The 144179-nt window shown below is 39.1% G+C and overlaps 2 protein-coding genes and 1 long non-coding RNA gene across 6 annotated transcripts; 1 reads left to right on the forward strand and 2 right to left on the reverse strand.

The window, feature by feature from the left end:
- Positions 1–5993: 5993 nt before the first annotated feature.
- AQP9 (aquaporin 9) lies at positions 5994–28902 on the reverse strand. 3 transcript variants are annotated; one of them, XM_064157521.1, is made up of 7 exons: positions 28826–28902; positions 28416–28544; positions 18180–18306; positions 15800–15937; positions 13345–13463; positions 11502–11719; positions 5994–7265 (listed from the first exon to the last, which is right to left on the reverse strand). In XM_064157521.1, the coding sequence occupies exons 2-7, from the start codon at positions 28515–28517 to the stop codon at positions 7103–7105; spliced, it is 867 nt and encodes a 288-aa protein (XP_064013591.1). In that variant the 5' UTR covers positions 28518–28544; positions 28826–28902; the 3' UTR covers positions 5994–7102. The 3 variants fall into 3 exon arrangements, with proteins under 3 accessions (XP_064013591.1, XP_064013590.1, XP_064013592.1); XM_064157520.1 differs by lacking the exon at positions 28826–28902 and having other exon boundaries at positions 28416–28695; XM_064157522.1 differs by lacking the exons at positions 28416–28544; positions 28826–28902 and adding an exon at positions 28284–28357.
- Positions 28903–35713: 6811 nt separating this feature from the next.
- On the forward strand, positions 35714–94074 carry ALDH1A2 (aldehyde dehydrogenase 1 family member A2). 2 transcript variants are annotated; one of them, XM_064157525.1, is made up of 15 exons: positions 35714–35808; positions 37360–37568; positions 38643–38965; positions 62745–62849; positions 63056–63196; positions 64766–64895; positions 70356–70417; positions 73150–73278; positions 73411–73524; positions 83053–83155; positions 85839–86023; positions 86731–86895; positions 87328–87485; positions 88283–88357; positions 91761–94074. In XM_064157525.1, the coding sequence occupies exons 3-15, from the start codon at positions 38849–38851 to the stop codon at positions 91831–91833; spliced, it is 1557 nt and encodes a 518-aa protein (XP_064013595.1). In that variant the 5' UTR covers positions 35714–35808; positions 37360–37568; positions 38643–38848; the 3' UTR covers positions 91834–94074. The 2 variants fall into 2 exon arrangements, with proteins under 2 accessions (XP_064013595.1, XP_064013596.1); XM_064157526.1 differs by lacking the exons at positions 35714–35808; positions 38643–38965 and having other exon boundaries at positions 37253–37568.
- Positions 40481–95080, reverse strand: LOC135182921 (uncharacterized). Its single transcript, XR_010305351.1, has 3 exons — positions 95009–95080; positions 56026–56099; positions 40481–40845 (listed from the first exon to the last, which is right to left on the reverse strand). It is a non-coding gene; the product is annotated as an uncharacterized LOC135182921 (long non-coding RNA).
- Between the last annotated feature and the right edge of the window lie 49099 nt (positions 95081–144179).

Here is a 144179-nt window from a genome sequence, read left to right on the forward strand (position 1 = left end):
TTTTAATTAGGTTATTTCACAAAGCATTGAAGGTAGACATTATTCAATGACTGCTTTTTCCTTTGAAATGTGCCTGTGATAGCTACACTAAGTAGGTGACCCTTTTTCAAGCTCTGTTCTCTGCTCTTCCTGGATACTCTCTGATCTAAATTTTCTGCAGTTGACTTTGGACATGTCTTGCTATGTTGTATTTGTTTGATGATGGCTGCTTGCCTCAAGCAGGTGCCATGAATTATTGTCCTGTCTGTGCTATAGTTGCTTACCAAGCAGCCATTCTGTTACTGCTCTCTGATGGTAAATTCGATAAAGGATATAAAGATTTCTATAAAAGAACCAGGGAATTTCTAGAAAAGAGGATAAAAAATACAGAAAGTGAGTGAAGTAATAGAGAGAATCATGAGCATCCCCAGAAAGCACTTCGTGAAAGTATGAAAAAAGCACAAGGAAAATTCTTTGAAAAGAGACAGGACATTCCTAGAAAGTACCAGGTAAATTCCTAGAAAGTATCAGGATTTTTACAGTGTAGATGGGGAAGCTCTAGGAAATTACTGAGAAATTCTTTGACAGTAGTCAATGAACTGCTAAAAAGCAGGTGACTTCCCATGTGAAAGGAAAGATGAATCTCCAAAGCAGTGCCTGCTTATACCCCACTGTTTTTACTTACTTGCATGAAAATTCATCTCTACCTTTACCATCCAAAATCTTGTTGACAGAAATGGTTTTCCCTTTGTCCTTATGTGATAGCATGACCCAGCAGCTTGTGTCTCTGCCAGGCCGTGCTCTTGCTTATGCTCTTCCAAGCATAAAATTCATCAGCTCAGTTTATTTCTGTGTCTGCTTTTCCATTTAGCCAAAGCTTCCCAACCACTGGGGATCATTGTGAGATTTATCAGTAAAAAGCACTGAGTGCTTGGTGGCTAAATAAATAGAGGGATACCTTCTTCAGATATATTCCTTGGGGAACCAAATAATCAGATTTTCACACCAATGGCTGATGAGTGCACTGTAGGGATTGACCTGGCTAAAAGTATTTAAAGTTTTGGCCATGCTGAATAGTTACAAGCTGACATGAATCTCTTGGGATATATTCCTTTTGGATAAGTAGTTGGTTTCACTGCTTTAAGCAGCAGGCTTTCAATTCAGCCTTTATTGCAAATATGTCTGGTTAGTGTTAAATTAAAATACACCAGAAAATCTGTACTTTTCACTATATTTGTTAGTTATGTAAATCTTTGGACTGTGTCCATTGCTCCAAAATGGAGTTAATTCAAAACATAAAGCAACAGGCATGAACACAGTCCCAGCAGAGCATTCTGTATCTGGACTGTTAATCTTTATTATTCTTCTAAGGTTTTCTCCGGATTTCTACCCTGTGAAAACTTCAGATGCTAGATGAAGGGTGCAGTCTTTATGCTGAATCTCTTTGTTTTCTAGCCCTGAGGAGTATTAATATTAAGCAAATTTCAGATAAACATTGCAAGTCACATAGATAAATCTATGCTCTGTTGACTTGGGGCCTTAGCCTGTACTTGCAAGGTTTCAGTGGAGTCTGACTTCTGAAAATCAGAATCCACATCTGAGGCTGCAAATGCTATGCTGATTTCCTTGTCTGTGGCTTGTGGAATGTGATTGTTGGAATGATTGATAACCTACTGCTACCTTTCCGTGATGTTTCACTGATGTAACTGCTGTAGAGATTTGTAGACTGCTCCCAAGTTTTGAAATGGTTGAGTTCTCTGGTGCATGCGAGCATTTCCCCACTGCAGAACTGCATAGCTTTCACATAGCATTTCTCTACTTGGCTGAAACACTTTCAGCATAATGCAGTCCAATACATTCATGCAGAAAACAGCACAGCAGCACCAGCACTCATTAACCAGGAGAGAATTTAGGAACTAACACTTGGCGATTTTTTTTTCCTGCTATGGTAAGTCTATTTGTGTGAAACAGCTTATAATACTTCAGATTGCTTTTGCCAGCCTACTTATATTGATTTAAAATTTAACAAATTGCACAGTACCTGCCAGCATAACCAGGCCAGCAAAAGCTGCAATGTATGTGCACCTTAACCACAAAGTTAACCACAGCTGAGGCTGTGAGTCAGTATAATGCATTGATCAAATGAAATTAAGACAGAAATTCTATAATTCATATGCAAAAGAGTGTGAATTTTGTGAGGAGAAACAAAAGACAGTCTTCTGATAGTGTTACTTGTACTGTTTTCTCTTTATTTCAGTGTTCCCCAGCAAAATGTACACTATTTTCCAAAGCAAGGAAGCATTTATCAGTCAGCCTTCTCATTGACCTCTGGCCAAAAGAGATTGCTTTATTTTAACAACTTTTGAAATTTTCCCTTTTCTTTACTATTACTTTATTTGTCAGTGTGGCATGTAGCAGGATCCTTATTTTTTTATTTCTGGCAGCAATGTTTGAAGTGTGAAAAAGGAAAGCCTGAGTTATAATCATTTAAAGTATACTGCTCAGTCCCTGGGCAGGTCTAAAAAGAGGGACTGTGTTACTCTCTGCTTACATGTCATGGAAAAAAACCTAATTGAGTCATTTAGCCAGAAAGCTTGATCACTGCTGTAATATTCCTCATATTAATAACACCTTTTCAGTGAAGTTATGTTCAGCAGAAAGAGAACAATGTTGCAAATGTGTCATATTTAGCTTCATACTATATGCAGATCGTTTACACAAAGAAGCACCAATGGCTAAAAATATTTACTTAATACTTTCTCCTCTGAGGCTATGTCACTGAAGTGTGCAAATAAGCAGGAAGCCACTAACCCATACAGTACAATAATTCTGAACAATTTTAAAACAAATTGTAAATGCAAAGCAAAAGTAAAATTCTGAACTAAATGTGAACAGAGGTTTTGATTTTGAGAGGGAGACAGGGGTATGGATCATCTTGTGCTCTTTTGTATTATTGAAAGATGTAATCTACTATGCAACAACAATTATAATAAACAAAAGAACAGCAGCTGTTACTGGAAGTTGCAATTAATTGTTGTGTTTTCCAGCACAGGGTTGTTTAGTGGGAATAGTAGGGGAAAAAATGCAAGCAACTGCCAAGAAACAAGCATGTGAGGTGAACTTCAATTTGCTCTCGTGAGAACATTCTAAGATTGATAAGTAATAGAGGAAAATGTGCTGTATTTAACTCTCTGGAGATGTATTGTACTCTATAGAGACGGAACACAGCATATAGTATTGTCAGGAGAAAGGTGAAAAAACAATCAGAAAGCTTGATGGGAAGGTAAGAGTCATCAGGATTGATGAAGGATAAAATGCCTGCTGCAACTCAAAATTTGGTTGTTTTTTTTTCTTTGTTGCTTCCTACAAAAATTTGAAGTTCCTGATATTTTTGTCTCCCCTTCACAACCCCACCCCAACCTTCCTGATCATGTTTTCATGTGCTTTTTAAATTAAATTAGCAAAGCATGTCCCTGTTGTGGATAAAAAGATGGATAAACTACCTTGGGGCCTTTTTTAACCACTGTTAAGTTGAATCTGATGTGAGATATGCATGTCTTAAAAGCAATCACTGAAGAGGAACTTAAGCAAAATATCATTAATCTGGTGGGAAAACTGTAGCAGAAAGTATCCCTAGGCAAGCTGCAGACAGGAACAAGAGAAGCACCAGAAGTGATGGCGCCTGACCCTCTGTTGCCTTGGTGTCTCATGGCTCCTCACCGACCATTACTGGTCTGTCAACATTTCTCTGCTTTGGCACTGCTTCTGACTCACAAAATCTGCCACAGGGTCTGTACTCTGGAAATACAGCTTGTAAGTCCATATATTCTTGCAGCACAAGGCTATAAAACATTGTAGGTCATAATAGGCAGCTATTTATTCCTTAATATGTCCTTAGGTGCCAGAGAGGAGATTTTTTTTTATAAAAATAGTACTGGAATGCATTTATTAGGGATTGACTGCATTTATTTTGAACCACAACACATTAATCCAGATCCACAGTCAATACTACAAGTACAGTTTCCATTATATTCCAAGCCAAATTATCTGAGTATTTGTCCTTGCCTCTATTGCATTCTGTTATAGTTCCACCAACTTGTATGCAACAACAGCCTTTAACCCAGTATTCCTTGCAGGATCACTTTCCAAACTCCTTCCATACTAAGTTTAGGTCCAAAGAACAAACACATTGCCCAAAAAACCCCAAATAAAACACAGACTGAAAGTTGAGCAATGCTCTGAAAATTACTTTTTTTTTTCAACATCAAAATGATCAAGTCTGATTACCACTAATTCATTAACCACGTGGTTTTATAGCTGGAAAAACTGTTGACTGCTGCCAACTGTATTCTATTAATTCACTGAGAATGCAACCACTGAATATCAGCTGATAACAGAAAATTGCATAGTTTATGCAAAGTAAAAATGCTATTTTTGTTTTACACAAAATGGATCATGATGTCTGTGTAAGACATGCAATAGCTTTTATTGTTCCTATTGTAATATGCAGATACTGGTCATAGTTCTGTAATTAAGACTCAGCTGAGTTTAGTCCTTTATGAATGTAAATCATGTAAAATCTGAGACAGGTCCCTAGCATCTTGCTTGTTTAAAAAAACAGAATTGTAAACAAGTTGTGAGAATGTAGTTGATGTTGCAGGGCTATCATGCTACTGTGTCACAGTTTACAATGTGCATGCTGGAACTTCAGACAAGTAAATACCATTTGTACAGAAGTAAATACCATTTGTACAGAAATTCAACACATAGGAATGGCCTAAGTAGAAGAATTAAGATTTCATGTTGATTTATAGGCAGAACCTGTTGCACACAACTTCGTGCACTTTGGCTGATCCACAGACACACGTGAAGTGTGGGCCAGTCACTCAGAAGATTCTATAAATATACTGTCCTTTTCTCATTCTTAACCATATTTTGCTATTGACAATGCAAAATTCTAGCACAGCAAGTGATAACCTGCATTTTTGTTAAAATTGGTTATTTCTGGTTAATTAGATGTCTCTTTATTTTCCACACATGCAGTCATGCTAGATACTGGTGTAGGTGGAAAAGTGCCTTTCAGACCTGAGAGCAGGCTTCTGACTCTTCTTACTTATGTAATCCCTCTCTAGACACAGATGGTTGGCAGCCACCTCAGAGTACTCCTGCCAGGTATCACCAAGGGGTGGGAGGCAGACGGCATTACAAGGGACAGCAAAATAAGACTCATTCTGCAGTCACTTTTGTACACCCACTTGTATTACACAGTGCAATTTATCAATGCATGGGATAGATGAACTAGTTTGTGGTGCCAATATATATAAAGTCTACAGCTAGGAATAATTTCTACATAGTACTCTTGATTTTCCTTTGCTCAAATGGAGGACTGATTCTGTACACTGCACTTCTTGATACTGTGATACTGTGATAATGATATGAGGCAGTCAGATATGGACAAGCATAGCAGCTTGGGTTTTAACTCTGAGAAATGCTGAATCAAATGAGCATTTTTCAGAGAGTGTATGTGGTCTCTGGGCAACCTGAGTTCATTAGTACTGTAAGTTTTATTCAAAATTATAATTAAAACTGTAATGTTGCTCCCTTGAGTATATACCATCACCTGCAGCAAGCAAAGCTTTGCTTGACCTGCTTATTGTCCCTTTGCTGCCATCAATTCAGTATGACATACTGGGTAGCATGATAAAGAGATGCAGTGACACAAGCCTGATCTTCCCAAATGCTGAGGCAGATTCTGACCATAGTATTTTCAAAACTGCTCCTGTGGATGCCTTACCACAGACTGCTACAGGCAACATGAAGGGTTCCTCCCTTCAGGAGTGAAAGCAGAAAACCAGTGTGAATTCTAGAGGACAGAGTTTTAAGAATCTATGGAGAAGGACAGCCTAAAATGAGTACATTGAACCAAGACCCTGAAGTTTTGCCATGAAAATAGCTCAGGAGGATCACTGAGTAGGATGATCACCACCAATAACCACATATATACATATACATAGTAGGAGTTACTTTGATTTAATCAGATACATTCAATTCACAATAGTTAATCAGAAAAAACCTTCAGTTTTCAAGGATGGATATTTAGGAAGTGATGTATATCCAACCACTTATCTTTTGTGACAGGTAACCCATGCTTCAGAAGTCTAAAGTGGAGATGGCCTTCCTTGGGGAATTCCGATCTAGGACTAGGTCTGAGACCAGTTTCTAATTTTAATTACTGCTACCAAAATATAAATTACTCCCACAAAGCAGATTAAATCCTCTCACGTAGATTAGCAGCAGAAGGTCACTTTAAACCTTTTATAGACCTGGGCCTTGTGCTGATTTTGGCACAGCATAAGCATCTTGCTGGACAGTCTTTACAGGAATAAACTTTATCCAGGAAATACAAAAACATATGGTCAGATTAGTATTCTAAGTTAGGCTTTTAATATTGAGTACCATAAAAGTCAGGGAATTAGTTTAAAAGTAACTAGATACTGTTCACTAAAGAAACTGTGCAGAAGTAAACCTTTGTCTTTTTTAGTGTTGACCTTATATCACAGCTGTTGCCCTTTGTGATCGTATCTTCAGTTACTAAACCCCATCACTGATGAGTTGATTCTTTGCTGTTCAGCTAGTGACTCCAGTTTAGTAAGTTAAAACTACTTCAGTTAACATTTAGGCAATTTGGATATTGTTTTTAGTTTTCTAAATAATTAGTTTTATTAAATAATGGCTATATAAAATAAGTTATATTCTCACACATTAATTCAGCATTGAAGCTGCTACCTACCTATGCTTGCAGTAACATCTCATTTATTTTCAGTTAACTAGGCAAGATCATTAAGATCACATACGTTGAATTAGCAGGTCACTGCCTTATCTCACTACACTTGCCTAGGAGATAATCTGAAAGTCATATGAAAAAAAATTACACTTTCCACCCCCAGGTACCCAGTTTTGAATGTAATCACACCAGTGGTTGGTTTTGAACTTGTCTTCTGTATAGATTTTTCTCCTTTGAAATATGAATTTTTAATTGAGGCATACAGGTTTTATAAAATGGCTCAAATACTCATTTGTGTAAAAGCCACACAACAAAGTGAGAGCAAAAAGTCTTCACTTCTTACTCCATATTGGACAATTCATATTTGTCATACACATCATTTTCTTCTCCTGGCTCATTATCTGTGTGATGGATTTCAATTAAAACAATATAGGTCATTGCTCCAAGGACAGCTCCCAGCATGGGTGCAACTATAGGGACCCACCACCAGTTATTTCCAGCTCTGCAAGACGAAAAAAAAAAAAAGAGAGAAAGAGAGAACATGAATTATTTTCATTTGTTGCTGTAGTGAACACCCTGCTTTATCGTGAATAAATATGATGGCACTCACAACACTGTAGACCTTTCTATTTTGCCTTATGATTATGTGAATGGATGACACTGCCATCTGTCCTGCCCATGTTGCAATTGAAATGGTGACAACCACCAGACATGCTGGTGTGCTGTACTTGCTCCTTAGTAAATAAGGTCCCTTTACTTCTTGTCTGGCTTGGGGCACGGAATAGTTTGTGGAAAATGGTCTTCAGGCCTGCAACAGTATACAGTGCTCTTCTTGACAAGTATGACAGATTATAGTGAATTTTGAGTGTATTTGCCTTAAGGGATATAATAAAACACAGTGACTGTAAAGTAGATTATACTTGACCAGAGTGGCCAAGTTTCAGATTTCATGATGCAGCATCTTACGTCTGTTTATAATGTGGGGTCTTTCAGTATGAGGTAAATAAACATTCAGACGTTTCATACACATAAAAGTTAATCTTTTGTAGAATTATTGTGTTCGTTAAGAAAGTCCAGCACATAGGCTCCACTGAAATATTTGTATAATTGCTGGGATTTAATTTTAAATGTGTAGATCTATAAACATTGTTAAAGAAACAAATCCACCATTAAAGATATCAAATAATCAATAACAGCCTCTTTATGCGGAAGTCTTGGGTTGGTAGAATTGTTCTCCCTTTCCTGGATCTCCACATTCAGACAGTAAAATGTTGAGTACTGTGTTCAGAGCACAAACATTCCTAACTCTACATGAAGTTGTCTTGTTTCGATAGCATGCTGTAATAATTATGTGAGTCTGGAGTAAAAACCCAGCCACTTCAATTTCATGCATACAGAGAAGTAACTTAGTTTTTTTTATTCTCTGCTAGAAATATAAAGGGAGAAATTCATATGCGAGTGGAAGTTTACAGGGAGCTGCCAGGGGAATTTTTAAACTGTAAAGACACCTCTCAGTTGTATAGATCTATGCAGAAATGAACTTATGGTTAGATATCGACACAAGAGTTAATCTCAGAGTGTCCTATTGATTACTAGTCCTTGTTCAGAAGTGCCTTGGATATGCACGTTTTGCTTTCAGAATTATTTATGTTTTTCCCTGAGGATATAAAATGACAACTGATATTTTTATGTTGAGTTTATAGATCTGTTGGTTTTTGAGTGTCTGAATTTCTGGAACATGCATGGACTAAGGTTTTACTGAATTAATCAGCACAACAACATTTATATCAAGTATGTGCATGTATTCTTTTGTGTGTGCCCGTGTGTACACATCAGCATCTAATGAAGGTGTTTCTTGGCAGATTTCTCTCAGCTTGTTTCATGAACTGACATGCACCTCATTGGCTCCTGCATAATCTTCTCCAAATCATGACCTGTGTTTGCACAGCTGCTGTCACCTGCAGTTTAAACACACTCTGCTAAGGCAGTTGGTGTAAAACATTTGTAGAGGGTAATGCCAAAGCTGAAATAACATCAGGTCACATCAGGTTATGAATTTCCGTAATACTCAATCGTCTGTCACAGAAGCAAGATACTCGTTGTGAAGGCACAGATAGCTTCACTGAAGTAACCTTAGCTCCTTTATACCTTAGCTTCACCCCAGTTTTCAGTTTTGCTGCAAGCAAGAATGAAACATCCATCTCTCCCTTTGTCATCACCAGCTCTGGCTGTTGGGCAGATGAGGCAGCTGGCTGTGAAGGCCAGGACTGGTGAGTGGCGCTTCGGTTAACTGCAGAAATTGCCAGGAAACTACGGCATATAAACTACACGGACTGGGACCTTTGGCTCATTTTAGGCTTACTACTATCTTTTTCACCTAGCCAGCTGGTGTGGGACAGTGAGATAAGGCTGTTTGCTGTAAGAAGCGCCAGGATGATGCCGATATTCCCCAGTGCGGGAAGTGTCCGGCTGCCGTCTGCGCTCCGGAGGTACTACAGAATATTTCAGAGGCCAGCTCGCCGCCCAGATCCATGGTCCATGTGCCGACAAGAGGTGCATTTCCTGACCCTTCCCGAAATGCAGTTTCATTTGCTTCGGACGATGGCTCCCCTACGCGGATGCAGCGGCCACGAGGTGTCAGCGTTACCGCGTCGGCGGCGGCCAAGCTCTGCTAGCCCCAGCTCTCGCCGCGCTGCGGCCACGCTGCACCATCTACACTGCCGAGGTGGTCAAACAGCCTCAGCAAGGCTGCGGAAGAGCCCCCACTAAGCTTGCTGTGAAATAGTCTTCAAATGGTAGCGCGAAAACACTGCTCTGTAGAGCCGCTTTTCACTACTCTTTAGGCAGCACTCAAACACTGCTGACCCAGACTGCACAGTCACCTTGTGAGTTGCTCCAAAGTGCTACTTTCACCCTCACTCCAATAATTTTCGCTCTCTCTGCAGTGTTTCCAATTGTTCCATTTGTGCAGCACACTTCTCATGTCACTGGAGGTTTCAGGTATAAGTCCCAGTTCCTGGGCATGCCTTTTACTTAAGTATCTGCCTCCGGGTTGTGAATTCTAGTTAAACCGAGGCATTCAAGGATTAACTGACAACAGTTGTTGCTTCACTTGCACGTTATGCGTGCAAGACTGACTTGTGTCTTGCATATAATACCATCAGAGCATTAGAAGATTTAGGATCCCACCTACAGTCATTCAGACTTCTCCCACAGTCTGTAACTGATCTAGAGCTTCCATCTACCTAACAAAGCTCAAGTTCTTCCTGGATCTGTGCTGTAAATAGATGAGAACATATACCTGTATTATCATGCAGTTTATTTTTGGCTATATCTGTAGCCTTAGAACTGAAGGCAGGGAGAAAGCCTTTTCTTCTTCAATTTTTACATACCTGATGCTGCTGTAAATTTATCTGGGCAATGACCAGCAATGTCATGTATCTTTTTTTCCCTTTTCAATACATGCCCCCCCCCCCCCCCCCCCCCTTTTTTTTTTTTTTTTCCTTTTTAATACTTTCTCATATTAAAATTTCTTAGTATGCCAGAATACAATCAAGGCTTCCAAATATTTTCAGCAAATAGGCAGTTTCATAGTCTATTGGAGATTGCAGCACATGACACTGTAATTACCATCATAGTCAACAACTACTTCTAATGGCACAGTGGTAAGAGCTGCTTGAAAGGAAAAGTGTGGAGCTAATCTCAATGGAGAGCTGACCTCCTACCAAGAGCAGCCCAGAGCTGTGTTACATCAGAGCTTTAGGTTGGCCTGTGACATGACTGTGCCTCTTTCTTCTATGCTGTGCCTGGCTTTTTTTGTGTGTGAGAAAAAGCTTTGCTACTGCTTTTCTCTACTAAGGCATGTGATTTATGTAGATGGAAGTCATACTAAATAAATACAGATTATTTGTACATGTGAAGTAGCTAAAATGAAGTCTCTATTAACCAGGGCTCTCTAGTGGTCTGCAATACTTCTGGGGATTCCTACTTGTAAATAACTGGGAATAACTGGAAAAACAAACTAAAAAGTCTATCTCCTGATGACAGATTACTCTTACTTAGATACCCCAGAGCACCTCTTACACTGGTTATGGGTAAGCTGTGGATTTGATGTGCAAATAATTAGCTGTGCATTTGGCCAGCCAAGAGTGTGTGTGTGTGCGTGCGTGCACACATGCATGCACAGGGATTTGAGAGTCTGCTCTGAGATGTGGGAAAATGAAGAGAGCTCTCTTTCATTCACTCCTTCGCTCCCAGGCAGGAAGTCAGGCTTTTAGACTGTTGTGTCTTTCTGCAATAACTCAGTGGTAATAATAGGTTAAATCAATCTAATACCTCTCTGTTTTTTACAGCACCCAATAAATACTCCCAACTAACTCTCCCATGGTTCCTTTTTTTTTCTTCATTTTGTTTAAAAGCTGCAGTGTAAGAGAAGAAAGCACTCTTATGTTTTGAGTGACCTCTAAGAATCTGTAATATTTTGGGAAGGGTCTGCCTGAAACAATGATTGATATTAGAGATAATGCATGTTTGATTTGTCCTAGGAGCAGGAAATCCTTTTTAAAGCCTAGTTCCTAGAGAATGTCTGGCTTAAAGTGCATGAATGGCTTCTTGTGGTATGCAAAGAATTACCTATATGTATATAAAGTATGACTTGGTACCATGTTGAATCAGGATCTTACTTCCTTGGAATCAACTTTAGCCAAGAGCATTTTAGTTCAAATCCAGGCATACTTACGTGAATACTTCCATCCCCCATCCTGCAATGGCTGTGAAGAGCCTTGGGCCTAGATCCCTGGCCGGGTTCATGGCACAGCCGCTGTTCATTCCCAAGGAGCAAGTAATAACAATTATAAGAAGTCCTATTGCAATTGGCTCCAGGCCCTTTGGTACACTGTTATTTCTGGTGTCAAAAATAGCAAATACAACCACAAGAAGAACAGCTGTTGACATCACCTGGTCAATGGAAATAAAAGAGTATTGAATAAGTACATGCCAATTCCTTCAGTGATCAAGAGAGGCTATGGCAGGTCTGTGGACTGTGGTGGCTTAGAGCTGATAGTTAGATTTGTCACACTACAGAACAGCAAAATCTGGAGCTGGTGCCTCTCTGTTTCACAGTAATGAAGAGTTTTGGTATCTGTGCTGAAAGAAAAATAGAATAAATGTGCTGAGGACATTTGAAACTTAAAAATCTACAACAACCTGGTGTGGAAAGTGTAGAGGATTTAAATAGCATCTACTGTATGAGTTCTGACGCCTTGCTACCACATCAATTTAACAGTTCCATTTACTTCATTTGGGGTAATTTTGCTATGCCAACACAATTAGTTACATTGATATAAGTATTTTGTATCACTGTAGCTCAGGCTGATAAATTTGACTATACATGCATTCAGCTACTAAATAAAGTAAGGGGAGGGGGGGAGATGGGGATGGGGAGAGGGAAGTGACATCTGTAATGTCAAAACCGAGCAGATTCAAAATTAGGAATGACCTAAACTAAGGTTGCAGGTGTAACTGCAGCATGAACTCTGTATTACATATGGTAGCTGAGCTGATGAGGGAAATTTTCTTGGAATTGCTTTGACAGAAGTACTGATTTGCTTGAATCCAATGATTTGTAAATGTTGATTTTGTTAACCATTAACTTTGGGGGAACAACACACAAAAGTTTCAGTTACGTCGAAACATTACATTTCTATACTGATTTAAAGACACTTAGCTTTGGAAGTATTTTTAAATTGTTTTTATTTCCTCTGGTTTTATATTTGTTTTAAAGTATCAATGTGTAAGAAGATTTTATGGAGAAGTCTGTTGACAGAGCCAAAGATAAGAATTATCTCTCATAAAATTTCATAACAATGTTTGGATTTTTTTGAAGTGAGATTGCACAATCTTCAAGCCTTTACATAAGGAATTCCTGTGCTTCAACAGTCTCTAGTTTTTTGTAACCTACTTACAGAGTATTTCTTTCCTGTGTGACTGAAGAAGGAAACAAATTGATTAGAAGTGGGTAGAAGACACAAAACTTCATTTTTCAATGTTGGATGAGATTGGAGGGTAGATTGGAAATGGAGATCTTTTTTCCCAGCCTCATTAATTTGAAAAAATAACAATTAATACAAATTAAGAAGGTTGGAGAGGAGATGGATGGTAGCAGAAAACTCAGTTGTTCAAGATGTGTTAAACTGGCTGCTTAAGCATTACTTAAGGAATAACAGGTCCACAAAATGGGATGGATTTTGATGTAAATGGACACAGCTCAGCTGAAGTTTATGGAGAAACATTAATTTATGATGGGGAAAACCTCTTACATGTATTGCATTAAAGCTGTAGAGTGCAACAATTAATATGATGTATGTGAAAAGAACAACTTGAAATTGTTTTACTTGTAAAATACGACTGAACTTTGACCCCCACAAACAGCACTGCATCATCGTTGCTACTGAACGCAGTGACATATGACCAAAACAGTTAGATGCATCATACCTATTAGAGATCTGTGGGGTTTTTTTTTACTGTTTGGTTTTACAGTTTTCACTATATTTAATTTGTAGAACAAAGACAGCAAGACTTACCTGATCTACAAATCCATTTATGAGGGATAGATATGGAGCTGGATATGTTGCAAAGATATGTGCTGTTGCATTAGGTCCTGTAACTTCTAATGTTCCATTGCTAAACTCCATAAAGGCATCTACAGAAAAGAACCATAACTTGATTGCATGTCTCCATAAGCACTGGGTTTTCTATGACTAGAATGTAATAAGCCTGTGCACTTCACATTCTCAGCTGGAAGCGATCATTTTTCCTGTGAGTGTGGTTAACAGAGTGAAGGTGATGTGCTTACTAAGTGGTACCCTTCTGTCTCATCTCTCCTCCTGTGCCTTGTGAAGTACTCGTTTATCACAGCTTTCAACAGTGGGGCTTTTTCCCCTCTATTTGTTGCTTCAAAATCATGCCAAGGAGCATTTTCTACTTCTGAACAGTTACTTTATTCTCCAAGAAGTGCTGCATTTGGCATAATGCCCCCAAAAATATGTAATGTCTTGATTTTTGCATTGTTGTGGAATCCCCTATTCCACTTAGCAGCTGTGCAATGACTTCTTCTGGGAATGAACTCTCCTGAGCTACTATATTTAAATCTTTTAAATATATATTATTACTTCCGTGTCAGAATAATTTGCTGCTTTGGCAATACCTGAAATGTTAGAAATAGGAGAAGACTGATGAAGATGGACATAAATGAGAAATACTATGCCTTCATTTCACTAGTGGGTCCAGTGATGAGCTCATACTTGTGAGTAGAGAAACAGCTTCCCGACTCCCATTAACATTATGGTGAGGATTGTTAGTTTCTCCTTCAGACAAATCCGTTTCTCTTTTGCCACTGTTTTTTTGTAGCTTTGCTTAAGGACACCATATGGGTGCAGAGAATATTTAGTTAATTAATTTGGTCAGGTACTGTCATTTACAGTGTTGGATTATTTCACAGCATTTAACTCTTAAAGGGGAAAAAAAGAGATAAGGAAAAGAAAATTTCGCAGCTGTGATTTACTTTGTACCTTAAAAAGGCCTCAAGCTTAGCAGCATAGCAGATACATTCCCTCACTCTTTCAGGGACATCGCTTAGAATGAAAGCACCTAGTTCAAATACATGTGTATGGGGAAGACATTGAGCTCCTATGTCTCTTTTTCTCCCAGTGACTTTTTGGTGGACCTCAGTGATTACACAACACCTGCAGGAAGGAAAACATACAGGAGATGTTTGGGAATTAATAAGAACAAGAGGGATGCAAAAGTACTTAGCAGAGGGAGGGAGTGATATGAAAAAATCCTGCACGCCCTAATAACCAAAAGAAGCCTTCAAATCCAACCCTGTCACTAGGTTCCCTATCTTGGCCACCTGTTCTAATGCTACCCTTTGGCAGAAAACACATGCATTTTGATGTACTGCTGCATCCTAGCTACAGCGCTAATCCTTGTGTCTGGCATGAGGAGGAGTTAGATTCAGGCATAAATCCTGTTCTGGAATCCCACAGTGTCAGAATTTTAAACTTAAAAAATAAGCAAACAAAAAAAGTCCAAACCAAACACACAAAAAAAGGCTCACTTTCCAAGTCTCCCAACTGCAAACAAACAATCCAAAAAACCCATCAAACCCAGAACAGTTACCACAGTTCCTGAAGATTTTTCCATTTGTGATTACTATTAGTGCTGAGTACCTAGATGACATCCAACAGGCATTTCTACGTTTGTTTATCTCTCTGTTGCACCTAGATCAGCGTTGTCTGCAGACATAATGCCCATAAGAGGCTTTGGAGGAGATGGGTTAGGACAGTAGAAGCAGAGTTTTGGAGTAGGTGAATGAAGCAACTGATCAGACTTGAGGGGGTTCATCAAATCAGGGTCAGTTACTAAGGTTTTTTGGCTGTTGTGGTATACCATGCAAAAGCAACATGCCTCAAGGGTAAGGGTAATTTTTATTTTCTTTTTTCCACTTCTAATATGTGACCCCTTTATCAGTCTACCCAGAGGTCATTGCCTTGGGAGACCTACTTCTCCAGGGTGGTCTGAAGTTTAGTCAGGAGGGACTTGATCTCATATCCTGTAACTTCAATGAGCAGTGTTGATGATACTTGCCTACAGGCACTTGAATCAGGTCTTTAATGTTTCCAATTTGCTGGAAGATGAATAGCACTATATCCTGGCTATTAAGTAATTTAAAATCCTTACTGAGAAATATGTGATCTCAGGGTATCTGATTTCCCATGAATAATTTCTCTAAATTTCAAAACATTTCCTGGAGTATTGGTATTTCAGAAAAGTTGTAGGATATCTGGAACATTTGAGTTTGTTTTTTTTTTACTTTAAACTCTTTATGCTTTTCACATTCTTTATGGCTTTAGGTTCAGTCCTGACATTAGCCCTGTCTGAACAGTCCTCTGCCTGCCTGGCATTCACTGAAAAACTGGGGCCCTAGCAAATGCTGACCTCTAGTTTGTCCTGTGAGCATGGCTAAGGTGTACTCACCGTAATAAATCCCAAAGACAGCTGCTGCTCCAACGAATGCTCCCAGGAGTTGTGCTAATATGTAAATTGGTAATTTGCTCCATTTTAATCTTCCAGTCACGCACATGGCTAATGAAACGGCTGGGTTTATGTGACCACCTGAAAAATAAATCACTAAATAAGTCCTGTGGATGACACAGATACATGAGAATAGGTGAAGGATTTGTAAAAATGTAGGCACTTTTCAGCATCAGACTAGCACATGCTTTTCTAGATGTTGTTTTGTAATTAAATGCTGACTGCGCTTAAATTGAAACAAGTTGGATGAAATTAGAGTGGAATGAGAAAAGCCACCAAGATCCAGCTTCCCTTCTGGTGTGTGCAGACTGCAATTTACGAGACTGTTGTGTATAGACCTATAGAAAGCTTTTCTAGAAAAAGCCTAAGTCTACCTTATTGATTGTGGTGGGAGGCTCCATCATTCTGCAGGTACTCTCTTTCCTCAAGGACTTTGGCTTTTTATTTTTAAGAGAGGACTGAGGCAACAGAACATTCATTCAGTTTAGCAAGCATGTATTAAGATTAAGAAGTATTATTGGTTTGATCACATATCTTGAGGCAGATCTGGAGTACCCTGGATTTAAGTCATGATTATATTCCACTCTTGAACCCAGGATTACTTAGACACTCAGTTTTCATGAAGGTAAAATAAAACAATATTATGGCTATCCAGCTTCATGCTGACTATTGGTGATCTATGCCTAGACAAGATCTGTGAACAGCAGTGCTTAGTTTTTCATCACATGTTTTCATCAAGCTCTTACACACTCCAGAAAGGTCCATGATAAGGAAACCGATAAAGCAGCTGAGCTGAAACAGAATTCTATTTCCTGTGGAATTTCCTTCCTTTGTATTTAGCAGTAGCTACACCTAAGCTCACATGGGAAAGATTTCAGCAACACTGACATTCTCTCCAACAATTCCAGTTGCTAAAATATCTTTTAAGTCACATGCTAGTCACTTCCCTCGACATCTTTTATCAACATTTTTTAAAAGTGTTGAAAGCTTTTGGAAAACTTCATTTTTTACAATTATGTAACACTTAAGAGTTACAAATTGCCAAATAAACAGACTAAAAAGTAGTCAACAGTAAAAGTACAGCGAAGCCCAAATTTTGCAAGGACATAGCGGCTCCACTGCTTACCTTCCAGGTAAAGTCTCATGGCAGTTGCATGGTTGCCAGAAAAAATGGCCTTAGTTTTTTAATAAAATAACTAAAAGAGCATGACCTTTGTCTGTCAAAAGCTAGTGATGAAGAAAGAGCCTCTATGTACAGTTTCAGTGTTTGCACTTCAGGTCAGTGAGTCATTATCTTATGAAATCCAGGCACCTTTGATACATAATGAACTGACAAACACAGATAACAAGCTGGATAAAAACCTCCTTTGTATCATTTCCAAAATGCTGACTGAGTAGCACCAGTCTCGAATTAATTTTGAATTCTTTGCTGAAGGATTCAAATTCTTCAGTACAGAGAAAATAGATGGATGGCACCTTAGTTAACAGCCCTTCATCTGAATTTTGAGAAATTGTTATCTTGTCTTTTGTTCTTTACTCTGACTGGAATGAATAATTTTCCTTTCTTTCAACAGTTGATACTGTTCCCCACCTGTATATAATACTGGGCAATTATGATGGCCAGGACAAATCAGAATAGTATTAGAGATGTGTGATTGACATTAAATTTGGAAGCGAGAGTCATCTGTCATGCTGACAATAGAAGGGTTAAAAGATTCTTAGTTCTTGTGCCACTGGTATACTGGTTAAAAAGAAAAAGTCTGTTTCAGAGAGTGTGTTCCCCATTCTTTTGTGCCTGCAGTGATCACAGTCATGAATTTGTGTGAAATGTTATGTTGGAAAAAAGGTGGGAAATTATTTAGACATTGATGAAAATTAGATGTAAAAAAAAGCAGAAAGGGAACTGTTTTGTAGATGAAACAGCTCAAATTCACTAAGTGTGCCAAAGAGCCACAGAATTTACTAATACTCTGTATAGGAACTAATATTCTAAAGTAGTAATCATATGTTGGATAGTGACAGCCTGTTGAAATAATCTGTTCCTCTTCAACAGAGAAAATGCACTGCATGCAGAATCCTTTGCTGAGAGAAAAACACAGGAAGCACAGCACTGCATCATCTGCAACTGCTCTGCCCTGCTGGGACTGAACTATAATCTTGTGTATAATAGAGACAAATACCCCTTAAAGAAACAAATGCAGGACAGGTTAGTGGTGCTTGCTATAGCTAGATACATAATTTATACCATGACATGGGAGTAATTTAAAATTATAGCCTTAAACCCATAGCAATAGATGCTATATATATAAAAAAAATCACTTACCAGAAACCCCCCCAGATACATAAACTGCTGTGGTGACTGCCATTGCAAATCCAATGGCTATTGTCATGGTCCCACCATGGGCTCCTCGGCTGAGGACAGCCTGTCCCACACAGCCACATCCAAGTGCCTGTATTTTGAAAGAGGAAAAGTAAAATCATGAGTGTATCCATAAAATGTTATTGATTAGTTTGCAACTCCTGCTGCTGTCCAGGTATACCTGAAAATGTTGTTAAATACTCTAACAATGCTAGAATTTGAGATTAATGGCATGTGTTGCCTATGTTGCCTTTGCTGCAATGAACATTCACACTTTATTTTCCCCTGCTCTGTGACCAGGAAGGATGTCTGCTAATAAGGACCTCACTTTCAAACAGTGTTTGAGTACAATGATGGGATACACATCAGAACTTGGAGCCTAACCAAAATCTCACAGCCTTTACAAAAAATCTCTGTATCTGAAGGTGAAGAGCGAATCAATTCATAGAATCATAGAATCATCCAGGCCAGAAAGGACCTCCGAGATCATCAAGTCCAGCCATTAATTCTGTGGTGAGTTTTCAGTTCCAGATTATTGTTATAAGCAGTGACAAAGTTATTATAAATACTATGAAAGATACTTTAAAAATCTTTTAATGTATAATTATGGAACTCAGGAATGAGACAGCTGTATGGAGATTAAAGTGTTTATTACTGTTATGCTGCCTTGATATCACACATTGCTCTATCAAAATATTTGGCTGGCTCTGCAGCCAAAACAATTACTAAAGTGGGGATACCTGAATCATTCTCATTGGAGAATTCTCAATGGATTTAAGCTAGCTTCCATTTCATGCTGGTTCCCCTCAGAATGAAGTTCAGCAAAACATTTAAGTGTACGGTTAAGATCGTTCACTTCATTTCACTTCTAAAGCTTTTCCTTGGCTTGGATATCTCCTTATCTATGGAAAATATCCGTTGAGTAATATCTGTAGTCTGAATTTTTTTGCATTTCTGCAACTGTAAGTGTTCTGAATCATACAATTTTTGGGATGTGACTAGATTCATCTTGAGCAACCTTAATTACTTTGACATTAAATTGGATATATATTATATACACATTCCTCCTTTGATGATACATGGGAATGAGATGTTTTTCCTTCCTATAAAATCAATTTTAGCCAATGCCATTGGTTAATTTCCTTGCTTCATTTTAGTGTTCTTCCACTACTGTATGTCACCACTGACTATTGCAAATAATTCATCCCAACTATGCATCTCTCCTACTTTATAAACAGGCTGTGCCTAAGATTTGGTGGCAGAGATTTAACAAGCTAGTCCTGTTAGAATAGATGCAGTTTAAACAGGCAAAATCATATCTTTGTTTCCATTATTTCCCCAAGGCTTGTAGCTAATACCAAAATGTGAAAAGCCATCCATACAAGTATATTCTTAACCAGCTCTGCAATGCTGGCAGAGTTTGTGTTGTGAAAATGCCCTGGTACTGTGTCATATACTGAGGTGCAGTTCTTCCCTTGTGGTTATAAACCTGCAAGCAAGCAAAACAATGACTGGTGCCAAAGCGTTATAGCTGTCAGGTTATGCAAGGGTAGGGTGGTGTTAGATAGCAGTAGTTTATTGGACTGTATAATTCAAAGTTACAAGATATATTACAAGCTGCAGTCAACTGCTGTGCAGAGGATGACATAAGCTTATGTTAGGCATTCTCTCATTGCCATCAGTATCATGCACCTAGCATTTCAAATGGAAAGCACAAGTGCACATACAGATATAAACCCAAAATACACATTAGTGGTTTGCAGATTAAATTCCATGGATTTTTTTAAAGCTTCATATGAGATAATTCTACTCATCATGTATTTATATGTTTAACATGGAAAGTATGTGTATGCTGGAATTTATAGAGTTTAAGATTTGGGCACAAATCTAGAAGAGATGGATTCAGCATGCTGTAGCCTTCATTTTCCAGACTTCTCAAAGGGAGTGTTACAGAAATTGCACCAAGTGAGATTTTGTGAAAGACCTTCCTCAGACAAGTTCAGTAGGTTGGCCTGGGACCCTGTGTATATACACTATTTTGCAGTTTTGATTCAGGCAAGCAGTTAGAGCTACAATTTTGTACTTGTGTTCTGAAGTGGCACAGGCAAAACTTTGCAAATTCACAGAAAAGGCCCTTTCTTTAAGGAGGATGAAAAAAAAAGAGAACAGGGGTTGGATATGAGTATAGAAAATTATAAGGTACAGTAAGCACATCTGTGTCTATCAATGACAAATTCAGAAGAGGAAAGGAAAGAACAACAGCAGGCTGTTCCCCAATTACTAGAATTGAAGAGAATGATACATAGCTGTGTAGTAGCCCTCTTTCATAATAACTTCTGCTCTGCATGTCATAGGGAAATACACAACTCCAGACACACAGATTTTGTTACCTAGTCTCTGAAAACTCTATTTACAAACGAGAAAACAAGCCACTTTGAACACTGCTCCACTGGTATCTTGCTCAGTGGACTGGTTAAATGAATACTGCTCATGTATACCCAGTGAACACTATTGCAGTCATAGATCAGTGTGTGCCCATTCTGGGATGGGGAAACTGGGAACTGAACCTGCAAATGTGAACCATGACATGGTAGTATTTTCTCCATCTGCTGTCATTTTAAGAAAGACAGAAAAAAAGATTTCTCATACCTACTAGAGCTGGGTTGACATAACTGGAAATTATCACCTGGTCATGTAATTACATGAGCAGCAATTTAATACCCTGTGAATCTTTGCTTGAATGAGTTAAGACCAACTAGATCATCAGCTTGCAACTAAATATTCTAAGTTTCTATGCCAAGCTCAACTATCAGCTGTGCCTATGCAAGCTCATTGATTAAAACACAAGGAGTTGATGGGAGCTTAATTTGCTCCCATACAGCCAGATGTCTTTACCTTGTCTTATCTTATGTTACCAGGTTTTCATCATAGCATTTGTCTATAGCCTGATGTGCTTAAATTTACTGGAGTGGCTTCAGTACTGACTTTTTGTTCACAAAGTAATTAGATTACTGTGTAAATAACACTTTTGGGTGTGGAATAGCTGTGTGTGTATTCTCTGCCAAAAAAACTTCCTTCATAGACATGAGATACTTCTCTTTGTCTTGGGTAACAAGGCTAATGTTGGGAAAGTAAAATGACTGGCCTCCAATGAGCATAATGTCTTCTTACTCCTGCAAAACTTTATCCCACTCATGAAAAAGCCCAAATACCATTTTGCTTCTATCTTTTGCAAATGCTTGTTATGGAAGTTTTCAGTGTAAGTAGGATTTCCTGTAAGATCTGAATCCAGAATTTTAGGGAATCTACTTTTTTGCATGGCCTTTAAAGCTTTAGACATCTTAAAGCATAATGCTTGTATAAAAAGTCCCCTTCCTACTGAACAGATCTAGTGGTAATGTGCATTCATAGACTTACACTCTTACTGCAACACTAAAAGTGCAGCCAAGTCTCCAGCTTTTAAGGAGTGCGGAGACAAAGACATGGTTTGTTGTATCTTGTACATCACCTGCTGCCAAGCCATGGTGAGTTACATACCTATATTTGGTTCCACAGATGTTCCTGTGGGCATTGAATATAGCCTCAGTGGCCACACAACTGACAATGTTCTACATGAATACAAAAATCCAGTGTGCTGCAAGGAATACAGCATCAGCAGTTAAAAAAGAGCAAATAAATTATAAATCTGTAAACTTTCAATCAAGAAATATTAGAAAAACAACTTAAAATGTCTATTTTAGTCAGTTTTCAGGACAGAGCCATACCTGAATAACCTTAGCTCATTATGAATAATCCCCAAGGACTGCTCCATCAATTCACAATTTTCTGTGTGAATGATTTAAGTAAGACAGCAACCCTGTGCCTTTCCCACACCACTCATCCCTCTACGTTCTTCTGCCATTCTCCCGAGACCCATTTCCTGATAGTCTGCAATTTGTCTGCTCCCCTTTTCCAGACTGGAGAGATCTGCAGTACTGCTCTGGATTCTGCTGCACTCTTGCACAGTGCTGTGAAGGGGCAGGCTCTTAGGAGCAGGGCAGTATATTAGACTCAAGCAATGTGCTTGCTGTGAATGTCTTTTGTCCTAAATTCACCTCTTTTGAGTGTGCAGAAGCAGAACAATATTGCTGGGAAACTCAAGCATGTGAGAGCAAGCCTTGGTATTTCACTTCTTAAACTCCCCATGCCTTCTTCAAGCAGTCAGACTTAGCACTGCATATTTAGGCCTCTAAAAACAGGGATACAGGCAGCAAGTAGTCTGAGGGTTGGGAGAAGTGGCTGCATTTACCCTTTACTGGGAATAGGAATCTTTTCAACCAAAATTGCCCATGAAAACCTTAGAAGGTTGTTTGTGGTTTATTGTAGACTTGTAGAGTCCTCCTGCCCCCTGTTAATATTTCTATATATGGTTAGAGTGTTGGTTATAAAAATAGTAAATTAACTTTTCAGATAGGAGGCTGATGAGTAAATTGGTATTCTTCTAGTCGCCTTTAATTGGGACTGCATCTTAGAACTTGGTTTCATTTCCAATCTCTATTTACAAAGCAAGTCTGCTTAAGAATTTATCTATTGCATTACATAACAAGGTGTTTTGTAATGGATTAGAAACTCCTTCCACACAGAGTTTATTTTTGCTCTGTTTTGCTCTGTACGTAGGATTTTAATTCAGACGGGGCTCCTAAGCACTCTTTCAATAGGGATAGTAAAGCAAACAGCAACAAAGCCACTTGTCTTAGTTCTATTAAAATTCAGAGCATTAGCTCTGCAAAAGTTCAAGTTGCAAGTTGCAGTCCTTTTCTTCCAGGAAAGAGCAATCTTCATCTAATTTAATTTTTACTATTTGCTTTTTTTTTTTTCCCATTTGGTTGTTGTTTTTTTTTTGTTTGGGGTTGTTTTTTTGTTTTTGTTTTTTTTTTTTTGGTTAAATCAGATAGTACTTCAGAGTTTTTAAGGTGAGATAAAAATATAGCTTACAGTAAAGTAGTTTTTAAATACTTTAAAAGCACATGGCTCTTCTTAATTACATATTCTGGTGGGGGTGAGACGGATTTCTGTATGATATGATTTAATCAAACTTGGAGTAATAAAAGTATCACTATATCCCTTCTCATGATGATCTTCTGAGACACAACCAATATCCTCTTGGGTTCAAATGGATTTCCCTTTTTTTTTTTCCAGACTTGCTATCTAATAAAATAAAGCTTTAGGGAGGAAAAAACACACCCTTATCATTTAATTAAATAGTATTGGCATAAGCCTTCAAATTACTGCTATTTTGAAACCATTGTTGCAATGACAGAAAGCATTACTAGTTGGAAACATGAATGTACATTTAATAAAGCCTTGGATGAATTGTGTATATTAATCTTTTAAAGCATATGAAGATCTGGTTCAAATTGTTCTGTGGGAAAAAATACAGTGAAAATATTGAGGAGCAGACTATGCTGTTTTATATAAACTGAGGCTTTAAATTTTTTATTATTGTTTTTGCTCATGTAATAGAAGAAAATTAAAAGTTTGAACTCACCTAGAGAGAATGAGAAGGTCTACATTCTCTCATATTTTATTATGATTAATATTGAATTTTTCACCCTAAATGCTAAAATGCTTTTCTTTCCTGAATTATATAGGGCAACTGGCTTGAAGCAGTTTCTTCAGAGAAGATTTTATTTTTTTTTGCTAATGAAAGAAAGGCAGAGAAACATTTCATATTCTGGCACAAACTTTTAGGAGTGAGACATGGCTCTTTGCAAAGGGGCAAGGAAATAAAGCTAGGCAAGAGAATAAAATTTTACCTAGTAGCTTCTGGAGGAGAAAAAAGAGCTTATATAGGTGCTGCTTCCCTCTGAGGTTACTGATTTATTCTTAAGATGAAATGCACTTCTCTGCTTTGCTTCCTACACCAACTGAAGCAATTAAAATATTTCTAGACTCTTAAAATGTTTTTAGCCCATGCAATGGTGCTCAAAGAACTGTTACCATTCAGAGAGAGCACAGGAGTAGGCATTGCAGTTTCTGAGAAAGAAGGTGTTCTGTCCTCTTAGGAGTGAGTATAAGGGTGCATGTATCTTTTAGTTTACTCTTTGCTTTGGGTGCAAGAACATGGTGGCTGGATCTTTGTTGGGCCTTCATAGTGGGAAGTACATGGTTATAAGTAATTAAAGTCTGAGTATTGTTCTTTTCCTGAGCTGTTTTCTGTTAGGAAAAAGAAAAAAAAATAAAATGCATTTAAAAGTAAAGAAACCTTTGAGGAATGGGTTAGTGGAACTGAGATAAGTTTGCCTTCAAACTAGACCACGGCTTGGAGAGCTGACTAGAATTCACTTTTAGCTAGAATAGTTTGTTCAAGTGTTGATACCACAAAGATATGAACTAACTTTTATTATTTTTTATCCTGGTTTTCAGTTGTGACAATCACCTTTATTTAGTGAAACTTTTCAAAAAACATCCTCTAAATTTGTGTCTTTACAACACAAATTAAACAATTCAAGTTTTACACTTGCAGTTGAATGTTGGATAGATGCAAGTCTTTTGTGAGGCTCAGTGGGAGCACCTTCACTTCAGTCCCGCAGATATAAACTTCCTGGGAAAGAGTGTTGTCTACAGGTCTTGGAAAATTAAGTTCAGCTTACTGGAACCTCTTGGTTAAATGAGTTATGTGTTGGGGCTGATGTTGCAAAGATGCAAATTAACTCTTTTCATAAAACACAGAATATCCAAGTCACCTGAAAGTCTAAAATGTCATAAACTGGAAAACTTCTGTTTGTATTGAAAACAAAAGATTTCCTGTGACTTCAGATTTTTTTTTTCTCTAATAAACATGTTTTGATAAATGAACAATTAGATAACCTTCCTTTCAATTATTTCACAGTGCTGAGTACTCAGCTGAATTAAAGGATGACTTCAGGGAAACAGAAGTGTTGTGTAGAAAACAAAATGGATTTTGTTAATAATAAATGTATAGAAATAATGCCAGTGTGCAAGAACACCTCTTTAACCTCAACAAGACAACCTTTTTTTGATGAGCAGTAGGTAGCTAGCCTTCCTTCTGATGGGTTGGGTGTTTTGCAGCATGAGGTGTCCTGAATTCAATTCATACTTGTGCACAGTATCCTCTATGCACAAACGTTTGTTTCAGTTTTGCAAGAGGCACCCACCTCCAGTTGGAGACCAAGCTTTGGGTAGTAGTATATGCCACTCTGTTTGTTTTATAAAAATCACCTAAGAGGTGAAGTGCAGTGTTTTCTCAGCTTGATGGAACCTTACAAAGAATATACTATGTAGATCAAGACAGTAACCAAAATGTCAGCATAACCAAAGTCACATGAAATTTGGATTTGGTTATGGACTGTACATTTTGGTTCTTCTGCCCCAGTTCTTGTTACACAGTGTAATTAGAGAAGTGGTTCTATGCCTTGGAGAATTCAAGGGTTGATACAGAAAGAAATACGTTTCCCCATCAGAATACATCTAAGAGTACAGTATTGCCTAATCACCATCAGGATTACACAGAGAGGTGATAATGGCAGCTGCTCTGTATACCATTGGACCCATCTATACAGTAAGGTGCTTCCAGGTTCTTGAGGATTCAGTGAGAAACACTGAATGCTGAGGATGAAATTTGCTGCTGTGATAAGCAGAGAGAGGGACTCATTCAAGTTGTGTCTGCATTATGAAGTCATACAGGGCAAGCAGATGGGTCAGAGAACCTGACTGTGGACATCTCAGGAGGAGTATCTCCAGTCTGACCATTAATTAGCACATCTGTTGTGATTCTGGAACTCACCTTCCACATTGGTTTAATGTGAAAAGCATTTTGTTTACGTGCTCTGAGACTAGCAAGGCAAACCACAGCATATTAGGTAGGGATGACCAAGAGATGTTATCCAAATCTAATTAATTTCCAAGGCTGCTTGTCTCAAATCTGCTCAACATCACAGGCAGATCCCTTCTAACCCCAGGTGAAGGCTTGTTTTTTGCCTGATGTGCAATTTCACTTTGTGCATTTTCCAGTTTGGCAAATAGCGTTGCAAGACTTGATATGGTAGTTTAAGTTCTTAATAATATGTAGTCTGTGACGTTGTTGGCCAGAAAAACAGAAGGAGGTTTGTTTGGAGGGACACAATTTCACCCAGCTAACTGCTAGAGGTGCTAGGTTGGTCACAAGTTAAGGTTCAGTCATTTAGAATTTAATTCCAGATAGAGCCTGCAAGCAATAGAAACATTTGTCTCTGCTTTGCTCACTGGTGCAGGTGCTGCTCACAAGCTGTAAAACCCACCATGGTCATATGGAATGGCTTTCAGCAAAGATCTGGATTAACTGTGCTGTAGGTGGTCAGCTCTCATCTCACTTTCACTTTGTAACAGGATTAAGGCATAGGGATCTTTAAGGTCCCTTCCAACGTAAACCATTCTATGAATAAGATGGTGGAAGAAAATTATCACTACTTTCACATACGTAGTGTCTGTTTTGCAAGGGTTTCTGCCCTCTGACTTACCAGGGTGCCCCTCTCATTAGCTCAAATTTAAGTTAGGGGTTTAATATTTATCTGTTCTTAAAGAGAAACTACTTACTAGCTGACATAGCCTAAATGCAATAGCAATAAATAACAGCAGAAAATGCAGTTAACTTGCATCATCTACACATAAATTGAAGTATCCAAACAGTGAGAAAGCTGCAGCTTAATCCATGGGAGCCTCTTCTCTGCTTTAAGATAAGGTTGGAACTAGAAAGCTCATACAGAATTGAGAAACTCAGATTATCAACAATTTTGTAGCTTCATTTCCTACAATGTTCATATGGTGAATGTAGTAGAAAATGAGGTTTGGGTTTGCATTTCCTTCTGGTCTCGTGCAGTAGGACATTAAATAGCATTTGTGGTCTAATCTGCACTATAATACATCTTCTTCACTTGCTTAATTGTATTAATGGAAAGAGGAGGAGAATCGTGTGGACAGAGTACTGGAAGTCAGGTGATCTGGGTTATATTCAGAGTTCTGCCACAGGCTTCCATTGCCATCTGCCGTAATCAGGTTTGCTAATATATAAAATGAAGATAATGACATTTCCCCTCCTTATCAGCATGTTGTGACACTTAATTAATGTTTGTAAAGTGCTTTGTGCTCCTTGCTTCTAAATGTGCTCTTTATTGTAATAATGTCTTATGGATGGTATTAAATTTGAGAATAATGTTACTTTAGTGCCTGTGCACTTCAGTTGGCTGAATTGTGGTGAAGACCATTATTTTCAAGTATTTTATGAGCTACTGGAATTTTTTAGATTACTTACTTGAAATTTAGCTAATACAGTTAGAGTTATAAAATATACTATGTCAGTACTAGCCCTGCTTCTTATTTTTTCCTGTCATTTCACTATGATGAATTATCTAGCAATGAGCGAGCCTATTTTATTCAGACTAAAAGGAGAAAAAAAAAAGTTTGGCATAAATACTCCAGCTGCTTGACTTCCAGCTCTACTACTGAACCTATTCTCTACCCTGCTAAATCACAGGGTAGTGCTTTGTGCCCTAGTGAGTGCAAAAAGCAGAGAAAAACTGAGCAAGAAATTAAGAAAAAAAATATGGGGATATATGAAAATAGTAAGTTTTGATATTTATTAAACTATAGCAGTACTACACAACCAAGCAACTATGTAATTCATGCAGTAGAGTTAAAACCAAAACAAAACCTAGTTCAACTTAGAAAATCTCTGAAGGCTTGGTAATGCAACTCCCAAAATAATCACCACAGATCACAGCTAAATTTCTATATTGCACAGAAATAACTCAGCTGAAATTCTCTTAATGTGCCATACAGTATGTTTGTAAAAGCAAATTAAAGTTGTTCACAGAAGTCAAATAAACTGCTGATTAAAAAGCAACAACAAAAACAAACACCCACAAAACAAAAGCAAGAGTATTATTACTGTTCATTGCCCATATCTGGATTTTTCAGAATGTTCTCTGAAATTCTGCTCCTACATGAAATCAGACAGTTGTAACACATGAAGCTATTTCTATAATAGCCAGTGATAATTGTATTAAGTGAAGAAAGGAATTACAAACTTACCAGAAATAGAACTTACTCATTCAAGGCTGTAACCACACTGCTGGTACAGTACAAGAAAAAGCAAATGTGTCCCCTTACAAACACTGTCCAACATTAGATCAGTAGGAAGAAAAGAAAGCTGCTCACACTTACTATCAATATAAAAGTTCCCAAGAATTCTGAGAGGGCTTCTTTAACCAAGCTGTTCTTCAAGGCAAATTTCTCCTTTAAGCTCCTTTTGCTTTTCCGGCTCATTTTGGCTTCCTCTATTGCTCTGGTGCCCTAGTTAGAAATACACACAAAATTTGTTCTGTATTTGTTGCTGCTTCAGCTGAACTTTGACACTTTTACTCATACATTGAAATATGAGATTTCATCTTGTGCAGCCAGTGAAATCATCTGACTGCAGGCATTGACAGAACTAACTCAGCGTGCCCTAACAATTCATCCTGAGTTTTCCATCCTGTGTCTTCTGAGTACACGTCTATTTACACTGATTAGATAATACCAGTAAGTTCACAATCAGAACCCCCTTTTTTTTTTGAGAATGGATTAATCATTACCTTTCCTGCTATGTTACTTTTTAAAATTTGTTTTCTACTGGTAAAAATAATAAAATGTCATTCCTGTCACCCTGATTAAAAAGAAAAGGGATAAAAAAAGAAACCACAAAGTAAGGAAACAAAATATGGTTGAAAAGTTCTCACTGACCTAGTTTGGGATTTAAACGATGCTACTATTGGCTAGGCAAAAACTTTTCAAGGGGAGATTGTAAAAGAGAATGAATGCTTGTGAGAATGCCTTGCTCTGCCCTGGAAATAAAAGCTTCTATCTTGTCACTTCTGAGGGATTTCAGCAAACAAGAAGGAATCTTACCTTGGTGTAGCATGTTGAATTTGCATATTCACCCACAGTACTCTTTTTGGATTAAATTCCTTGCTCTCCAGTGACCCACCCTATTTACAAAAGAGTGACGAGGCAGAATAAATTAGGAACGTTTAATGAAATCTGCTTTGGTCCAGTGGCTCCCTATATAGGGACTATATAGGGCTTAGACAAGTGAGGCACTGAGTGGCTGTATGTGTCCAGTACGTTTAGCTTAAAAGTGCATAGGTGCTGTACATTTGAAGCATTATAATAGGAGTTGAGCCTCCTGGAGAACACTATTGCAGTCCTCGTCTCGTAAGCATCTTGAATAATGTTATCATATGTGATACTGTTGTGTAACCATCTAGCTGACTTACCAAAATTTCTGTCGTTGACTTGACACCATAGCCTTAGCTCAGTTCTGGTAGATTATTTTGGCATGTGTTGTAGGTGCTCAGTGCTTTGGTTTCACCCTGGTGTTAAATATGTTTGGGTCTGTTGACACTGTTGTCTGCTGCAAATAGGACAGGAGTAGGCAAACTGGCCATTTCTTTTATCCAATCAGTGCTCTTTCTTGCCTCAAGATAGGATCTGCTGCATGTTCCCAGGATCTGTAGTTACCTTACCACCACTAGTTCCATCCCTTAACCACCCAGTTCAATTAATCCTTAATTGTTTTTCTGTGTTATTTTACTCACCTTTTTCTACCTCTGCGTTCAAATACCACTCTGCCTTTAGCTAATTCAGAAAATGCTGGCCTGTGTACATGTGGATGTGTAGCTGACAAATTATGAGATGACTGCACTGGTGCTGCATGAGTGAGGGTGAGCACCTGTGCAGGCACACTGTTGTAGAAGTGCTGCAGGTCCTGTACTGCGGGTCTGCATTCACACAGACAGCTGGGAGATGCCTCCGAGAAGCCCCTGAAAACAGCTTGTGTACAGCAGTTTGAAAACCTTTACCCTACACCACTGCAAACAAAGATATTATTCAGACCTTCATTATCACAGCATGCTTAAGTATATGTTTATTGTGTCTGTGAGAGGAGTCTTTCAGAATTATGTATACAGAGGAACAGAGAGGATGCTAGGGAAGCCAGTCATTACAACAGGAATGAGACAAACTACTTCCTTTCTTCCAGGAAAATCATAACTAAATAACTAACTAACTAAATAAATTTATGAAAGCAATTTTTAATTGTCCATAGCAATTCTTTCTTTCAAACAGATGCAGGTCTCCCTCACAAAGTAGTATGCAGAGATCTCTTAGTTTAGTCTCATAGCAGATGTGAACACATTAACATTATTTGTCAGCTAACAAGAGGGCAATAACAAGTCAGAGATAGAAATCTCTACTCATTTGTCCAGACCATTTGCCTTATTTATAACAATTTCCTGTTTTTACAGGATGGAGAATTGACACAAATATGTCTATTTTGCCTTTTTCCCCTCTTCAATACTTTATACTAATCATATGATTTAACTTCATTACTTTGATCTGTGGTGTTTACTCCAAAGGTCCTCTTGAGCTCCATAACAAGATTCAGGCAGATGTTCTCAGAAAATATAGAACAGAGTACCTGGGGAATGATTGCTCCTTTGGTAAATCCTTCCAACTTTCGATGACTGGCGATTTAAAGCCAGTGCTACACTTTGGAAGAATTTTCAAATAGAAAAGGAAGCAGCCCAGAAAATTCTCCTTTTGCTCTAGTTAAAAAGAGGGTCTAAAGACCTTTCCCAAATCTAACAAATACGTGTGCAGCATTACAAGAAAGACAAGTAAAATGTGAAGGTAAACACTGTGAAAACTTTGATCATAATTACTAACTCATGTGATCCATGCTTCATGTTATTTGCCTTTTAGTCATGAGCATCGCCTTGCCTGATTGAACAATGGAAAGAAAATGCACTGTGATTACTGTTTTCTACTTATCTCCTTCACCTCGGCCCTGCTCCCAGAGTCATAATGGTAAGGGTCCTGGCAGTACCTCCCATAAATATCAACAGCTATGTTATCTGAGGGAAGAAAATGCAGACATCTTTCAAAAATGGAAGTTGTATACAAGCATGGAGCATAGAAGGAGCATAAATGCTGCTGTCATATTAAATGTAGAATCATAAAAGGGTTGACCAAAAAGTTTTGAAGACTTCTCCCAAGAGTGAAGAAGTCATAATATAAAGATTTTCAAATTCCATCACCAGAGGAGCTGCTGAGCCCAATTCTACCACCAGCAATCTAAAGCACAGGAAACGTACCTCTGATCCACTGGTCTTTCAAAAGTGTCCCTTTAGAGTGATCATGGCAACTGCAAAACTGTCACTGTGACCCCTATGCCAGGAAAATTAGATGGACTGTTATGAAGGATAAAATCAACAGACAGAGAGATAAAGTTGATACTCTGTAGAGTATGGCCTAAATGGCTTCTGTTAGGGGATGTTATGCCTCGCAAATCTATTGACATTCTTCAAAGACATCAAAAAGCATGTTGCTATTACCATTTGTGCCTGAACATGTGATCACTGTAACCTTAGACTGCAAGACTAAGACCCTTGAGACCCTTAGCCTGAGGCTGAACTACTTCTCTTCACCTGGATTCAAGCAGGAATTCACACAGTGTGTATAACCTAAGCATTTTTATAGTAATCTTCACTCCTATAGAAATAGCAAAGTAGAGAATAATATACCTAGCTCCCACAGTTTAAATCCCATGGGTAACACTACATACTGTACTGAATTTTTTAATAGCACGTTATTCAGAGTACCACATAAATTGTTATTACTAATGTAATAAAACCTCAAGCAACACAGATGGAGAGAGACCAAGCCTATAAATATACCATGCTTTTATTTTTTTAAATTGTATTGTATAAATATGGGCCAAATTATTTTTAAGTCTAAATCTGAGTATTTTAGTTGAATTGGGCAAAGTCTAAATGTGTACATCTACTATAATTCATATCCTTGATCAAATTCCTTTGCTTAATTTATATTGATGTTTTCATGCAGAAGATGCTGCAAAGCCTTAAAGGACATTTTCTTTTTTATGGATTGATCCTGGTGCTGGGGATCTCCAAGATAAAAAAATCAGGTGAGAATGATCTGAATACAGTGTCATTCAGTATTCTAAGCTTTTTGAGAGCATAAACGCCCTATTTCTTTAGTTTTTGTCTTTTCAGATAATCCTTCTGTCTCTGATGTGGTCCCTACTGAAAAGGTGCTCGCAAGGGCAAACATGTGCAATGTGCAGCTCAAGCCTAGCTTGGAGGAGGGGCAGGGCACACAGGGTGACCCCTTGACATTTTCTCTGTTTTTTCTCCTCTATTTCTGTGATGTCTGTGTCCAGATAAAACATTTTGGTCCAGATGGTGTCTATGAAATCAAGCCCACACCACTTAAGTGTGTTTCAAACTTTTTGCCAGTAATCTTTAAGCCCAGTTCAAAGTCTGTGGAAGTTCATTGTTGCTGAAACTGATTTCAGGGAGAATGAAACTGGACTTTCTCCAAAGCAGGACCTCAGACTTCTCTTTGCTCTCAATCGGTGGGGCATGCCATTAGGCCTCAGTGCATAACTGATGTTACTACACACAGAACTGTATTAGATATAGTTATATAACTGGCAACAGTAAATTTTTTAACTCTGTTGTGCAGACATGTCTGAGTGTAACATACAACGGCACTGAGAGTTTCCAAGCCAGTTTAATCTCCATGATAGGCGTGCTAGCATAAAGGGGCATATATAACATTCCACAGCCAAGGGGTCTGTGACAGGACTGTCAGTGCAGGCAAAACGTAGAAGTGTTAGGGCAATGCTGTACAGATGGTTATGTGCACAGTGTTATCTATGGCACTAGGCGGTGCTTCCTTCTGAATGTGCTGGATACGGTTCTGCTGCAAGCTTATCTGGTAGGTCACGGTATGGACTTTCTGAAATGCCTTGGGAAAAAAACTGTGTCTGTACAAGAAGAATTTTACTTTTAAGGAATAGATGAAATAGTACAGACAATTGTTTTGTGGCAGCCGATTCCCTGCTCTCTTTTTCTGCATATTCCCTTTTTTGAACAGTTCCTGTACACAAGAAATAGATGTAAGGAAAGATTATTGACAGCATGCTGTTTTCAAACTAACTGGTTTTCCAAATTCTTTATAACAAGCCTTCAAAATAGAGATCAATATTTTAAATCCAGTTTTCCTATTTAAAACAAAAGATACCTTGGTAATGCATTTATGCAGCATGAAGAAAACCTTGGAGCATATCCAATAGGCTTTGCAGTCATCTAAACCCTATTCTTTCTTAACCTGAATGGGATACATTGTCAAAACCATTCATCTTTCTACAGGGCACTGCTTCCTCATAGCAAAAGACACCTTAAGACTTATTACCTGTAGTGTTGTGAAGAGCTGGAGAGCTGAGATAACCTAATTAATAAAAAAGATTCAACATTAAAGCCAAAGGTAATGACAGGTTCGATTGCACTGACACACAGAAGCCAAACAGCACGTTTGACAAACAAATAGATGTAGCTGAATAGGAGTGTCAGTTCATGGTTCTGAAACCTAATTACTGTCAGGAAAATGAGGGTATTTCCTGCATCAGACTCACCAACCCGCTTACCTTCAGCTGTTTCCCATTCAGCATGGCCTCTCAAGGATGCCATCCAGCCATGTTTTGACTCTCTGATGGAGAAGTATTTTCTGTAAGAACTGCTGTTCCTGGTGCTTTGCCCCCTCTCTCCCACATTGAGTGTTTGTTTGTTTTGCCTCCATGCTTCTAACACTCATCCTTTGTCCTGTAGTAGGTGAAATGCCAGTCTACATGCTTCTTTAATTCAGAATGATACAATTGCACATTTAAAACCTGTCTTTCTAGAAACAAAAGCTTTACTTCTGAGATTCCTTTTACATATTAAACACTAACAGTAAAGGTGGTAAATTTATCTCAGGCTCCTGTATAAGAATGTTGGACTGCCAGGCCTGGTTCCTTCAAACTCCCCAGAAGAGCTTTTTTTAATTAAAAAAAAATGTTCTGGGGTTCATAGCAGACACTTTATAGGGTGCACTTAGGAGCAGACTCCAGCAGCAATATTCTGTTACTTCTGTGCAGTATCTGTATTCATTAAGGTAATGAAGCTATTAATTGAATATGTAAGTTCAGGTAATTAAATATAAGACTTATTTCTTCAGTTTAAAGGGTAATAATAAAAAATTTAAACTTGCAAACTAGATCACACATTTAGTGATGATAAATGTGATCTGGAAAGTGCAATTTTCCAATGTGAATTAGTTAATTGCATCCATTCATTAGGTGATATACATTAGCAGAAGGTCATTCCATTTGAGGCACAATGTGTTTTACAAATAATAAATTCAAACAGGTAAATTGAACAGAAATTCAGAAAAGTTTTAATATATTTAAAGTCAAAATAGAATCCCTGCAACCAAGAGCACATTGCCTTTAACTTCACAGTTAACAACATGCATTCCTTACAGCAGTCTCCCTCAGCGCTGCCACTCTCTGCAGGTAATACTGGGCAGAAACTAGGCTAAACCACCCCGTGGCTGTGTGTTGCTCTGTGTTGCTGTGTACAGAGTGGTGTCCAGTCAAGGAGCAGGCGTGAGCTGAATGGTCTCAAGAAGCCTTCAGACTAAGGGAGTGGCACCACAGGATCACTCCGTACCTGGCAAAGTCAGCCTCCTGCACAGTAGTCTAGTGAGTGGCATGCTACATTTCAGCTGTCAGTTTAAATAATAATAATAATAATCCAATTATAACATGAAGCAAACACTGACAGTCTTTCTGAGCATATCCTGCTTTGACACTGTAACTGAATTATTTGTACATTGCTTTAGTCCAAGTTTCAGTTTATGACTGAATTTATCATAGCAGTAATTAACAGTTTTACTGAGTATAAAATGTCCAATAACACATGTAAAAAAACTGATCCAGTTTACTAATTTTTAGTAAAAATTATATCAAGTTTTCTGCACTAGTAGATTTCCTTTTGTTTCTTTAGAACTTAAAATACATCCAGATTCAGACAATTATTAATAAGACCTATAATATTAAGTGGGATAACTTAAATTTTTCAGAAATAATATTTGATAGGGTATTACAGTGTTGTGGGTGTTGCTTTACAGCTAATATTGCTTATATGTATAGCAACACTTTTATCATATATATATATATAAAGAAATATAAAATACCATTCTCTGGAGCAAGGACTAATATCACCCTGAAGACAATTCAAGGGCCATAACTCTTAACAGATTTCAAACAGTGAGCCTCTTTCAAATGACCAGGCTTAGAGACATTTAGAGAATTGATTCAATTAACCTAGAGGGAAAAAGTGCTATAATGTGTGATTTATGTTTGCAGATAAATTAAAATACAAGTATGTCTTGAAGAGCATTTGCTACCATCATGGTCAGTAATGAAAATAGCAGGCAATTAAAATAAGACACATGAGGCCGAAGCTTTTACTGTATATATGTATAAGAAAATTAAGTTCAGATTTTGTAATTGGAAATTCTAGCTGAAAAATAACTTAGTTGAAGTTTCTTTTTGGTCTCTTTTTCTGTAGGAACTGTGGTTGGTCACTTCCTGTTGGGAAGAGCAACAGCAGACATCCACCGTGTTCTTCAGGGGGATCCTGTGAGGTTGGCTGTAGACACCTGCAGCGGGGTAAGTGCAGTGCCATTCTCCCTTTGGGGATTGCCAACGAGGTGTAGGTAGTAGTTAGTCTAAAGAGGATGGGCTCTGACTGCTTTTAGTTTTGGTATTAGGTGTGAGAGCAATGTGGTGTGTACAAATAGTTGATGGAGGTTGCTTAACCAGCTCCAGATCATGTGGGTTTGCACAGCATGCTTGTGTGCGCTGGAATCCCTTCTCATCAAGTTTCCTGAACTTTACTGACTTGATTTAATAATAAAAACTGTTATACAGTTCCCTCCTTCCCGAAACTTGTTTAAATGCAGTCTCTTCTTCAAAGAGCACTTCCTCACTCTGATTTATTTTAAAACAGCTCTTAGAAGGTGTCATCCTTCTGATGAAGTGTTAGGTCTGTGTTGCCAGTGTGCCATTAAAAATTGAATTTCTGACGTTTAAAAGTCTCACTCATCCCAAGTGTCACATTTTGACAGATCTGCATGTCACATTACAGCACAGTAGTATGGATCCATTTCCTCTGTCAGGTTAAAAAAAAAATAAGATGAGAGAAAGCAAAATCTCCAATCTCTCCATTACTGAGCTGGAAATTCACAGAAGTATGCATATCGTCCCTGAAATTACTTAAATGGCACTGTGTCTTATGCTGTCTGTGCTGAAGTAGCCTTTGTCCCACGCTCCTGTATAAACACCAAGAGAATGCTGGGACAATCTTTTCAGTTGTCTTCAAACTTGTAAAACACAGAGCAAGGAATCAAGCAGGAATTGTAACAAAATGAAGACATGGACAGATCCTGCTGTTTATTCTTGAACAGATCAATATAAAGGTCATGTGTGATATTTCTTGCTGCTTTGATTTACCAGTTTTAGACAGATGTAGCTTTAGTGTCCTTTCTGTTTACCTATCTGCAACATGGTAATCCCAAAACATGACATCTGACAGGTTTCAAAGTGTTGGGAGTGTTTGCATCAGTAAGCATAGCTTTACTCATTTTCCCTAAGGTAACAAAAATAGGCTGGGCAATTTGACCAAAGAGAATGTAGGACTTTGACCATAAATTTCCGATGTTCACCAGCCCAGTCAGAGTGCAAACTCAAGCCATTTGCTGTTTCACCCTGCAAGTTAGGACAGGTGTCAACCACATGTGTGCTGCTTGCTGCGCACAACATGCATTTGAGACCGTGAGTAGTGGATCTGGTTCTGTTTGGATGGTGCTGTGCTAGTAACTACTGCGTGGCATGCCCAAGCTCTTGCATGATGTGGCCTTCCTCTGAGAGGGCTCCCTGTAAAAATAACAGCCAGGAACAGGTGGCTGTTTCTTGTACAAATTCTTTGGCTACCCAGGCCCCTTCCTTCTGCTGTAGAAAAGATAAAATCGCAGCTGGGCTACAGTACTTGCCCTGGCAGCTAGCACCTGCTCCTCCTGATTGCTTTCTTTCCTAAGAGTAATTTGGAAGCAGACGTGCACCTGGGTGCCCTTACAAGGGGAAGTGAGAAAGGTGCAGAGTGCTTTTCCATGAAGTGAGCAAGCAAGGAGGAATCTCACTCTGTGAGGACTGTCTCCACAGACCAATGAGCAAGGTGCTTCCAGCCCAAAGGCAGTGCAGGCCTGAGAGAAGCAGGACGAGGAGCACTTCCCAGTAATGCCTGCCTGGAGGAACTCCGGACCTTTAAGCCTCATGAGAATAGAGCTCAGGAATGCAGCCCAGCTTGGAGCTCGGTGTCGACATGCAGTAGCCACGTCGTGGGGGGGATGCTGTGGGACGCGAGGATTGAGGTAAGGTACACGCGTCAGCGACCCCCGGCATGGCGTGGGATGGGCAGGAGGCGAGGGGGCACCACGGGCTGAACGGTGAGCGGCAGGCCGCGTGGCGCGAAGCGACGGCGGCTGGGGCCCCCTGTCGTAGGGACGGGCGGCGGTGGCGGCGCGGCCGGCAGAGGGCAGCAGGCGGCCGGGGATGGTGGCTCTGGCGGGTCGGGCCGGAGCGGGGGCTGCTTTCCGCGCATCCGTCACTGTCAGCAGGCACGCGCGGGCACTTTCATGTCAGTTACTGCACAAACAAAAGCGAGGCCGTCCGGGGAGCACCGGGCGCGCCGCGAGCACAGCTGGCGGGAACCGGCGGCTGCCAGGGAGCGCGTCCGCTGGTGGGCGCGGGGTAGGGCAGCAGTGCCAGGTGTTGCGCGGAGTCCCTGGGCCAAGAGAGCGGGCAAGGCAGCGGAGGTCGCGGGCGGCGCTAAAGAGCCGGGGAGCGCCGGCAGACGCGGAGCCGGCCTAGCGTCAGCGCTGTGGGACTGCCCCGCGCCTCAACCGCGCCTCGGCCAGGGCCCTGTGAAGAGCCGCCTTGCCTTGCGTTATTCGGCCGCCGCTGGCTGAACGGTCTCTCCCGCTGGCCGTAGCCGCGCTGCAAGGCAATGCCGCTACCTACTCGCCGTCCCGCGGCCCCTTCCCGCTCCGCCAGGGCTGCCCGAGTGCCTCCCGGTGCTGCCCTCGGCCGCGGCCGGGACTGCCAGGGTTCCCTACAGGATGCCCCCGGCGGGGCGACGCGAGGCCGCGGTTGGCCGCTCAGGGACACGGCGCCTCCCTGCCGCTGCCCTGCACTGGGGAGACGACGGGGAGCGCCACGGTTCAAGTGATCCTCGCTAGCGCTGAATCGGTTCCCCAGTCCCGCTCCTCGAACGGGAACTAGGGACCCGCGCCCAGGAACTCTGTCCGCCCGTGGGCTACCAAGGGAATCCCTGGCGCTCGGGACGGGACCTGGAGGGGCTGAGGGAGGGGTGGGGGTGTTGGAGGGCAGCGGGGCGCCGCGGCTGCATTGCGTGAGTGAGCGGGGCTGTGCCGCTCTCGCCCTAGGTAGGATGGACCTGCCCCCCTGCCTCTGCCCCCATGTCCAATAAGAAGAGACCCGGCTTGACACCTGCCTATATACAGAGGACGACAGCAACGTCTTCGGCGCTGGTCTTTGGAGGGGGGGGGGGGGGGGAACACCAGCCCAAAACATAACACAGGATCAGGCCAGAGCGGGGGGCTCGTTGGTACCATAAAACCCCCCCAAGACTATGACTTCCAGTAAAATTGAGATGCCAGGGGAGGTGAAGGCAGATCCTGCTGCTCTGATGGCATCTCTGCATCTGCTGCCTTCTCCCACTCTCAACCTTGAAATCAAATACACCAAGGTAAGTTGAGTTCGTTTATTCTGACAGGGAAATTCATGACTTTCCCTCCATAGGAGGCATTTTGCTTAAATCAGTTTCATTCTGCCCTAACCAATTTGGGTGTTGAGATTTGGGGGGGGGGGGAGGTAAAAACAAAAAAAGACAGCCAAAACCAAACCCCAACAACCTAAGAAATGACTGTCTGGAATCTTTTACTCTCTACTAAAAAAACACAGAAAAATTGAAAAGCAAATTAGATCTATTGGGACTGGCTTTGCCACTTCTCTTCAAACACATTTTCTACAGAGCTGTTGGGGTTTATTTTCAGTGCAAAATCAGTAGTTCTGAATAAGTTTAATTTGCTTTTGATGCACTTAAGAGAAAGTTACTATACATACCAATCTATCTCAATCAGGAAATAAAAATGTTGTCTTTCTTGAATTACCTTGTGTACCCAAGGGACTCTCTTACAATTCCTGAAGGACTCTTAATAATACCAGGCTGTTACAGAACTGGAGCAGGTCTCTCAACTAACTTTGGTGACACTTGAATACACCCTTTTAACAATATTGCAAGAGGGCATATTTTTTCTTACTAACCTTTAAGACTAATTTCCACAAAAAGGGTTAAGAACAAACCCATTGGGGCTATTTAGAGAAAATATGCCGTTTTCCCATGGTGTATTAAGGGACTAAATTAATTTTGTCTATTAGAATGGACTTTAAGAACAGTCATTTGTTTGTAAATGCAGTTTGATTTTTAAAAATTCGTTGATATATTTTGAATATTTGCATCTTTAATATCCTCAGTTAAAGAATGTTTTAATTTCTGTTGGAGAAGTTTCAAATGTATCATATAAACAGATTACAATGTGTCAGACTTTGTTTCTAATTACCGGGTAACTTAATAGGACAATAAGCACATCAGCACTGGAAAAGGGTGACAATGTTTTTATCTACTTGAAATACAACTTCAGAAGCCTTAAAGCTGATAAGAGACTCACTTTGGCCAATGTAGTATAGGGCTTGTTTTCCTCCATATCACTTCAAAAGCTTTTCATCTTTTCTTTTTCTAATTATTTTTTTAAGTGGGTGCCAAAACTAATTTGTTCTCTAATTTGTTACAACAATTCCATTTTCTAGAAGAATGTTCCAGAGGAAACTCAAGAATTTCAGATTTCCTTACATTTTAAGGCAAACTGCAATATGCAAATTTAAAGGTGCATATGTTTTCAACCATGTAATTTCTTGGAAAATAATTTAAGTAAGCAATGTAGTTACCTGATACTGTGTGGTGTTATGCTTTGGGAGCAATCACACTCTGCAAGCAGTATTCAGTGTGAATTTTCTTTATTGGTGGTTTCAGTGTAAAAAATGTTTCTTGAGTGTTCAGAGGGTAATATTTGAGAGTAGTGTCTCAGTCAGTGTGTGTAGTGAGTGTGCTTGTGTTTCTCTATTCTAAAACTAAAGAACTGGTCCTGAAAATCTAAAAGGCAGCAATCACCAGCAAACACATCTTGAGAATTTAAGCTGGATAGTAATCTTTAATAATTCAGAATCAGTAGTGCTATTGTCTTGGAAATACATAAGATGTTACACATTTTGTACTAATGGAACAACTAAAAGAAATTTATTTTATTTCACTGTTAAGCTGAAAACAATAGCAACATGTTTCCTGTAAGCTTAGTTTTGGGGTGTATCAGGTTGCTTTTGAGGTAAATTCAGTTTAGGACAGGTATCAAATATTTCACTTAGCATATCTTCTGTCTATTTCTGCCTGTCTTACTCTTCCCTCCTTTTTCGCTTCCTCTGCAGGAAATAGAAGTGATTTATAGATAATTGGAGTCCTCAGCTTGGAGTCTTGTCTTGGGCAGGACTTTTATCCAGGATCCACTTTCCCACCTATTACAAAGAAAAACAATCAAAAATGCAATAATGGATTGTAACTTGATTCTTTCTTTTGAGGGAGTGGTCACTTCATGTCTTAAATGACAAACAACTTCCATAAACAATAAATAACATTAAACTAAAGCACTTTAGGGAAAAAAAAGAAAGACAGAAAGAACAACCCCAAACCTTGTAAAATCAGACATCTGTAAGCATTCCTAGCAGTCTTGCTTCTGCTTGTTAGCTGAAAATGTTAAATACACAATCAAGACACACAATTCTTGAGACCTGTATTACAGCTGTCTCTGAATGTGAAATCCTAACCATTTGGGAGTTACTTCTTCATGAAAAAAATAGAGGTACCTGTGAGCATTTTAACTAAGTGAAGTAATTTTAACATATTCTTTACCAATTAAACCCTATTTTTGGAATTCTAAAATTGGGAAATAGTTTTCTTAGGCTAGGATGTGTTGATATTCCAGGGATCCCTAAGCAAGAGCTGTTGAAGATTTGTATTAGGTACCAGAAAAAAAGTAGAGTTAGCATTCATTAGTGTTTAAAACACTGCGTTGCCATTAGAATTATTATGTAAGCTTCCCCAGAGAATGCAGATAAAGGAAGTACTACCCATGTAATTTTTATGCATTCATTTAGTTATCAGAATTATTGAAACTTGTGAAGTATTCCTCTGTCAGGTTTACTGGAGTAAGCAGAGAGGTGCGTTCAGTCCTTCTGACCTGTACACCTGATGTAGTGCACAGAGTTTTTCATTGGTCAGAAATAATCAATTTAGTGATGAAAGTTACTTAATGCCATGTTTTTGTTAGATGTGCAGTGGTATCTCTTATGACTTATTAGGAGTCAGCCTATGCTTTTCTGAAAAAAACATCCACTGGAAATAATTTTCTCAGCTTTTTAATACTTTAGCATGGTCTCTGTGAAAAATAGCATGGTTTAAAAGTGTGTAGTAAGAACTGATAAATAGGATCCAGACTAGACATGAAGATAAGCGTTATGTACAGTGGGTAAAGTTTTTCTGCAAGTACAAGATTATGTCTCTTTTCATTGTTATGACTCTTTAGTTCTCTCCTTGTTAACATTTGGAGAGGGATTGCATCTGCACAACAGGGGATCTTCCAGCGTTGCTTGGAATTAGGTCGTTCTGCAGCTGTGTGGCACAGCAAGCCCTCCACAGTTTCTTGTCAGGAGCATGTTGGTAGTACTATGCTCTTTAAGAGAGCACACAGGAGGGGAATCCAGCCCTCTCCCTGGCAACAGGTCGTACTTCTACAAATGTCAACTGCATGTCAGAAATTCTCACAGAATGAGCAGGTCCATAAATATAATATGCATGAGATAAGCCATACCATGATGTCCAGTAAAGACATGTTATTAGGATGCTTTGTACAGGATGTACATGGCTCTGAACACATGAGGGTCTCCTTAGTATCTGATAGTAGATGTGAAATCATCCCAGTGGATTGAGTCCTCTGCAGCATTTTCTTCCTGCTATCTCTGTTTAAGGGGCTGAGTGTTTCTACAGGATGCAGCTATCCTCCTTTTGTTATGTCATAATCACATTCAGCTTTACAAAGTATTTTCATTGTGGTTTCAATAAGTCATGTTGACTTTAAAAGGAGGACCCTAGAGTTCTGTCCTGTCCTACCTGTGTAACTAATTCAAATAATTGAGTGAACAAACGTTCTCAATTTCTGTTATGTTTGGGACGCTAATCTGGGTGGATGTTTTAGTTTTGTTTCTTAGTTACCGACTGATTTAAATCCAAGACAGAGGTGAAGAACTTTAGCATAAGGAAAAGCTGAAGAATTTTGAAAGGTTTTTGTAAAGGTGCACTCTAAAGCAGTGAAGTTATGATGCTATGGCCATGGAAAGGCACAGAAATGTTTCTGTACCAATACCTAATGAACTGGCTGAGGACCATATGGTTTTGTCCTGCGTACAAGAGTTTGCCTGTACTCTTAACACTACAGGCTAATATCAGATCAGCTGCTAAACAGACCAGGTAAACTACCCAGGACTGCAGCAGAAAAATGTATGCAGCAGTTTTTAAGTGTAGGCAAACTACTCCTGGTAAGACAAGAACCAGCAAATACATTTCAAATTCTCATCATAAGCATTTGGGTTCGAATTGTTTTGTTACCAAGTTTCTGCATTTTCATTCCCATTGGGTGTTCCTGGCATTGCCCAGTAATGAATGCTGCATTCAGAAGTCTTCCCGGTAAAAGCTCCAGCCTGTGTTGGGTATTCCCAATAAAATTCTAGACTGACCTTAAGATAGGAGGCAAAAAACTGTTTTATTTAGAATAATATGCAGAATCTCTGTTATTTTTTGAGCTGAAGGCACGCTTTGACAAAGCTCAGATAAGCAATGCATACATGCTATTCCCCACCTGAGCAAGCTTTTGAAGTCAGATTCAGTGATTGACACTCACAGAAATCAGGTAGCCTTTTGGGTCAGCTCGGTGAGCGCTGTCCCTTTAGAAGAGATGGGTCACAGAAAATTGAGTGTTTGCATGAAGAGTAGACAACTAGAACACCTACTTTAACCCTTTGTGGAACACTTCAGCATCTGCTGACACTAGGTATGTCCCTTGATGTCATCAGATACTAATTCTTAAGGTGTATAATATATGTTTAAATCCGCATCTTGAATTCTGTTTTAGTGTGTGTGCACTTTGTGGTTAGTATTACCATCCACCAATGTGTGTAGCAATTGCAAACTATTTATGCACTTCTTTCAAGTTAACAGCCTGAGTATAGGATTCTTTATGTTCAACCAAACCTTTAAGGTCTTCTGCAGAAAGCCAGTTTGGCCAGGTTTTGCATGAGGGATCAAGAAACTATTGTAGTCTTATGCATTTCCAGACTCTTGCCTTTTCTACTCCAAAACAGCTGCTATAACCATGTTAATTCAAAAGTATTAAAAATACTTTTGAATTTTTAGGGAAAAATCAAATGTTTAGAGGAAATGCAAACTGGTTTAATGTATCAAGCTGTACAATGCTATATTACTGGCTAGGGTAAGTTTTCTTCCCACTGCCCAGTCCATGAGGACAGATGATACACAGAAGGACAAGAGTTACTGTTTTTTCTCATCTTTACAAAAATGTGTATAATTTTAAGTATTGAGCTACAAAAGATTAATGTATTTATCAGCACACCAAAACCCGGAAGGTCAGTAATAATTAGTGCACGAGTTGAAGCACAGATGAATTTATATCCCTGCTCTGGAGTGAAAAGAACAGAAACTTGAGTATGGCTCCCTACACTCACACACTGGACAAAAATAAATCCCTTTTTAACTCTGCATTCCATTCTGTCCTTTGGAAACATTTCCCACTGAAGTTCACCAATCCTGCTACATCACCATACTAAATTTCTGGCTTGATGTATCCATCTTTTCTAATCAATCCCAACAATCCAGAAACTCTTGATGACACGTACTCAGATTGTCCATGCAAAGTTGGTTCCCACAGACCTTAAAGGGCTCTCCTCATTTGAAGTTATCTGCTGCTTTGTTTCAGGGAGCACCACACAATGGAACTACTATGTCTATTTGCTGTCCCTACCTTACAGTTCACATTAGTAGTTGCCTTCAATAAGCTGTATACAGATAGTTCAGGTCACTAGGGAAGTCATCGTGCTGCTGTACTCAGCACTGCTGAGGCCACATCTCGAGTATGGTGTTCAGTTCTGGGCCACTCACTACAAGGGTAATGAGATGCTGGAGCAAGTCTAGAAAAGGGCAACAAGATGTCTTGAACACAAATTCTGTGAGAAGCAGCGGAGGGAGATGGGGTTGTTCAGCTCCTGGAGAAGACTGAGGGGACACCTCAGTGCTCTTTACAACACCACCAGTGAGGTGGGTGTCAGCCTTTTCTTCCAGGTAACAAGTGATTGGATGAAAGGAGATGGCCTCAAGTTGCATTTCAGCAAAAGGGTCATCAGGCATTGGGATAGACTGCCCTCTGTTCCTGAAGGTGTTTTAAAGATGTCTGCATGAGGTGCTTAGGGACATATCTAACTGTTGTGTGCAGCCAGGTGTTAGGTTATGTTTAGACTCGTTGATCTTAAGGTCTTTTCTAACCAGGCAATTCTGTGAGTTGGAACATACTGGCATCTAAATGTAATCTGAACCCTTCCTTCCAACAGGCTTTGCTTTGCATTTGTTGCTCTTGGAGAATTTCATCTGCCTTTGAGTTGCCCAGATGCTTTATAACTTCAACGCTCATGCTGTTTTCTTTAGTAATCTGATTAATATGAATATTTTTATCTGCAAACTATGTACCTTACTGTTATTGATCTGAAAAAGCAGGTGAACCAAGATATCGATTGCTAGTCACAATAATGGAGGGGGACCTTGCTATTAACCTCTTTCCAGGGAGAATTATCCATTTATTTTCAGACTTTTTATCTTATCTCTTAACCACTTTTTAATCCATGGCAGGACTTTATCTTTCACCATATGGTTGCGAACTTTCCTTAATAGCCTCTTGCTAAGGACTTTATCATCAAAAGCCTTTTTAAAGTCTAAATAAATTATATCCACTGATTCATCTCAGCTCCTCATTTGACTATCTTCCAAGAAATCTCACAGGTTTACCAAGATAAATGGCAAAAGAGGAGTTCAGTGGTCAACATCGTAAATTCTTCCTGCATAAAGGCACATTTCTTCATTTACAGTTTTGCAACTGTCTTTCCTAAACTGAACTGTAAACATTTCCCTGTTTATTTTCTGGAAGTTGTTTAATTCTGACCACTTCTAAAAGGCCCACAAACTCTAATTTGTTTATTGTATTAAGGACTTGAACTCAACTCTCTGAAACAAACAGCCAAAATATCAGTCTTATTTTAGCTGAAAGAAATGAGAAACAAAACTCCACATTTATACAGAGATAATTTTATAAGGATGCTATATAAATACAATACAAGCACAGATGCATAAAAGTCTATAAAAATCTTCAGGAAGTTGCAGTTCTGTGCAGTTCTTGAGTGAGGAATCCTTTGACAAGTGCTGGCATCCCTACTCAAGCACAAGTGCAGAAATAGGTATGTGAAGACTTACTACTACTATTATATGGAGAAAGAGGAAGTATGAAAAAAATGATTGCCACCTAAGGGCCCAATTATGCATTACGTCTGTGCTTAGCCAGATAAAAAGAGCAATTCCTGTTCAGACTGCATACATCTCATATTTTTCTCCGAAGCACATGTTCCATATATCAGAATTTGTCTAAATGCATGTTTCTACTGACCAGCATTTGCTGTCACTTCCAATAGCAACCTACCTTTGTGAGGTGAATGCAATGCATCAGTTTTGTTATGCAGTGTAAGTAAGCTTTAGGAGTACTTAATTACTGAATGTATATGTGAAGCCACATCAAAGTGTTGCTGCTATAGCATTGCTAAAATAATCTCCAACTGACAAAAGAAAAGGCAGACTTCGTTCTTGGTCACTTGAAGTCAAGTTTCTTTCCCAGAGAAGCTAGTGAACTAGATTTTTACCTTATGGCTTGAAACATAATACATTCCAGCTTTGTTGGACTGAAGTGGGAAAATACTTCAGAGCAGAGTCCCATCCACATCAAATTCTGTGACCCAAATGAAACTGTTTAAGGTCAACTCCATCTCAGTTGACCTCAGCTGGAAGTGAAAAAACAAGGCGCACACTGACCACTAGAGTATATTTACCTTAATTTGCAAGGGATTCATAGGTAATCAAGACTTTGAACTGAACTCAGAATCTAAAGGGATGCCAGCAGGACAGCTGTGGAGGGGCCTACAGCACTTACGGTTATAGAAAGGATCTATGTTGCTAATTCCCACGTAGATTTCCAGTATTGCCCCAACTTAAAACGAGTTACACAAATCTGTGTGGAAAGTCACAAAGATGTAGACATTTTTTGCAAAGAAGAACAGGTTGCAGGCTCTTTGCTGGTCTCACGTGGGAAGAGGATGCCAGGGAGGCACTGTTCTCTTACCATGCTCTGGTCATCTAGCAATGATTACACAAAATCTCTCAGTTTTGAATCAGAAACTATCAAAAAGTCCCTTTCCCTACAGGAATTTCAAATGTGTACTCACACAGACTTTGCTCTGAAGTGAAACCGATCTATTTTCAAAGCAGAGATGTTTACTATTTCTGATAAATATAGGTATTATTTAACTGTAATATAAAAGCTGATCTTATTCTCTTGTGAGCAGGTCAACTTGCCTTAAATTTGGCCTCAGATGACTGGAGATGGTCAGAACCTCGAGTTTACATTTTATCTAAATTAGGTCTCTCCAGCTGGAAGGTGCTTCGAGGTCTGTACTGTGGTAGTGTTCTCCCATGCTTCAGTGGGAAAAACACCACTTAATCACCTCCCACACCACTCTAGTATATCCTTAGTGGGTTTTGTGCGATTCCTGATACCTCTACTTTTGAAAACTGGAATAATTGTGAAGGATCTCGGATTTATTTCAGGAACCTTATTTGAACTGTTTGCAGCGCAGCTAGGGCTGAAGGATCCTTGTCTTGAACGTGGCCTTGAAATGATCTCTGGTGTACCAATGCTATTAGATTTTGTAATAAGGGTGATTCCCCATAACAAGTATTTTACCTGTCATAGGCTAGCATTCAGACTAGTGGCTTTGCTTCTTTTTTTCCTTTTCCCTTGGCCCTACAACACATAATTAGTCTTGACCATGAATATAATCTACTTTGGTACAGCCAATGAAGATCACCCCAAGTGAGCAGCCTCTTCTGGAATTACTTTCAGTCTCCCTTTTTATACCTCCCAGAGCAAGGTTGTTTTCAGAATCCAGCAACTCTCCCACAGCCTATATTATTTAACTTAGGCTTTTCTTGGCCATTTAATGTGTTACCATTTAGTTATTTTCTTCAGAACACTTAGAAGCCACTTTAAACTTTTATCTTACATTTTGCATCCTTTTAAATTCAGGACTTTTTTTTTTTTTGTCTGCATTTCCTTTTGTGTCTTACTGCTTAGCCACCCTGTCTATTTTCTTGCTTGTACTTCCCATTTTTAGCCTTGGGAATGCGAATTTTCTTGCACTCTTTCATTCTTAAGCCTCCATGCTGATTCTGTGGATTTTAATTTCCTACCTTCAAGAAGGGAGTTTCTAAGTTACTTCCTCTTTAAAAAAAAATGTTTCTTCAAGTTTAGTATCCCAGAGAGTACAGCTTCTTCATGTGTTTCTCTCCTTCACTGAAGCTGAAATTATTTATGTGGTAACCATTTTTCAGGGGTTCAGACACAATTTCTAGTTCTTGACAGGACTATGCCAAATGTTGTTTAGATTAGAATACAGAAGATTCTGTGTTCTCTGGACACTTCATCAATGCAGCTGTCACTGAACTAAAATGTAGTTATGTTTGCACCAATCTTACTGCCTTCATGTTCTTTCCCAATTTCAGTTGCTCTTATCCTGAAGTCACTCCTACTGTTATTCTTCACTGCCTTTGTATCTGTGGGGCTGTGTTAAGCGTTTTGTTTCTCTTCCAAGAAATACCCTTGCGATTCCTTGTACACAGAGCTACTCCCTGCTCTCTGCAGCCTGACTTGTCATCCCTACGTAGGTCATACTTAGAAATTGTGGTATGCCTATGATAATCCTCACCCTCTTAAGCTCAGAAATGCTAAGTTTATTTTTCATCTCTGTTGTACAGTCCAAATCACCCATTTTTACACTAAGATTTCTATGCTGGTTTGTAGGCATTTGCACTTTTATTTTCTAACTTCAAGATGACCTAGATGAAAATTGTAATCTAGTTAGCTGAAAAACTGTGTACAGTCTTTACAGCTAAACCAGTAAAGCACTTCCTGTAACAATGCATCTCTCTCTTATTCACTCTGCTAGTATAAAAAGTCCTTAAAATAGAAATTAGTTTAGTCTTTAATACTGCTCAAATAATTTTGAATGTAAACACATTTATGTAATTGCCAGTTGGATGCATATTTAGTTTTCTTTAGAAGAGCCACTTCATTTTGTTGTTTGAAACATATTTGGAGTTAATTTCAAATGTTCTTTGCATCCATGCAAGTCCTGATCCCAGTGAGTATTTTCAAAACTTTCTGATATACCATACCATATGCATTTTACATTTTCTCGTGTGCTTTTTCCCCCAGCTGTAACAGAAGTAGCTTAAGTTTACTCTTTAGTGGTTAGAAGCTATCAAGAAATTATCAGCCGCCTTTCCAAATCATGGGGTTTATTTTATTCTCTGTTGTTGTCATGTACAGCTGCAGCAGTCCTTTACCAGAGAAACCTGTGTATGCATTTTTTGGGCATCTGGCTAAGCCTTCCCCCTTTTTCCATCAGTGCTTGATATTTCAGTTGTCTCCCTCTTTTTGTCCTTATTACATTTTCTTTACCGTAGCTATTTAACAGCCTCTTCTGTCTTTCCGATGTCTCTGGGATGCTCTTTTCCTGAGAGGTGAGAATTGAGTTTTGCTTTTTCACTTGACCATCCAAAATTGTAAGAGACTGAGTTAGCTGTGCTGCTGCTGACCTAGTCTTGGTGGTTCAGCCCTTTGATAGTTGTTTCAAAATCCATTTGCTACATTACTGAAGATATTTTTAGCTTTTAGCTTGCACCACTCAACTGCAAGTGTTAATATTCTGCTCCTTCCATCAAAGCTTTTAGAAAGCATTAATTGATTCAGTCTCACTGTAAAACTGGTGACAAGCCTCCTTCACAGATGGGGGGAGGGGGGCTAAATTTGTGGGAGTGTAACCATGACTAATTCAGACAGTAGGTCAGTGTCAGAGTCAGGATCTCTTGCTAAACCAGCCAGGCTACTAGAAGATAAACCCTCTGTTTTTGTACATGCTATTCTGGGAAAGAGAAATTCAGATGAATTTCAGAGCCAGCTTTTAAGTGTGAATGCATGACTATAATCCTGTATGGTCTTAACTGCACGCTTGTCTGTGTGCTCACCTCTACATGTGCCTACAGTATAGATGAAAAGCTCCCTTCTTTTGTGCTCTTCACTCTCTTTCTGTGTCACTTGTCAAGAGTTGTCCCTATTATTCCCCCGAACGTTGTCTGGGAGGCAGTGCCCACTTTGCTGGTAGATACAAAGCTGATGGTGTTTGCAGTCCTGCACCACCCTGTACTTTTCTGTTAGGAAGAGTGTTTTCATCGATGTGGTGCAGCAACAGTACTGAAAACTCAGATGTTTGTCTCTGGCATTGTTTCTATTGGCTTTTCAAAGCTTTTGTTTTAGTAAGGTGCTCCAATATGGAAGGATAAGGAAGGCCCTGCTATTTAATTAACAGCCAAGGAGTCAAGTGCAGAATGTGCCCAGAAATTAGTTCAGGAGAGCTCTTCCAAGACAGTTCCTTTTAATGTTTGGGTTCTAGCTGAAACACAAACCTATTCATGCTCTTGCTCTCCATCTCAGTTAATTCCTCTCTTTGAGGGAGCAATGGGACAAATCCTTGATAACTTCTTGCCTGCTGAGAATCCTTTACCTGCTTTCCTAGAGTGATTCCCTGTGACTGGGAACCTTTGTAGTCAGCTCTTCCAGCTGTTTGCCTAAATGGCCTTCAGGGAGACTGGAGGCAGTGAACCTGGAATAACAACATTTGACTTCAGCCAGGTCCCAGGAGAATTTAGTTATTACTTAATGGATTGAATTGGCAACATACCTTATACCAGATAACTGCCAAAGGTTGCCTGAAATTAACCCTCACAAAAGGTGAGTTACTGGTATGCTCCTCGCAGAAAGCCAGGCATTGGGTAACATGTTTGCTACAGTTAGTGCTGCTTTTCATATCTTTCTGTGCTAATAGCATTTGCAATTCTTGGGTGAAAAATTTCTCAGATTCGAATCTTGATAGTGATTTTAGCCACTCAGTGATCATATGTCATTGTGTTCACTACGCTGAGCATAAATCCTGTCTTGTAAACTGGAGGGAGACTAATGAGGTATGCCCACGCTCTGTTATCATTACAAGGAGTTCCAGCAGAGAAAAAGGGAATTTGGTTAGAGAGGGAAAACATGTTTTACAGGAAATAGGGATAAAAATTCTCAAGTCTAGATATATGAATATTTGCTGTTAAGGAAGGCTTTTTATTGACAGGACTTAGGATCTATTTTGCTCATTTAAGGAGATTCCTGTATAGTTAGGTTGTGAGTTTGCCTTTGACAAGTTTTTAATGCTGCATGCTTGGCAAAATTTGAGGGTCATGTTTTTAATTTACGCACTTCAAGTTGTTAGTCTGCTTGTATTTAAAGGTAAATAGAAGAGCTCATTTTTCATCCAGGCCTACATATCTGTAGAGAGCAGCTTGCCAGTCATATATAAAAATGCTATTTATCATTGTCTTTATTTCATGTACATAAATGCCTTGTACTGGCCCTTTTCTACCTAGTCCACACATACTAGTATCAGAAATACTGATATGCACTAGTACCTTCATTAGGGGGCTTTAAAGTGCCCACATGTACATGTCTGTACATAGAGACATTCAATAACAAAGTTTACTTTGTTAAATATGGGCATTATTTTGCTGTACCCTGAAGTGTTTTGTTTGCTTGTGATTATGATCACTCTTACACGAGTGCTTTATATCCAGTTTTAGTCTTAGCACCACAGTGTACTTTGGGGTGTAAATTTGTGAGGTATCAAGAGCAGCAGGATGCTTTTGTGACAGCTTAAGCCCAGTTGTCCCCAGTCAGCCTGTTCCAGTTTTGTATATGTAATGTTGGACATACGTATTTCCAACAGAAAGAATTGGAGGAGAAATCAGAACCAAACTCTGAGGAAGGGAATCTAGCTAATGGTTTCTTCTCTTCAGAAGAATATTGTAAATTAAGTAAATAAATTTTCCCATACTTTTTATTAACGTTTTCAGCCCGAGAAATTTCATTGCAGCAGTCAATAAGAGGACAGGTGTTGGGTTCCTTTGCATATTCTTGAAGAGCAAAAAGGATTTCTAAATCAGACTTCTGGGAATTGTTATCTCACAGCTTCTCCTAACAAACACAACAATTTGTTTTAAAGGCTTTCACCAAAGATGGCATAAGAGGTAATCCCTGTGTCGTAAGTGGGTACTTAATGTGATTTAGCTTAATGCTGACCAAGCAAAGCTATTTTCCCCCAAGCCCATTAAGAACATCCAATTTTCTGGTAGACTAACACTCCTGCTTACTATCCTTGAGATAAGTGACTGTTTAACCAGGACAATGAGGAGTAGTTTCAAACCAAGGCTGCAAAGGCAAGTGGCCACAAAACTGGTCTTTGTGAAAGTTCAGTTTGGGAATGCAGATGTCACAAGCTGCATTAGTTTTCTTTTAGGAGTAGTTTGAATGTCTCTATGTACAGACATGTACATGTGGGCACTTTAAAGCCCCCTAATGAAGGTACTAGTGTATATCATTATTTCTGATACTAGTATGTGTGGACTAGGTAGAAAAGGGCCAGTACAAGGCATTTATGTACACGAAAGAAAGACACTGATCAATACTGAGTTTTATTTTGTGTTGCTCTAAGGCGCAGATAAATCTATCAGGTCATCCGAGCTAATGCTTCTCATACTGCGTGCCGATTTGTTTGACTGTTTGTGGATTCTGTACATGCAAAATGAAAGGAAAAGTCACTGGCATAATTTAGCAAAACTTGCTAAAATGTTCAGGATGAAAAGTAGAAGTGAAGGCAAACTTTCCAGGAGCTTAAGGCTGTTCACTTGGGTCTAATATAGAGTTAGCACTTTGCAGGTCAGTGGCTCTGCTATTTGTCTCTGACCTAACAGATCTGGAGTTCTTCACATCAAAACCAAGTCTTGCTGAGCTGAGATCAAACGTGTTAAGGTAAGGATCTTGCCAGTGATTTATCGTGCCAGGGAGGGTGATCAGGCCAAAAGGGGCCACTGCAAATGGAGTTGACATTCCAGCAATTTCTCATGTGTAGTTATAAGGTAGTTGTCTCAGACAAAGCTTTTAAGTCAAAACAAATTTGCCCATTGCATTTTCCTGTGTTGTCTATAGTCTGAAATCCTACTCGAAGTATTTATCTATGCAGCATAGCCAGTTTCTAAGTCAGAACTTACTCTTTGGTGATGAGCAATTAAAATGGCAGTTTACCAACAAGTGATGATCTGCTAGATTCTCTGAAATGCCAGAAAGTGTTTCCCATGTGCAAATAAAAAGATCATGCTGGTTTATGTCACGTGTAATGAACATACAAAACTCGCAGCGCACAAATGATGCAAAACACAGGAAAACAATGCAGTCTTGTTTGTACAAACCCCTCCTCATTCCCACCATTACAAATGAGTGCTTGTGGCAGAGTTTCCAGGATCAAGTTCTTGATAGCCACAACTTCATTGAAGCCCAGTGACAGCCCAGTAATTGATTCTGTAAATAAACACTTCCATCTCTCCACTCCTGATTTAATGGATTTTTAGAAATCTTTCATTATTTCACTTTTTAACTTGCAGTAAATTACATTGAGGATCATACACTATAAAAAGTGCTGCCATCCTTACCCAAATCACCCAGTAATGGCTTTGCTTTGTTATTACTGGAAATGTAGAGCATACTTAATGTTTTAGTCATTCTGGCTTCAGAAATAATGTTTTCTGATGCAGTTAAGCAAGACAGTAAATGTTTTTCTCCAGCAATCATAGAAAGCCCCACAAGTGAAAGGACAAGTAAAGTTTAGGAGCTTAGTTTCTTAGGAATCCATGAAATATTACCTGAGCTATGGAAAAGTGCTCTTGTGCCTGTATCATGCTACTAATAGCAGAGAAATGCTTCATTAACTGGAAAAAAAAATTAGCAAGTACTTTGAGGAAAGCCTTTATGTATTGTAAGTCGAGTTTCTTCCCACAAGCCAAAGAAGCAGCCAAAAGAAGTAAAACATTTGTGGTGGGTACAGTTCAACAGACAATAGAATCTGGACTTTCTTCTCTTTAGATTAATTTTCTTGAACAACCGGGCGCAAAACAGTCCCCATAACGAGACTGAATTAAAATAACGGATGCTGTACCAGCATGTGGCACAGTGAGAAACTAACACAGAAAAGGGTATCATCACAGTTTGGCAGTCTGGGTTTCGTGCAGGAAATACTTGGAGGGAGGGGGGAGAAAAGTAAGCATGCTACTTCATGTTTTTAAGACTTATTTAATCTTCTTAACTAATTACTCACACTTCCTAATTCAAAATCATACAAACAAAAGCATTTAGATAAGATGGGAGTTTTTTTTCAAATGGGTGCCCCCTACAGCTTAGAAAATAAACACGACAAGTTTCCCCTGTCTGATGTGCTGTCATTTGCAAAAGAACAGACCCAGCTCCCAGAAGGACAGAAGACTAATTAAGACAGGAAGACAGGCAGGTCAAACATTTGGCGTGAAGGATTTGGGACATAGGGGAGAAAAAAATCATGTTACATTCCACTTTCACAGCAGACTGACAGGAGGCTTCAAGCCTTTCCTCCTGATTCCATTTGCTGCTCAGAGGCCCTCGATTCCTTCAGTATCTCTTCCTAGTCACACCTATTTCTTATGTACCATTCCCCAAACCTACACTAACTCTGAGCTAGCTCGGCAAGGAACTTGAGCCCCTAAACAAGATATCTTGATCAGTAGGCCAGTGCAACAGCCTGGAGAGACAGGCCCTTACAGGGGCAGGAGGGTAGTAGTGTGGTGGTATTGCCTAGAGGGAATGCCTCTTGCTCTCCATCCTGTCCCGCGGGCGATGTAAAGAAACTGAGCTGCATAAGGTGCCACCATTAGGTGCTCAATCTCATGCATCCTCTTCCAGCTTGTATCTGCCAGGCTGAAGACTGGCTTCAGTTATGCACACTAAAATGCACTGAGACCCTGATGTATTCACCTCTTAAATACTTGGCTTCTGGTCCAAAGTCCACTGATGTCAAGGACTGTTTTTGATTTCAGTAGACTTGGCTCAGACCTTGCTACTTGTAAGTTACATCCAGAGAAGCTGAGCACTCTAGTCCTCTCCTCCAGGCATGCACCTTGGCATAGGACTCAGGTTGCATAAACATAATGCTGCTGGACGTGGATGTACTGCTGTGCCGACAGACTCATTCACTCCCTGTGCATTTTGTTGCTGAGTCGATGTTCTTGATCCTTCTGCCGTAGTGTGTTTGTTTAAAATTCTCTAACCCACTCAGTACACTCTTAAGTTTGGACTCTAGATCTTCTGAGTGAAATTCCAAGCTTGAGTTTATGAAGGAAACCTCTATTTATGGTAGACCATGTCTAAAAGTCATGACAATATCCTTCTGGCTCTGCAGTCCAAATAAGTTTTTAAAAAGACCGAAGAACCCAGAACACACACAGCTTTAGAAAACAGCTCCTCTTCCTTTCTTCCTTTACAAATCTCTTTTTTTTTTTTTTAAGATGGGAAGGGTGTGAGATAAAGAGAAGGAAGGAGCCAGGACAACACAGCAGTCAAGAAAAATAGAAATCAACATGTTCTGGTTTTGTTTGGCTTTTGCAGACCTCACAGGCTCTAGAGCAGGTGTCAAGTTTCCAGTGAAACAACTTTGTCTCCCAGTGTTAAAATCCCTCTGAAGGCTGCTTTCTTTTCATCAGCTGGGACTTGATTCAGCTTCCATGGAAACCAGCTAGACTTTCTGTTTTATTGTGGGTGGGATTGGACCTCTAGTGGCTGAAAACCATCTCCGTCCACAGCAGCTTGTTTGCTGTAATGAAGTTAGGTGCACAGTTCAGTGTTACTCATGTGCAGTTCACAGTTACTCCTCTTAAAGCAATTACAGTTCCTCCAGATTTCAAGGCCATCTCATTGCAAGAACCAAAACTGGGTAGCTTCTGCAGGACTAATACTGCTCTATATTGAACAAATTGATAATCTCTGCTGTTGGTGTGCTCAAGCCAGCCCACCTTGGTTTATGCAGGCTTATCTTTTGAAAGCAACACAGTCGTTGGCACTGCCCAATGAAAAACTCATTTGTGGAGTGCTTGGAGAAACAGGATGGTGCACTGAGAACCTTTGGAAAGGTTGGCCTCACAATCTGTTCACTATTAGTGAACTGTCAGTAAAAAGCAGTGACTCTTGTTCACCTGAACAGTCCTCAAGAATACAATAAAATAGCACTGCTCATCAGTTGCTGGCTAGTCAGTGATCAGTTTGCTAGGATTGGTTTTTGCTTTCCTAGGACCTACTTACAAACCTTTTTTTTTGCTGATTTCATAGGCAGCTGTTGATTTCCAGTCACTCCCAGGGGTGTCCTGCCACACGGTCTGCCTAGAATGTAAAAGATTTGTTGTATCAAGGCAGCCATAAAATTGAAGGCAAACAAAGCTAGAGAAAATAAACAATCTGCACCTCTGATTGGCAGTCCCTTCTACTTCATTCTCTTAAAATTGCACTAATCGTTAGGACCCTTGAAATGTTTCCAACGAGAGGAAATGAAGTTGCTGAGATGGGAAGGGATATGAAATTTCCTGACCAGACTGAGGCACAGGTGCCCAGTATCTGTGATGTTGTGCAGTATTTACCAAGGGAAATGCTGCTGCTGGATTTTTTGCATGCCTCTACAATTGTTGTATGTCCCTCCCCACCAAAACCAAAACAAAACAAAAAGCGCCATTATGTATTTCTTAATGCCTCCAGCTATGAGAAGATGCTGAGGGCCAAACAGCTGTGATTCTTTTGTAAAGTACTTCAGCATCTGATACCCCTCCCCCATTCTTGCAGATTTAATGTCAAAAGCTCTCTAAGGAGAAAGTCACATATGAAAAAAATATCTTTGATGGAATGAAACCATAACCAGCTACTAAATCAATTGAGTTAGGAAATTCCCATTCCTTGCTCCATTCATCCAGAACCATTTCTCCTGTGGGAAGCCATTATTATTTGGATGTTAAAATCCTCTTCCTGTACAAAAAAAAAAAAAAAAATCTGGAGCTGCAACAGCACAAAAACATTGTTTATTAAATCCATGGGAAAATAATTCCATTTCCAAAAGGCTGAATGCTAGGCCACTGTCTGTCCACTGGCTAAAGTTCTTACTTGTACAGCTGGGGAGCCTGAAGAAAATGTCTGATGACATCATCACAAAGCAATATCGAATTAAGAATGTAGATCATCATTTCACTCGCACATCATTTAAGAACATTTTCAAGAAAGGAAATGAAAAGTTATATTGTTGCCACCTGTGTTGTGTTGATTACTTTTATGAATTAAAGAGCCCAAATTACTTTTTTAAAAATATATGTTTTAAAGGAAGACAATACAAAGGAGAGGCAGTGAGCACTCGGGAATCTCCAGTGAATTTAAAAACCAGCTCCATTATCCAAATCCAGGGCTAGCCCCTGGGTGCACATCAGAGGGAATCTGTAGTGCCATGAAACCAAATCTCATTCAAGTAAGAGCTGCAAGGGAGGTATTAGATCTGTGCTGCATTTTAAGTAATTGTATTTATATTTATACACACACCCACAAAGAGAGTTGTTAGTACCTCCTCAGTGGTAAACAGTGATGAAAACAGAAAATCCTATCCATGTTCTCCCTGCTTTAAATTTTGCTGCTACTGCATTGCAGATCAGATTGTTCAGCTTGGTTTTATACACTTATCACTCCAATTACCTGCATGGTTTGAAATGAATGTTAAGTGGCTAATTATTAGTAAGCCAACAGGGACAGATGGCTACTTAAACAAGATATTGTAGTTATTTATTTTCAAAGCTTAATTTGCTTTGATTTATGCTAAAAACATTTTCTTTTGGCTTGATTTCAAAACTGATGAGCACTCAAAAATGCTTTTGGACTAACTGCATCACGCTTCCAAAATGCATGTCTTATTATGCAAAATGCAGTATATGATTTCCTTCCAACTACTGGTCAGCAGTGTCTGAAAATAACTTGAATATTTACATTATAACACTGAATTTTACTTTGAGTACTTTTTTTGTATGATATGGAGTGTAAAAGTCTCTGAACAGACACATGCCTTGTAAGATAGGTCAGATTGCTATTAGTCCTGTGGATCTCTGTCAACAGTAGTTGTATGCAACTAACCACTGTCAGGATTTGAACCTAGAAAGTATGTGGTGGGACCGATATCTCAGAAAGGTCTATCAAAAGAGCTGTGAGAACATGTGTGTGAGAGGGAGGGGTTATTTTAAATACCAGGGGGAATGTGCCTGTTCTTCTAGGAAAATGCCATGCCCTCCCCGTCTTTCATTTGGAAATGAAGAGAAATTATCAAGCGACCTTTAGGATAACATCTCACAGGAATGATGCCACTTGAAGGTCACATTCACGTGGGCAGCTGGGACCTTCCAACTGCATCTATTACACTGTAAGCACTGTTCAAAACTTCCCCATCCCCTCACCTCTCTGCTACCTCAGTTCGTGCCCTGTTCTGCATGTTGTGTTGCTGCTGAACAAACAGTATGTAGTTTTCTCATTAGCCCACTGTACACCAGCAGTAGCCAGGCTCCTCACTGCAAGAGGCATTGTCCATTTTGCCAGTTGGATTTGTTCTTGGCCAAATCACTGTACTGACAGGGGCACCTAAGTAAAACAAGGTTTGCCTTTTCCTGCTCTGACATTATTGAAGGTATTTGCTCTGCTGAAAGTGGATGACAAACTAAATGTTTGTGTGTTCCAAAATTTTCAAGTGTGCCTTTCCTTTTACACTTTTGGCACAGTTCTGTTGATAGCACCCAGCAGGCTGTATTATTTAAGTAGTCATAATATCACATAGTAAATACATCACATACCATATACTTTTCCTTACTGCAAATCACAAAAAGTAACACTGGGACTCAAACAAAAACAAATTACCTTAGTAACTCCTAGAAAACTTGTGGTTAATCATTTACCTTCTATTTACATATATATGCTTAATGCTGAATTAAGTTGTAAAAACCAAAGTCTGATTTATAGCCCCAGTCAGCCTTAATTAACATTGATTCCAGAGGAATAATAAACGTGAATAGCCTTCACAATTGAGGTTGAACAATGAACTCACTGGGTGTTGTCCAATTTGTAGCATGATTTACATGGAAGCAAGCCCTTCTTTTTTTCTAGGGTTACCTCTTTTTCATCTGGTGTTTAGGATGGGTTATATATAATCCATAGATAGGAACATTTGCTGTCAAATGTTCTCCCTGATTTACAGTCAGCCTTTACCATGGTCACTATAAATAAGGCAGAAAAAAAAAGCAATTTGAGGCTTTGCAGGGATTCCTTGTTCTTGCAATGTGTCATCACTTGTCCATTTCATGGCATTTTTACGAAGTGGCCATAATGAAAGTCAGATTAAATGTACAGGATATATACGTTTAATCAACAGCCATTGGAGTCAGTACTGCTGGAAGAGTTATAAAAGCCTCTGTGAATGCAAATTTATTGCAAAAGAATCTGTGTCTTGGTGGTAGGGGATATCTGCTGAATGGTACTACCTGACACAGAACACCTAAAACTTTCAAAAGTGAATTATTTAAGTGTAAGGCTTTGCTTGTAAAGCTGCCAGCTGCTGGATTTCAAGACTTGAACCTGTTCCAAAACATGGGACTAGGTACTTTATTTGTGCACTAGAGTAAATACTCTGATTTTACTGCCAATTTAAATGCTCTCAATTTACAGTAATGAGCTTGTATAGGCAATACCTTGTTTATAGAAAGTGGAACAGGAAGAAACTAACATTAACCATTAACAGTAGCAATTTCTCTTGCCATCAGCTCTAACTTTATGCCAAATAGATTCTTCTCATGTTCTATCTGAAATACCTATTACTGCCTTTTTTTTCCTAAATAATACACATTCTAGTTCCAGCCAACTGGAACTGCAACAGTCTTACATAACTCCAGGGCATTTCTTCTTACTTCTGTGGTGAAATGTATTTTAAGAACAACTGTGTGTCCTGTGTACCAACAAACCTGATGATTTGTGTTCATCCCAGCAGGATGTAGTTAACATTTTTTAAAACCTTTTAAAAATAACAGGCAATTTCTCTATGGAAAGAGTACTGAACTGTGGGTGTCACGCTTCTCAGGTTCTTGTACTCAACCCAACTGTTTTATTCTTTCAAGACTGATAGCACGAGGAACTTGTGTGTTTATGTATACACTGTAACCTTAAACAAACATCCCTACATCTCCTTTGGCCATCTGCTCCTGAAGCTGCAAGCTTTTCTCCCTTTCCCTCACTCTCCAGCACACACACGCACACACCCCCCATACTAGGCATGGTCTTAACTCCACTGAAACTCAATGGAAAGGATAACAGTAAAATGCTTCTCCCACACAGGTCACAGATCCCAGTATTTGTTTCACTTACAGTCTAAAAAATGACAATGATGCAGTAGAGGATTCCAGCTGATGGTGTTAGTCATTAGAGATCATCGTGGTGATTCTTTCATTGTCTTATTTTGGCTGGGTTAGCACCAAAATGCCCTAATGGGGACCAGGACTTGAGTTTGTAAAACAGTGTGATGACTGAGCAGGAAGACACCACCAGTGGTCTGAGGAGCTTACACTCCAAGGACATGAACATTTGAAGTAAATTCAGTTTGCAAAGAAAGCGATAGATGGGTAATGGTGCAGTAGGTTCTGAGTCCAGCTACTTTTGAAAAGCAAAGCAGAACAAAACAAAAAAAAAAGTAGTAGTAAAAGGAGAAGGGACTATAAAATGGATGGAAGGGCACACAGTGAATTGGCTGAGGCTAGAGGCACAGGGAAGATGAGGAAACGTAATGGAAGCATCCATAAAAGCAGAAGCATGTCTAACTGTTGGTTTCTGTTCACAGCTGTTAGCATTGCCAGTGTTTTCCAGACAGGCACAGGTTCTTTCTGCCCATGTCCTGTCAGCTGGACATGAGTCAGCTCCAAACCAGAAGCTATGTCACTGCAGTTAGTGTGGCACTGAGCCTGAGCTAATAAGCTAAGTGTTCTCCATTTGTCTTGGAGAACAGGTTGAGCAAGCTCGTGTCTGATAACAGAAAACACTACAGATGCATCTTCGCCTTCATGTGCTAATAGGAGCACGCAGTTTCTTTATTTAAAATGCAGAGGCACACCAGTGTCCTCACCACGTTCTTTTCTTTTACAGACACTTTATGCCCTTTGGCATTGCAACTGTTTCATCTTGAGCTTTCTGACTGTTTTGTCCTGTCTGTTTGCGGTTTTTTTCTTGGATCAGTTTCTTCTCATGTTTCTTTTCTTCATTACAAATATGTTAAAACCTTGGTGATCCTCTATGCTTAATTAAACACCCAGCGTTTTGATGCTGATCTTTTTTTGCCATCAAAATTGCCACATGTAAGCTAGTGTAAGTTTTAAAGTATTTGGTTGGCAGTTACTGTGGCTATCCTCATTGGACTACTTCAAGCCCCCGGAAAATGAGCAGCTGCTTAATAATTCTGTCATACTATTCTTTGACTAGAAGAGGCAAGTATTAAATTTCCTTCATTTCAACTCAAAAAAAAAAGTAGGTTTTTTTTTGTCCTGGTTTGCCATATTGAACTTTGCTAATAAAGAAAACAAACAAAAAATGAACCAACAGCCTAACAAACTTAAGCCAAGTTCTTACATAGGAACTGTCTTCCATTGTCTCTCAGAGCTCTCCTGGCTGACCTGAGCCTTGTGCCAGTGCAAACATAGCATCTTCCTTATTGCACAGTAATAAGGCAACAGAAAGTGCAAGAATAAAGAGATGGCAAGGTACTACTCTGGACAAGTTGTTTGTGATGTTTAACCTGCCTAATGTGTGTGAGATTTTTGTCTAGGTAGTTGTGTGAGGAAGCTGGACTGGTATTTAATATATTGACTGAAAAAGATAGGCCGGTTTCCACTATGTGGTTAGAACTGAGACTCCTGAATCTTTCAGAGTCCCTTGGCTTCCTACTCTTCCACAGCCATAGTATCTGTATGGAGTATGGGGTTTGCTTTAACAGGAGGAAGCTCCCTGTCTCTAAAAAGACAACTTAATCCCTCATGCAAATTAAAAAAAAAAAAAGGATAGAAACATTCTAGGCATGAACTCCTGTCTCCACTTCAGTCATTGGTAAAATATCCACTGATTTCGTTGAGGTCAGAAACTCCCCTTACACATTTCAAGTTACATCTCATGCAATACAATAAAAGAACATTGATACCTGAGCTCCGGGGAACCCATATGGTGCATGGACCATTCTTAGAAAGATTGCAAGGACAGGAAGAGTCTGAACACCTGGAAAACTTTATATTCAGTCATTTTCCTAGAGTGACTTCTCTGTTAGCTAAAAAATTAACTGCATTCTGTTCTTGAAAGTCTTTCAGTAGAAAAGAACCGTCATGCATGCAACTATCAGTAAAAACAAACTCTCTCAAGACAGTTGTCAACATCATTAAAATTCAGATTTGAGTTGTCTGTGACAATTAAAATTATGTCAACACTGAGAGAACTGAACAATTTCCATTGTTCCAAGCAGACAGGCAAGTTAATTCTGTGCTGCAAGCCATCACTGAAGCCATAATCATCTGGCTGTGTATTGAAGATCTGTGATGTTTGAGATTATTCAGCCTTGACTGGGTTGTATCAGTGACCAAATGTTTACTTACTGAACTGAATGATTACTCAAATCCTTGTCTTGTCTCCAGCAGTTTCAAGGCTTTTTCTCTGATACAAGCATTTTACTTTTTTTTTTGTTTGCTACAGTTTATGAGCAAAATCTGAATGTCAAACAAGTTATTCAGTGTTTGACGTTGCTTCTGTAGTGACAGTGTCACAGACATCAGGGGCTGACCCTTAGCTTTAACTCCTAAAAAACATCATCTTCACAGGCTTAACTGAGCTTCAGCTCCTTTGTGTCAGAATCCACAGCCTTTCCCAGGAGTCTGTGGTTATATAGAGTACTGTTTGCTCATGCAGGAGGACTGATGACTTCTCTTACTTTTCCAGATTTTCATCAATAATGAGTGGCAAAATTCTGAATGTGGGAGGATATTCCCAGTATATAATCCAGCAACAGGAGAGCAGATCTGTGAGATCCAGGAAGCTGACAAGGTAATGCATCCCAGGACTGGGTAGAAATGGATAAAGATATCAAAGCAACGAGTCCAGAATAGCACTGCTGGACAGTTCTTTTACTAACCACAGTTCCAAAATCCATCGTATAACTAAGGTTGTACAGCAGCAATTTCCTAAGCGTGGTGATTTTTTTTTTACCTCAGTGCCTTTGATTTTTTTTTTTTTTTCTTCCTTTTTGACAGGTTGATACGGACAAAGCAGTGAGAGCAGCTCGCCTTGCTTTTTCCCTGGGCTCAGTTTGGAGGAGAATGGATGCGTCAGAAAGAGGCCACCTTTTGGACAAGCTAGCAGACTTGGTTGAAAGAGACAGGGCAATTCTTGCTGTAAGTGGCACATGAAAGTCAACAGTCAAATCACCTGTCAGTTTTACATTCTAAGAGCAAATTAGTTCCTAAGTGCGGTAATACCAATTATATTTGAAAACTACACTCAGCTTGATTACTAAGATGGCTGACTGTCTACTTAAGACCTAATCCAAAGCTGATAGAAATCAACAAGAGTATTCTAACTGACTCAAAAATGAGCTTTAAATTGGACATCAGACTAACACACACAAGTATGCCTGTTACACACAGTTGTAACTTTTCTAAACTAAAAAGTGGAAGAGTGTGTGATTACTGCAGATGTGAATGAGATGGCAGGCGAAATGCTTGCTGCCTCTCAGCTGGTAACATGAATTCTGGGTACTGCACTATTGCGCTGACATGTGAAGCCATCTAAGCGGTGGCATTGTTAATGTTGTTTTCCGCATGTCAAGTGCTTTGAACTAAGCTGATGAACATCTTAATTCCAGCTTTGTCAACACTTAAATCATCTTACCGCCAGCATATACTGTAAAATCGCCACAGGGAGAAGGAAGTGCACAGCAAATCAAGTTTACTCTGCCTGTCATTTGATTTTTATTTCTAGAGCCAAGTTCTTTACTGAATTGCACTGCAGGCAATGCCATTAATTGCTCCTGGGGATATAAGTCAGTGCAGAATTAAGGCTCCATTCTTCTCTATAGAAATTCATTTGATAGTTGGTGTGTTACACATGGGCGTACTTTGCCCATTCTTAATGATTTCTATTAGGCAGCTATTGAGAAGGAGTTAAGCTGCTCAACATCTTATGATATTTTATTGGATTCTTTTTGCTAAATGATCTTAGGAACCCCTAAGAGGATAGCTTATAAGATACTTTAAAAAGTAGAAATATTAACTTAAAAATAAGAACATTAGCTTGTTAATTTATGAGCTTCCCTAGAGGAGAGTTTGTTTATTTGATGGCAATAAATAAACTGGCTGTACAGTACAGATATCTCAGACCTCAGCAGGAGTCTTGGCAGCCATATAGAGAATTTTTTATATTCACATCAATTATATAAAGAGGGATATGTCCATTCTTCTCTTTATGGATTCAGATCGTTAATATGGGGTTACAAGGAGCCCCTTCTCAGCTGTTATCATTAGCATAACAGAACTTAGTTTGACAGGCATTTTTTTCTTGGCTCCTGATTAAAGCAATTTAGCATTTGTATATCTGGACACAGATATATAACACAGTGGCTATTGGGTCCAAAATAGACACAGGCACATGTACATGCATGTGAAAATACACCCACAAACCCACAAAAGAGACAGACACATGCAACACACATTCTTAAAATCAGTCACTCCAGAATACTCCATAGGGAATCAGATTTGATTTTTTGGAAAGGAAGTGCTTTTTGGAAGAAGTAACAAAGGGGATCAGATAGTCATTCTCAACTTTCTGGGTTAAGACTATGCCAAGGCATAATTGGTTGGTCTTCATTAAAATATTTGTCATGACTGAAGAGCTGTTAAGACGTTGAATACTGAGGTACAAAATGCTACTGTGCTTATGTATTTTAACTTTTTCTTGTCTTCTAGACTATGGAATCACTGAACAGTGGCAAGCCCTTCTTGCAAGCTTTCTATGTAGATCTTCAAGGAGTTATAAAAACCCTGAGGTATTATGCTGGCTGGGCAGACAAAATCCATGGAATGACCATTCCTGTAGGTAAGGGGGATTAAAGCAGATGTATGCTCCTAAAACAACTTTCTCATGGCCAAATGGCCTAATAGATAACAGCTTTGTGAAAGGCAGAAGAGAACCTTGGTTTGGACTTACAATGTATAATATATGTGTCTGAAGCATCTGTTTAAAAGTCAGCAAGGACTAGATGACCTGCACATCCCAAAGAGTGTTTTGTTTCTTTTTCATGTGTCCATCTGAGAAGGAGATAGCTCAATACTTACATTTTAATATTGTTAAATGGATGTGGTATAAGCCTGACAAACACCTTGAAACAGATATATATATATCTTGTTTATTTATGTCTTCTTAATGCCTGTGCAAATCATTTTACTTGGGAGTAACACTGGATCTAAATTAATTTTGAGCAAGTTTATAATGTTACCATAGGGACCTGTACATACATATCAGATATCTATTTTGTTATATATGCTTCTTCAAATTATTGAGTGGAATGAGTTTTATACTGTATGTAGGAGATAAATCTTTGTAAGTGCTTGGAAATTATTCTGCTTTCATTTTATCCTAAAGAGTTATAAATGAAAAATCCTTACCATTATTTTTATTGACCCAAGTATTCATTTTCTGTTGTGCACACAATAATTGGCAGTCTTGGCTAGGTGTGCCAACTGCTGTAATGATGCTAAATGGCATGTGATAGCAAAGAATGATTTCACACAGGTGGCAGTCAGTAAGATAAATGTATTCATCTTTCACCTGTGTAAAACAAAGCTTTGGAAAAGCAGTAAGGAAAACCAACATATATTCTATGGGCTTTTCTGGTTTCATGCTGCACAGTGTTCATTGTGCATGCACGCTGATTACAGGAGACCAGGAAGGCACATAAAATGATATTACATAACACGGTATCTGCAGTATAATAGCTTGCCTCTGTACAGCAAAACATTAGGAAAGCAATGTAGGCAAGCAAAGAAATTCACACTGTGGCCCAAAAACTTTCAGAAGAACAGATCACGTAACTGTTACTGTTTCAGCTTACTAAAGTTGCAGTGTGTACTGACTGATGTTTATCATGGCTAGTGTATCTCCCAAAGAAATAACATTAGTATTTCAAGTGGAGACTCTTCTGTAAGAATGATTGAAGATTTACACAGTCCTTTAAGAGAGACTCCTAAATTCTAGGTTTGCTGCTTGCGTTTCACATGTAAGCATGCAAAAGTGCAGAGCTCACTATAAAATCATATATTCAGCAAGTTTCCTGTTCTTCAATCTCTTTCTCCCTGGTCAGTGAATGTCTCTTTACTTATTAGCCCTGCAAGTACACAGAATTTAGATCAGTCACCAAAAGGCATTGCCAGGTTAAGGAGCATAAACATTCTCTGCTTCTTCTTGTCCTCCAGTAATGTATCAGATGAGAACTCTGGGTTTTCTTCAGTGTCTTGGGCTATGCAGGTGGAGAGGAAGGCATGTTTTCAGCATGTCTTCCTAAATGCAAACTTCAGTGATAACAAATGCAATTCTCAGTAGAACTGTAATTCTAGTTACAGATTTTTTTCAGGGTATCATTTTTTTTTCCTTTTGGTATAATGCTCCTCTGTATTCCTTAGTTTCACAGCATAAATTTCTCATTCTCATAAAGCTATTTTAGAGCAAGGACAGTGTTAAACAGTGGTTCACTGTCAGCTCATCAAAGGAAGCCAAACAAGAAAAAAACCAACCCAACTCTATTAAATGTTCTCTTTCTGTTCATTGTGCTAATAAATCTGAAACTTCCCAATCTTTCATCTGTTTCTGTTGAGGTTTTCATCTCTAAAATAATTCTGCAAAAAAAATAGGCAAGTGATAGACAAGTAGAAGAAGCATAGTATATTTTACAGGCACATTCCTTTTGGTCCCAGAGCTGCTAAAACCTTCAGACTGCCCTTTGCTTTCTCCCATGTGTAAAGTTGATGATTTAAATTAAAACAGAATGAGGCTAGACTAGCAACTCTTAAACTAATAAACTGAATGCAAGCAAAAGTGTATCTTTAAATCAGTATATGATACAGTGTAGCTTGAAGAACCGGCTCAGCTCTCCTTACACACTTATTTACTGTGTCCTACTACATGAGGCATGTGACTGTATTATGATTGTTACGCGAATAAAATGTCCAGGATAGAAGCTCCTGATGGGAATCTGAGCAGCCACATCTGTGGAAGGTACTGTTGTCCCAAAGTGAGATCCATGGATAAATGAGGCTTTCATTCTGATTAAAAAAAAATAAAATCACTGGGCCAGATGCTAAGCAGCTGCAAATTGATGTGGCTCTATTAATAGCAGTGAGGGCTAAAGAATGAAAGTTTACATCAGCTGAGACTATTAAAAGCAAACTTATGAGGCAAATTTTTAGATTGGATGTGGGATCAGAGTGTCAGATCTCTGACAGGCAATGCCCTCTCAGGCAGTGTTCTTCCAGCTGCTAGCTAGTAGAGGGATGACTAACAATCATCAGCAATAGCATATTGGAGTGTCATTTGCATGATTTGTATAAACTAATCTTAAAACTCTAAACCCTTTTCTGAGCACGGGGGTGCTTTGTATGCTTGCTGGTTAGAAAAGGTGATTCACTTCCTCAAAAATCCCGTGTTAACAGTAAGTCTGTGGATGATGAACTTTGGAAGTAGGTGTCAAAAAAGGGCAGCTATCTAGAGTCTAGTGGAAGAAAGCAGGGCAGGCAGCTCTGCATGGGAGGTATTTCTCTATAGAAAGAACGTTCTGCCCACATTTGGTAGAATTAGCCACCATTTGCCTGACTTGGCAAGCAGGTTCAGGTTATCTATAACTTTATGTTGTGAAGCACGCAGACATGTGGCAGTGATTATGCAGTGACAATCTAAAGTCAGACAGTACTAATGTAACTGTGTTACTGTTATGTTGTCACCATCCTTCTGGTTGAGAATCCACCTCTCACTACTACCAAGTACAAGCTGGTATTTTTAGCTGACTCCTTTATATGCCTCTTGAGCACTTTAGGTAGTTTTGCCTGTGTAGACTTCCTGTATTTTGACTTCTATTTTACTTCTGTCTGGTCTGATACTTTCTGTATTTTTACTTCCATTTACTTCAGCCTGGTCAGATGATTCTTCCTATGGTCTGTGAACCACTGATAGCATCTGTCACACATAACCTAGAAAATCAAATTGATCATCTCAGTTTGTGAAACAAGTATTCTCATCTTCTCTGGAGAGTTGTTAAATATCTAGAGAGTGACATTTTATCAGTGCAACACAAACCAAGATAACTATTTTCTTCCTTCTTTTCCTCATGTAAGTCTCTTTTCTCCCTCTCCCTCCCTTCTTTTATTTCCTCTGTTCTGTCTCTTGCCTTAGTTGCAGACTGTTGTTACCTTTGTCACAGTTACTCTCTGTCTGGTCCCCAGCTGATGTGTTAGCTACTCTATCTCAGGTTTCTACCAAGCAAACCCCATAAAGCAGATGTACAGAAATAAGCATGTTTGAAAATAAGTTATTTCTAATCAAATTCAAGCTGAAGTCATTACTTGAACTTGAGAAGCTTTATGGATTAACACATTTATTGTTACCAGATGCAGCAGGTCACAAAGTGCTCTCTGTGGTGAAGTTACTGAACAAGGCTGGCTGCAGCTTCAGACTGAATGGGGTAGAAGCCACAGCTGCCCCCGTGGTCTTACATGGTGTGAAGGAAAGCACAAACCCCTACCTTGGACAGGGACAGTGCGGGCAAAAGCACTATAGTCTCTCCTCCTCTTACTCAGTTCCTCTGTCTGACCATGTCCTATCCTGGTAAATCATCTTCTGTAGGTGAGCTAAGGTAATCTTTTCATCATTCTCACATAGTTGAAGTGATTTTTCTTAGTAAAGAGATTCAAGTTTTTCTAGATCACTATGCACAGCAAGGCCAAGAGTCATGTTCAGCTCATACCTTTAGTGTAGCCCTTCCTTCAGCTGTGGCCTCACTAAAAATATGTGACCTAAACTCAGAGGTGGTTTGAACCTGGGCTAGTTTATACAGCTACAAGATTCAACTTAGGTACAGAAGTGCAGTAATTCTACTTTGTACAGATGAAGGCTGAGCACACTAACAGAAGTGATGGTTAGACGATACCTTAACCAGTCGCCACACAGAGCAGGTCATTTTCCTGCTCTTTATCAATTGAGAAGAAACCTACATCATATTACAGCATGTCTAACCTCAGCATGTACTCCCAGACCACAGACAAGTGCTGAAGCAGCAACAACCGTGCAGCTTTGTTAAAGAGCATGAACTCCCTCAGCCCCCTCCATGACAGTCACTTATACCAGCTGTGCAAAATGAGCTAGCACAGAGACCTGCTGCTCTGAGCAGGCTGGGCTGTATGAAAGGTTCCCACAGACCACAGGTTTGACCCCAAATCACAGATCTGTTTGTTTCAGGACCTGCCTCACACTGCCCTCGAGCTCAACAGTGCTTTACTTACTGCAGATCTAGCACAGCACTCACTTTAACTAATGATACCTCTCACCCCTGGAGTTTTTTGCCATTTCTGTCATCAGGACTTTAAAAATAATTACCAGATTAAAACGTTAATTAAATAATTCCCTTTAGCCTCATACTATCCACACCTGCTGTTTATGAATATGCATTGTGCTTTTTCTGAATCTTTGTTGTCAGTATTTTTTAGACAAAAGTCCAGCAAGAAAAGCCATTAATTTCCAACTTTCTAGTGACTTGGTCCCTTCATTTATTTATTCAGTTACATCTTTCCCAAAACTTTTGTGAAAACTTCTCTTATTTTCTGTCGTCTTGTTTTCTAGCTGCATTCAGCCTTTCCCTATTTACTTTGACTGCCTCTTTAACTTAAGGCCATTTCTAATGCAGGCCTTGTTCTACAAGTCAGCCATCAGAACATGGCTGTACGATGACCCTTTTATTCTCCTTCACGTTGTCCTCTGCAGTAAATTATGCTCCATTATAGAGCAGTCACTGGCTTCCCCTCTTCATTCCACATCTACCGGTCTGGTGTATCATTTAAACTGGCTATGTCTTCAATGGAAGATGAGTGAGATGTTACTCTATTATCCCACACCTGCTTGTATATATATATACCTTTATATTGCTATGTTCTAGTCATGCCTTTCAGGAAATTGTCTTTGTGACTCTTCCTTTATGTCCCTCACCTTGAAATCAAGCAGAAGCTAGTAAGTGGCATGTTGCTACTGTCCTTTTCTGTGTGGTACAGCTTGTCCTTCTACCAGAGGAACAAAGCAGGTTACTTTCTGGTGGGCTGCCTTTGTTTCCACAGAAGGAACAATTTGGTTGCTCTTGAACCTAGGTTTCCCATGCTGTCTTGTGAAAACACATTTCCATGACTTCTTTATTTCCTTTACTGCTATCAAAGGCTGACTCTTAAGAGTTTTTTCCCCTCTTTTTTTTTTGTTCTGCCAAGCCAAACTGCACTTGAGAGTAACAGTGCTCATCTGTTTCAGATGGAGATTATTTTACGTTTACAAGACACGAACCCATCGGAGTGTGTGGACAGATCATCCCTGTGAGTATCTCTGCTAGTGCTTTCTATTTATTTTCATTTGAACCAGCTCTCTTTAAAGACACATAAAACATGGTCCTCAGCTATGTGTGTTTTCCATTACAAAAAAAAAAGCTGAGCTCATATTGTTGACATATCTTTAACAGCCTCCCTGCAAATGCTTATTTGAACATGCTAATAGGGTTTAGGCTCTCTTATTAGGAGTTAAGGTCTCAAGTCATAGAATTCTCATGATTAAAACAAGCAAAGCAAAACACAGTGTTAATATGCTGTCAGTGGTTATGGATGTTCACACAACTTAGGGAAAATTGATGCTTTGCTATGGTAGTCTTTTTATTTAGTTAGTTTTTACTGTGATTTAACAGGCTCCTCAGTTCCTGGGAGAATGTGATGCATTTTAATTCCATTCTTTCCTGTTATTTCTTTTACAAGGCTAGAGGAGAAAAGGGAACTCCAGGAGACATATCATTACAATTAACATTGTGTAGCTAATAAAAGACATGAAATGTTTGTTTTATTTGTTATGAGAAACACAGCATTTCATCAAATTTAATACTCCCCCTACACCCCAATATACATCCTTAATATAGTCTTGATGAACACTGCACAGGAATTACACAGAGAAGCAAACTTTTTCAGAAGAACCAGTTAACCAGATTTGGCAGAAGTTGCAATGGGAGGTTCACATATAGCTATTAAAATATTGTGTGGAAGCTTTTTCCCTTGACAAAGCATTGGGGAACTAATCAGGACATTCTCTGAAATTTGGTGATGGTTTTTTATCCCGTTCATGTTAACCACAAAGCCACTGAAGAGCAACATACAGCAATTCCACTGAAAGAGAAGCAGCCAGAAAAGATTACTTTGTTTATATTTGCTGACATTTCATGTCTTTGTTAAGGGGGGGCTATTGTGTTTGGTACTTCATAGAAACCCTGAGAAATGCACAAACACTCAGAATCAGTGGCTACACATGGCCTGCAAACACTTACACGCTTTCCTAACTTGACTCTCCAGTAGTGCTTGTGAATGAATGATTCTACACTCTGGCCTCATTCTCCAGCCAAGCACATGGCTAAGCATTTGCAAAACTACAACCCCAGCATCCATCTAACCCCAAGATTGTTGGACATCTCTTAGGCTTGTCTCATTGAGCTTAACTGACAGACCTGTTGAAGAAACCTGATCAGCAGCTGAAGATCATGCCAAAAGCAGGGTGTATTTAGTTTAGATTTGGGAAACTCTTTGGTCAAGATACCCAGTCAACTTCCATCCTAATTGATTCTTCCCCTCAAGTTTGTCCTCCAAAACTTCAGCATGACTGTTGTATGCTTCTATTCTAACACTGCTGTTAACCTGTAAGGTATTTGCTCCGCAGCTACCAGTGGCAGAATACAGACCCTGAGCCACTGCATGCACTCAGCCATTACACTAGCAAATGTGTTATTACAAAAATAAAATTAAACAGCAAGCCTAACACTAAACTCCTCATCCTCTTTCACATCCTACCTTCCATCAAAACATATGCTCTTTGGCAGCTTTGTAGCATAAACAGGGCTATAGACTAGCCTATAAAACTCATTAGAGCTGTCCTTGCAATACCATTAGAAGTGCAGGCTGTCAGCACACTGCTGGCCCTGTAGCTCCCCTCCCAGGTTTATACACTGGAGTTGGAATTAAAACATCACTTTGTCTCTGGAGTTTATAAACAACTGGGGAAGTAAAAAATTGGGTGTTCAGTGACAGAAAGACAGTTGTGTATTTTTTAAGCTAGCCAGGGGCTAGAGAGATGTCTGCGAGAGTGGCAGCTGATACGCATCGCAATAACATGTTCTAGGCAGTGGCTGACTCTTTGTGACTGATATTTTGTTTTCTTTGCAAAGGAGATTATTAAATGCATTTATAGCAGTGATTGCACAAAAGCAGTTCTTTTATTACTCTGGCATTCCCACTGAAACCAGCAGGACTGTCCATGTAACCTGTTGGGATCAGGCCTTGATGTAGAATGTCTTGTTATTCTTATCATTATTCACAACTTCTTTGTACATCAAACTAATGTTCACTGTGCCTTCTGCTGCAGTTACATGAAGTCAAAATTAGTGACGAGACACAATTTTGTACCAGCAAAGAGTGTGTTTTACTCTTCTTTTCATGGCTTCCATGTAAGCTGCTCAGTAAGAAGTTTCCAAGAAAATAAAATGCTTTGACCAAGCACTGACTTTATTTTTAATAGTTAATAGTTTAATATTTAAGAGTTTTAATAGTAATTGAGTCAATTAAGTATTTTCTAATTGTGAGTATATTTTTTTTATCTTAAGATATGTTCAAGGGTGGGAATTTTAAATCCAAAAATGGTTCTGAATGAACAAATAGTTCTTCCCAAATGTATCAGAAGTAAGGACTATTTGTCATGGAGAATTAAAAGTGGCAATTGCCAAACAGTAAATGAAAGAAAAAGTTGTGACTAAAAAAAATTAACCGATAACAGAAGATTCTTTTACAAAGGCTGTGGGATGGGGCTGTATTTCTTTGAGCAGGAGAGAAAGAACTGAAAGGTCACTGTTGTTACTTTCTTAATGGCATTGACTGAAAAAAAAATCCCTGCTTTGTGCTGAGAAAGATTTATGTCAAGGATCAGCCTGAGAAATAAGGTAGCAGCTTGACATCTTAAAAAAAAAAAACCAAAACACCACTGCAATATTTTTCCATCTATCAACTTTTATTTTTTCCTACAGTGGAACTTCCCCCTGCTGATGTTTGCATGGAAGATTGCTCCAGCTCTGTGCTGTGGCAATACAGTAGTTATTAAACCAGCAGAACAAACACCACTCAGCGCTCTCTATATGGGAGCCCTCATCAAGGAGGTAAGAGTAGTTGACAGGAATAATGCCTCTGTCTCTCCTTGTGGGGAAGGAACTACCAGTACGTTTCTGATTTAATGTGCTGTGTCAGTTTTCATAAGTCATGCTTCCCTTCATCCATTCCTATTTTGACAGGCTGGCTTTCCACCAGGAGTCGTCAATATTTTGCCAGGATTTGGTCCAATTGTTGGTGCAGCCATAGCAGCTCATGTTGGCATTGATAAGATTGCTTTTACTGGATCCACTGAGGTAAGAGGATTCATGGATATGTGAGTAAATACTTAAGGAGATAGTGTTAAGTCCTTGTGCTACGTTTCTCACTGTCACTGAGCTACATGTAAATAACAGCAGTCTGTCTTTGCCAGCTAAACTTATGTACTGCAGCACATCCAAAGCAGAAATGGCTGCTTTCCTCCAGCCCCTGCTGTGCTCGGCACCTCAGCACAGGAGATAGGCCTGGAAAAACACTGCTGGGATTTCCTGTGGGCTTATGAGGATGTGAATCACATGCAAGTAGGCAGAATATCCCGTGTATATTGCAGCACACATAAATGCTGCTTTAGCATATATAATTTGTGTATCTTGGCCTACTTGGGGAGAGGAAGGGGGCAAGCTGAGTCAAATGTACTTCAACTTTGATGCTGCATTCAAGTATACTGAGGATGAGGAGGAGGCCTAAAAAAGGAAGGAGTGCAGGAAGAAAAGGAGATTATCCAAAGCAAAAAAGGTCTTTCTGTGAGTCTGTGATAGTCACAGAATTCATCAAGTTCAGCCACTAATCCAGTACTGCCAGTTTGCCACTGAACCATATTCCTAGGTGCCACATCTACAGGTCTTCTAAATACCTCCAGGAATTTACCTCTTCCAGGGCTTGACAACGTTTTCGGTGGAGAAATTTTTCCTAACATCCAACATAAACCTCCTCTGGAACAATATAGGCCCATTTCCTATTGCCCTTCTCCCTACTTGGGAGAAGAGACCAACTCTCAACTCACAACAACCTCCTTTCAGGCAGTTGTAGAGAGCTAATAAGATCTCTCCTGAGCCTGCTTTTCTGCAGGTTAAACAATCTCAGTTCTCTCAACTGCTCCTCACAAGACCTGTGCTCTAGATCCTTCAGCAGTTTCTTTGCCCTTCTATGGACATGCTCCAGCACCTCATGTTCTTGTGGTGAGGAGTCCAAAACTGAGCCCAGTGTTCAGCCCTCACCAGTGCCAAGTACAGGGTCATTTCTCTAGTCCTGCTGGCCACAGCCTTTCTAATTAAAGGTGGGATGCCGTTGACTTTCCTGGCCACCCGAGAGCACTGCTGGCTCACACACAGCTGGCTGTTGACCAGTGCCCCGCATCCTTTTCTGCCAGGCAGCTTTCCAGCCACACTTACCCAAGCCTGTAGCATTGCATGGGGGTTTTGTGTCTCAAATGCAGGACCCAGCACTTAGCAATGTTAAACCTGATGATGCAGATGTTACAGAGGAGGTTCAATGTGACGACAAAGGCAGTAATCTACAGAAAGAGTAATGAATCCCTCAAGACTCAGATCATGTCTTACTCTCAAATATGTGCAAAGCTGGCTGTTATCAGGGTTGGGGTGGGGATGATAGAGGTACTCCAGACTGAAGTCATAGGAGAAGGGGCCTTATCGTCTGAAGGCAGACAGAAAGGAATCTCAGTGGGAGTTTCAGGGCTGGTTATATTTAAAGAGTGCTAAACCCAGCCCTTTTCAATTCAAAATCTGACTAACTATTGTATGGAAGGAGCTAAACCCCAGGGATCCAGTCTATCTTTGATATGTTTGACTCCCACTTGTGGCAGTGGGAGGCTTTATGCATCACAGGGATACTGCTCTTAACAGTGAGTCAATTTATTTTTTATTTGAGTTGATAAATTCACTTGACCAAGCAGCCCTACTAGATATGTGTGGGTGGAATTATCCTGTAATCGAGTTTGGAAGTTACCATGCAGGAGCCTAAATTACCAGTAAAATGTAGCTGCAGTCATACACCTAATTTTCACACACATCATTGTTTTGCAATTACTACATGCCTCTATGTGGTATTTTTAAAGGCAATTTTAGTTTAGAATATACAAAGTTACATTTCAAATCTATGGCAACCTCAGATTTCAGATAATTCTATGGAATTACTCTACTTGTTATGTCTCCTATAACCAATTTATATTAGCATCCTGGAATACTGAAAACTTTAATATGAGCTGAGTACCCCCCATAAATTAAGTTGAAACAATTGTTTTCATAAAGATATGTGATCTCTGTTTAAGATAAATATTCTATTATACAGGATGTTGCAGTGTTTGGAGGAGGAAAAATACAGATGGGTTAGGTTTCAAAGTTGTCTTTTGTAGCCAAAATAAATTTTTATTGTAGTTCCAGACAGCTTTAGTTTTAATAGGCATTTAAACTCAAAAGCTGTGGGTTTTCTACTAACTCAGTGCCTACCTTTAAAAGCCTTACTAATAGGAAGTGAAAAGCATTACAAAGATGAAAAAGCAATTCTCTAAGAACCTAAAGCAAGAACAGATGGAACATTTTAATTCAGAGTTAGTGTAAACTATTCCATATTGTTTCTGATTTCCTGTAACACTGAATTTTTGTAACAGCAAGTCAACACTGTAACATTTTAAACACAATGCTGTACTATAGAGTCTCTGACTTCTCCAAGGCAGGTATCAATTTCTAATTAAATAATAACGAAAATATTTTGTCTGTCTGGTCTAGTCTGAGGCATGTCAATTGTACAATTCAGTGATGTGGATTTCTGATAGCCATCAGATATACAAATGCTATGATGTTAACTTTCATTTCCCCAGTTCATCCACATGCTAGTTAAGGCAGTGAATACTTTCAAGATGAACAAGTTAATGATGAAGACCATCAATAGAAAAGCAAGGTTCTTGAAGCAGAGATACCTAAAGCAGAGTTTTCTTCTCAAGTTTTCACTGTGAGGTTCTTTTGGAAAAACAACTACTAATGCTTTTCACCTTTGAAGTATATGCTCCCCATTTGCCTGTAAATATTACAAAACCCAGGCTATAACTGACTGCTTCCTGCAGTGTTTTTTTGAATTCAGAAAACAGGTTTCTTTTCCTACAAAACATGTAATGTTCATGTTTTCCAAAATTTGTAGAATCCAGTCCATAGAAATATGAACCAAAAGGCCAAGTTCATGACCTTAACTCAGTGAAGCCTGACATAGGAACACCAAAGATCTATCATCCAGCCTAGCACCTTGCAACATGACCAGCAACAGATGCTTATAGAAGAAAAGAGCAAGTGTAGAGTGATCCTTTCCTTGCTGTGGCCTCACAGCTAACTGGAAGTACACTGCCTTGTCATCCATGCATCAGTCCAGTACCTCTTGAACCTCCTGACTATTGTGAGGCCTCAAACCCATGCCTACACAATGATAACACATAAGTGACTTCTAATATATGGTACTGATTTCTAATTTATGATGCTGGTTCAATTCAAACTCTTCATTTCTCTTCCATTTCTTATGTTCCATAGTGCTTTGAGAATTGGTTTAAGTAGTATCATTTACTTTTTCCACACTCCCTTTCAAATAGCATGTGAAAAATCATAAAGAGATCTTTTTCTGTGGTACATCACTGCTTGAGTCTACTTCTTTCCCTCTCTCCTTCTGACCCCTTCTTCTGTGGGTTACCTCATCCACATTAAAAGAGTAGTCTGCCAGCTCTTTAATCCCTTAGCCTGCCTGCTCCTTATGAAACACCCTTCAGTCCCCTAGTGCATGGCTCTCAAAATCCTTCCCTTACAGCTTACCAGGAATTGTTCTGCACTCAGCAGGCTGTGAGTTTCACTTTGACAACTCTGACACTGAAAATAAAAAATCATACTGAGTATGAAAGCAAGCCTAAAAATATTGTGCCACCTTAGATTCCAGCAACCTTCTTGGTTTCTCTGCTTGCTCTTGTTCATGCTCCTCAGCAGCTTGTTTGGTGTGGGCATTTTAACAAACCTGTTTGTTTTTACTGCCTTGGTTTCAGTGAATCAGGGTAATCCATGATCCTCCTTAATTACAACAATCTTCTCAGGCTCTGATGACATGGTTTTTAACCTGATCTTCCACAATCAGATGAAACCTAAACTGCCAAGACCAGTCTTCTTCCATCCAATCTGACCATGTCAGCACTTGCTCCTATCCCTTTCCTGCCTTCCCTCAAAAGCCCATAATCAATTTAAATATCTCATCATGTGTTATCATATATCTCCTTGTTCTTTCTAGTACCTAGCTGTAGGGTGAAATTCTCATTCACCAGGACTTTGGGAATGGCTCTGTAAAGCTCCTCACACTATCCCAGTCATGCACTGTACATGTCTTTCCCTTTTACTCTGCCTCTCACTGCCTCAGCTTCTTCACTGTTCCAGGTATTCCTGTCTATTTGACTTCCTTGTAAAAAATTACTAGCAACAAATCAATTAAAATAAAATTCAGTTACTTCTATTTTCTGAGGTTAAGAACAGATCCAAACTCAAGATCTTGTCTGACTTTACCCATGTGTCTGTTATATTGGGCTGCAGAGCTCAGAAGTCCAGGAGAGGTTATGTCTGTCTCTTCCCCAATTAAATGAAGGGCAGACCTTATTTTTTTCCAAGACAAGTGCTGATGAAGGGACAATCTTTAACATCTCACAAATGCAGAAAGGTTCTTTATAGTACTTTCTTATTTTCTGAAAGTTTTTGCTAAGTAGCAACAGTGAGATGCCTTCAACAGCAGAGAAAAACATCAAAAAGGTGCTTTACTCTTCATTTGCCTTTACTGTACTCAAATCTGTGAATTTAGATACAGGCTTTGGAAACGTTTCGACTGCTGTGAGGTGTGAGTCTGGCCAGGTCTGTGTGTGTGCTCCATTTGAATGGGAACTGTATACCCCTAAGTTCCTGTGCACACAGAATAGTTGGGTGCCATATGTTCTGGGCTTAAGATCAGAGATGATTATGGACAGCAAGAGGTTATAGATTTTAAAATAGGTGCATTTAAAGCACTGGCCAGATGGAAAATTGTATTTTGCTTGTTGCAAAAGTTTCATGAGTTGTAATAACTTCTGTTCAGAATCAACTGTGTTATGTCAAAATCAGAGTGGTTTACAACTCCAGTTGTTAAACACTCTCAAGATGAGAATTATAGATAGCACATAAAGCATTTGAAGCCCTGGTCAAGAAGAAATGTATCCTAAGTGGCTGGTTTCCACGTTGTTCAAACTATCACCCATTAAAATGCAGACAGATTAAAGATAGGATTCAAGTCTGCATTCATGAATTTAAGTAGAGTAACCCAAACAAATATCCAACAAATTGGTTTGGGTGTCTGTGTATACAAAAGATCTGTAAACAACTGCAGTAAACCCCAGTAAAAGAGTCTGCATTTTGCTTGGCAGAATGGGGGTTTTTATGCACTTAGATTAACAAACCATGATCTCATCATTAGTCAACAAGATACTAGAGACCATCAAAGCAAACTACAGGAGAGTGGAGGCTGATTCATGCCAAACAAATGTTTGTAGCTAACAGCTGTATTACCACTGATTCTAATTTACTCAGCAGGATCCTCCTTTCATTTCTGAAGTGAGATGAATGACACAATGCGTGATGTAGACAGAATGTCTACCTACTGCATGAGTGAGGAGTTGTGTCAACTCTCCTGGATCACACAACGTTTTGCTGAGTTTGGGTATCAGGTAGAATTACATCTTGGCATTTTCTACTTTAGCAATAAGAATCCTAACGGTGGTTTGACCTATTCTGAGAGGCATGTTAGTGTACCATGCTACACACTTGCCTTGTTCAAGGTAAGAAGTTTTTTTGGAGGCTACATTGTCATTTATTCCTGCTTCTGCTTTATCTTTTCAATCCTATCTTCTGCGTTAAAAGTAGCTGCTTCCCTGTTACTTTCTTGGTGGGTTTGGTGGAGCTTAGGGAGCTGTTACTGGACAACTGTTGCGCCTTTTATAGGGAAAGACCTCTAAAAGATGGGTGTCAAAAGGATTCACCTTCTTTTGAAACAAATAGGGTTGTGTATGACTCCTGACAAAATTCACAGTATGACTGGGCTCCCATGGGGAGTCCCAGGATCTAACCCAAGGAACAAATGCACAATCTATAGCTTAAGATTCTCTGCAGGAATTTCTGTACGGGATTGTCTTTTAACTTTTGCTGTACTATTTACTATACTTCTTTTCAGGGCTCCTTCTCACACAGGGCATTGCACTGTCAATTCTTTACGTCAGTATTTCAAAATTCACTTGTCTTTGCTAAGGACACACCCTGAACATGCCATGCAGCCTTAAAATGATTCTGAGAAAGGTTCTGCACACACTCTGGAATTAAAAACATAAAAATTAATAAGATGGACAAAATAAGCTGCAGAATGGGTTTAAAGGTTTTGCCCAAGCACTGACACCCAGTGAGTCCCTCCATGGCTGGAGAATGAAAGCTGCAATTCTAGAAACCAGAAATTTTCTGTCTGATCATACTATCTCCCCAGAACGTAATCAATCACTTGTAACTTCAACCATTTGCTGTTCTTCAGCTGTTCTGTCAATATCCCAGTAAAGGTGTAATAGTGGACTAGGGCAGCCCAGTTACTTAAAAAGCCTAAATAACTGAAGATAGATGCCTTCTCTGACAATTTTTGCACTGTTCATGGAATATTTTGATCTACATAGCTTCCTGTGCAGCCTTACCTTCACAGTCTGTGCCAGCATGCAAGTAAATTACCTGCTCCTCAGCTAGACTAGTGCACCCCTACATTCGAGTGTGTTTCCTAATGACTTTAAGGTGTATCTGCAATCAAACAAAGGTTCAAAGCAAGGAGAAGACAGACATTCTGACACAGCTGCAGAGCAAGTATCACAAACTTTGGTGGTTTGCTTTGACTTGTGAGCCTTCAAGTCTTTTAACAATAAGAGGCAAACCCACCTGTACCATTTAGAAACATTGATTTCTGTCTGAAACCAGAAAATCAGGAGAACACAGAAGGCAGGAGACCATTTTGAATTTCTGCACCAAATATTCAAAATGTGACTGTGCAAATCCTCCTCTTGAAAGAGGACATTAAACTTTCAAACACGGAAGGCATAAATAAGCAACAATCAAATGTTTTGTGTCATGATACACTCTCAGTGCTTGATGTCATGGAGTTCATAGTCCAGGACTATCGTTCAAATAGTTTGTTGGGGGGAGTGTGGGGGGATGGTGTTTGTACAAGGGTGCCACAAAATGATTCTTTAGTTGTTGTTGTTCTGAATAACAAATTGATTTCTTTGAAATCGTCCAAATTACATCTGCCTCACCCTCCATGCTGCTTACAAGGTTAGTGCACTTTACAAGCTATCCGGGGATACTCCTGATATCAATCTTGAAGCCTATTCACAACAAGGATGGGGAGTCAGGGATTTCTTTGCCAACATTCCTGCTGAATAATCGCACGGCTCCATTATCAGTGGGGGAGTCCTCTCTTCCAGTGCTCCTCACAAGGCTGTGCTGCCTGTTGGGAGCTCACAGACAGAGCTGAGAGACTCAGCAGGAAGCATGTACTGAAGACCATGCAGATTGCAACACTATCACTTATCCCTTTCATGCTGTCTTTCTCCATAAAGAGAGAGTCAGTCACAAAAGGCTGCCTTTGTCACTAAATAATCACAGCACTGGTGCCTTCCCTCAGACTTTTCTCAACCTGTGAGTGCTTAGGGACAATAGGAGCACAGGGAACAAAAATGCTGAACAGCATGAGCCCTGCCATCTTGATGGCTACGCTGCTTTCTAAGGGGAAGGACACAGGGAAGCTGTCTCTTAAGTTTATGCATGGAAACATGACAACAACCTCCCTGTATTAATACTCTGGACCATACTTTTCCAAATTACAACACCATAGTTTCTAAGCCCTGTGGACTTATATATTTGCCATATATATCATATTCAGACTCACATAGTTGCCAATCATTTCTTTGCAAAGAATCCTTTAAAAAAATCTTTACTTAGACAAGAGTTTTGACATTAAAGTGGTAGAATGGAAGGTGGAGAGTTGGTGAGTGAGATACGTAGTTTGGACTTTTTGGTATGCTATGCTCTGTGAATTTTTGAAGGGAAAGAGGTGGTGGTTGTTTTCTGGAAGAGGCAGGTTCGAGGCAGCCAAGGTGTAAATGGCATTATCTGGCACTGGCTATAAACACGGCATTCTCACTGGTTTATAGTGTACATTTTCAGCACAGTTTGAGAAACTGGAATTTCCAGATGACGTGCTCTGTATATGTGGTGGGGGTGAAGGGCAGATAGGGTCCTTTTTCATGTTCATTCTTGGCTCTCAGTCAAACACAGCAATAAAATCAGCTCCAATTAAGGGGAAATGCAAGGAATTTCATGATAATGTCAACACTCCATTCCATCAATCCACCTTTTTTTTAATTTTTAAAGAAGTAACTTCAGTCATACTCAACTGTATAGCACAAGTTAATCACAAAGGTACATGAAGTGGTTGACAATTCTTTCATTATCTGTGGGGTTTTGATTTTTTTTTTTTTTTCTCCTGGGGGGCCCTGGTTTCTGTTTCATTTGCTTTTTGATTACTCTAGTAGTGACTTAACTTTCTCCAACAGATTGCCTTCGGTTCTTTAAGAGGTTCAGTTTCTCCTCCATTAACCCCTTACCGCAAGGAATCTCGCCCACCTGACCTTAGAACAAGAAAACTGACAAAGAGACTAGAGTACTGCATGGATAAAAAAGTCCATCTCTGGAGTTATTGTCATCTTGCCTCACATTTAATTTTAAGTGTGGCCTTAAAATATGTGCCAGTTAAAAGAAAGCACGTACCCAGGTTCTCAGTCTTTGATAGGTACTTTAAATCCTGTGTTTTAGCATGTAGGGGACTAAATTCAGATTCACAATTGCCTTGGGTTGGAAGTGACTCTCAGAGGTCATCTTGTCCAACCTCCCTGCAGTGAGCAGGGACACCTCCAACTAAATCTACCTATGATTATTTCCTTTGCTGCAAAATGGTCCTAGTTACACTGCAAGAGTATAAAATCTCTGTTGGATTCGCTGATCTAGGGAGGGGAGAATTTCTGGGGAGCACAGCTGCCACTCCACCTGTACTGATGTGGAAGCACATCAAATATGTAACTGTCAGACTTCTGCACCGTTTAATCTACCCTCACGTTCCTTGGCGAGCTCCACAGTTTATGGCTGCTCCAGCCACAGGGCTGCATTGTGCTCTAGCTACCCCCACAAACTACAAAGACAGTCTGGAGGTGCTTTTAACCTCAGCCCATATTAAAAATATCTGTGATGCAGCTGAGGGTCCATTTTGGGATGTTGCATTCGTAACGTCTTGATACTCTTCTATGTGCTGTTAGTCCTGCAGAAAGGATACATACTCATTTTTCCACTACAGTTATATAACTAAGGCACTTAATAGTATGTAAAACTACTGTGGATTGAAGCAATTATAACTAACCTAGTTTCAGAATTTTAATTCAGCCCTCTTAAAGCACCCTGAAAGAAAGCCCTAAGCCCTTTTTAGCATAGACACGAATGGGTGAAGGGTACAAATACTTGGTGCTATGCCTTGCTGCACTTCATTTCTAGAAAAACCAGGAAGCTGTCCACTGCTGATGAGAATCTGTTTGGCTTGAAGAACCTGCTGCATTATTTAAAGCTCTGTTCTGGTGACAGCCAACACTGGCTATTGAAGTGAGCTGTATGACTACATTGCCTGTAAAATGTATCTCCATTTCCTGTCAGGTTGGAAAGCTGATCCAAGAAGCAGCTGGAAGGAGTAATTTGAAGAGAGTTACACTGGAGCTGGGTGGGAAAAGCCCAAACATTATTTTTGCAGATGCAGACTGTAAGTCAGCACTTCCATTTTTTTCTTACAAACATGTTCATGTGGTGTCTATTTTACTTTATTTCCATTTCAGGCATATATTCTCTACAAAGTGAAACTAACCAATATAGCTGTATCTAATTGTGCTTTGTAATCCTACAGCAGCAGCCTGAGGTGTGATATTTATTATGAAAATACAATTTGAACCCAGAGATCCACAGACATCAAGAAAACAGAAAAAAAGTTGCAGTCAAGCACATAGAAATGGTGTTATTCACAGTTATGTTCCCATATATATTTGTCATCCTAAACTCTGCAGGGAAGTAATTCAGTGCTTTAAATCTAGAAAATCTGTAATTTGTTTTGCTTCATAACAATTACAAAAGGGAAGGGCTTTAATGTACACTTGAATTGCTAATCTAGTCAGTGCAGTATACCTTTAATAATCTGTTGTGATAGCTATACATATAGATTATTCCTTTCTAAAAAATCACAGGTGAAGAACTGGGTATTGTAATATCCTTATTGCCACTGTCAGCAGGGAGCTGAAGGTTTTGGCAGCTGAATGAAGTTACACAGCTGAGATTTTTGCACCTGAAAAGGTACAGGACAGCCACTTAGGACAGGATAAAACCACAAACTCTGTGTTTCTGTTTAAATGATCAGCAATTAAATAGTTAAAAATGTGATATCTAAATTATCAGCAGGAGGATTTGAAGTTAACGGCCCATTAAGATCAATGGGACAGTTCCCACCTTGATTTGAGCTGTTGTTTCAAGCTACCTGCTGTCACACTGTACCCAGTGTGTTTTCTGAAGGACTCTGTAACCCAAATAGATAGACAAGCAAGGATTTGGTCTTTCAATTTAAAAGGAGAAAATTAATAAAGCAATGATTCTGAATAGCACGAATTACAATGCTTGTTTATGATCCTGTATTTATTTTCAGTTTACCCAATGGCTGAAAGACCAGGGAAAGCTGTAGAACTTAACAGCTTTTCTACATAGAAGCGTTTTACCAGGCTGGGGGTATTGCAGCCACAGCCATCCTGGTAAGCTAAAAAGGCCCCTGTCAGCTGCAGACAGTTGCAAATGTTAAAGCTGACTACTTCAGTTACTCATCTCCCTCTCCCACCAGAAATCACTGTATCTCAAATGTCCCTAATCTACGAACTAGACTGGATCACCTGAACACTTCCAGCAGAGTGATGTATGCTGAGGACAGGTCTGTGTTATGGTGTTCCACAGTGGAAGGACAATTGCTCCAAGCTGCCACACAGAGCTATGTATCTGTGACTTGAGCTATCTGCCGAATAAGTTTGAGGACCCAAGGAGAAGTTGTAGGCAACAGGGGGATTACCAAGGTACAGAGGAGAGCACAGTCTCCTTAAGGACTGTCTGTTCCACAGTATATCATACTAAAGCTCTCTGGCCTTTGACCTGAGATTCAGACTTTGAAGCTCTGATTATTTAAGAACAGTGGACAATTTGCTTACCATTCCAGAGCTGTTTGTCTGTTTGAGGAATGCTGTGTGCCAAAAGTTAGCAGAAAGCATGACAAAGCTGATGAAAGTTCAGCACACCAAAAAACCCAAAGAAGAATGGTCAGGGTCTTTCATGGTGGAGACTACATTAACAATAGAGGAAAAACCATCAGTTATTCAGGTCTATCCATTAGTGTTTTCAATCTCTATGGAGCTGCCTGGGAAAATTTGAATGTAGTCCAGGGAACACCCTAAATAAATTGTTTTCAAGACCATGCTGAGGGCAGAGTAAGACATTTCTGTTAGATTAAGATGTCTAAAATGTGCTGAAAGTGAACCACCATTGCTCTGTTCATTGCATAAAAGATTAAGCAGTGTTCCAAAGTGCAACAGCTGATTGCAGTGCTGTAGGCTATCCCTGTTTAAAGATGAATTCAACATTCTTGACTAGCCAGCTATTACAGCCAATGGGAGGGGAAGTTAGAATAGAAATCAAGAGTTAAATGTTCTGTAATTGACCTATATTTTTAATGCCTTATCTGGTCACTTGCATAGGCCAAAAAGATGTTTCTGTCTTGCAGAAAAATAATCTGGCTTTTTGGGAAGGATAGGTCTTGCCATTACAAAATGTTCTCAAATACTTGACTGGCTGTAATTCTCACAAATGCACTATTAAACCAAGTGCAAACTTTCCCCTTCTTTATATGGACTCCAGTCACAATCTGCTTCCTAGGGTGTTTTTAAGAGTTTTAGTTGATAATTTAGATGTTGCTGTTATAGGAGACACTGCTGAAGTTGTTCTTGCATGCTTCACTCCTACAGACTGCTAAAGCATTGTCTTGCTTTAATTTTTGCAGTTGGTTATTAAGCAATATTTCATGGCTTGTGTTATGAGATGGCACAGGGAATTTATTACCTATGGATCTTCCTTCACCTAGACAATGCCTGAAGTGCTAAGTGGTCCCTTGCAATCCAGTGTTTCTGAAACAGCCGTAATGCTCCTAATATTCCTCTACTGTTACTGTGCCCAGGGTGGAATAAATGGGGGAAAACCCCCAAAACTTTAGATACATTTAAAACCTCCAGACTTTCACAGAGCATATGACACAAAGTTAAATGAATCATGATAGTTTTGATTTGATCACTACATATGACATTGTGTCTACCAAATGTGTCTATGAAGTTTCACAGTAACATAACATATGCTGTCTTGTTTTTTAGTGGACTATGCTGTGGAACAAGCTCACCAAGGGGTCTTCTTCAACCAAGGTCAATGCTGTACTGCAGGCTCACGGATTTATGTGGAAGAATCAATCTACGAAGAGTTTGTTAGAAGAAGTGTAGAACGTGCAAAGAGGAGAGTTGTGGGGAGTCCTTTCGACCCAACCACAGAACAAGGCCCACAGGTAAAGGAATAAAGCTTCTACTCTATAGCCCAAAAGGGGCAAGCATTTAAACTCTACTAGGACAGAGGTCAGTCAGTGCATATTCATTCACAGTTCATGGTAGCTGACATGAAAAACATTTTAAAGATTAAAATTCTAATGGAGTGCAGCTTAGAAGTGTTTCAAATTAACTAAAAGCTCTCAAATGTCACTAAGTTAGCCTCCCAGCTTTAACAGCAAGACTCTGATCTTCAGCCCCCAAGATACAGCTGTAAACTGTAAGAATGTCTCAAAGTCTCTGCGGGCACTTAATTTTAAGGATTGTCAGCAGTTATGATTGTGCTTGCAGACCACTAGAGAGACAGGAATTCTAAGCAAAAGATAGGCAGAACTGGAAAATGTTCCTGCCATTAATAAACAGCTTATACCATGTTCAGGAAATGAACATGGGACAAAAAGTAATCACATGCTGCTTTGTTGGTGCTTATAAAATGGATTCTTAGCAAAAATGTGGGTTGAGCCACATACATAAGGAAACGTATCCTTGAGAAGACAGAGCCCTAGGTTACAGTCAGCAGTATTTGTAGATCTGTGGCATCTCCAGCTCAAAGACTCATGACTATAAACCTAAGTCTACTTGCTGGGACATAACTTGCCTATAAAAGCAAATGTTGACCTCACTGTCAAGAACACAGTCTGCAAGTCAAATGTCTCTTATTCTCTTTTAGATTGATAAAAAACAATACAACAAGATCTTGGAACTGATTCAGAGTGGCATTACTGAAGGAGCAAAACTTGAATGTGGGGGTAAAGGACTGGGAAGAAAGGGCTTCTTCATTGAACCCACAGTGTTTTCCAACGTAACAGATGATATGCGGATTGCCAAGGAGGAGGTATTTACACACATGGGCAACATCATTTTATAATGTCCTAAATAGGGATTTTTTTCTTCTTTCCTTTTGTTTAGTGAAAATTACCACGATCTTAAAAAATAAATTTAAGAAAAATTTTAAAAAGAGTAAAATCTTTTCAGAACTCCTTATGCACACAGCAACTTACGACATCCATTGGGTAAAGAAGCTATTTTTCTTTTTTTTCTTTCATTGGCTGTTCAGTCTTGGATCTCAAAAAGGGATAAAAACTGAGGCAGTTGCTTTGGGAAATTCATACTATTTTACAGACAGCTATTTACACTATTAAGTGTTGGTGTGGCAATTCATAGAGTACTATAGTAGAGAGGAGACAATTTAAAAAGCAGAATAAAACATGAATTAAATGCCTCTGAGTGGAGTGGTATATTAATTAATTATTGATATTTGTTTCAGATTTTTGGACCTGTTCAAGAAATACTGAGATTTAAAACCATGGATGAAGTTATAGAGAGAGCCAACAATTCTGATTTTGGACTGGTAGCTGCTGTCTTTACAAATGACATAAATAAGGCCTTGACAGTCTCTTCAGCAATGCAGGCTGGGACAGTTTGGTAAGGCAAAAGTTATCATATTCTGTCTCTTGGAGATAGAAAGTTGGCTCACTATCATTGTGACACCTCACTTTTGCACCCTTGTCTGGAAGGTGTTTATCTAGACCATTCTAGTGGCGAATTACTAGCCAAAATGTGGAACAGCTGTAGGGAGATGTTGTTACTGCTGACTGCAAGAGAATACTATTGGAAACTGGAAAGCACCTTGCTCGCCGATAGCATGGCAGCCACACTGCAGAATGGCACTACTGAAAACAAACAAAGCAGATTATAAACAATCTTTTCTATGGAGCAGAGGAATCTCGTGAAGCTGAAGTCACAATGAATCATGTGCTTTCTACAACTGTTCCTTAAGTGAGCAGACACCTCTTTAGTCCTTAGGAATGGGTAGTGCCCCACTTAGAGAGTTTAACTGCTTGCCCTTTAATGTGCCAAGCCTCGGTAAACAAAAGATTCTCCAGAAATCAGGGAGAAGAGCAGCAAATTCTAATCTAATGGCTCTGTGCTATAAACTGGCACTGAAGTTTGTCAGCAGATGAAGAGTTCATTGCTGAAGCTGGCCCAAGCATTTGGTGCCCTCCTCCGGTCCTCAAATGCCAAATCCCATTCTCCTATGAGTAAGAAGCAGGTCGCTGGGTTTGTGGCATAATTCCCTCATTTCTTTTCAACATGACATATGTTTGTTATTACTAAGAGGTATATAGTGTCTTTGGTTTCACAAGTTTCAGCTTCTCCCTGAATTGTCCAAAGGTCTCTTTGACAGCACAGGTGGGACATAATGCCTCTTCCTGTTACAGGATAAATTGCTACAACGCCTTAAATGCTCAAAGCCCTTTTGGAGGATTCAAAATGTCTGGCAATGGAAGAGAGATGTAAGTATTACACTGTTGTCTTCTAAACTGTTTTCAGTGCTACAAGGTAAGAAACATTAGTGAATCATTCCATAGAAATTAAGATCAGGAAATATTCCCATCTGAGCATCAGGACATAATATAACATGACTGATAAACATTGCTATTTCTAAATGCAATTGGTTTACATGATAAGAGTCTCTTTTTTTGTACTGCTGTGTGCTTGTTGATTGGTTTGGTGTACTCATTTCAGAGCTGTTATGTCATACATTTTGCCTCCTTTGCTAGTTTTTACTTTCTTTCCTTCTTCCTCAATTTATTAATATTAGGTGCATCTGAATTTTATTGAAATCTTATCTATTTCCTCCAGATTGATAAATAATGTTAAACAAAATCAGACCTAGAGAAGGACAGACAAGTGTGTTTACATTCCTTTCAAAAAATCACCTTCCATTACAAAGCTTTCTGTATTATCTTATTTCAGTTAGAACAAAGCATCAGATATTTAAAACTATTTTGAAATGGAGCTCCACACTCAAATACTGTCCCAAGTGCATAATCTAAAGTCTTGGCAGTTTTTAATTTTCATTACAGTCACAAGGAAGTTTAGCAATTGCATCAGCCCCAGATTGGTTACTCATGCAAAGGATTCAATTAATTTCTGTGCAGGAGGCAAGTATAGCAGATATGTCTCACCTAAGCTTTCAAAATAGCCCATGGCTAATGCCACACTCAGCAGTAAAACTCAAGGAAAGTCAAACTCTTTAAAACTTTAAATATGTTGAAGTATACAACTTGATCTATAAAATATGCTCTATGTAGTCTGAAATATTTTTCCTCATTAGGGAGTACTTTGAATAACACATTCATACTATTCTTCACATTCATGAGTTATGAGGTGATCTCACACTGGCCATAAATATGTCAGCTCATCTAACTCTTATCATTGTGAAAATATTCTAAAACTACTAAGCTTAATAGAGCACAAGAGTAACTTGACACCCAACAATGACCCCATTGACTTCAGCGAGGTTAACGGTGCAACCAAAATATTCATATACTGATATTGTAGAGTATTTGAAAGCACCACCTCAGCTCCCAAGATAAAATCTAGGGTAGTTGTACACTTGATTCCCATCTACAGCTTTCAAAATATTCAGCATCAACAATAAATGCTTGGAATGGCAGTAATTTCACAAAGATGTCTGAAAACCTACTTATGAGTAATTAGTCTACGTCTTTTCAGAACCTCTTTGATCAGATATCACCTTCTAATTCCTCTTCCTGCGTTAATATGTGCATATTTTTAATTAAAATGCTGCAGTTTCTTAGATCACTGTTTTAAGGGATACATTGTACACATGAATAATGTTAAGTCAGTCAGTTGAAGAACAACATAAGAGACAACAAAGTGTCTATATATGTAATTGCTAAGGTAATACTATATTACAGCCAGATAATAACTGTGCCACTGTGCTGTCTGTGTTGACTCTGTATTATCTGGGACTTGTTTTGTACCTGTATTAAATCCACAGATTTTTATCAGACGTGAGGAAAAAATGGACACACAAACCTGAGATCTGCTATACTTATTTTACACTCCCACAAAATTTAGCAGGGTGTATGTGCATACCAGTAGAGAACTGGAACTCATACATACAAACAACTTATTTCTATTTACATTAAGGTTACTTAAAATATTTTTGTATTCATTAAAGAGTCAAAAAGAGGTTTGGGTTTTTTACATTTACACTTCTTTAAAACTTACCACTACTTGAGTAAAATTTAACTCCTGTAAATAAAAATTGGGTGACTCATCCAAGATAGCCACACATGACCATTCTATATTAGATAGAGTCTCTCAAAATTCTAGTCTCTCTCCAAACATCTTCAAAGGAAGGAGGTGCCATTCTACTTCAGAACCATCCTCTAATATCATAGGAATTATTAATGTCTGGATAGCTCTGAAGTACAGCAGTGCTTTGGTGCATTCCTAAAAAAGAAATGCCAGCAGGAGAATGGCTTGGAGTTACAATTGTTTTTCTTATCTTGTTTCCATCTTGGACTGAAGGAGGAAAGACAGTATGTAATATTTCTTTCTAAAGGTCAGTTTGTTCCCCTTCCTCATATCTACACAGCCAGAGGGGATAGCATCACACAAACCTGACCCTTAGGCTCTTTCCCTTTCACAGGCTCTTGTTCTCATCCTGATATCCAGCTGTAACCCAAAATGCTCATAGAACAGGAAGTTATGGCTCCCTAATTCCCTATATTAGGCTATGAGGACAAGCAAGTCCTTCAGTTGAACACACACTGACTCCTCTGCTCTCTTGTCTGGAATAACTCATCTCCTTATTCAACCAGAGCAATTTTTTAACTTTTGAAAAATGCTGGCATTGGAATTCATCACAGTTGTCCACTTCCAGCCAGAAAAGAAATGCCTAAGAAACAAAAGCCTTGAGCTGAAGAAACAGAAAATAAATATATCTGAAGAAACAGAAAATAAATATATCTGAATTTTTTATCCGACCAAGACAGTAAAGCAAAGGGCAGTTGGAAGCTACCTAAAGGCACTGGACACTCTAGGCTAGGCTATCTATTGACTTGAAAAAAAGGTGTCCAGCAGGTGTCTGGAGCCGCGCTGCAGGCCTGTGGAAACAAGCAGGATCTTTCACACAGAGAGACTTACTAGCATTAACTATTGGCTCCAAGTGGCTCTTGGTGACAGCTTCCACTGAGCCATGAGGGAATGGTTCTTTGGATCAGCTGTGTATGATGAATGCCTAAAGTTCTTGGTCATTCTTTGGAGACAGATCTGCCGCGTGTGGGTGTTCCATATCAATGAGAACTTTTCACGTATTAGTAAAGATTTTATGACGTATTTCCTTTCATGTACTTAGACTCTGGTAAATCTTAAAATGCCTACCAAATGGTCAGTCTGAGTCAAATATCAAGCACTGATACCACTTGTAAGGCTTACCAAGCCAACACACACATCATGTTTTCAAAACTGCATGTGGAGTGAAAGGGGTGGTAAACACTGGTGTTTCTCCCCAAATGAATTCACTTTCCGAGGATGCTTATAGGGGTTCCTTCCCTCATTTTTTGTGTAAAATTTGAAATGTAGAGGTAAATACAAAGTTGGTTATGCAACATCAAGGGCATACAGAGGGGTTTAACTGCTTTGAGCAGAGGACCATCCACTACATTCTAAAGGCAGCATTCATTAGGAAGAGGTTCTGAAGAACTCACCTGAAATACTCTTTATGGTGCAGTTGGCATCAAATACTGCATAAGGGCATTCAAATGGAGAATCTTCAAACAGAATTTTAGGTTATATCTGAACTTTATCAAGGAATCACTTTGCAGGTTTCTGCTTGATAAATTAATGTCTAAGACGCTGATGCAATTTGTTTTTTTTTAGGGGAGAATGCGGATTGAGAGAATATTCTGAAGTTAAAACTGTGACAATAAAGATCCCTCAGAAGAACTCCTAAAATGATGAAGGACCACATTGTGCAGAAGAGCACATGATACCATTCCTCTATTCCTTATGGAGACCAGCACTCAGGAATAAAAAGTGTTACACAATATATATTTAAGAAATTAAGTTGCAGCATATATGCTGGGCATGTTAACTGTGTAGGTAATGCAAACCAACTCTGCATGTTTTCATAAAACTCTCCTGAGAATCATTACATCTTTATAAAACAAATCATAACAAGAGATAAAGTTGCTGTTGGCCATAATTTAATCATGGTTCTAGCTATGAAACTGTTAAATGCAAATGCATGCACACACACATTTATCTCTTCTTTAAATAAACAAAGTAGTTCTTACTCCTTTCAAACTGACTTCTCAAGCAGACCTGCCTTGTACTAACACTCTAGTTTCATTCAGAACTTTACAAAGCAAATTTTACCCAAAATGCTAGCAGTGAACAACATAGACCAGTACCATTGATGTTCTTTAAAAAAAAAAAAGACTCTGAATATTAATGAGCCAGAAAAAGATGTACTGGCAATTTTCCTATTAGCATGCTCACATAAAGAGGTCGGATTAGGGAGAGAATCAAACCATTGTATGGACAATGAAATGCAAATACTTAGCAGCAAGATTTGGCTTTCAGAACCCACAGCAATTTGGGTTTCGGAGTTTATTTTCATAGTTATTTTCTGTCTTGCTATAAGGAAGAATCCTCCCCTCAGAGGAACTTGAAAGGTTTTACCTGCCTGCCAAAAGAGCATGGCCAGATAGGGTGGGAGGGTGTTAAGGAGAACAGGAGCAGATGCTGAGGCTTCACAGACTATTTGCTTGGCACGTTTTGGTCTCGTTACTGCTGTTGGTTTCACTTTTTTTCAAGTAAGTATATGCACACGCAGACTCCATTTATTTGTCTACTACGAGCTGCCTGTGATTACACTGGGAATTATTCCATATTCATTACAGCAGGAAGAACCCAGCAGAAGGCCACCTGACAAGAAGTAGGTTTGACTTTATTTTCTCGCTAAATGGTGGCTTGCCCTCCTCACTATGCTTGTGAGCCTCAGGTGAAGCTTAGTGGGTAGTACTGACTTCTCAGTTAATGTCTGCTCTGTTTTGGGGTTTTTTTTGTTTAGTTTTTTTTTTTTCAGCCCAGGGCAAAAATATGAGCAAGTTCTCTTAGAAGTGAGGTGTTTAAAACCTGTCACATTATTACTTGCTGCCCACAGAATCTCTTCCAACTTGTGACTAAAACTAAACACCATCTCTTTCTTCTTTCCAGCTGGAAGGCTCATTGAATCCCCAGACTTTTTAAAAAGAGGTTTCATTTTATTTCTTAACTTAGAATTACAGACATTTATTTTTAAAGTAGAGTGAATAATCTACAATGTGTAGGTACCCTCTTTGGAGTTTAAGAACAGAATTATGGCCTCAGGTGTAACAGTTTTCCTAGCTGCAAAGTCTATACTATAAGCTGCTGAAAACTCCAGACCTGATCAGCAAATCATTTCTGCACATTCTTAACTTCCTTTACTCTCCAAGGAATTATTCTTAGATGTGAAATTGTGTGTGTGTCCTTAAACATACTGCTGGATCAGAACAAGAGTATCCAGCACTTTGTAGTGTGGTGGTCCTCAATATTTTGTATTTTGACATTCTAACTCATGTCAAACTGTGTATGTGTTTTGAAAGCAATAGAGCTATACATGATGTTACTCAGAAATAACAGCGCATTCACAGACATGGAGATGAATCAAAATATTGAGTTGTTAAATGCAAATGCCATATAACTGCTTCTGTAGTTTGTCAAAGTGAAGAAAAACAAAATACAGAAAATAAGAGATTAGTTATCTTTCAAATGACGATATAAAATGTGAAAAGGGAGAATGTGCTTCTTTTCTCCTATTTACTTAAAAGAGAAACTTCTTGTGCTAACAGCATTTACACCGTGTACTCTTTTGTATTCCTTTTGTGTATTTTGTATGTCTGTGCTGTACTCCCAGTACATTCAGGTAAATAATGTAGAGTTGCCATTTTACTCAATCCTGTCACTGCAGCTCCATACAATGTACATGGATTTGTGAAATCCTTTTTTTTTTTAAATGTACCATCTGCATGGATCCAACACACCATTCTTCCAGTCCCTGCAGCTTTTTGTTACAGTTTTTAATCATGTATATAGTTATATGTTATTAAAAAAAGTAAAAGGATATTTTCTATGAAGTTTTTTCCATTAAAAAGGTTTAGAGAAAGACTTTAGACTGTGAGACTCCTTTATTGTTGACAGAGCTATAAAAATATTTAAAACAATATTTTCTTAGCGAAAGATCTGCTCTCACAGTAGCTTTATTTTCATTTGCAAAAGTGAATGAAGTAAAAGGCCAATTACATTTTCTGTAATATTATTGCAGCTGTATGAAAAACACTTGTGAATTGCAGATCTAGGTCATAGCCAAAGTTCATCCTCACCCTCATGATCATTAAAGTTTAGCTATGGGGGAAGGTCTGAAATCATCAGAACCAGTGGGGCACCCTTGCAAACTGCTGCATCACAGCTTGAATTTTGGATACCGTTTAAAAAAAAACATGATGCCTTTTCTTTCTCTAGTAGATGAGTCACAGAGATGATTAAATTAACACTCCAATCTTTTATGGAGTGATATTCTACTTGTCTTTAATTTCAAAATGCTAAAACAGGGGAACGACAGACTGAATGTTATTTGACAGCCTGTAAAAATTCACATGGGCAGGTACTCTATGTAACTCTCCCCCAAGTAATACTTTTATTTCAGGGTTACTTCCATTTCCAGAAACAGCATTGCTCTTTGAAATGGTGCCCAGGCAGATAAAGTAACTACTGAGTTAATAGGGCCAAGAAACTTAATTGTATAACAAGCAGTGTTACAGAAGAATATTGTTGGTTTAATCAGCACTCTACAGGTAATCAAAATAGAGAAAGTAATTTGACTAAAAGAGATGGGATAAAAGAGAATAAAACGTAGTAACAGGAGTGAATTGCATTCTGAAAAAGGAGTATTGCTCCTGAAAGTCTGGAATATCAGGAATATATCAAGCAGAGTTTAATTTCTATTTAACTAGTGGCAGGAGCAACACTTTTGTCATTGGATGGTGAGTGGACAATTAGCTTAACCGTATGCCCCGTCTTGCACTGACCTGTTTGCAACCTACCTCACCGCTCCAAGCAGTCATATAGCAGGCGTATAGTCCTTTCCTGAAAGCAAAATGAAGGTAGGTAGGTTGCTTTGGAACCTATGAAAACAAGGAAAGTTGTTATCTAATGACATGAGCAAATTTCAGTCTGTAGCAAATAAGTAGTCTGTGGAGCCTCTCACTAAAAGCAAATTCATAGATAAATGCATTTCTTCTGGGAAAAAAAGGCATGAAGAAGGGTAAAGGCATTTCAATTTTATGCCCTTCAGACAAAGTGATAGATATTGTTACCACCTGAACAGCATACAAACAGCACTGTTTGCCTTCCTCCCTACAGAGGCCAGGATGAAAAAGCTTGCCTTGCATATGCAGAGGCGTCATGTTACACTGTCCTCTCATTTCTCAGTTCTGTCCTGGGAAAAAAAGAACCCATAACAACACTGAATTCAAGGCACCAGTGTAGCTAGAGAGGAAGTCAAAGACAAGCAATACACTGTACTGTTCACTCATGTCTGCATGGTCACACCTACAGCTCTGGAGAGCCCATATACAACCTTACATTTGTATCCATCTCTTTTCACTGCATGCTAAGTCCATCAGCACAGGAAGTTATTTTTCTCATAACAACTTCATACCACAATGACTGATATTCACAGTGCTCTGTCTATTAGAAAGCAGGAAAAGCCTCTGTGCCCAGCATTCCCAACCCATTCAAAACAGACTTCTCTCAGCACATTACACTACAGCTGCATAAAACACGTTTTTCTTCCTCATCCTCATTAAACATGGGTTTCATTAATTCTTCCTGTATCTTCTGTGTCCACTGTCAGTACACAGATTTCAGGGAACAATGTGTGCCACTGGCAGAAAGCTCAGGAACCTCTAAATCAAAGTGGGGGACTTCAGCATAAAACTGTGCCACTTAACAGGCTGGACTAGACTACTGTGAGAGTAGTGGTATAATGTCATGTGACTGAAATGTGGGTAGAATATGCTACTACTAGGGCTTGGGGCCCCACCTTCCTCTTCCACAGCACAATGTGGGGTGCTAGGATGCTGGTTTCGATAAGCCCTTGCCTAATTTTTGTCAGAGGACCAGAACTGACACACTGGAATTCAAAGTTAACACAAGCAACAGATGATTACAGCTGGCCATAGTGCAGGTTCAGTCCTGTTAGTAGTGAAGAGCAGGCTAAACTCTGTGTAGCCACAGCTGCTACACCGGGGTGGTGCTTAGCGCTAAATGCTTTGATATCTAAGATGGAGGCCTAGACACTGCAGACACACACACACACTCGACTGAGAATCTGTCCCAAACACAGTGAGCAGAGGCACAAGAGTGACTTCCCTCTTGATACAACTAGAATAGGTCACTAGAGCTGTTGTGTAATGTCCCCAATCCCCTTAGCTTCCTGTTAGAGGGGAGGAAAAAAGCACATCTTGGTGCTCCTGGTTAATAAGAATTCTTAATTCAGCCAACTGAATCCTCACTAAGAGCCAACCACATCCCCCTAGCACAGGTACTCTAGAGCCCCAGTGCATTACAAAGAACACAGCTATTTTTTTTCTGATATCAATGGATTTAAATTCACTCAAGCCACTACTGAAAGAGGGACTACACCTATGATTCATTGCTTCTCTGGGGTGAGAATTTGCACTGGTATTGTTCATTGACTCAAGGGATGAGATCCATCAGAGCAGAAGCCATCCTGGACTGTACACAGCATATGCATTTTTGGCTGTGCCTCCAATGCCAGGAAACAATAATCCAGGGAATGTTATTTCAATCAATTTCAGGTGACATTTATGAACAAATTCTAGAGGACCCTTGTCATCAGCTGTAATGTCCTAAAGTCTCCAATGCCCAGGATGGCTGAAATATCTAGGAGGACAAATTGCCTTAAGATCAATGAAGACTGCATAACTGATATGTTTCCCAGGGCATTACTGTAACCATTCCTTGTATTGTCATTTCATCCTAGTGTATAACATCAAATCCTGCAGTTCCAAGCTAGTTTTGAAGTGCTTTTTATCTGCCTGGAGTTTCCTGATGAGATGTGCTAAATAAATCTGGATTGTGCAACCACAACAGACTGTAAGAAAAGCTCCAGCTGCAGAGGTTGCCAAGGAGGCTGTGCACACAGCAGGCTGAAGGAACCCAAAAGAGTGCTTGTGAAATGTTTGTGCTGCTGGCAGGCAGCACATTGCCAGGACAGATCACACATCATGCATTAGCACATCAAATGAAGCTGCACTGGTCTGAGAGCATGGGAAAGGCCTGTCTTGAACGGCATGTGTCCTACTTCCTAAACATGTATATTTTGCACTTTACACTTGGTTATTGGCCAGATTGAAAGTACCGCAAGTTCCTCAAAGCTTGCCTTTGAAGTACAACTGTTTGGATAATGTTTCCTTTGGCAATTTGTCTATGTAATGAAGCAGGAACTTAGCTGCGCTGCCCGCTCTACAATCCACCACTAGAACTATTCAAGCCTTTGTGTATAAGCACTCATACACAATTTGATCATTTTTCATGACCTTGTTTAGCCCCAATCCTTCTCCCTTATGGTTCCTCATTATGAGGTTGGTGTAACTTGTGCTAATATTAACTTACATAATTTTGAGGGTTTTCCCAGGTCTTTGTATGCCTGAGTTTCCATTTGCTACAGCAGATTAATTAGCAAGAGATTTGGGTGCAGCTCACTCCTGCTGCTGAACAAAAATAAAATGTGTTTGCATTGCTTCCATTGACAAAAAGGCTCCAGCTCATGGTGCATTTGTCTTCTGAAATTCTCTTGGGATCATAAGATGGGACACAGAGCAGGCTTTCTTGTGAAGTCTCTGCTGTGTCCTGCTCTCTGTTGATTCAGAACCTCCCTTGCAGTCTTTGGCACCTGACATCCAAATCTTAAAGCACAGTGGGTGTGCAAAAGAGGCCTCCTTTTAGTTTTTAATTTTGAACTTCACAAACATTGAAGTTTCCGGGAAAGATGCTAAATGGAAATGCTATGTCTTGTTCCCACCAAGAAACTGTAGGTGAAGATGATGGCTAAAGCATTCCACTGATGGTCCTGTCACTAGTCAGATCTTCCCATTTGTTCACTTACCATGGAAATGTGGCTCTCCCTCCGAGATGGCTACTGAGATGCCCCAACCCCAGGCTGTACATCTATGGGGATTAAGCAGACAAATTAAGCATTACAAAAAGTCCAGAAAAGTCACCCAATGCTCTTCAGCTTTATTCTACCAACACCATGTGCATATTCTCTTTTAAATATAACTTGGTTGTGAAATTAAGGAGAAAAACACATTTCCCCAAAGAAATGGGCGTTCTTAGAGCTACCACTCTGTGGCTTCTGAGTAGCCTGGAGCTTCTGAGCAGTACAAGGAAAGCTCTACACTAGGACAGTGTACTGCACCGGGATGGCCTTATCACAGAGGGTGCCACATCCAGTACACGGGAGGAGGCAAGTCTAGTGAGGCTGTTGAGACCAAGACCACAACACTCTTTCTGTCCTCATATGAAACTAAACTGAAGCAATGGACTCTCTTCTGAGAATCTGTGGAGGGACAACAGTTTCTCCACACTGCGTATTAGACTACTTGAGCCACAGGATGCCATTGCTAGAGAGCTTCTAGGGAATGGTAAGTTGGCCAGATCAATATATACAAAACTACCTACACCCATAACTGACACTGCAGCAAAATCCAGAGCAATTACCATCCTGTCTTTGCTGCAGCCCAACTTCTCTAGCAGTCTTCCTCTTACAGCATTTGCCTCCCAAAGATAAACATATTTGACACTGGTATGACAAACTTTTACACGTTTCCTTAGGGAATATAGAACATTTGACTCCCTCTACAATTCCCATTAGATTTTCCTTTGTGAATCTTTCTGGTGCCACCGTTTCAGATTGCTCCAGTGGGAAAATGACAGTAGACTCCAGCTGCCCCCCCCCCCACACACCTTTCAAAAAGTCAGAGCCAAGGCTCCGTGACAAATGTTTTGAAATAATTTCTTATTCCATTACAACAGACATAACAAAGTCACTGCAAATACTGTTTCTCACTGTTTCAAATCACCTTGCAGTTCTTCCCTGTAAGAATGCCAAACCTGTTTTCTTCCCTGTAGTGAACTGTGCACGTACTACAGAATGGCTAGTGCACAGCCCCGCTAAGATACAGAGTTGCTGCTTGGTTCTACTTTAAAAACGCAGAGTATCCCAAGCTCTTTCTCGGGGTTCTGGTGAAGAGGCTCTTTTAAGTAACTGTGCTCTAGGGTAGAACAGCAACAAACGGCTCAGTGATTTGTTTTGACAATGTTCTCTCTAGGAAGACTAATTACCAGCTAGGCTTCTAGTGTGCAGTTTCAAACATTTGGGGCCACATTCTTTTTCAGGCAAAATTCATACTGCAGAATCTATCTGAGTGAGGGAATTTTGCTCAAAGTTTCTAAAAGTGTTAGGATTATGGACTGGCTGAGAGCTATCATGATGTTTCTAGAATTTTGAAAAATTAAGTAGGAAAAAACCACATATTACTATTTGTCTCTTTTGGGTAGTAACACAGTCACCAAACTACTGTTCTCAGAAGTTCTGAATGCATGTGTATATTTCACACATTAGTTGTGCTCAGCAGCAAGAGCTATGTAGCACAGAGCAGTTCATTGTGCTGAGCCACAGCAGATTCTTCCTGACAAAGGAAAACAATGGGCTTCTTCCAATTTATCTTCTTTTTATACTAAATTTTAGGACAATCAACTTTTCTTATTTATTCCCTCTAATGGAGTTCTTTCTCCCTTCATTCCTACTCCTCTTGAAGTGCCTCTACAAAGGTTCTGCCTGAAGCAAAGCACTTGAATATTTAACTTTACTGTGCATATAGTCTCCACTAGTTCTTGCCAGCTCTGCTATGAAACACCAGGTAGGCCATGCAATAGCTCCTCATTAGACTATGCTCCTGAATGATTTTGTCTGCAGAACCAAGGCAGCAAGCAGAACTGACTTTCCAGACTCAGCCACAGGAGCCAGTGTTCAGTAAGTCATTGTTAGTCTCATCTGCACCAGTTAAATACACCTTTTTACCAGTTATACATATCAACCTTTATGGCAAATAATTCTGTAATCTGTTTTTATCAGGAAATGAAGCAGCTACTGTATGTTCAAAACTTATTGTCCAAACATGTTTTATAACCTTCATATAGGTTTCAATCCATAAGTCAAAACTTTCTCTGCTCTGAATGTTGTTATAGCTCTGGAAAAAATGCTCACTTCATCTTGAGTCACAAACCATCTCCCACTGCAATCACAGGCAAAGTAGTACCTAAGCAGCTATAGAAGGTGCTGAGCAGAAAGAAAGAAATATTAACCAGAATGGAATTTATAGAAGGGAAGGAGTTGTGAGCATGGGTGGCTTAAATAGGCTTTCACCTCTTCTTTCCCCTACTGGCCTTAGCACATTTCATACAGCCTCATGGTTCACTCCCAGTCATACATTTGATCACATCTCCTGCAGAGTGCATTTTCTACAGATTTCTCCAGTTGTCCTTTAAGTGGCATTATTTTAGAAATCTAAATTGAAAGGTTCCTCTGTGTATAACAAATCAAGATATATAAACCTCACACAACATTCAAAATTTCCAAAATCCATACAGATCCAAAGCCATGAATTTACTTCAACTGCTTATTTACGTCAAAAATGCTCAGGGAGTTCAAATCTGGAAAGAAATTTGTCCTATCTTCAGGAGACAGCAGATATGAGCACTTTCTATGGTATAGATTTGCAACACAAACAGGCTTTGGATGGTCTACAAACCAAAGTCAGAACAACTGAGGGAGTTTTAGATACAAGATAAGAGTTCATTTTGAAACTGTTCTAATAAACTCAAGTTATTTCAGCTGCAATGACCTGCAGGGATAACAATATTTGCTTTCTTTTGCATCATCTTTGTCAATCCCCTTTCATGACAAGCAAAAAAAAAAAGGCATTAATTGATCACCTCATTATTTGTATGCAGTCAATCAAAACCATGACCACACTGTCCTTCACAAACATCACAGACTTGGTCTAGGCCTCATAAGTTTTAAAAATGCAAAGACAGGAAAATTTTAAGTCATTATTATTATCATTTTATGGACAAGGAGCTGACTGAGAGAAACAAATGCAGCAACTCATTCTAAGATTACAGAGAAAAATCTGCTGCAAAGGATGGGATCAAGCACAAATCTCCTGACTCCCAATACAGCACTCTTAGTACTGTCTTTTTCCTGAGCCATGTTTCTTGCATGTCAACACTATAGTTGTGTTATTGTAAAGGAAAAATTAATGCATGCAACCACACACACTGAAAACTGGTGAGCCTCTTACAGAGGAATTCTGTTTGTCTAAAGATCTGTAGGAGTAGAATTTAAATACTTTCCACTTTTGACAAACTCAGCTAGAGAAAATCCTTGAAATTCTTTGAAACTAGAGATCTTTAAGACCTTAGGTAGGGGGATCTGCTTTTTCTTGTTAGAAATAGCCACACTAGTCATTAATTTCTACATATTTAAACTCAGTGCAGGATCTCTCAGCTAATAAATAATACCATCAACTTTTACCAGGCTTAACCGTAGACAAATGAGCTTTTCAGCACTTGTATTGGTTTACTGCAATTTTGGTGTGTTGTTTCCTGTTTCTCCACAGTTAACTGTCAAGCTCCATACTTACAAATATGCCCAGATGATATTATTTTTTTATTTTTATACATACACATGCATTTCAGGGTGCATTTTTTTCACTTGGTTGCATACAGTTCAATTCCTTGCGCTCTCCTTCTCTCCTCATTCCTACGCTGCTCCCCACAATAGGAGGTGAGATTGCAGAGGACTTAAGTACTGTATCCTGTCTGAGTTCACTGGAATTGACAGTGCTCAGCACCTCTGAAAATCTAAGCTCTATAGGTATTGGTATCTGCAAGGCCTTACCTCAAGGAAGCAATGAGGCATCAGTTTGTGGCCAGTCGTCCTTGAAAAATTGAGCCTACACAGGCAGTAGACTTCAGGTTACAGATCCAGGTTGAGAGGAGCTGTTCTGTAGACTCTGTTGACCCTCTTGACCACATCTCTTCAGACAAACGGGAGATCAGACCCACAGAGCAGGTGTCAGCACCTATAGCACAGACAAATCAAAGTAGGGTGAGATTCATCTGGTGCGTGTTCCTAATCTAGGAATCTTACTTGAAGATGACATCCCTGCCCGGATTAATCCAAATTATAATCAGTACTTCATTTCTTCAAACCTGAAATTACTGATGATTTCAACATATGAATTGTGCTGGGGTACCCTCAGGGAACTCTAGAGCCTCTTACTAACACTGTTGTTAAGTCCTGAGAATTCAAACCATCAAGGCACCATTATACAACTTCACTATAACAAAGGCACAATGCCTTGAGAATGTCAGCACTAAACAAACAAAAAACCCCAGCAAAACCAACAACAATAAAACAATCAAACCATCCAACCTACAAAATACAAAAAGAAAGCTATAATTTCAGATATATAGAGAGGAAACACTTAAGCAGAAACTGTAGAAGTTAGTTTCTAGTTCTTGATAATCACCAATGCCAATGATTTTGTAAATTGATCAGATAATTAATGATGATAGATTTTCTTGCTTTGGTTCTTTGTTCACCTAAGCACTTAGATAGGGTGGTTTATACTGGTCTGTATGATGCTCTTCTCTGCTCTTTTATTACTCTCTTTTGCTAATACTGAACAAGCCGCATTAAGTCACACTAGCTGCTTGTTTTTAGCAACTAGTATTTTCTTTTTACAGTGCAATTACAGTGCAATACCCTCTTAGAAGGTACCAGGTACTGCAGACAATTCAGCTGCCTTCACACCCACAATAATATGCTTGAGCCAGTGCAAACAAGTGATGCAATGCAAGCAGTGTTCTTCCCAAGGGTGGAGAGCACACCCCAGCCAGACTCTCAACTTGTTTCTTCCTAAGGAGAGTAACTTTCAAGGTCACTTTTGAAACCTTACTTCTCATGGGGTGGCCACAGTCCACCCAGCATAGCTACAGGGAAAAAATTTAACCTCTGAACTATCTTTGCTCATACACAGAGTACATGAGCTAGAAAACAGCAATATGTAACAGTAATTAACTGCAGCTTCGCCTGAAAGTACTGAAAAGCTCTCCTAAACAATCTGAAAAAGTACATTCTTGTGACTTTACTTGGAAGTTTAAATTAGATGATAGTGCATTGATGTAGAAGTAATGTATAGCTTTCAAATGCACAATCCTCAGTTACTTTCTTAATGTTTCCATAACAGTCATTGGTAATTCCCATCTAAATTTATCATTTAGAAACTGGTTTAACCAGAAGAAAAACAACATCATCTAAATAGATCGTAACTTCTACGCTTTCTGCTTTTTAAAGCACTGTGGAAATAAAGGACATCAGAATATATTAACTATTGTAACAAAAGATTTGACAAGATTAGTACTATAATAACTTCTCAGTTATTAATCAAGTGTCTTTCTGTGACAATCATTGTTTGACTACTAATATCTACATTTGCTATTCTGATGCATATAACTATTATTTATAGTAAGCTGAAGATGAGCCAGCAGTGTGCCCAGGTGGCCAAGAGAGCCAATGGCATCCTGGCCTGTATCAGGAACAGTGTGGCCAGTAGGACAAGGGAGGTTATTCTTCCCCTGTACTCAGCACTGGTCAGACCACACCTTGGGTACTGTGTCCAGTTCTGGGCCTCTCAATTCAAGAAGGATGTTGAGGTGCTGGAACATGTCCAGAGAAGGGCAACGAAGCTGGTGAGGGGCCTGGAGCACAAATCCTATGAGGAGAGGTTGAGGGAGCTGGGCCTGTTTAGCCTGGAGAAGAGGAGGCTCAGGGGTGATCTTATTACTGTCTACAACTACCTGAAAGGGCATTGTAGCCAGGTGGGGGGTGGCCTCTTCTCCCAGGTAACCAGCAATAGAACAAGGGGACACTGTCTCAAGTTGTGCCAGGGTAGGTATAGGCTGGATATTAGGAAGAAGTTCTTCACAGAGAGAGTGATTTCCCATTGGAATGGGCTGCCCAGGGAGGTGGTGGAGGCACCGTCCCTGGGGGTCTTCAAGAAAAGACTGGATGAGGCACTTAGTGCCATGGTCTAGTTGATTGGATAGGGCAGGGTGATAGGTTGGACTGGATGATCTTGGAGGTCTCTTCCAACCTGGTTGATTCTATGTAAATCTATGTAAATCTATTTTTTTCATTATGATTCTCTTCTTTAAGAAGCCAAAATATGGCCTCTAACAGGATTTAGACTTCTAGTCAACCAGAGAAACTAAAGTCAATCAGTCAATACACGACTAGGCATGGACAGAAAAGCAGTTAAAAGAAGGCATACAAGTCAGATGCATCTAAAAAAAAATAGCCTGAATGTCTGCAAAACATTGAACATCTCCGAACTCTCATCAAACCTTAGTATCCAAGTACACCCCTTTTCCTGTTCATTCCCTTGCTTCATTCCCACTCTGAATCTGTTTCATAGTTCAGTGCACCAGATAATTTTTTCTTGTTATGACTGTCTCAGTCCAGCTGCCTGGTTAGAAATTTCTTCTTGTGGCAGTCCAACCTATTCCCCACACCAAAGAAGGGTGATAAGCAGCCAGACTTCTTAAAGACCAGTGTTCTTTTTGATTTTTTCAGACATTACTTGCTCATAACATATAATGAAGCACTTTAACACCAGTCTTTTGCAGTTAAATCAAGACACCTGACAGCCTAAAGAATCTCAAAAACTTTATCATCTTTTGCTCTAAATGTGTGTACACAAGTGTAAAAAAAAACAAAACCAAACCAGAATACATTACTGCATGTAGAAATAGACAGACACACACACAAAACAGATGCTAGTTATGCTGTATTACTGGAAGATTCTCAGACTGTATGTGATATAGAATAGTGTGCAGGGAGACTTTCATGCCACCTACAAAACGTCACTGATGCAAGATTTTCTAGCATCTTTCAAGCAGATAAACAGCTTCTGTAGTGTTATAAAGCATGATGCTCAGGCCAGCTAAGATTGTGCAGCTATCATACACAAGAGAAATAACAAGTTTTCTTGCACAGTGTAACATGACCTACTTAAAATTAAGTCTTAATGCCCATGGCATTCCCTAGCATCTGTAGGAATTATGTATCAAAACTCAGACCTTCCAGTGATAGCTGCTGATAGCAGGTGGTATCTGTTGTTCCAGTGATGTAATCCACAGCAAATATGGGCATAGCACTAAAGAAAGCATGTGACATTAGTACAGAAAAACAAATACAAACAACATGCTGGAGGAAGAAAAGGCATATTTTCTTTTTTTTCCCCTGTCTTTCTTTCCATTTTTCAAACAAATGTTTGACTGAAAAGCTTCAGGTCTAGCTGGGAGAAGGCCAAGACTAATCTAACCTTTATTCAAATGGTTGGGAGTTAGCTGGTTTCCTTTTTCCTCTTACACCACTCCCAGAGATTTCGACAAAAATAATATGCCCCCGATTACATGACATTACAGGCTCTCATAATGCACTGGGGAGGCTAGTGTTGAAACCCCTTGGAGACAAATTAATCCCAGACATGTAACAGCTGTAAGAGTGCTATAAACAGGGAAAACAACTCCAATGTTTGCATCATGTACTTATACGACTTTAATGTAACTTACTAAGTGGAGTAGCTTATTCAATTTCTTTTCACAGGTCTGACAGCCTTGTATCATCATGAAAATATCAATTGTTGGGTTGTATGGAGTTGCTATTAAGACGTTTAACCACTCAGTACATTCTTCCAAAAAGCTAAAGCAGACCCAGATATAAAATGATTTCTCCTGCTTTCAGAAAACATATGCAGTCAGAGAATATGTGATCCACAGGGCTTTTGTAAAATATGCTGGAACAGATCACCACTCTGTCACCATCTGCTCCATGCAGCTCCCAGGACTGATCAGGTGTCAAGCACCTGCTCAGTCTGCCTTCACTGCTGACTCCAAGGCTCACTATGCCCTGGTATGGGGTCCTAGCAATAACCAAGGACCCTTTTGGGGGCCTACTGCAGAAAGCTTCCTCATCATTCACACTTAAAATAAAACTAATTCCCTAGACAAAGAAAACACAACTCTCCTGTCCATTGCCTTCCAGTTACTCTATACACTTACCCCTTTTCTAGTAGTCTTACCAGTGCTGATGTGGGATCAAACATACGCTATTCTCCTCTGCTATAAAACCACTCTAGTTGTAGCCCACATGCTATTTGGGGAAGAAGAAAAAAAGCAAACAACAAAAAAACCCAAAACAAAACCCAAACAAAAAAACAACCACAAAAAAAAAAAAAAAAAACAAAACCCCCAAAAAAACCCACCTGACCTGAAGGCAGATTCCACGTCAAGCCTCCTCTTTAACAGCTCCAGTGCTCGACCCAGGCACTCTTCCCATATCCATGTGCTGCCAGCAAGCCTCAGTCACCTATGCCTAGCCTCACAGATGCCCTGTTTTGCCATGGGGGAGCCACCTACTGAGGCCACACACACTCCAGGACCACAAAAGGGCTGCCAGAGGTCTGCTAAGTGGCTTTTCAGTTGGGCCAGACTGCAAAGGATGGACTTAACACTCACTAGGTTCTTCAACCACCCACACCTCCTGCCTCTTGAGCCAGTGCTCACCCCAAGCATGAGCCCTGTGCACCAAGGCAATGGCACTGAGTGATGCTTCCAGTGCAGGAGGGACACAGGGAGGGTGAAAGGTAGTTTAGTGAGGCCCATTCTGGATGTTGGCAAAAGCTGAAGTGCTGCAAGGCCATCCTAGCCAGGAGCTGTCCTCAGCCAAGCCACCAGCATGCCAGGGCACTGCTGCTACCAGGCTGACCAGTATGTCCCTCACTGACACAGTGCTCCTCAGAGACTGCCTGAGCCAGGCTGTGCACAGGCAGCCTCCAGAGAAGAAGGGAGCAGGGAGCCCCTCACTATGGGCAGGGGAATCTTCAGGCCAAGAATCTTTAGCCATCCCTGCACCCTTCCAACAGCAGCCGAACCCCTGGTACAGCCCTGCCTGTCTACTCTGCCTCTCCCAACCCCTGTCCTGAGACACCTGCTGCACTGCAGCCTCACCCAAACAGCTATCTGCAATGATGTGGGAAAGACCAGTGACATGCAGTGACAAGCCAGCCACAACCACCTCCCTTAAAATTACAGCAGCCGGCAGAAAGCTGTACACCAAGCCAGAAGTGCACTACACGAGCTAAGAGCAGAGAGGAAGATTATTTTCTCCAAAACTATGAAAAAACCTGCTCATATGGAGGAGTATTTTTAAGTGCTTTGTGTTGCTACTTTGAAAGTGGGAGCTGGTTGGGTTTTCTTTTCCTTTACTTGTTTTGAATTGCATTTTTTCTGCCTTTCAGTTTGGAGGAGTAAAAATAGATGTTCATGGAAACTGTGAAATATGACAAAAACTTTGGTTTTAAGAACTGGCTTTATATGTGATAAGTTTAATTTTACCAGATTAAATTTAACTTTTGATTGCAATTTGCAAGTCTTCGTTTAATAGTATATAATATCACAAGTAGTGCTCTGAAATTTAGGGCATATTGGGACTTACAATTTAATTAAAGGCATAAAGCAGTTACCTGAAGATTTGCATCACTTTTGAAGAAGTATTTTTTGCATATTCAGGTCAGACAAGATATGACAGTATATGCTGTTATATGTGCCTATACATGTACACTTCATGGAATATGGCACTATTCCTAAACTATACATTGATAAATACTGTATCAATACCTTGTATGTAATTCACATTAGTTTAAAAATGCAAAAATCCACAGAGCTTTAAAAAAAGATACTTTCTTCTTACATACATTTTAACATAATATAATAAAATCTGCAAACTCGAGAACAAGTAATTAATAAAACCAGTGAAAGTTTGCACACTATGTTGAAAGCTCAACACTACCCACAAACTTTACAACTGTGAAAGCATATGCCTCTGTCTGTGTAGTCTTCACATCAGGTTTGGGCTGGGCTGCTGCCCATGTGAGGGCTGCCATGTTGTGCCAGAGACCAGAACATTCCCCAACAGCTTGGGCAGATTCCTAAACCCTGCACTTCTAACAGCCTCTTATGTGTTGGAGGGGTCAGAGGAGGCCTGGGGGCCAGCACATGAGCACACTGCTCTCACATTGCCCGAGATGTGTCCAGCTCCCTACGTGAAGATGAAGACTGAAAGAGTACACTATCTGTTGCTGTGTAGTTCCCATTCACACCATTCACAAAGTCACGGTACTGGTCTGCTCCATCAGAAAGATGGAAGAAGGTGCTTCCAGGCCCCATGCACTGCCATGGGTGCAGTGAAAATCTGTGTGTCTGCTGTCCCTTGCCAGGAATGGAGCTTTGGCGGGCAGGTGCTGCTCCGGGGGCCATCACCACGGCAGGCAGGGTTTTCCCATATTTAGTGAGGACAGGGAAGTGAGCCTGTTGGGGTGGACAGGTTGTTTATAAAAGGTCAGATAAGCAACTACAGTGTTGTCTTGTGGAAAGCATAGCTGTCACTTCGTAAGAGATGCAAAGTGTCTCAAAGACAAGGGTCTTCATTGCTATGCAAGGTATGCTTTGATGTAGCTCCTTTGAATGATCTTTCAAGATCTACAGAATTGGAAAGGCATCTCTACATATGGTGGAAGAAACAATAAGAAGATCTGTCAAGTAACAAGTCCATCATGCAGCACTTTCCTTGGTGTAATTGTTCTGCATGCATGCAAAAGATACACAAGTCTGCTGGGTTTTGCAAGGATCATTCCAAATCTAGAAAGGAAAAATGCTCTTGCTTCATGAATGACTTATTAACTCTCTACGTTTTCATGTATTTTTCAATGAAAGTTTATAGTCTTTTTAAAGTGTGTGGTCTGTGCTAGGGGAAAAAAAAAAGGTGGGGGGGAGAATGAGACCTGAAAAACTATGTATGAGCAGTACTATAAAAGATGCACCTAGGAATTACATGTATCCCTTGCAGAGTTATGCCATCCTTTCAGTCCTACATTATGAGAGCAGCTGTATCTCAAGCTGGCACCAAGTAAATGAGACAAGCTCTTTTAAATGTGGGGCACAGTGCAGTAAAACAGCCTTTGGGACCTGAAACTGACTCTAGTATCATGCTACTGCAAAGGGCATGATCTTGGCTATCCATCAGTATCTGAACAAATCAAGTACCATTTGACCAGCTTTGCTCTGGAATGGCAAGTAAAGAGTCTGTCCTGTTTTGGTTAAGGGATAAGGTAAAGAAATGCATGATCATAGCAAGGAGACTGCTAAAACAGCCTGCAGCATAACAGGCAGTCTACATGAACATTAAACCACACTCACATTGCTCCAAAAATTCACTCTTTTCAGACAGGGCATTAGAATATGCACACTGTCCCACCCATTAGCATGCAGAAATAAATTACTTTGACAGAAACAGGGATCAGCAACTAATGACAGTCACAGCCAAAAAAAGTCAGCACATGGATTCATTCTGAATACCACGTAGAAAGGCTCCTTTGTAGCTGAGAGTTTACAAAAGCTCGAAAAAGGTATCAGTGGAAATATCAGCTTCCACCTTCCTCTGAATTCATCTCCACCCAGAGTCACCCTACTACCTACCCATTAGCTAGCCCACTTGGAAATCAACAGGAGCTGGAAGTGCTGCCTTGCCAGAAGAAAACTGATGATTAGCTCCGATCTGCTTGCATATTTCACCTCTAACTATGGAAGGAAATTTTGGCAGTAGACACCAAAATAAGGTACTGGCTACTGATAAAGTGCTGCTGACCTCAGCACTAAAGTAATAAAGTAAAATTGTTTTTTTAAAAAATACTGGGACCATACTTTTCCTCTAATTGCATTAAGAAACTCTTAGTGTCGTTTAGAGGACAGCCTGGTAAGGGCGAAACTAATCAGCAGTCACTTTAGAGGAGTAATGAGACTAGAGTTTGTGGCACTGTTACATTCCTGCCTTATTTATTATTACATATGGAAAAAAATCCCTCCCTAGGACTGACTAGTCAAGATCCATTGGGTGAAGGAAGGTGGAGATAGCTGAGGTTGCTTTCCTGAGCCTCCACAGTACAAGGCCTTTGTGTGATCCTGCTTTTAATAGAACATTCTTTACAAGATAAAACAAAATGAAACAAAAGGGGAAAAAATGTTTCTAAAAGTCAATATGCAGCCTCACTGCATACAAACACACACACATGAATAGACACTTATTACTGAAAGATACATTTTAACTTATCCTCTGAATATGAAAGCCATGCTTGGTAGGCAGGCTTACCAAGCATCTTCCATTTCATGGTACACTTTTATGGTGGGAAGTTTTGACATTGGAAAGGAAGAATAATGAAACTGAGGTCACAGAGTTATTTACACCAGCGGGTGGATCTCACAGCATTCCTGTATGATTCGATTGTTTTGATGACCTTCTTTTTGGGATTCTATCACACATTACATCTGATATTTGGATCTTGGTAAATTGAAAGGGACACAAAAGGTTTGTTTGGTTACTGTTACCAGTAAGCTAACACAAACAGGCTTTGTTGCGTGTCCCTGTTCAAGCCAATGGCTCGATTCCCAATGACTTCAGGAAGTTTCCATACTCTCTGCTCCAAAGACCTAGCAAGCCTAACAGAAGAAGGAGCCGTGTAGATACCAAGCTGAGCAAGGAGCACTCAGGGAACATTCAGAGAAATCTGATCAAGCTACTGAGGGAGAAAGAAAGTAGTCAGGGGCATGCAAGTTCCTTTAAAAGGCAATCTTTACTTTTAAATTTGCCATTGAAAGGGAAATTTCTAAATTATTGCCTTAAAGATTTTTGTTCAGAGTTGGGAACTGTCAGTCTCCTGCTATATAAACCAATAAAAGAAAAAGAGCACCAAAAAAGGTCATATTTAGCTCATAAGCAGAAATCTCATAAATACCCCAGTCCTGAGATGAGTGTTCCTTGTATCCAGACCATTACTGTAAACCTGTTAACCTTTACAGACACTGTATCACAGAGTGGCCACCAGGAATTAAAAACGCAGGCTGCAGTGACTGAAAAAAGCAGTAACACATTAGCAAGAAGGACGTGCAAGTATGGCTGTGAATAACATGGCTCTGATACTAGTGCAGAAGCTAAGGGCTTCATTACATTTAATTGCTTCCGGCTTTAAATCCAGGCCTGCTTCAAAATGAGGGTGGTTGCTATTAAACTAAATTACTTTCCCCTCAAGCTCATATGGAAAAATACAGTACTAAAGGAAGACAGCTTCTGTTAAAAGCAGTATGGTAAAGGTGCTGTTGCCAACCTAGAGATGGTTTGTAACTGAGAGCAGCTCATTAAGTGAAGCTTTATATTGTATTTGTCTTTAACACTTTATGAGAGAGAAATCTTTGTATTTGGCTCAGTTCCTTTCTGCCTGTTTATTTTTACTGCTCATTGTGCTGCTCTGGTGCAGAAGTTACACACCAGTACACTGGTTCTTTTCCCGTGGTTTTCCTCCCTTGCAGGGTTGGTGTGGGGTGTGACAGGACCATACTCAGCAACACAGGACTTCCTAGGAAATAGGCTTGATATTAGGATGAGGTTCTTCACAGAGAGAGTGATTTGGGGGATAGGTTGGACTGGATGATCTTCGAGGTCTCTTCCAACCTGGTTGATTCTATGATTTGCCATTGGAATGGGCCGGCCAGGGAGGTGGTGGAGTCACCGTCCATGAAGGTGTTAAAAAAGTCTGGATGAGGCACTTAGTGCCATGGTCTAGTTGACTGGATAGGGCTGGGTGATAGGTTGGACTGGATAAGCTTGCAGGTCTCTTCCAACCTGGTTGATTCTATGATTCTAAGATGTGAGGAGGTTTGGATGAATATGGGTTTGAGCATGTATTTCAAACATAAACACATTAAGTGATAGAAGAAATCCCTTCCCACAAAGGTCGCAACACTTACATCCTGGACCTACCCAGATAACAGGCCTAGTTAGTGATAATGAAAAAAAAAAAGGGACAACAACAAACCAAACAACAAAACAAAACAGTAAGAAGCAATACACTAGCAATAGACTTTGGTAAAATAATCTGCTGTGGGATGCACCAGACTCCTAGTGGACAAGGTGAAATAAAAATGAGGGGTGGGTTACTCAAATCAAACCAAATAGGAACGGAACAAGAATTTAGCCAAATTGTCTGACAGATTTTTTTAATCCCTGTTGTGTTTCTGGCCCTCACTCATATTCAGCATCTGCTCTCTATCCTTGATCACTACTTGAATATTTGTTCCATGCACTTAATTTAATTCTCTTTCATTTTACAGCCTGCATGGTTCATTCGTTTGTTCTTTGATTTGCCCTCACATTTTCTCAGCTTTTCATCCCTTTCTGCCTTTTTTTTTTTTTTTTTCTTCCTGGCTTTGTCTCTTTCTTTCTCTTTTTTGTTGCCTTAGCCTATACAGCCCTAAATTTCCCTTCCCTATTTCCCTGTTGCCTCCTTGTCACCATTTGTTTTCTATCACCCTGCTTTTCTGCTGGCTGATGTTGGAAATATTTCAGGAATTTCTAATCCATAGTGGCATGAGAACTGTTATCTTTGCATTTTCACTGGTGAAAGTACTCTCACACGGTGAGGATGAAGAAAGTGCAACCCTGGGACAGAGAGGTTTTGGATAGACTCTTCCCTGGGCTCACTTTGCCTCCAGAGTGGTACGCTCCAGCATGGAATGTGTGAGAGGAAGCTGAGTCCATGGGGAGTGCGTGAGCTGGGGGCAGGGAATGTCTATTGAGAAACCTCAAATTCCACACAACAGAAATGAGTACAGGACAAACTGAAATCCAAGAGAGGACCAGGATGAGGGACCATCTGGAGAAAGATGGGTGGGAGAGCAGGAAAAAAAATACACCCACCACCACCACACCCCTCATTTTTTTCTTTCATGCAGGTGCAGATGAACAGCAGTACCAGCCCTTGCTAATATTCATTTGCTCTGAGTAATACTAAGGAAGCTTCAGACCTCAATCTATTCATTATTTCTTTCCATAAGCAGAGTTAGGGGTCACCTTTAAAATAACAAGTACAAACAAAAGGCAACATGAAATAAAAAATGATCAGTGACCAATAAAGCCAGCTATACACTGCTGTAGACTTGGCATTGTAGTATGACAATATGCCAGCTCCAAATCACCACAGACAGAAAAATAAATAAATAGATGACTACATTCTAGTATCTAGAGCTGTCTCAGGAAAAGACCATCAAAGGTTAAACCACCTACTCTGTTATTGCTTCTGCTGCTCCTGCTATTGTTATTTGTATTCTGGTATCATCAAGAGGGTTCAACCAAGATCGAGGCAGTTGTTAGGCACAAGATAAATATGCACAGGAAGACAAAGTTCCTGTTTTGAAAAACTTAGTTTCATGTATAAGATGAGTAAGAAGTTGATGAAAAACAGAGATAAAGAAGTGAAATGGCTCAAACTGAGTCACAGCACGTCATTCAGAGAGTTCTTATGTTTTACAGTTGCAATGAGTTAAATAGGAAGAAATGAGGAATACTGTGTAACTGTTTATTGTTTAGAAGTGCAAGAATTCCACAGACTTTTCTATCCATAGTGACAGAAGCCTCCTTTCTATATGCAGATAAAAGTTATTTCATGTTCACTGTTTGCTAGGTTGGTCCTTCACGCAACCACCATACTGTCTTGCCATGATGAAGACAGATGATATGCATTACTGTTTATGGATCATGTGTAGATGGTGAGATCAGAATATGTTCAGATAATACAGAATATCTTTGTCTTGTTCTCTTCCTTCTTCTATTCAGCTTCTGCACCAGCTTCAAGCAAGCTATTGCAGTCTCGAGAGCTGCCAAATCTGTCATGCTGTTACAGAAAAGGTGACCTCAATCAGTAGGTAGGACTCTGAAATAATTTCTGTTTGACTTTACATTCCCCAAATATTTCTGTAACAGTTTGCTAAAATGCTACCCTCTGCATTTCAGCTGCTACTAAAATTCAAACAGGAAAGTAAGCTAATAAGGGGCAGCCACATGTCTAGACAATCATTGTGCCAAACAGCAGCAGCACAGCATCATGCTCAAACCTAGTGGTTTTAAATCTTCAGAAATATTTTACTGCTGCAATCTGCAATTGCAAGATGGTGTGGATATGTCCTTAACTGCTAATTGTAGACTACAGAAACATGAGTATGGGACTCATGGAAGAAGTTCTGCCTATTACCACCATCTATTTTTTGTAGAGCTTCAAGAATTTCAGACCTTAAAAAGTTACAGAATCACCCCAGTGCCAGACCAGTAACAGCAGCTACTCACAAGAACTCAAGCTGAATGCACTGCGGCTGATAACACTGTGAGACACCATAACATTTGTTCACACTGAGTTAACAGGGCACAGCAGTATCATGTTTGAGAGATGGCTATCCACTAAACTGAGAGGTACTGAAAAGACTTTCAGCATGATTCACTACTACCAAACACCACTTTTCTCCTAAATAATACAATAAGCAGGAGAATGTCTGTAATGATTATCTATCCCTTCTATAAAGGCTTTTGCTTGTCAAAATGACAGAGAAGTACCCCTGAGCTGACCAGCTGCCAATGCCAGTCACACAGTCTTCCAAGCACCATGCAAGCCCCAGGCAGAAGACCTGTGATTGTGGCAGAGAACCCATTAGCCTTTGTCCTCATGATTTCTCCTGAAATCCTGTTAACAGGTTAGCAATGACTGACAAGTACAGCAGAAATTACTGACTCCTGTCTTCAAAGCATAAATCAAAGCAATATGTTCATCAAAAACTGTCAAACAGTTTAGGATGGTCAACTGGAAGTGAAACAAGGGGGGACAAGGAGATTTTACAGAAACCATGATGGAGACAAGCAAGGGAAGGTACTTCCATCAAGTGTGCCTCTCTCAGAAAGAGGCATTCTTGAACACCTATTTCAAACTATTTAGGTCCAGCCTATAAAGATCCAAATCAAATAATTTCCAGCAGCAGTCAGCTTAGAAAACAATTACGATGAGACAGAGTAGGTTAATCATTGCAGCCTATTTAAAAGCACTTTGAAAAGAGATATGGTCCTTTATTATGAGTAGTCTTCAGGCATGTCACCTTAAGGAGAATGATCATGTTTAAGATACTTAGCCTCTTTTCAGGTTCTGTCCCAAATATTTTGACTTAATTTATAATTATTTGGTACTGATGACTTCAGGACACAAAAAACATAGAGGAAAAATCAGATATGAAATCAAAATATGCCTGACCACAAAAATACTTCATCGTTACTTCTTAAGCTTTTTTAAAAAAATTAACCAACTCTGCTGAAAATATCAGAACTGAACTGCTGATGTCTTCAAAACATGGCACAGCTAAAGAAGTGGACATATCAGACAAAGGGGAACTTACAGCAAAGTATCTGTGGTTTATTGTTAATCACAAACTGAATAGAAGTCAGCCATGTCATGTTGTTGTAAAAAAATATAAACACAACAGTGTAGAAACAAAAGCATGAGCAAGAACACATGTTTACAGTTGCACGTTTGCGATAGCAAAGAGAAACTAATGAGGATAGAGGTACAACACCCAGCGAAAACACTCCAGAAAGTGTTGGAGAGTGGGAAGATTAGAAGTGGTAGCAATCTCTGAACATGTAAAAGGCTATACAAAAAGTACTGGAAGAGTCTGATTTCCACAAACATAAACTGTGGCAATGGTAATTAAAATTAGGCACTAGGAAAAATCCTTTTAATGTTAAAATACTACACTAGACCACCTGAAAAACTGTGGTATCTTCACCCATGGGCATCTGTGTAAACAGTTAAACATCTGTCAGGAACGACTGAGATAGACAACATCACTCCTCTGGGCAAGGAGATAGACTGGATGCTTGTTCAGCATAATGAATTTTCCACATTTTTCATTGTAATTGGTCAATCACCTGTAATGTCTTATACAGAACTTCCCTCTCTGTACTGGACAACACCACCAAACTTCTGGCAATGTTCATATTCAAATCCCCCAGTTGCTAGACATTCAAATTAGAGAATCAGTTTGGAATGGAAAAGCCAAAAAGAGATGTTACTTGCATGTCTTGAATGGTAGCAAGTCTAAAAAAACAGAAAATCAATTTACTAGTGAAGGATAGACTGCATTTGGCCATGTCCTCAAAATACTTCTTATACTGAGAAATCACAGTTATATTTTTCTGTGCAACTGACACAGTTTTGAAATAGTGAGGCCACCTTCACGTTAGCTCAGGTATTATTTCTTTTCATGTTGTCTAATGCAAAATTATTCTTGATTTTTCCTGTGGAGAAGAAAGGTCTCTTCCCAGAAGGCTTATGGGGGGAAAAAAAAAAACACACCAACTAAAAGGTTGACAGGATTTTTAAACTAATGTTCTTGATTACATCTTATGTAAGATTCAAAACAATATCTTACTTGTTCAACATGTCAATCTGTTTGACTTCTGTAACAAAAATATAGTCAGACCTTTCCATACTACATTTCAGAAAAGTTATTTTTCTGAAACATCTGTTTGGAAGTGTTAAGGTTCTGCTGAAAAACCCCACACAGATGTGGGCAGCATGCCATATTCCAAACAACAATAGAATCTCCAAACACTCTCCCAAGACATCCTTTAAAAAATTTCCAAAGAAGGAAGAAATCAAAGGTTTTTAACCCAGAATTTGTTTTGCTAAACTGCACGTGGTACTATATCTGTTCTGCTGCAGGGAAGACCAAGTCAGGTGCTGCTTTCTGACAGTACCATGTCTTGCACTATTGAATTTAATTCCATTAAAATAGTCCCACATTATGTTTTCCACTACCACAAGTAAAGGAGATGAAAAAGAGGGGGGGAACTTTGAGCAGTATTTTGTTCTTATTTCTTTCCTTTTTGCCATTACAGTACCCTGTATGTGCTGAATATTTGCCAGGATTCTCCATCCTAACTTATTGCTCTCAGTTCTCCCATAATTTTCAACATTTCTCTTGGGATTCTCATCTCATTGTTTCTTCCAAATCTCATTTTCTTTTCTTTTTCTCTCTAACTTTATTTACTTCTTCCCCTACTTTCCACAGTCCCTTTCACCCTTTCAGGACACAAAAAAAAAAACAAAACAAAAACAAAAACAAAAACAAAAAAAAAACAAAAACTGTGTTTTAACAATCAGAATAACAATGAATCAAAGCTCTTGAGATCCCATCTGTTGCCAACACATCTCCCAAGACAGCAAATGATGGGCATTCCTAGCTAAAGAGAATTTCCCACACCCATTAAAGATCTACACAGCAAAGACTGTTGCTTAAGTATTTACTTTTTATTGCATACAAGAAAACTACCTGGAATTGTAAATACCAATGACATATTGTTCACATCTCTACCAAACATGTGGTCAGTGGCCATATGGATAACTTCTGGGTGTGAAACGTCCTTTCGCAGTTTTACAGTGCTGCAATATCCTTGTGCCAGAAGCTTTTTTAAAAGTTTAATTGCATAATTCTACCTCCAGTGGGTGAAATTAAATTCTATTTACAAACAAAACCCACATACATTCCTGCCCTGAAAATCTACCAAATCAGAGTGTGACTCAGTTCTTACACCCTACCCAAAAAAGAGCTTGGTTGTTGTGGTTTTTTTTAATTCATTAAAACTTCTCTGATTAGTATTTTGCAAGTCTTGATCTGGAACAGCAACATTTATGCACACCATTTATATCTTCCATCTAATTCACAAAGAATAGCACTGATTTAGAATATGATTGCCATGGATTTCTAGGGTGGACTTCTCAAAAACATTAACACTGTCACAACACTTCTCTGTTACGTAGTTTACTAAGGACTTAAATGGGAACAGAGTGTAGCTACAGAAGAACATCTTTAAAGTGCCATTCCTCATTAACTTGCTAATGAACTTCTCCATTAAAAAAGGAAAAGTGACAGACTTTTAAAAAGATATTGTGCGAGTTCTGAAGAATTTTCTGGGGAGCTGCCTTGACATCCCTACTGTTTTAGCTTTAGATCTGCACTCTAGAGAAATGCAGTTTCCATATGGTTAAGCAAATGTTTCTCACTAGCATATCTCCAAACTCAAGTTATTTTGTATCTCCTTTTTCATTAGAGTCATATCCCAGATGGTGCTTCACAACAATAGGTGTTACTGTGAAAATACTGAACCTTCAGAAATGTAAAACTGCAAGAGAAAATCTGAGACAAAGATGGAAAGAAAATGGTGTGAATCAATATCACTTTACTTGCATCACTACTGAAGGACTTTGAAAATGGGTGGAAATCCATGCTTCAAAAACATGAAATCAAGGAAAGACAAGTACCCAAAAAAAAAAAAAAAAAAGAGTAGATATTAGGCCTCTGAGTGGAACAGAGAAAAGAAGTGTAAAAAAAATCTCCATGCAAAAAGCTAGAATGGTCCCAAGATGATTTTAAAAATCAAAAAATGATTTTTGAAGCAGTCTGTGAGTTGAGCATGGAACCATTTGAGGTGTTTGAGGACATGGGCAATGTGGTTGTGATTTCTTGCATATGAGAGAATATAGACAGTGCTGATTTACACAAGCAAGAATCTGAAGAAGGGGAAGCAGGGAAATCCACATAGAAGAAACTGCATTAGGAAAATGTAGGAAGACAAGACTAACCACAGTCAGGATTACAGCTAAAGCAAATCTAACACTGACATACATGTTTGGTGGGGTAGAAGTATGATAGATGCTGAGAGGAGGAATTAAATTCAAGAGTTCAAATAGAAGGCCCTATTTGTAGGTAGTGGAAGTGATCAGAACATCAGAACAAAGAAAAGAGGCAGACGATACGGAATTGCATTAAGAAGGTTGCTCTGCTTCTGAGAGATATTTATCTCAAGAAGTTAGCCAAAAGATACTTACTGAAACTTCTGAACAGATTTACAGTTGAACCAGATTAGGATAAAAATGGTGTCACTAAAGCCATTATAATCTAAGGCACAGTCCATAGGCAAGAGTAGCATCTTTCATTATGTAAAACCAATGTAGACCTCATTGATATAACTGAAAAATAAAGTCTTCTTCACATTTCATACAAACACAGCACAGTCCACGTTTTGGAGAGTAAAGATAAGATGTCCAAGAAACAGAAAATAATGACAAATGCAGAGGCCTAGACAGTATAAAGGTACATACACTAGCAGACCATAATTGTTAACATGCAGAAGGGGAGGCAGCTGTCTGGATGATGTACATAGGCCCTTGAAAGAATGAGGACAGCTGAACCAGTTCAGAAGGGTGAACGTAAATGAAGGTGGAATATATGCAATATTGTTGCCTTTCATGTAACAAACCCCTTAACTGAAAATTACAGAGGATAAAAAGAATAACTATGTCAAGCTACAATGCCTCTCTCTAGCCCGAGTACAGACATCTCTGAAACCTCAACAAGTGCACAATTGTGTTGTACAAACTTCTTGTGTCTCTTCTTTGTATTTAAATAGCCATAGCCAGAAGTAAAAAGTCTCATACAAGGAGGAAACATGGAAAATATGCCAGGAGGAAATGGTCACACCTGTTCAGCAATGCCTGACTGATAAAATGGTGTGAACACATTTGTAAATGAGCTAAAACGCCTGAAGGACTTCACATTGTGATTACATTTATGCTTCCTTGTCCACTGTGGCACAGTAACAGTCTCTCACATTTCTGAAATATTGCCATAAAAAATATCAGGAAGCACATGCAGCAGGTACAGCTTCATACCCCTTCCTGGTTGGACTTTATTAAATCATTTTTGCCTTTTCCATCTTCCATTCCACATCCTCTTTCACATATTCATTTTGTGGTCTGTTCCCTTATCTGGGTATGGTTGCAGAATGGATTTGTACCCCGCTGCACATGCAAATACTCAGTCTCTTATGCAAATCAAGTACAGTGGACATTATCCTACTATTTTTTTGGTGGTGAGAGTAGGAATAGATTCTATAAACCACTCTGAAGGATAATTAATAGTGTCTACTTCTGTTCTGTATGACAGAACTCAAGTAAGCAAGAACCAGTTAGCCTTATGCCTTCCGTCTCTCCTGTCTCTGTGAGATAAAGAAAGCCACAACCAATTTGCTACTTGAAAAAAGAAAAGGACATAAAAAGCACAATTCTCTCCCAGATGATGTGAGCTGTTACTCTTTAGTAACACCAATTATTAATGCTATCTCAATTATGCTTGATGATGATGAAGATATAATTAACAAAAAGATCCATTATGTTTTATTGATGTTAAGTATATGTTGATTATAAACGGGACAGGATGTATTTACTTGAGCTTCACTCTTCGAGGAAGGTTGTGAAATCAGAACCCAGTCCTGCACTGAGAATAAAACCTGCACCTTCTATAATTGTAATAGTATCCAGATGTTGCTCTGTAACATGGATGCAGGTGGTGAAAGCAGTAAACCGGTATGAAGCAGATGGACTCTTAGTACAGGTGGGGCTTACTCCCACTGCTACAGTGAATTCTACACTCACTGTTGTAACAAAAGAAGAGTCTAGAAGATATAAAAGTGTTTAAAAGTGATGAAAAATGTAAAACAATGTTTCAATGTTGGTGGCACACCTTGATGATTGGGATTTTAGAAAACCCAGCAAGTGAAACAGGTGTTGGTTGTTTTTTTTTTTTTTTTAATTGAAACTACAAAAATCTGAAGAGGACAAGTAACTGACAAAAAATTGTGAGCAATGGAGCATGCTCAGGTACAGACATCCTGAGGCATGTACTGCTTCATCCTTGGTGGGGTATGTGTAAGGTGTATCAGCTGTGGAAATTGTTTCTGTCTGGTGTCTCCACATAAATGATCACTACTCTCATGTTTTGACTGTACATTAATTACCTAACTGACACTTGAGAATCACAATCTCCTGTTCTTTTGTGGCAAATCACAGAAGACTCATGAGATTTTGTCAGCAAGCTGGACCAACCAGCTTGATTCCTATTAACTTTTCAGAGCACATCCAAGTAAATACACTAAGTATTCACTGCCATGTATAATGGACTCTTTCTGAAATTTTACACAGCAGCTAAATACCACTCGTACTTCTCTGTGATAACACATACTCCCAGAACACATATCGCCAATTAGACCCGATCTGTGCTAGGTCTCAGACTAATCTATAACGGTCTAACTGAGGATAATCTGTGCCCAAAAAGGATGCAGACTGTCAACTGTTTATGGAGAGACAAGATGCACTTAGTAACTAAGAATATAATCATCACCTCAACAGCACTCACTAGCATGTTTTCTGTAGACATATAAGCAAGGGAAAGTATTCGAGAGGGTATAGAAGGGAAGAAATCAGACAGTGGATGTTTGTGGAGCACCTCCTATGCATAGGAGGCAGTAAGAGAGTATATCTGACGTGTGATGTTACTAGAGGTCTGGACACTAGAGGTAGAATTTATCCCCTGGATACAGAATGGAGAAGCCTTGAGAAGCTATGGAAATTAAATGAGACAGCTAGAAAGTAGGAAACACTTGAGGGATGTCCTGTCTTAGTGCAGAAAGGAGACCCACAGACACACTCTGAGTGGTGCAAGACTATTAGTGTCAGAAAGAGGGAAGAAAACCTCATGTGTAAATAAGCATGGTATGTTGGTGTAGTGATATTGGCTTGCAAAACCCTCTCAATAAACTGCCACAGTTTGTTCACAAAATGTACAGATTTATGTCATTATTTATACTAGACACTCAGGAACACTACCCAAAATAGGTGCTTTATAGAGAAATACTGAAGAGCCTGGTTCCTACCCCAGAGAGCTTGCAGTCTAGACAAAAATATCTCTGCTATTCTTAATCATATCAAGATGAATTTGGCTGTTCACATTTGGATCCCAGATGAGAATAAGATTTTTGAGGCATGCCCCATGACTACTTCCCCTTTGTGAGTTGAGTAATCAAGTTATAAACCCTTCTATGATGGGCTTGGCAATTAAACATTCTAGCTCATCTGAAGAGATTGCTATGGTAACAATTTCAATGCCAGCTCTACTGTTGGTCCCATTTCTTCTACTCTTCTTTATTTAGAAACAGTAATTCTTTATCTTCTCTTTAATCATACAAAGTGGTTATCATCATAACAGCAGATGTACACAATCTAAGAATACTGCACTATATGAAAAATGTTACTGCTATGATACACCTGGTTCAAAGAGATAATGATACCACATTCCTAAACTCTGGTATTAATTCTCTGTATGAATGTGAATCTTTATGACGGTATGGTGAAAAGCTTATTAGTGAGACAACACAATACCTTGTTGAGTGACCTCCAAACAAATACTTGGAGGGACAATGACTAGAAAGCAGAGTTTTTCTAGATTCCAATTGCATAATTGTTTAGACATTGACAAGACCAAATAGCTTGACAGCTGAAAGATATCTAGAGGGCTGTAGCACATTGTGGCCATATCCAAGTTACCTTTAATCTAGCTCACAAGAATACCAACTACTGGTAACTACCAAGTTAGCTGCTGTAAAACTTCCAGACTTGGGCCATGTATTACGATCCGTCATACACACAGATGAGGGAAAACATCTGGGGCAGATGCAAAGCTATCATTGAATATTGTGCAGCAACAACTCAGAAGAGATAATAATGAATACTGCCCATACTTGAGATGGCCTATTGCATGAGCTAGGCCAATTATACCCTTGGGAAAAAAAAGAAAAGAAAAAGCTTGAAACAAAAAAGCTTGAATTGAAAAATGTTTGGACAAAGGGCAAAGTACTTTTGCAAAGCAGGCAAAATCTGTCCAGCAACAGCTGGGAAAAAATATTTTTCTATCTTGAAGTTTGAAAGAACACCATTTATGCATTTTTCATTGCACTCACCTTTACCATGAGCACAAAGCACATTTCATGGAATCACAGTTCTTACACATTTCCATAAGGAGTCAACTTATATTGAGATAAAGGACTATACATCATGGTCTAAAGATATGAGTTATAACCTATAGTTTCAAACTTTTCCTAAAACCAGCAGAAGCTAGCCTTAGAAGAGGAAGGTCTATACCAATGTGAACAGAATAGGATATTTTTATAGCCTATTATGGGTCAAAAAGTGACAGCTGTAGTGAGTTGGCTGGTTTCAACTCTTTCATCCTTCTGATTTAAGAAGACAGATAAGAAAAACATTTGGAGTCCCAGAAAAGTAAGGCAATCCAAGAAGGAATGCACAATTGGGAAAAGGCAAAAATTGCTCTGCTCTGAGATCTGTGGATGGGCAGAACTGTGCAGAGAAAAGTACTAGGAAGGGAGAAGAGGAAATAACTGATAAAAGATTCCCACCTGTCCTAAGCATCAACAAGTTCACTCTCCCAAAACAATCAGTTCCTGAGGAAGATAAGGACATTTTCTGGATGTATCTTTGTAGATAGCATAGTTGATAGAATCCAAATCTAGTAAGTCACACCAATGAACAAAAAGGATATTGCAGATTTACTTGACTCATGTAATAGCATGTAAATTTGTGATAGGTGGGACCCAGCAACGGAAATGCACTAAGTTGAAAGAATATAAACACCATTACTGCATCATAAAAATAAAGGATGGCCAAATCTCCAATGATTCTGTTAACCAGAGCTGACACTTAAGAAGTCACTGAAAATCAGTTTCCAGTAGCACAAGTACATAGGTCCCCACTGTGAAAGACTACAGCTAATAACTCTAGTCATTTTTCAGTATTTTTGTCTATAAGGCAGACACAGAAGGCAGGTGCACATTAAAATCTCAGGATAAAAGTTGTGGCTTAATAAAGATACAATGAGTTCAAATACAAGTTTGGTTTACCTTGGAACAAGTAATTGTTAAAGTGCAAAACATAAGAGAGTTTGGTTCAAGAATGCTGGGAGTCGGAGTTGGCATTAGGAAGGTCAGACAAAGAGACTTACTTTTCATGCTACAATCATACATATGAAACAGAATATTTACTGGGGTTTTGTTTCCATCACCTCTGTTGCAATATTAGATATTTCTTTTAAAACTTACAAGTACTCTCTAAATCCTTTTTTTTTTCCTAAAGTGATAACTGAGCGATAACTTTTGCTACTCTGAACAGGATCTCAGCAGTAAGAAAAAAGCATCTATTCCACTATTTTTTTGAAGCTAAGTTTCAGCTCAGTGTGAATATGAACACATACAAGGGAAACCGATGGAAGAAGATAATGTAACTGATGTCAAAAGAAAATTAGAACACTTCTTACTATTGTTACTGCATTGACATTGCCTAAGATAAGCATTAATAGCAGAGCATTTAACACCAAGTGTGTTGTGTCTATCCAGATATATCAAAATTATCTAAAGGATATGAATCTTGCTGGAACTTCATGAGCTTGATTATTGCCTTATTTCATATCTGTATTCCAGAATTTTTTTGTTATTTTTATACCTTAAACCCAAATATTTAGGCCCTGTCTACTGCCTTTTATTGCAGGTGATGTCTGTGTCATTGCAGTTGTGAATTTTGCTTTTATTGTTTGGGACTATGGGATACTTTTAACAGTTTGCTCCATGTCAACAACATCCAATGAAATCAAGGGGAACCATAGGGAAGACGCTCAGAAAAAGACTGTGGTGAAAGTGGAGAATACCTAAATGGATGCTGCTTGGATGCATGTGCTTCCTTAAATTGTTTCACTTCTGGCTTTTTAGTGTTGTCACCTATTCCTCTCCTTATAATTTATCTTTCACGTGGGCTTTTTTTTTTTGGTTACAGCTGCTCTTCCTCCCCATAAAAGGAACATTTTTAAAAATGGAAATGGCATATCTCTGCTCTCCTCTGACCAAGGTACGTTTTCCAGAACATAAACAGCTGGAGTTTTAAGATCTGTGTTCTGGATTATATGTGGTTAGGAGATGAGAGAGTGAAGGGAAAGCCACCTTACATTTAACATTTACTTTTTACATATAGAAGAATCTGGGAAACAATTTAAATGGTCTGTTCGTGATGTGTAAGAGCTGCTACCCATTGTGTCATATGGAATTATTACTGAGTAAATGTTGGTATCAAATAACATATTAACCCATCCCTCAATATTGTACCTATTGCTCACATACAGAGCAATATTTGTCAGTGTGTCTGTATTTATGCATTTTACACCAGGGATATATTTGGTCAAGTGAATTAGCATTAATTCTGAGGTGTCCTTAGAGTAACTTCTGAAATAATAACCTTTTCTCACAGGTAATTATTTTATATCAAATTGAAATACAATGGATATTTAACCTTCTCTCAGGAGAATCCAGGTACTAAATTAGTCAATTAATAATCAAATTTTTTCCTTGCTGTAACATGCATGGGGTTTCAATTAAGAAAGAAGCGAAAGCTTTCATCTGATGCTTGTACCATTTGATGCATCTATGATTTTCACAAAAGAGAGGATGTCAATGTCATTAAACTCTACAGAAAAATGTGTGTGAGCATCAAAGACAGAGCAGGGTTTGCATTCTATTCTGTACAAAACACCTCCTCTCACAGCCAGTCCCATCTTACTAAGAGACTGGGACTCCCAGAGGCCTTTTTCAGATAGTGTCCCTGAAAATGTTTGCCTGTTCATCTTCCTTCCCCTCATGCTTTTTTTGTGGGGCATGAGCCACAGATTGTCACTCTCCCTTCTTCCCATCAGCTGTCTTCTTGTGAGCAGTACTTTAACTCACCCTCTCAGCCTTTGGTAAGAAGATGGATGTACAGTACGAGCAAAGGTGGTGGAAATGAGGATGGAGCCCACTTCCCAATTCTACAGTCTTCCCATTGCCAGAGCATGGCAGCCATGAAAGATTAGACAGACAAAGAAGATGACTTCACTTTGCTGCGCAGGATCAATCTAGGTGCCACATGTAGTGTGCCACCTGGCTGAGCACATAATGAGTGTCACAGAATCAGTGCCTAATAACTGATTTTACTTTGTCTCTGTTTCTATTAGGAATCATTATACCACATGTCAATCCATTTCAGCCATTACTTCTATGCAAACAGCCAAAAGACAATGCTAATCATTTGCTGTTCAAAGAAATTACTCACAGGAAGGTGGCACTGTCATTGAGCACAAAGTGAAAGAGATGTCAAATTGAAATACATTTCTAGTGTATATACATTGCCACTGTATGTTTTCAAACAGTATAATGAAGTCTGTGCATCTTATGAAAACGAGAAAAATTTGTGTTTCTTAAAAAACAAACAAACAAACCATTGTTGTACTCTATTCAGCAGCTTACTCTAAATCATTTTATATTTTAGATCACAAAACTAAGAAGAATAAGAGGTTTCTTGAGCAGTCCTGCTCAGGAGGGTTTTTTCCTATGCTGTACAGTTCTCAGAGCACAATAAATTCTTCAGCAATGACTTTCAAGGTCTTTTTATTTCTTGCTCTCCGTATTTCCTCTATTAGTATTTCCTGTAATAGGACCTTCTTCAGGAGCTCTCCTTTTACTATGACAGAATTGACTGTACACTACTTGGTTTCTTCCTAATAAATGGCAACCCTCCTGTTAGACAATTTCAGCTTCTCATTTTCCTTGTTTTTATACTACATGCAATATGAACTACCTATGCTATTATCCACTGTCAAAATTGACAAGCCATTACTTCAGGCTAGGAATCCTCATACTCACTTTCTTCAGAGATAAAGATATCCTCCCTAGCAAAAATGTTGAAGTATAATGCAAAGTACAAAGCAAAACACTTCATAAATAACCTTTCATTCACATCCATTTTTCATTAAAACACAAAACCCAGTGTAGTCAAACTGACTTCTAGTCCACAGCCCAATTCTGGAGAAGCCTCGAGTTGTCCTATTCCCTTTCTAGCTAATACCTGTGAAGCAAAAGAACCAGTTTCTTCATAGCTTTGATTACAAATTGTCATGTTCATTGCTCTCCTATAAATTTGAAGTAAATAACAGCAAAAGTGGGCACACCTTTCCAATCCTGCTGTAATTCAAAATACTCTTCTACCTACCATCCATCTAATTTCTTACAACACCAAGTAGTAAGTGTGGTGGTAGTTTATTCCAGTTTTACTGATCCTTTCATGTAAGCAAGGCATCTAAAAGTCTGTTTTAAGGTAAGTCCCAGTTCCAGAGAGCACTTTACCTGTATGTAAAATACAATCTATATGCATGCTTCTATCAAACAATAATCTCCTTTATTTGGGGGAGGGGGAGGCTAAACTTTGTTAGGCATAACTGAACCATAGTTTTAATTCACTTCTGTTATTTGGAGGCCTAATTCATTCCTACTATGTACAAAATCAGCACTAGAGCTGTTATACAAAGACTTTGAGAAGGCTTATTAGAACCAGAAATGGTGCATCTTAGAAATTTCTGTAGAGAGTACATTTACTGTAGCACAAGTGATAAAGCTATTACCAACAGCCAAGTTTCCATCCAGCTTTTCATTTTTGAGTAATTTCTGCAATGAAGACAGAAGTGTAAGAGACATGAAGGAATGTGGCAATCCATTTGTTTTATTTCTATGAAATTATTGCTGATTGCAGGTTTGGAGGATGTGTGGGTGAAGTTTGCTGATTTATTTCAGTTTGGTTAGGAATGCTTTTTTAAAAAACCTTTAACCTTTTTCTTACAAACAGTTAATTTGGGTCACTACTTTTGCACTGAAGCTTTGATTGCTAGAGGAAATACTTCTGCATACTTTTGCTCTGCTGTAAGAGAGGCAATATGTTGTGGGCCATATGCCAACAGATTTTAACCACAAACTTGGGGAAGGGAGACAGATTAGATTGTGGTGGTCTCATAATCAGTTTCTCGGTATTCTTTGCTTGCTAAGAGCAAGTACTCACCACTGAAGTAGTTCTGTGTCATACAAATAGCATACCCACAGGAACGGGGCAAACTAAACCCCTCAGCTCTGTTTCTCTGTTCTCTGGTAAGTGTTTCACAGTAATTTTGTCACAGACAAAATGTGTGCCACAGACAAAACACACTGTGTTTTGTCACACACAGGTTTATGGTGAGGAAGTCTAGCTATTCAAACATTTCCAAACAGTGTTCCTTCTAAAAGTTGGTGGTCAAAAAACAAAGAGAAGGAAGCTCTATCTGACATGAACATTTATCTCTTTTCAGTGGTGTCCTGTAATAGGACAACGGGCAACAGATACAAACTGGAACACAAGAAGTTCTACCTCAACATGAGGAAAAACTTCTTTACTGTAAGTGTGACAGAGCACTGGAACAGGCTGACCAGAGAGGTTATGGAGTCTCCTTCTCTGGAGACTTTCAAGACCCATCTGGATATCTTCTTGTGTGACCTGCCCTAGGTGATCCTGCTTTGGCAGGAGGATTGGTCTAGATGATCTCCAGACGTTCCTTCCAATCCCTACCAGTCTATGATTGTATGATTTGCCTGTCTTTGCACAGTTGCCTCTGGTAGCAAACTTTCAAGTTGCTTGGGCAATCTAGCTTAAACCACCTAAGACATAGACCAAATAGATACTCCACCAAGTCTCTAAGGAGGGACTACTCAACCATCCAACAAATCTCTGTGATACCTTCCTATTTTGACTGGCTAAAGTAGTCCCTTTCCTAAAGTCTCCCCTCTCTGTGAAACAGTTTGCAATTGTGTGCTCTTTGCTGTGCATTCTTTTATTCCATCCCTTACTCCTTAGCAGCTGCTGGTGCCAGAGCAGGATCACTTGATGTGGTGACTCATCCCATTAGTGTCTGGACCTGTCCAGATCTGTGTGTGAATGCCCTGGTCAAGAAAACTTATTAACACAGTGGGCACTTCAGGGAACTAGGAAGGAAGGATAAACTGTGCAGCCACAAGTGGGAACTCAAAGAGTTTTAAAAATACATAGCAGGCTAGCCAGATGCACAGGTTTTCTGATACAACAGCTGCAAAGAGATATTCCTCTCCTATGTTGATGCTGCAACCCAACTGCACTGCAAAACTTGACTGCTTCCATATTCCATCTTTACTTGAAATACAAAGATGCAAGTGAAAACACAGTTGGTTGTCAGACTGCTGCAGTCAGGAGGATGTAGCGAGGGAGTGTTAGTAAGCACGGACTTCCATTTTATATCCTAATGGCTAAAATTTTTCATAAGGATGATGCTTGTTTCATTATTGATTTTGTTCAGGAATTTTTAAAAAAACATTTTTCAAGTTTATAGAAACCAGATTTTTTTATTTTTCAACTGCTTAGAGGATCTTATAGCAAAGCACCAAAGCAGCACCAGCAGCACTTTAAAAGCTTTAATGGTTAACTAACTTCCTACATAAATGAAAAATTTTGGGTTTATAGCCATGTTTCCCAAAGCCATATTAGGGCAGTGCTGATCCTAGGCTAAAAATCTCCTGATCAAGCCTGAAACCAATTTGTAGAACACGAATCTGTGTTGAGTGTTTTCACTCAGATCTCATTATCTTTTCAGTGTCTCTGCTGCTTAGAAAATTGGAATGAGTCTGAAGAAGGAACGAGTAAACGATGGGCAGTCACATGAGACAGTAGCTTCAGCTTTTACTTAACATGTCAATAACAAATGCATGCAGGGCTGAGGAGGCAGCTTGCTGCAGCAGGAAGCAAGGCAGGGAAATGCAGAGCTATCAAGACAAGTAATTTAAATCAGCTTCCCACCTTAAAAAAATCATCAGATCACAGTTTAAGTTTCTATGTGAAAAGTAGCCCTGTAATGCTAGCACATGAAAAAGGATGTTTGGAGAGCTTTGTCTTGCAAATTAAGTAATTTTCTACATTCATAATCTCAAGGGTTACCTCAGGAGCAGACATGAAAAGCAATGTCAGTTTCTTGCCCCACTGAAGTATGAACTTCTGACAGTCACATAATTCCTCTTTGTTTAATTACTTCCATTCAGACACCCTCATTGATGATAGAAATATAATGCAGATGGTGCACTGATCATATACAAATATATATAATACAGATGGGCATAGATGTCACTGCAAGTATGAATATATCACAGTATCTAATAAGGTATCAGTCTCCTCAAGAGGTACTACCATCATTAATGCATTTAGGTTGACTTCAGGAATGTAGAACGCAACAGAACACATTGGCTCCCACACTCAAAGAAATCTCCAGAGATCAGCTTTCCATAGGATCAGATGCACTACTTCACATCTAACTACTTCCATTGCATCCTGTTTTACCTGTTGAAAGCCACTCTTGCATAGATTCACTTCAGGAGAAGAAGCATGAAGAAGAGAGATCTCAAAGATTAAAGTCATATAGCTGTTTGGCTAAAAAAAACCAAAAACCAAAAAACAAAACAAAAAAACCCAAGTAGAAGATAAGTCTGAATAGCTACAGATGAGCAAGACTTTCTTCCATACTGAGCAAGTGATTTGATACTGTAAGAGAGAACAGAAAGATGTGCAGAGTTATAGATGAAAGAAGGAAGACAATTCTGAGTCTTGCAAATAGAAATCAAACCAAGAACTATTCACAATACACTGGGAAACACTCTTCAAGACACTGAGTTGTCATGTAAAAAAGAGAAATGATCTTTTCCCTCAATAGAAAAGAAACAAAAAGTAGAGATCAAATGGTCATTTCGCACCACAACTTTTAGCAGAAGTCAGTCTCAAACAGCTGGGAGCAATATAATTCATTCTACTCCAAATCATGCAGAAAATAGTGAGACTGGTAAGAAGGCACAGACTGATGATGGCACAGAATTCAGGATAAACAAAATTAAACGTAATTATGAAGAGTTGAAAAAAAGTGTCTGCAATATGAATGAGCAAATAAAATGGCAGCAGAAATTCAGTACTGATAAATACAGGGAAATAAAAAAAGAGTTAAAAATAACCTTAGTTATACGTGTTAACCAATGTGATCTATTATTTCCCAGTAAAGAGATCTTTCAGTCACTGTTTTGCACAACCAAATGCTAAGACAAAGAATATGGGTTGGCAACTGTCATCAGGAACAAATGTGAACACAAAAAAGGATCATCAAACCTCAGAAAGTATTAAAAGTGCAGCCTAAATGGACAATGTTGAGAACAGACCAACTACCCGTTAATTAGTTACACAGGTTATGGTAGAAATAGATATGAATTTATTCTTATGAAGATAATAGATTATGATGGAGGAAGAAATGATGGTCTGTAGTGATGGGAATTCTCCATGCTGGCAAAATAATGCCTTTAACTGTTCTACCACTTTATTTCTTTAGGCACAAGCCTATAACTTGTAGGAAATAAAGTCCCAGCAAATATTCTACATCACATTTACCTGACATGAGTCCCAGCAAATATTCTACATCACATTTACCCAACATGAGAGTTACTGCATAAAAAGAGTTTGTTAAGCCAGTAAGAGCAATAAGTGATTATGAAAAAAACCCAAACTTGGTAAAAGTAGTAGGTTCATTCTATTGTATTCCAAAACAAGATAATTTGAATCACCATTTCAGGGGAAAAAAAAAAAAGAACAATTTATATTGTGTGTTTTTCTCTTGTCTGCTTGCTTTACTGAACTGTGGTAGAGACACGTGAAAGCGTCAGTGCTTTTCTGCAGTCATCACTATTTTGTATCTCCTAAACCCTGAAGCAAAGACATAAGAACATTTTCAGCTTCTTACCCATTCCACACCTTCTACAGATAATCTTTTCCCTGCAGAGTTTTGCTGTGGACAAATGGTGTCTTCCAGACGTCCTCAGAACACCAGCCTAAGTGAGTGTATTTTACTATCAGTGTTTAGCATATTGATTAACTTGTTTTTAGATAAAAGCTGTGAAGCAGAAGATGCTTCTTTCTTCTGTTCCTCAGCGGGGATCTCAGCAGTTTCTCATCACCTGCAGACTACATGCTGAATAGAAGTGTGGGGCTAAGTTGTCTGCAAACATCAACAGCTGTGCTTGGTGTAGCCAGCAACAGCAAGCACATGTCATCTCAGCATTGCCCTCAGGTATGTTACTTACTTTTAGTAGGATAAACATTAGAGAAAAACACACATATAGGAGAAGTTCTACACAACACAGCAGGAAATGTTATCCTATTAGTTCATTGTTCTTCAGCTGTCCTGTAGAGTTGATACTAATAATATTCCACCTAGACTATTTACCAAAACCCATCAAAACCTACAAGGGGAAATGAAGTTCAACTTGTCATTCTCTAGCACTTGTAGGTTTTTAAGAGTCCACTCTACAGAAATGTATAAATTTTACTCCTACCCTTCCCTAAATGCTCTTCAGAAAGGAATGGGAAATCTAGGATTCAGAATTATTCAAAACACCATGCAGAAATAATGATTTCTAGTTTCTCATTCTGGGGATAGACATGGCCTTGCTTTCTAGTCCTTAATGTAGTTACAGCTATGGTAACACACTGCCCAGGAGTTTTTTAAGGATTAGGCAACTTCACAGCTTTATGACTGGTGACTTGTAGCTTTTTGTGTTCTTCAATATCAAACACTTTTAGCATTTTTTCAACTCTTTTAAAGATAAAACCTGAAAGATTATATTTTTCTGTGGAAAACGTCTCTGCTCAGCTGCTCACAAGAATCTTTGAATCAATTGTGTTTTGTTGTTAGTTAGCCATGTACTGTTTGAGGTCAAAGAACATGCAGGTATTCGTACAGCCACTGTTAGATATCAAGACCGCTCTGGAGCACTTCCCATACTGACTCAACTGTCATGTGTCTGCCCTGCAACAGCAGTGCATGACTGCAGTGACTTGCCAAGATCGTCTCTCTTCACACTAGTCTGGCACAACAGCAGTGAAACCATAAGACAGAACAACAGCCTGATGCCATGTGGGGGCCCAGAGTATCAAGCAGGGCTTTCTCAGGTTTAGCAAAAAATGTGTTTGCTATGCCAAGCTGCATTTTGTTGGGGGAAGACTGGAGTGACAGGGGAGGACACATCACAAAACGAATTACAGAAGCTGCTGCTGGTCACTACTGTGAAAGCTCTCCTGCGCCCTCCTGCTGGCAGGAGTATTCCTCATAGTTAGTAATGAAGCAGAATGTTTCAGAACCCAAATCTTCAGTCCCTCCCTGACACAATGAGATACAGGACTGCATGTTCTAACTGGATTACAAAAGCAAAGCAACAAAGCAAACCCAAGTTTCCTCCTCGAGTTCAAAGTCTGGTGTTTGTTTCGTAAGGGGATGCAAAACCAGAAGCACAAAGTGTTCTCTTTAAAAGCTAAGATGCAGCTGAGCAGCACTTTCTGTCAAATTCAGGTACCATGGGAACAAGGCTATGAAGTATGTGGTGTAGATCCATATGGTCTAACACTTTCTTCTTATAAAAGAAGTGACTTTTTTTTTAATGTCATTGGAAACATGAAGAATAGTTGCAGTCTCAGGATTGACAACTTCTCTTCAGTGTCACGCTGCTTTTAAGTTAACATCTTTAGAAGAAATGCAGGCCATCATGTCCTCAGCAAGCACATGAAAGAATATCACCAGAGAAACAGAAGTTCACTAACTAAACACATGGTTCAGAAGCTGACCATTTGCTTGCAAGCATATGTAACATTTGTTTAAATTCCCATGCTATTGAGAAGGTTAACGAATAGCTTGTTCAACCTGTTTTTTCCCCCCATGTCCTAATAGCTAAGTAATAAATAATGCTTTCCTGAAATTCTAACAAAAATCTGTTGAATCCCAGTAATGGAGACTACTAATTTGAGAGGCATCATATCAAAATGGGACATGTTGTATTGTGTACAGCTACTTAAAAACAACTATAGGTTTAGCCATTTTGGAAACTAGCCCACCTTTTTCTTCATCTTTCTACATCTGGTGTCACAATGAAAATTCCAATAAATTGAGTCCATACCAACGGTCCTGAGTGTGATCAAACACCACATGAACAACCACACAAAACGTCATCCAACATCATCTCAACACACATTAATAAAACTTAAAACCAAATGTACTGGGTCTTTTTTCTGGTAGCCCGATATTAGTTTAATCCAAGCTAACCACTGAAACATACTGATGCGCAATTGTTTCCCTATACTACTTCATATTCACACAAAATTTAGTATTTTTGAGTGTAGAGATGTAGAGGAATCTGCTAGAGACTCTTCCTCATTTGCCCATCAAAATACTAACTCCCTGACATAGCAAAAGTAATCTATTACTACTACATTTAATAAAGAAAAAAGAAACATGTAAACTGCAGCTGGCATCTGCAATCCAACCTGCAGGCAGAACAGCAGCATTTACCAGTTACCCTGTATTTGAATTTTGCTTGGTTTGTTTCTGCACCTGCATTAATTCTAGTCATATATATACACTAAGTGCTCTTTATGAAACTTTTGTTTTTCTTTTGAATTCTCTGTATGATCCATCTCAGATCTATCTGTCCACAAAAATATCTCACGCTATTAATCAGAGACTCTGCCAGAACCTCTGCAGTGTAAGCAGGGTTTACAGGCATAAGTATCTGTGGAAAGCATGTTGCCTTTGGATCTGCCAGTGTTGTGCTAAACCACAATAACCTTTAATCAAAAATACCATGAGAGGCAAAAGGGCTGCAAATCATATTATTGCCCTCCTTTGCAATTTACATGGCTTATAAGTGGAATGTATGGATGATCTTCAGACATTTCAAATATATGAGAAGTAATGTCAGTGAAGCTCCTCCAGTAGAAGCTGACATTCTGACTGAAACTTTTTTTATATTTTCATGTCTAGTTTTGTTTCTACAAAATGTGCATTACATATTTTCTGAAAAGCCAGGACCTTGCAACATATTTTGAAATGCTCATGAACTGAAGCACAGAAAGACAATAGTAATTTTTGGAAAGTCTGATTATAAGTTATCTTAACTGATGTGAATAGTAAGAGAACACAGAATAAATTTACACACATTCTAGTCACTGGAGCTTGAAAAGGTTTTAATGGATGCATAGAAATACCAGTTTAAGAATGGACTCAAACCCACCAAAAATATTGCAAATTAATGTTGACATTTTCAAAACTACTCTGATGTTATTTTCTTATAATTGTTCATTTCAAATATATACTAAAAATATTCTGACTTATTTCTCTCTTTTCTCCTATTTCTCTCTTTTCTTTCTCCCTTTTCAGAGAGGATAAAATGTGAAAAAAGCTTTTGTCTATTGCTATTGTCCTACAGCAAAACCTACATGCAATTCACTGAGAAAAGAGTGAGACAGAAATGTGTATGCATACATATATACAGTTGTCTGAGGATGGAAAATCTCTAGTCAAAACACCTGTACTTTTTTAAACCTTTGAGATTTACATTGGCCATGCAAATAATTATCTGCATCCTATATGCTGAATTTATTTTTCTATAGACTATAACCTTGGATCTAACTAACTGAAAGCTGAAGTTCTGCCTGGGTTTATTTGACTTCATTAAGGTATGGTACTTAGTGGTGGCAATAGCTTACAGTTTTGCTAGCATCATATCCTGCTGCCTCATGTGGCCCATTCTGTGTGAAGAGGTACTAATTTTCATCTGGTTTGGAAGATTCGGCTTTCAGAACAGACTAATCCTAGACCAAAACAAATTGATCCTTTCAGCTACTTCTTGCAATTCACCTTCTCAAACATGGAATCACATGCAACTTAAATATTGCTTGAAAAAAAAATACTCTTAAAGTAACTCATACTGATACCTCATTTTCTGTAAGGATTTGCATTGTCCTAGAAGCACTGCTTTATCTATCATGAGGTTTTAGGGGTTTTTTGGTTGGTTGGGTTTGCTTGGGCTTTTTTTTAGGAGCAACTCTGCAATGTATTTTCTCATGTAGCACAAGAAAATAATTTTCTTAAATTTATTTTTTGCATCAGTAATTTTGTACAAAAATCTTCCTCAGAAGAAAAAAATAAAGAGAACAGGTTCTGTCCAGAGCGACACTTGTCAGTGGGAATATTTGCAAGTAAAGGATCTCAAATTCTTTATGACTCATCCAGTTTAAGACTAGATACAACTACCATTTCTTCTGTATTTAATATTTCTAAAAAAATAAAATAAACTTTAAAAATCTGAAGAATGGAGGCTTCTCTTTCACAATGCTAACTGAACCAGTCTAGTTGTTGAAACTGTGGAACCCAGCTCATGCATTACTAAGCCATTTGTTTTGTTAACCACCCGTCAATGTTGCAAAGTGATAATCTAGCTGAGGTACACAGATTCACAGCCTTCTTGAATAAACACTGTACTTCCCCACCCTGAACTTCTAAAGACAGAGTTCAAAGGAAAAGCCAAGTTCATTTTCATATGCTGAAACAGACAGTAATTCACAACTTTTCACTAAACAGAAAGGGGTTTATGCCTAACTTATCAGTTTACTTGTCAATATATTTGAACAACAAAATAATTGAACTGATGTGTTTGTCCACAATGCTACACCTGAAACTCCACGACAAAATAGAAGTCATTCTTTTAAATGGGATGTGGTATAAAACACATTTCACCATCCTTATTAGTATTTTTCCAAACTCTTATTCAAATGAGAAAGGCATGCCGAAGCAACTAAGTTATTACAATGGAGAACACAACAGATAAATCCAGTGTTCTTCTGAGCCTTTAACAAATTTTATTATTTTATGCAGTAGCATGTTCACAAAGTCAAACAGCAAAGACATCCCCTCCTCACTAGGTGCTGCAAAAGCAACAGCATAACTTTGTTTCATCCTCAAACCTAAGGTAACGCATGTGTCAAAGCTTCCATTTTCCTAATGTCAGGCCACTGGGAATTAGGATATTTATATATACTTTGCTTTGTAAGCAATCAACAATTCTGTGAGGTGTTTGCCCAAGAATTAACAAATTATTCCCCAAGTTGTTGGGGGGTTTTGAGATGTAATTGCTATTGGAATACTTCAGCTAGCATTGAGATCTTACAGCTCTGCCAAAGCAGATACATTTCAAGCAGCAGTAGTAATGCTGGTATCAACTGTGGTGAGCAAGGCAGCACTTCTGAAATGAAGCAATACCCAACTGACAGAACTGAGAAGATCTGCATCACTGATATTTTTCAGCAGAGTGCCAGTGGAACTAACCTTTCCTTTTAGCCAAAAAAAAAAAAAAAAGACTCAGGAAATTTGCTGGTTTATCAAGTAGGTGCGTTCATAGCAAACCTCTGAAGTAAGAAAGTTTTCATGCTGCAGAAGAGAGTATGTGTCATTTAGGTTCCTCATCTGTACATCTTGCTATAGTTCTGGTATTTCATCACACTGTCTATTGGTTAACCCTTCTTTGTTTCATTTCTCCATTCATTTTCCCCCTACAACATCTTAAGTAACTTTTGTGTTATAAAGAGACTTTCAGCGAGGTAATGCAACTGTGGAAACAGAGGTTTAAGATTGAGAACCCTAGTTCTCTATTCGAATGGTCTAAAGACATTTTGTATCTGATGTTACAGACATCATGAACAGGATGAGGGTTCAAGAGCGTAAAATGTCAACCTGAGTGCTGTTGAGTCCAGTGCCAAGAGATACAGAAGTCAGCAGTCTTGTTCTGGCTGCAGCTGACTGAACTGAAGAATTACTGGTTCCAGCTGCTTCCCAGCATATCCAAGATCAGTGTCCCACTACTTGCTTCCTAATCTAGTCCAATTAAAATGACTAGGTTGGCCTAAACACTTAAAAACAAAAATAACTCTCTTCTCAGATTAGCCTAGAGAGCATTTACACAAAGTTACCATGGAATGTCTCTACAAAGCAGGAAAGGAAACAGAAGGGAAACCCCTGGGCAGTAACCTGTTCATGTCGCAAAGCTCCAATTAGAACAGAATATGTGACTTTATTCTATCTTCACGTTATGGGTCCCCAGACAGTATTAAGCATTGTTTCTTTTTTCTACTGAAACAATGGCACGTACAACTCCACACACACACAAAAAATGTTATTTGCACAAGTTACTTGACAGTATTGGATTAATCTGACAGAGCTGGGAGCAGCATTTTAATTTTAGAATCATCAGAAAAAAAGTAATGAAGTAAGTAGATACGGCAAACAAGCTAAGGGAAGGTCAAGTTGTAATAGAAAGGACATTGAAGGACAACTGAGAAACTGTAGAGGAGATTCTCCAGAGAGAATTGAGATGGCATAAGGCTAACAATAACTGATAATTCCCTAAGAGAAGAATTTTGTGCAGGTCTGCAAAGCTGGTAGGTCTCCAGAACTTGTAATCAAGAGCATTCTCCACAAGAAATATTTGGTCAGTGCCACTGACATCTGAAGGCTTGATTAAAGGTAAGATGTTGAGAGAGAGAAGCAAGGATACTTGTTTTAAGGAATGTAATAGTAAAGTAACGGCAAAGCCTGAATAGATAAAGCTGAGGAAGAAGGGAAATGTTTTAATTACTTTACAGTGCAACAATTCAATAACCACTGAAGATCCTGTATCATTAGTGCTACATTAAGTGATGTAATCCATCCACATGCTAAGGGATGACTGCATCTCTCTCTAAAGGGGTTCCTGTCATTCTTCCAAAATACATGTTTCTGCAGTTATAACTAGAAATTTTAAGAGACCCTAGATTAAGTCCCTCTATGTAGTCAGTGCTGTGAAGTAAAACTTTAAAGCCCCAAAAGGCTGCCTGCTGTGCAAGATGGGCCTGCTGGGGGAGAGCAGAAGAGGGGTCATATAGCACAAAAGCCTTTATGGGATCATCCTGGCCAGGACAACCTGTAGCAGCCCAGAATACAAGATGCTCTGGAGCAAAGCTCTCTGCCCCCAGTCTGCCACCAGCTGACTACAGAATCCATCAAGACGTGTGCTTTGAGCCCCTTTTTGCTGTTCCCATTACTTGTTTGCCTTGAAAAATACAGGGTTTTAAAAAACTTTTAAAAATTAACAACAAAATTAAACAGCATAGTCAAGTCCAAAATGAATTCTGATTTGTTCTGTTATTCCAGCCATACAAACTCTCTGCAGGATACCAAGTTACACAATAGCCTCAACCAACAGAAAAATAACTTACAGGCATTACATCATTCAACCAGACCCAGAGGCATCAGCATTGTTACCTAACAACTTTTGGACAGCTGATTAACCACTTTTTGTAGGGTGTCAATTACACCACACCCTGCTTGTTCATAACTATGTTGTTGGCAGCACAACACAGCAAGAGAAGAGCATACTACCCCCCACAAACACACCCCAAGTACACATGCTGATGCTGCTGCCAGAATGATGTGTTTAATTTGTCATGAACTCAGAAGTACTTAGAAACCTTCAGTAAATAAACAAGCACAGCAACATAATGGCACATCTGGACTTGCTACAGTATGGTATGGTGATATTTAAAATTTATTCATGTTGTGTCTCTTGTTTGGAGAAACAGAGGGTTTTAGGAGGAGCAATGCAGACTTCTATGAAAGGAGTCATTCACCCTTGACAATGCCACACTAAGATTCAAGAATCATACTATGGAAAAGGGGATTTTTTGTTTTTTTAAAAAAAAACACCACCTTGGTTTATTCAACTTCCTTCACAGTCTTTCTGCTCATCTTTAAAGTACACTTCATCATTATGTACATTACTGGTGCTCAGGAATTTAAAGTGATCTTTTCAGTTTGACGTAGAACCAATAATGCATACTTTCCTCATAATCTCTCCTTTGCATGTGCCTGCTGGAAATTGTTTTTCATTGTTCATAAATCCAAGGCATGTTTACACTGGAATACAGGAAAAGCTAAAGGAGAATGCTAGTGTGTAAGCCAAATGCTAGTGTGTAAGCCATAGTGACTCCTTTTTTGCTTTTGCTGTGAAGTGATAAATGATTCTTGGTCCCCCTATGGGTTAGAGGGCACCAAACTTCAAATAACTACAACATCCGATAACAAAGTTTTTCTCCATCATTTGCAATCAAAACACCAAGAACACAGCCCTCTGGACCTCTCATCCTTCATGTTCAATTGTAAATCCTGATTAAATAGCTTGCAGGTGTCAGGATTAGAGTATATTCATTGGGAGCCTAAACATAGCACCAGCTGGGTTCCTCATTTGCCAGTTGTAGTTGCTTCTTTGTTTTGAAACTGTTGACAGTACAACTAAAAATATTCCTTTGGGTAGAGACGGAGTTAAATAACAAGCAGGATGAGTAAGAGAACAGCTGTAGATATTTTTCTGTGTTTAACATACCTGCCTTGTTGATTTATAGTAAGCCCTCCATATAATGTACATTCTGTGTAATCCAAAACATTTAACCTTTCGAGCTGGGGCTGTGATAAAGCTATCAAACACAGGAAAGGGTTTTGACAAGCCCTGTATTACCAGCATTTTTCTCAAAGGAAAAGTGAAATACAGTTTCGCCTCACTTTTAGTATACAACAACAAGTAGTATTAGACCTTAGCTGTTGCTACCAACTAAACCATATGCCAGACATCTACATAAACAACAGTGTGGAGATGGAAACGACTTTGGCAAGTTCTCACAATCTTGTTCTAGTCAGTGCCCAGCTGGTTTGAGCATGGCTTCCTTGAAGGGAAGTTCAGCTCTTCTTTTAAAAAAAAAAACAAAGTAAGGTCTTCTAGAACAGAGAGGCATAATTAGTCCTTTACGCAATAGCAAGGAGCATCTGCCAGCATGAGGACCATCAGGTCAAATTCATATTCCTCTTATTATGATTTTATAGTGCAATGATATTACACTGCCAGTACTGTTGTCTTAAGACGTAACACCAGGATTACATCATTAAAGAACTTCTGCTGGTTTTGCCATTTTCTCCAAAGCCATCTTCTCTTTGGAATGAAGTTCTCGCCACTTAAAAATTCCTAAAGTTTTCCAATAGTTATTCATTTTGACTTCCTGTCCCAAATGCAAGTAAAATATTACTATGTTGTAATCCCAAAGTTCACTTCATTTCAATGGGCAGTGAACCAAGCCATACAGGACAGATGTAAAGAGAGAAACATATGTATGCAAAAGACATTACTACTTTCCACATAAAGGAGCAGCGGGGGAAATCTGAAATTTTTAATTGTCTTTTTATTACATGGCACTGAAGCAAGAAAAAACTTTTTGAGTGTTTCAGATAATCAGTCCAAGATAAGCTCAAGCAAAATATTGACTACTTTACACATCTGTATTTATGAGGGGGAAGGATCATGAGTAGACATGGGCCAAATGGTCCCAGAGCAGTTTGCACAGTAGTGAGGCACTCACCTCACTCATGACTAATTGAACTCACTTTTCCCAACATCAGGTCTCTGGAGAAATTCAAAGCACACTACAGTGCCTATCTTTAATACTGAGATTTTAACAAGTTAGCTTGCAATGCTTTTAGAGTTTTAAAGGCAAATTCTTCCCAGTAAATACTATAATGAGAAAACATCGGCACTTAAGAGGATGCCACAGGGTTAATGCCAGGTTTTAAAAGACTTCAAAATGGATTTTACCCAGTTCACATGTCAGGAGGCACAGCACGGAATCAATTTACAGCAGGAGCCAAAGATCACAAATTTTAGGGGAGCCTAGGGACTGATTCCCCCAATCAGTGCCATGGGGTGCACAGATGAAAGAGCAAACTTGTTTTTTTTCTTTAATGGTGACAGCATATTCTGAAATTACGCACAGCAGGCAGGAGAAACCTGCATAGATTTCAAAAGATACTGCAGGTTTGTGTGCTGAAGCATGCTTTTAAGGTCCTAGTTAATGTGCTAGCCTTTCACCTCTGGAGGCCTGCACTCAGATTTATCTAAGGTAAAGTGCAGGAGAAATTGGGACTTCTATCTTCTTAACCCTTATTGGCCTTCAGTCCACATCACATGAGTATAAACTATCAAATGTTGGATCAAACTTGGCTGACCTTTACTATTCTGAAGTCAACCTGAAGTAATTAATCTAAATACTAATAACACAGTTCTGAGTTCCCACTGGTTTAAAGTGGACTTGCTGAATGAAAAGCCAAATTTGGTTATTGTTTATGTAAATGAAAATCTAGACCTGTACCAGTATTCTGGGAAACCATGCAGAGAAATTAAATATGAGACATGAGAGAACAAGACACCCACCCAGATTGGAAAGCAGACATCTTTCAGGACCAGAATACCTGCTCAGAGGCTTCTTGGAAGATGCCATGTTTTCTAGTTTTCTTGTCTCATACATATGTTGCGTAAGTATACCGTCTAAAAGTGTGTGCAAGCATTTCCCTCCAAAACAAATTTGAGCATCAAATTCTGTCTTTACAGCTTTCAAGTCTTCATTGTCCCCAGAATGTCAGAAAGTATGATAAATGGTTGTTTTGGTTTTGTGGCATTTTTTCATTTGTTTTGGGTTCTGTTTGTTTTGGTTTTGTTGTTGTTGTTGCTGCTTGGTTTTTTTTGAGTTTGGATTTTTTAATTATCTAAATAGTTTTGCTTAAGCTTGTTTTGGGGGAAAATAATCTGAATTTCCTCTGCCACCATCACTTCTTAAGTCCTTATGAAAATTTAAACAATACATGTAGCATTAAGCCTAAAAATATTTCAATATTCTTTCTCCCTTGGTTGCAGATGCATTTTGTAGGAAAATGTGATAATCACTTCTGTTCACTCATCAGGAACATTCCTCTTTCCCATGAAGGACCTTTAAGTAAATTCTGTTGCTAATGAACTCATGAAGCCCTCAGCAGGTTGAGAGACTTATTAAAATATTTTTTATGACCACCAAAAAAATTTGAGATATATATTCACTGGAGTCTCTTTTCCTTGTACTCACTCTTTCCAAGTTCATTCAGTAATCATGGGTATAAAGAAGCTAGCATACTTATATATAAAGTAGCTCTAGCATACAGAGCTGTTTCAATATTGATAGTTAAGAACTCTGCTATGAGCATACTAGTTTGAAGTTTGGCAGTTAGATTGCATATATTGAACAACATGTTGTCTGTACTTCAAGTAACAAACTGGTTTCAGTAACAGGTTTAACATAAATAGCAATAAAAAGGTCTACTTCTGTAAAGTAAATGTTGCACATTATCAGAGCTCACACAGAGAGATAAATATGTCAAACCAGAAAAATTATGACAACAGGAAGCAGTCAGTTATGCTTAATCTAATGCTAACAGGGAAGATGCATTATACGATTCTTTACAATGAAAAAAATTAACTGTGCAAAATATGACATTACAATCAGACACAGCAAGATAAACCTCTAATACACACAAACATATAGTAATAAATGCACTAGTCTGAAGGAGGACTGAACACAAAATGGCAAACTACATCCTCGCATTCGGAAAGACAATCGTAAAAGACATATTTTGCTAAAGTTTTCTTTCTGTGGCTCATTTTTATGAAATCAGAGAATAGTTTGAGTTGGAGTGGACAAACAACCAAACAACCAAGTAACCTGAATGTCAACTCCTGCAGTCAAATACAATAATGTTCATTCCTTCACATAAAGCCCAAGTGATGTACGTGCGATGTTACTTTGTAAACAGAGTAAAACAACCTGAAACTTTCTTGCTGGACTATGCCTATATATGAAGTATATAGAATCACAGAATCAACCAGATCCACAAATGACAACATTATCGTTGTGTTCTAACTCAACAACTGAGGATAAAAACTACTTTAAAAATACGAGAAAGTTTCATTTTAATTGGTATTTTTATTTTGTTTTCTTATGGACATAGATTAAGTGTATTGCCCATCCTTTCCTGGAAAGACGAGTAATCTGATCTGTTGTTATTGAATTACATGCACGTAATACATGCAAGTTGTGTGTATATATGTGTAAGAGAGAAATTTAAAAAACTCTGCATGTCTGACACAAGCAGTTGGCTAAACAAATCATTTGCCAACAAAAAATTTAGATATCATCATTGAAATACTGTCAATTTCACAAAAGTAATTTCAAGCAGCTTAAGTATGAGGTAGAGTCTCACATTCAAAGTTGTCTGGATTTTGTTTAGCAAAAATTACTTGGAATAAATCTTGATCTATCCATAGAAGCTAGAAGAAAGATGTTCTAAGATAAATTATGAAGCAACCTTCAACTCAACTTATTTTAAAGGGGACTTGCTTGGTCTCTAGAAAGCAGAGATTATGAAGTATGGCCACTACTAGCAACACAGAGAAACTAGTTTAACTTTAAACACAGGGCTACTGAGATTCCTAATCAACCTATTGGTCCTATTCTGTCATTCGTTTTGAGCATACATTAATGTATTTCATGGATGACACTCAACAGCACCTGTGACAGT

The sequence above is a fragment of the Pogoniulus pusillus genome, chromosome 17 (assembly GCF_015220805.1).
Source record: "Pogoniulus pusillus isolate bPogPus1 chromosome 17, bPogPus1.pri, whole genome shotgun sequence".
NCBI lineage: Eukaryota > Metazoa > Chordata > Aves > Piciformes > Lybiidae > Pogoniulus > Pogoniulus pusillus.

What these genes read in the sequence shown, in the direction of transcription:
- AQP9 (XM_064157521.1), bottom strand. Translation starts at nt 28,517, where the DNA reads ATGAGCCGGAAAAGCAAAAGGAGCTTAAAGGAGAAATTTGCCTTGAAG. An exon ending in TGGGAACTTTTATATTGATA is followed by an intron (nt 18,307 to 28,415) that starts GTAAGTGTGAGC and finishes TTCAAAATACAG; the next exon opens with GCACTTGGATGTGGCTGTGT. An exon ending in TGGGGGATGGAAGTATTCAC is followed by an intron (nt 7,266 to 11,501) that starts GTAAGTATGCCT and finishes TTCGTCTTGCAG; the next exon opens with AGCTGGAAATAACTGGTGGT.
- ALDH1A2 (XM_064157525.1), top strand. Translation starts at nt 38,849, where the DNA reads ATGACTTCCAGTAAAATTGAGATGCCAGGGGAGGTGAAGGCAGATCCT. An exon ending in CTTTTACTGGATCCACTGAG is followed by an intron (nt 73,525 to 83,052) that starts GTAAGAGGATTC and finishes ATTTCCTGTCAG; the next exon opens with GTTGGAAAGCTGATCCAAGA. An exon ending in ATGCAGGCTGGGACAGTTTG is followed by an intron (nt 87,486 to 88,282) that starts GTAAGGCAAAAG and finishes TTCCTGTTACAG; the next exon opens with GATAAATTGCTACAACGCCT.